This window comes from Chamaea fasciata, unplaced genomic scaffold, assembly GCF_029207755.1.
Source record: "Chamaea fasciata isolate MVZ Bird 193981 ecotype frontalis unplaced genomic scaffold, bChaFas1.0.hap1 SCAF_9, whole genome shotgun sequence".
Taxonomy (NCBI): domain Eukaryota; kingdom Metazoa; phylum Chordata; class Aves; order Passeriformes; family Sylviidae; genus Chamaea; species Chamaea fasciata.
The window spans coordinates 32,102,138-32,242,413 of record NW_027094094.1 but is presented as its reverse complement, the minus strand read 5'-3'; the positions used below and the strand labels follow the sequence as shown (position 1 = coordinate 32,242,413).

The following is a 140,276-nucleotide window of genomic DNA, read 5'->3' as shown; positions in this document are numbered from 1 at the left end:
CAATATTTTTAATTGTGGGGAAAATGATGACCGATCACCTCTTCAGAGAATACACACAGGCAAAGGTTACAACTGCCCCTGCATTTCTGATAAAGGCAGAGCAAGCAACAAAACCCTGATAAACAGTAGCTGAGGCTGATAAAATATTGAATGGCAGGCCTGGTGTTTCCAGGCTCAGTTCGCGTCACAATCTATCAGTGACTCAGCATCTCCTTGGAAGTATCAAAGCTCCCAACATCTTCCTCTGGCAATTACTAATGGCATTTCAATCCACTTTCTCCTTTCCCTTTTATTTACAAGCACGTGGCTTGGGAAAGCCCACTGAGGAAATCTCATTCCCACCTCTGATGGGAGATGAAGGGACTGTGCATACAACTCTGCCATAAAATATCAGGAGCTTGTTTAAAAGTGATTGGTTTCATCTTCATTTCATGGGGCACTTCCAAATGAGCAGAGGAAGCTCTCAGTAGGCAGAGCACAAGCAAGGTTTCATTGGAGAGATGTGCCAGCTCCTGAAGTGTCCACATTGGGGTTTTATGGGTTTTTTTTACCTTTTAAGTAAATCTGTCCGCAGATGAAAATGAAGAAAGTACTGAACAGTTCAGCAGCACTACCCCAAAGGCCAAGTCTCACCATGGGGGAAAAAAAAGCATTGTGGGATTTATCATCCAGGCAAATTCTAGTTCTCCCGGATCTCAGAAGATTTGGCTTTAACTCTGAATCTTCTGCATCAGCTCACCCATCCTCAAGAGCAGATCACTCCTACTCTTCCCAGGACTACTGATAGTTCATTTTCCATATGGAAAAAGTGAACTTTCTTTTAACCCAAGTTTATTTTCTAAGCATTGATTGGACTTTCAGTTAGAAGTTACTCAAACCCCAGGAAACAGTGGGGTAAGATGAAACATTTCCTGCAGCAAAGCTCAACCAGCCAACCTTCAAACCTCATGTAAAAATCCCTCGAACAACTGCACAGAAGGTAAGCTTTAACACCTGTTTAACAAGCAAGCTTAGACTACATTCTGTCCCTTTTCTCCCTAATAAAAAAGCCAGGTCAAAGGACTCCAAAATCTGCTTTCAACTATGGGATGAATTCTTCATTCTTCTCACTTCCCCTTGTGATTTATTTCAGGAAAAAAGAAAAAGCTGGACAAATCCTAAACACAGAAGGAAGCAGCAGAGATCTGTGGTGGTACTCAGAGGGCACCAGAAATATTTAAATATTGTTAAAGCTCAGAGGGTTTTCACCAGTGGGAATAATAATAATAAAAAAAAGTTTTTAAAAAAATCTGTCAAATAGTATTAAGTCCTCATTTGTCAAAACTTCCACTTTAAATAGAAAGCAGCAAATCATTCCCAGAATCAGCACCAACAAAATGCCAAGACATTGACAAGAGAAAATTTCTCTACTGCTGCAGAGGGAGCAAGCTCAGTCATGACAAAAGCAAACTTGAAAAGCTGACTGGACTACACAAAACTCATTAAAAACCCTGATTAAAAGGCTCTTATCTACTCCTGCAACTCTTAATCACTCAGAGCGCTAATTAGGCTAGGCCTCCTTGTGTCTCACCCAGAGCTGCTGCACTTCCAAAGGCTCTTTCCCGGCTGACACCACCTCTCCCATTGTTTCAAACCCCAGAGATCTGCAGCAGCAGCACAATGCTCGCTGTTGACCCATCATGAGCCAAAACCAAACCAAGAGGCTGATGGACTTGTCAAACCCTTTCTGCCCAAGGTGAACACCGGTCAGACCAGTTCATTTGTCTGCTACTTGCCTGTGAACTGTTTAGTTTGGGTTTCTCATTCTTATATAAAAGGGTATGACTCTACCAAAATTGCTCAGATACTTTTTCAGATCAATCCTGAGCAAGCATATATTAACTAAGTAATGTGAGATTGAGGACATGCTGGAGAGTCTGAAAGGCCCAAGAAACTTTAAATCCGTAGTTCTGGGCAGACAGACGAACAGCCACATTCCCAGGGGAGAGACCCTGAGCTGCCCAGCTCTCTGAGAAGTCAGCAAACACACACACTTCAGAAATGGGAGATGCTGCTGAATGTACCACAAGGATCTGTGGCAAATTTCACACCTCTGGCTTCCCCAAAAGCTCCCCTGAGTCATGTCAGAAGTCCCACCTTCGAAAGATGGAGCAATCAAAGCCAACCACACACTATGATACAGAGGTGCTGACAGACATCCACTGTTTCTTCATGGAAGTCATCCCAGCAGCAGTGAAGGGGTTTTAATAAAAAACCTGACAACGTTTTGAACCTGAGCAAAAGGGGATTTTCAATCTAATTATTTCATTGCTACTGCATAAGTAGAAGCTTTTTGCTCAGTTCTCTTTGTAGAGTTTTGAACTGTGAAGTGGTTTTAGATCATCCATTCTATTCCTTTGTACTGAGTCAGAGGTTTGGAAGGAGCAATTAGGGCACAGCAGTAAATGACTCCTGAAATGTTACCAATTGTGTTGGGAAGTGACCTGCAAAGAAGAAGGCAAATTACATGCAACAATAAAAGCCGCCAATAAATTGCCAAATTAGTCTGTTTACAGCTTTGTGGTATAACTCACAAAGATTACCTTCAATAGCTCTTGAACCCTATTCAAATTCAAGTAAGTCGCCTTTTCTTTTTTATTTTTTAATACCTTGGACCAGTACACTCTCTTAAAGGAAACCACCACCAAATATTTTGCAATGCATGCAAAGTATTATCAACACACACTGTAAATAATGAGATGGCTGCACAAAACACCCTCCCAATTTCCAGAGCCTTATGGTAACCCATTTGGGCAGTTCAAGCAATAACAGGTGTGTCATATTCTTTCACCAGCAGGAAATATTAATGTTAAATGTTAGAAGAAAAAAAAAATGCAAAGTCTAAGCTTTAGCGGATAGCTGATAAGCTTTAAAGTGTGTCACAACTGATTTGCAAAACCGCTCCTGCCCAAGTGTGCAGCTGCAAAGATTTTGAAAATCAGAGGAGCAGCTTCATATTGCATTAAGTACCAAAATACCTGAATTTCTCATCAACACACAGAGTTCCTATGGGCAAAATACTGTCCATTAAACTGCTGGGAAAACCAGCAGTGAAAAGTAATTCCTCACCAGCTTCTCTGGCTATTTTCTCTCCCTAGCAGGCAGACTTGGGAAAAAACACAATTCTTTATAATTGTGAAGACAGAAGACAACTGCCCAACTATATCATTTCAGTACAGTGCATTTCACATGGGTTTGATGTGGAACAAGTGAAATTTTTAATCAAAGTCTATTTTCTAAGCAAAAATGGTTTCATTTTACATACATCTCTTGTGATACATTCCATTTTATTTTTGTAACTAAGAAAATTTGTATGGAAGACAGTCCTGGCCCCCAACCTATCCCTTTCACAGCTCTTAACACCATCTTGCTGTACAGCAAGACCTGCACAGAACAGAATATTGCCAGTTTAAACCCTAGAGTTATACTGGAGTTCATATGATGGGAAAGCCTACAACCATCTGAAACTTTTGCACTGCAAACTGAAAGTGGGACTAATTAGTAACAGGTATTTATTACTCCCTTCATCATGTTTAAGGAAAGACTAATCATCAGGAAGGGTTTTCCACCAAGGAAATGAAAGCAAGCTTTGATAAGGCAGCTAAGTTTGGTGAACAGATTGCAAGGGCAACAATCACTTCACGGAGGAAACAGGTTTTCTCTTTTTAATGTCACTGTAACTGGGAATGAAAACAGAACAAAGCTATTGAACAAAAATGCATAAAGTATGCTACAAAAATACAGCTTTGCCAATACTGCTCTCCACTGCCAAGTCTGGAGAAGAACAAATAATCCAGATCCCTCAGCTTCTTCCCAGAACAGCAATGCTTCCCTTTTTACTTCTGGATAGCCCAAGTTTTCCAAAAAGAAAAAAAGATTTTGGGGCAAAGATAATGCCCTGGAAGTAAATTTCTTTTCCTTAAATTTTGAGTAATTTGTTGTTCTTAAACTTTTAGAGCAAGCAGCCAGTTATAAATCAATGTTAAACATAATGACATTGAAACGACATTCCACTGAAAGACACTTCATCATCACAAAAGTTCATTTTCTGAAAATGCTGCAAAAATATTTAACCTGTTGCCTTGAAGCTGACCATCACCATATAAAGAAAGAAGAGACTGGCATATCTTTTTACTTGCATGTTTTCTCATTTTTCACTGCACTCTCACACTGCCACAGGGTGTCTCTCTGCACAGATGAAAAAGATTAATCTCTCTCTCTGTAGATGAAATAAGATTAGCTGCATCTCTGCTGCCTAGATTCCAAGACAGACAAGTTGACCCTGTTAGATTCCGCCATCCTCTGCAGGGTTACCCGACCCAGCCTATTCCCAGGTCTCCGGTGCTTTACGAGTGCCACCTCCTGTTGCGGAAGGGAGTAACACATTCCCGTGACGTTCGGCTACCCTGGCTTTCCTCTTCCCGCTTAGGATGAGGCTCGTCCTGAACGCTGCCCATCCAGCTTGGGATTTTAAGGATGTAGGGTCCCGATCCTTTACACTCACTGCCTGCTTCCTTCTGTGAGGGCAAAACAGCACCACGAGAACCCCACGGGCTGCAACTGAACTTCCACAGCCAATGCTGAGAGACACAAAGTTACTACAGTGCTTGGGAGCTCGGTCTCAGACACCTGCTCCTCCCACATCGCAATAAATCAGAAATCTCCATCTGTACCTCCTTCTTCCAACTACGGTTTTTGAGTTTTAAAAAAATTATTATTAAACTTACAGGGATGTTTTATATACAGTTGAGACACAGCTGCAACTAGTGTGTGTAATGTAAAGATTGAAAGGCTCTCACTGCTCAAAGAGGAAAGGACACTAAAGGGGAACAAAACTGATCACCTCTCCTTCCTTTATGCAATCTTATGGCCCTATCCTTGATATCCTGTACTTTTTAAAAATGTCCATACCAATCTGCTAAGGTATGAATTCACGTGACTGATGATTAACCACGTTTACAAAAGAACACGCATGCACGTTGTAAACTGACATTTAAGCAACAAAGTATTTTTAACAAGGAGATTTTCACAAAAAAAGCTCATTATTTTAACTCCGTGCCTCCTCTCAAACTGCAGGAAGAGAACACCACTATCAGACAGCAGCTGGCTGCTCCCAGAAGGCCTGTGTGGATCAAGTTAAAAGATGGAAACACTTTAGCTGAGCACAAAAGCATCAATGAAAGCAGAAAAAATATACTCTTCAAAGCAATACTGCTCCAGGAAAAATTGTATTCTCGCTGGTAAAATTCTCCTAGCTCCAGCCCTCCTAATGTTGCCATGATTGGAAGTAAAGCACTGAGCTTCCTTTCACATGAAATCCAGCTCAGGATCGACCACAGAAAGCTCACACTCAAAGCACTGAAGCCTCTCGATTTACCTTTTGCTCTCTTCCACTGCTTTGTCCAAGTGCTGGAAGATATCCTGGAATAAAACGCAGCTGGAGCGACTGTTGATGTCATAGCCATATCCTCTCTTCCAGTATTGCTTCAGGTCGTTCAGGTATTCCAGCACCTGAAATGAGAGCTCACAGGTTATTACTGCACCGAGAGAAAACAAAAAGCTCACAGCCTGGAGCAATGAGACAAAAACAACCCCAAACACCAAGGCTCCAGGTGAAACTACTTCAGCATAAAACCAGACAGCAGCAACAATCACAGCCAGGTGAGGTGCGGCACATCACGAGACAACCACTATCCACTTTTTTAGCACTTCTGATTTTGCCTTTGGCTCATCATTCTTCCCACAGAATCCATCCCACACCTTTAGCCCAGCTTGTCTGTTTTCACGTTCCAGAGACGTGCACCATCTCAAGTAGCCAGAACTATGCCTTGGAATTATGCAACAGCACACGGTGCTCTCCTCGTTCTCTGTTCCTTTCCTGACAATTCCTGACATCAAAGTAATTTCCCACCTCCCTGCTGAATTATTTATAACTAGACTGAACAGGGCAGGTCTCAGCAGAAGCCCACAGGAGATCACTTATTCCTAACTGCCCACCCTCTGGCCAAACACCTACCTATGCAAAGGTCTCCTCTTTTCCCAGGGGTGCAAATTTCCTTAAGAGCCTTGGGGGAGCCTTACTGAACATCAAAAGTTATATCAAACAATTTTGAAAGAAGAGGAACAAACATTTGTCTCATTTATCTGGGTTCTAGTGGGTTTTGTCAACAGGCATTTGTTTGGTTTAGAGAGCTGATAGTCCCCAAAACCAAACAGAGTCTTAGAGGCCCTGGAAGACCTCACTGGACATACCCTGGAGTGAATTTTACCATGTAAAAAACACACGTTACAGCATGGTTTGGGGTGGAAGGCCATTTAAGATGATCTCATTCCAAACCCCCTGCCACACTTTCCACTAGCACAGGTTGCTCCAAGCCCCACGTACCTTGGCATCTTCTTCACTGAAGAGTGAACACCACGGGGAGGTCACATTTTTTATGGCCAGCTCATATGAGCAGGTGAGAAAAGCCACTTGAACAAGATCTGCAATAAATTAAACAAACAAGCAAGAGATAAACCACTGCTACACAAGTAGCACCTTCCTCTCCTCAGTTTACCTTTAAAATGAATCGCAATTACTGTTTGGCAATGCAAACAATGAAACCAAATAAACAAATGGCAGGACAAAGACCAAGCACAAAAAACCCCACAGTTTAACAGAATTATTGTGCAATATCCAAATTTTGGACTGCAACCTCTTCTCATTACAAGGGGAAAACAAGAGCACTTCACATTAAATGCTGCCCATCTGCTGATTTGCAATAGGTGTCAGCTACTGGTGCAGCCACACAGGTCAGAAGAGTCAACACAGGGAAGCTGTGAGGTCCTGGACAGCTCCCCCTCCACATCAGCAGCTGAGCACCAGCAGCACCAGGCTGAACTGTGTTTCCAGCACATCCCTAATGCTGCAATCCCGACAGCAACACTTATTTTGGGGGTCTTTTCCCACCATTTGACCACACAGGGAAATCCAGAACTTCTATTCTGGACAGGTGAGTTATCACACAGACACACACGGTTGCTTTTCCTCAGGTCATTTATGTGCTTGAGTTGTACCGGGTTTCACAAAAGCTCTATCTGCTCCAGAAAGCAAAATTAAAAGAAAAACACTCAAATCCCTCCAAAACCAGGTAAAGCTGATTTCATCTACAGGAAAGATTCTTTCAAAGATGTTGAAACTTCTGACCACTATCCAACAATCATTCATTACTGCAACACCAACACAGACTTACAGTCTCATGCACTTAATTAGAGACTGCATCTCCAAGTCACAGCCACTTTAAATTACCTATTCTGCATAACTACATGTCTTGGAAGTTGTTCTTGGCCAGCCTGGGAGCTGAAGCCACCTGTAACAGGAATTCCTTACCTGCATTTAGCTCCTCCACTGGCAAACACAAGGCACTGGCCACCTTCTCCAGGACCTTCTTCATCTCAGGCCCCTCTTTGAAAGCGTTCACCTGGCACATGGCCGCGTCGTTCTCCTCCACCAGGGCCACAAACTTGGCGCAGTGATCGAAGAACCGCATCAGGGAGTCGTTAACTTCAACCTCCACCTCTGAAAGCAAAACATCGGGGCATCAGGGGGAGCACCACCACCCCCAAAGGTACCAGCATGTGGCCACCACGACACCCTCCAAGGGACAAGCTGCCCACCACAGCTGTGTCCCCATGGAGGGGCTGCATGGTCCCCCTCAACCTGGGCACGGGGATGTGGGACCGGTCTTGTGCCTTCCCTCAACCACAGGGAGGGCAAGGGACATTCCCAACTCCTCTGGGAGCGTCGGGGGCTCCCTCAGGGAAAGATTCTTCCAGCCACGCAGGAAGGCATCAGGAGTCCCCCAGGGAGATCATGGTGTTCCCTCAGGGCTGGATCGAGGCTCCCCCAGCTCTCAGGGAAAACACTAAGGAGAGGGATGGAAGCCCCGCATGGAGGTTGTGAGGCACACCATCGCCTCTGGGAGAGCCAGGAATCCCTCAGGGAAGGCCAGGGGCTGCCCCAGTCCCTCAGGGAGGACACGGGAGTCACTCAGTCAGGGCACGGCTCTCCCTCACCCCCTGAGGGAGCAGGCCCCCAGAGAGCACCTGGCGCACCCTCACGGAGGGCACGGGAGTCCGCCATCCCCTTGGGAGAGCCGGGAATCCCCCGGCCCTTCAGGAACAGCCAAGCGCTCCCCCAGGGAAAGGAGCGGGTGCCGCGCACTCACCGTCGCCGCCGAAGTCGAGGGTGGGCCCGAGCCCGCGGCGGAAGGCCGCCCCGCTCTGCAGGCAGCGGTGCTTGGAGCTGCTGGCCAGCGCCAGGCGGCGGCGGGCGGCGAAGAGCGCGGGGAAGCGGGCGGCCATGCGCCGGGCCAGCTGCTCCATGTCGCGCCGGCCCTGCGGCGCCAGCCGCCCGTCCAGGCTCTCCTCGTACCACATGGGCCAGTCGGCCAGGGCGGCGGCGGCGGGGCAGGCGGCGGCTCCCGCGGCCCGGCGGAGCAGCCGGGCGTGCAGCTCGCCCAGCCGGCGGATCTGCCCGGCCGTGGGGTAGCGGGTGCCGTGGCGGAGCACGGCGCGGAGCTGCAGCGGAGCGCAGGAGGCGGGCAGCGAGCCGCCCGCCCCGGGCCCCAGCGACAGCGGGTCGCTCACCAGATACGGGTTCACCTCCTCGTAGCGGGACTTGGTGCCGAAGTAGCCGCTCAGCCCCGCGCTGGCCAGCGGCAGGACGAGGAGCAGCGGCAGCAGAGCGGCTTCCCGGCGAGGCTCCATGGCTACAACTGCGCGGCTGCCGCAGGAAGAGGCGGAGCGGGGACGCCTCTTCACGGCTTCGGCAGCTCCAGGGACCGCCCCAGCCCGGCTCCTCCCGTCCCCTCACGGCTGCGGCCGCCCCCTCACAGCTTGGTCCGTCTCTTCACGGCTCCGCTCGCCTCAAGGCGGCTCGGGGGCTCCCCCGCTCCATCCCAGCTTCACCCGAGCCCTCTCGGCTTCAGGCGTCCCCTCACGGCTTCGTCCGCCCCGGCCCGGGACACTCGTGCCCAGGCGGGGCGGGGACGGGAGCCCCGAGCCGTCTGGCCTATTTTTCTATCTGCTTTGCCTCTGTGGAGCCTCACTGGCTTCACAGAGCTCAGTAAAAACAACAACAACAAAAAGTCAATACACAGACACGAGGGGAATGGTTTAATTCCCCTTAATTGATTTAATTCGATTGTACAGAGAGAACAACTGGCTCGACTGCAGCAGGGAAACAGGCAGAGACAAGGTGCGTTGTCTTTATCCGTGTGTAAAATCAGAGCAAACCCCGTGCAGCAGATGGGCTCAGGCCAATCTAACCTTCTCGGTGATCAGTGTCCAAGGTGTTCTAGTTCTGAAAACTTTAAAATTGCTCCTCTTTCTTCTCTCTAGTTGTGCAATGTATTATCAACTCCAAGGTTTACTATTACCAAAACTTCACCTTGTTCAGCTGGTAACAATGTCCTGCTGTCCCTTGGAGTCCTGTTTCAGAGAATCTGTTGATGTAAAGCAACAGCAGAAGCTTGCTAACAAATCCCTACCATGTTTTATTCATCAAATTAGTCTAATTAGCATTTAAATTAGCAAAATATTAAGACCACTTCAGGCAAAGCCCTGGATCTAGGCCGTGCTGAAAATGGGGCAAGTGGGGATATGGAAGTAAACTTTAAAGCTCTCTCTGTTTCTCAGAGCTCTGTGAAAACTTCAGCTATGATGTGCATATCCCCATCATTAGAGAAGCTCTGGACAGAAAGATTTTTAAAAAGTGAGTACAATCTCTTCTTTGTTGCTTCTTCATGGCAGAAATTCATCCCAAACCAGGAATGCTGCTGGGGACTGCAGCTCCCCTCAGAATTCGCTTTGTCCTCCAAAATGGGTGACCAAAGCCCAGAAGGGTCTTTCACAAGGGTTTTTGGCTCTTTTATTTTTTTTTTTGTAAAAAACAGCAGGATTGCACTCAAAGTAAGGTAGTGATGCTGTGATGGGATTGTAGGTGGCTGCCGCAGGGGTCGGCAGCATGGGGTGTGTGGATTTTTCCAGTGAATCATAGAATTTCTTGAGTTGGAAGGAACACACTTAGATCACCAAACCCCAGAATCCCAGGACCACTGAGGTAAGAAAAGTGTTCTCAGCCCATGGAGTCCCAGCTGTGCCCGGTGCCCACCTTGTCCCCAGCCCAGAGCACTGAGTGCCACCTCCAGCCCTTCCTTGGACACCTCCAGCCATGGGCACTCCAAACCTCCCTGGGCAGCCCCTGCCAAGGCCTCAGCACCCTTTCCATGCAGAAATTCCTGCTGCTGTCCAAGCTGAGCCTCCCCTGGCACAGCCTGAGGCCGTTTCCCCTTGTCCTGTCCCTGTTCCCTGGGAGCAGACCCTGATGCCACCCAGGCTTCACCCTCCTGTCTGGGAGTTACAGCATGATAAAGAAACCCCTGAGTCTCCTCAGAGAAGCCCACCTCCTTTTAACTCGATTTTTTTTTTTTTTGTTCCCAACAAGAGCAGGTAGAAATAAGCAGCTGTGTAAAAACAAGTGTGAGCACAAAGTTTGCAGCCACGGATGCTTCCAGCTAGGAGCCAAATCCAGAGAGCCACCAGTGTTGGTTATAAACACAGAATCCCAGGATGGCTGAGGCTGCAGGGAGCTGGGTGGGCACCTGGTGCCACCTCCGTGCTCCAGCAGGGCCATCCCAGAGCCCAGGGCACAGCATTGTGCGCACACAGCTCTGCCACAGCCCCAGGGAGGAGCCCCCCAGGCCGTGTGGACAATGTGTTCAGGGCCGGGCACTGCCCAGGGAAGAAGCTGTGCCTCCTGTGCAGGGGGAATTGCTGGGCTCAGGCCCTGCCCGTGGCTCTGGGGCCATTGCTGGGCCCTGCTGGGAGCCCTCCCTGCAGACACTCAATCGCACCCCGCTGGCACTGCTGGCAGCATGGAATGTTGGCATTGTAATGACCCATCCAGAAAAGCTTAGAGAGGCTTAGAAAAGCAAAGGATAAAAAGAGGCATCCTGTGGAAAAGCCTGAGCAGTGCAGTGGTGACACATCAGGTTATAAAACAGTTCGGGCAAAAGGATAAGCAAAGCATCCCCATGCTGATTACACCCATTTTCCAGCTAAGCCCTCACTACTGAATAGATACCTCTTAGCTTGTAGCTAAGGAAGCAGAGTTATCTGAGCTTTTGACCCGCAGCACATCCTGGGGAGAACTGTGTTTTATGCAGTCAGACTTTACTCCCTGCCTGCATATTCAGGTTACTTCTTCTGCAGCTGAGAATTTTCAGTGAATAAATAAATTTTCATGATCTGTTTAGTCCACTTAGTAAAATTCTGTTGGAAAGTGTGCACCTCACCTGTCTCCCACCTCCTCAACATCCAAAAGAAAGCGCTAATGCAAGAGTGTGCTAAGGCTCAAACAGGGTAGGTAACGCCTGTGATGGTGAAAGAGAAAGGGAAGAGAAAAGTTGGGAATAAGTAAGTGGTTTAAAGCTCTGGGCAAAGTTATGGGCTCTCTGTTAGAGCAGGGCAGTGTGACTCAGCTGTCTCCCAGTGACTCTGTGCAGGGCTACTTGGCCCCTTTCCTGTTGCTCATTTAGTTTATATTAGACATATCTACCACAAATCACTTCTAGCAGATCATCTTTTATAACAAAACCAGCACGAGACTACATACAGTATTGCTTTGAAACTTATTGAGGGTGTTTTATAAATACCAAGAAAAATACCCATTCCATCTTCTGTGTAATTATTCACTTTAAGGAATCTGTAGTTGGTTTTAGTAGGAAAAGGATTTGGCACATTACATATAATATTTTGCTTATTGTAGTGTGCACGTGAGCTGCTGGGTGTGAGGGAGAATAGGAGAACTCGAGGAGGAGGTTTTTGTTAGAGATTGTAAACGTGAAGTTAAAAGGTAATTAAAGAAAAACTGGGTTTGTGATCCCAGTTTCTGTTTCAGAAAGGGACTTCTACATTCTGAGTTGTCAAGGGCAGACAGTTACCCCACATGGAATCCCTTCCTTGCTCCTCTCACGTCACATTAAATCGTCACATCCTGTTGTATCCCATGAAATTGTTCAGATATGTATTTTGAATTGTTTTGCAGGATATTTTCTATTAGGACAGGGAAAATCTTATCAATAAGATATCATTCTATGAGAAGTCACAACACCTCTAGTTCATATCCCAAAACTCTGGACAAAGCATTTACACAACAGCCACGTTGCCATTTTCACCCTCTTCAAGTATTGTGAGGTGGTTTTTTTTTGGTCCTTGTGTCTTCTTTATATCTAAGTTGGGGGCCAAAACCATTTATAAATATGCCTGTTCCAATTACAACATTATCAGATTGTTCTCTCTTCTGTTCTCCTTTATTGTTTTTTTTTCTTTTCGTCTTCAGTTCTGGTGATGCTGAGGATGGTTAGTTCATGACTCACATTTCCACAGCAGCATTTTTTTGTCGTCTTGCAGTGCAATCAAATAGTCCTGTCCTGAATAATTTCCTTGTTTCTGCTTCATCTGTGGATATTCTGTAGAGGTGCACCCATTTCCAAACCCAGCTTTGTTCGAAATGCAACTGGGAAAGTTAATGCACCAACCTTTTCTGAAAACACCTTTTTTTTCTTATGAACAAACCCTCGTGTGCTCCTCACTGCTTTGGTGGCCTGTAATTGCCATTAATGGAAGTGTATTTCTTTAGCAGTGAAAGGGCAGAGACCCCAAATTTTCCTGTGTCCTCAGTTGAGTGTATGCCATTAGCTGGTCTTTCCAGGCATGAAGAAAATGCTCCCATTGCCAGTCTGAGCACTGGGGTAATTCCCATAGTACAGAACTCACTGCCTGCACCTCTACAAGTGAGGCATGGTTTCAGGTCTCTGTGTAATGCTTTTAAACCCAAAGAGATTAATTACATGATCCAGGGAGGAAAGGTATCAGCCCCTAATTCCGTGTTCTGCTTTCCTTCTCATGCAACCTCATTCCTTCACTGTCAAGGAACAGATCTCTAAGCAAGAATCTCTTCCTGCTGGCTGGCAGCCATTCCTTATTATCTGATGACTGGCCATGATTTTAGGAGAGGAAATAATCATAGAATCACAGAATGATTTGGGTTGGAAAGGATCTTAAAGATCATCCAGTACCAAACTCTGCCACGGGCAGGGACACCTTCTACTATCCCAGGCTGCTCCAAGCCCCAATGTCCAACCTGGCCTTGGACACTTCCAGGGATCCAGGGGCAGCCACAGCTGCTCTGGGCACCCTGTGTCAGGGCCTCCTCACCCCCAGAGGGAACAATTCCTTCCCAATATCCCATCTAGCCCTGCCCTCTGGCAGTGGGAAGCCATTCCCCCTCGTCCTGTCCCTCCAGGCCCTTATCCATAGTCTTTCTCCATGTTTCTTGTCAGCTCCTTCATGCACTGGAAGGCCACAATTGGGTCACCCCAAAGCTTCTCCTCTCCAGGCTGAACACCCCCAGCTCTCCCAGCTTTTCCTCCCAGCAGAGCTGCTCCATCCCGCTGCTCACCCTGGTGCCTCCCCTGGCCTCTCTCAGCAGCTCCAGGTCCCTCCTGTGCTGGGCCCCAGGGCTGGGGCAGCTCTGCAGGTGGGGTCTCACCTGAGCACAGGGGCAGAGGGGCAGAATCCCCCCTCCCCTGCTGCCCACGCTGGGGCTCAGCCCAGGGCACGGGGGGTTCTGGGTCCCAGCTCTCACCCCCAGCACCCCCAGGTCCTTCTCCCAGGGCTGCTCCAGCTGCTCATCCCCTGGATTGATCCTGGGAGTTGCCCTGATCCAGGTGCAGCACCTTGCACTTGTTCAGCCCTTGAGCCTCACAGAGCTGAGGCTGCAGGGAAGTAACACACATGTGAGCTGCTGTGGGGACACCCTGGGTGTCACCTCCCAGTGGAGGTCTGCATTAACCCCGGTGGCCCACAGCTGAACGTCTTCAATTAACTTGGTTTTAGTTATTCTCCCCAAACAAGTGAATTCCAACATGAGGGCAGAAAGCAAAGCCAACAAGATCCCAACTCACTGCATCCTGCAGACACCCCAGCTTGATCGTTCTCAAGCGGATGAGCCCAGCAGACGTGGAACAGGCTGGCAGTGGCTCAGCCAAGGCACACACAGCAGCCCGGGTGAGCAGATCTCTGTGAGTGTGTGCCTGTCCTGGCCCGGGGCATGAGGAGTGGGGCTGGGCAGACATGAGCTGATGGGAGTCTGATCTGGCATAAAGAGAGGCAGGAAGGTGAAGGGGTGTGGTGGAGACTCAGAGGAGGTGGAGGTTGTGGGTTTGGAGAAACACAGCCTGCTTTTGGGTCACACCTTCACACTGGGAGGTGATGTGGCAGCACGTTACCTTTGGCAGTACCTTGTGCACCTTGCCTCCCACCAGGAGGGTGTCCCTCTTCCCCCTGAACTTCCCTGGCTCACATGCAGCAGCTGGTGCCTCTGCTGAGCAGGCAATGCTGTGTTGTTGCTGCTGCTGGGTGGGATGGAGGCATCCAGAAACTCAGGCTCTGGATTCTCTCTCAGCTGGCATCACATCTCAGCTCACCAGTGCAAAGCCATGTCAGCAGAATGATTCTTGATTCGGGGACACACTTTTTTACCCCCGGTGCCAAGCCTCTTTAATCTGGGGGCACTGCCAGGTCCCTGCTGCTCCTTTTGAAGAGGCACTTTCTGCTCTTCTGGGCAGTCCTTTGCCTTCTGGGCATGTGAGTAGGGAGCAGTTTATTCTCACAGGGAAAGCAATGGGTTTTTCCATAGCTGATGCCACATTTTGGTTAGTAATGGGAGAACTGGAAAAGGAATGACACATATAATTACTGCTTTCTGCAGAAAGGGCTGAATTCAGATCTCAGCCGTGCTGTCCTAATGGAGAGAGAGCGCTCCTCATGCTCTCCCCCCTGGCACAGCACCGTTTAAACTTGTGTGACACAGCCTGTTCTCCCAGAAAACACAGAAACCTCCGGGGATCCTAAGTGGTTTGACCTCTTTGCAAGCAGAGTTTCTGGTCTGGCAGTGTGGCTTCACCCTGTGTGGGCAACATCCTCAGCGTGGCCACCCCATAATTACGTGGTTGCTTTTCTGGAACATGGCAGGCCCTTCCAGTTCTGAAACAGCTTGACCCCATGCAGCAAAACAGTCAGGCTCTGGAATGGCTTGGAGATTCAAAAACCCAGAGATAAATTCAGAAAGCCTCCAAACCCAGCCAAACTGGATTTTCCAAGGGTAAAAGTAAATTTAAATAAGAGTTTCTTTTTTCACATAAGTAAGAGGAGGACAGAAACTACAGAAACTATGTGAACTTGTGCTCTATATATATAGAAAGGTGAATTTCTTGGTTGTATTTTCACCAAAAATACAGGCACAAAGAAAGCTCAAAGATTCAAGCACGCTAAAGGCAAGGGACTATTCAGAACAGTGAATCATGAAAGAACTGGACAGGACAAGGGGAAACGGCCTCAAGCTGTGCCAGGGGAGGCTCAGCTTGGACAGCAGCAGGAATTTCTGCATGGAAAGGGTGCTGAGGCCTTGGCAGGGGCTGCCCAGGGAGGTTTGGAGTGCCCATGGCTGGAGGTGTCCGAGGAAGGGCTGGAGGTGGCACTCAGTGCTCTGGGCTGGGGACAGGGTGGACATCGGGCACAGCTGGGACTCCATGGGCTGGGAGGGATTTTCAGCCTCAGTGATCCTGGAATTCCATGAACCAACAAGAGCAATTAATTAATCAATTAATTAATCCAGTGCCATTCTTTTTAGTATGGTTATGTCAGACAGGGTTTGGGCTTGGATGGCCAAAGAAGACCACGGTAAGGAAGTTTGCTGACAGCACAAAGCTTGACAGTGCCCCAGTACAGAGAACACTCAGAGACAGGATGAAGTCTAACAGTGAGGAATTCTTGCAGCAAGCAGGGATTTCTGCTGCAAACTCAGCAGCTCAGTAGGACAAAGGAAGAGAAAGGCTTGAGCAGAGCAGCAGATCTCCAGGCAGCTGGGAGCCCTCGGTGTGGCACGGCCACGTAACGGCAAACAGGAGTTTGAGGTGGGTCAGGAGTGACATTATCAGGATGCAGGGAGAGATTAACACTCCCCACTGTGGGTGGCCACAGCCACAGCCGTGGGCAGGAACTGCAGGGAAGCACTGCTGGGTGGTGCACAGCTTCTGAGAGGGCGCTCAGATGGCTGCAAACCAGACACGAGTGAACATGAACCAGACATCAGGAGGATTCCAGGCTGGGATGCTTTGGGAGCAGCCTTCCAGCAGTAAATGACCCAGCTGACCTCAGGATGAATTCAGCAATCTTGGTGAGAGGAAGGAGGTGCTTTGCCTGCCTCTGATGACAGACACTGGGCTTGGTGAGATGGGATGTTTCCATCCTGTCTCCTGTTCTTCTACTCTGCTTCCAACCAGAGGTTCCAGCCTGCAGCCCTCTTTTACAACCCAGCTCCTGCCCAAGACAAAAGGGATGTTATACTGACAACAACAGTGTGACTTCCCCTGACCAGTGCCATCCATCCCCGTAGGAAAACAGGGGTGGAGAAAGCTCTGAAAGAGCTTCAGAAAAATTCAGTGTCAGGAGTTGGCATGAAATGAGTCCAACTGTATCACGCTGCCTTCAAAGCCACATCTTATTAAATCATTCAGGACGGAGGACTGGAAACAGGGGCAGTTTGCCAAGTTATTCAGCAGATGTACAGTCACGGCTGGTCAGCAGCTTTCTAAAATTACCACAGTCATCTAAGACAGATTTTCTTCATGACCAAGGCAGCTTTTTAATAGATTCAGGAAACAAAATGTTGTCTGGTAACGTTTCTCCTAATTCTAAGGCAGTAAATTATCCTTGTGATACTGCTTTTCAATTCCTTCTACATTTTCTATTCCTGTTCAGAATTTTTATTTTCTGAATTTATTTTCTGATTACCCTCATTTTCCCTTTCAAGAGTGAAGGCCATGCTAACTTCTGTCTAGTTGTAAAAGGCTCGTTTATAGGGAATTATTTCAAGAAGTTTGGAGGCCATTTATATACAGTTCAAAATTTCTTATCTGGTCCAGTTAACTTTTGTCACTTTATTTTCTCCATGGGAAGTTACAAGTCACTGCTGCTCACTTTGGTTCCCTGCCTGCTCCTCACTGCCCTGTTTTATGAAGCTTAGCTTCATCTCCTCTAGACTTGAGAGATGGTGAGGCATTAGGAAGCCAAGGAAATCACTGTACGTGCCAATACACTCTCACAAGAGGAGAAGCAGATACTGAGTGTGAACTCCCAGTCCCTTCAGCATTAGAATGAAGACAGGTGCTTGTTCTGTCCTCCCCAAGGTCTGCAGCCATGCCAAAGGTACATCATGGTTGTGGATGCAAGGGCAGTCCATACCAGTTGTCATATAATCATAGAATCACAGAATCCTAGGATAATTGAGGCTGGAAAATCCCTCCCAGCCCATGGAGTCCCAGCTGTGCCCAATGCCCACCTTGTCCCCAGCCCAGAGCACTGAGTGCCACCTCCAGCCCTTCCTTGGACACCTCCAGCCATGGGCACTCCAAACCTCCCTGGGCAGCCCCTGCCAAGGCCTCAGCACCCTTTCCATGCAGAAATTCCTGCTGCTGTCCAAGCTGAGCCTCCCCTGGCACAGCCTGAGGCCGTTTCCCCTTGTCCTGTCCCTGTTCCCTGGGAGCAGAGCCCGATCCCCCTTGGCTGTCCCCTCCTGTCAGGAGTTGTGCAGAGCCACAAGGTCCCCCCTGAGCCTCCTTTTCTCCAGGCTGAGCCCCTTCCCCAGCTCCCTTCCCTTCCCTGGACACGCTCCAGCCCCTCCGGGGCTCTCTGGCCGGGAGGGACAGCACTGGGCACAGCCCTGGAGGTCCCTCGGCAGGGCCAGCCCAGGGGACGGGCCCTGCCCTGGGCCTGTGGCCACCCCATGGCTGGCACAGCCCAGGGGCCATTGGCCCGGTGCCCCCCCGGGCACCCCTGGGCTCCTGTCCAGCCGCTGGCACAGCACCCCCAGGGCCTTTCCCCACGGGCCCTTTCCAGCCCCTGTGCCCCCGCCTGGAGCTGCAGGGCCCGGGCTGAGCCCAGGTCAGGACCTGGCACTCGGCCTTGCTGACCCTCAGCCCATGGATCCAGCCTGATCCCTCTGCAGAGCCTCCTGCCCTCCTGCACACCCACACTGCCAGTCTGGTGCTGTCTGTGAAGTTACTGAGGGCGCCCTTGGTAACTGTCACACTGAAATCTGTTCCCTGCACTCACGATCTGCTTGGCTTCAGCTCTTACATATTGCGCAGTTTTTATGTTGCTCAGACAGTGTGGGATGCAAACAAAACATATCATCCATTTATACTTTTGGAAAGGTTTTGCCCCACCCAAAGCCAGGCTGAGGCTGGTGGCAAACAGCTTTGCAGAGGAAAGATATTGTTTTGCTCCCAGCTCTGCCCAGGGCTCAGCTGATCCTGTGTTTCAGAGCACAGATTCCAATAACAGGAATGAAGCAGCACATCAGTCATCGGGCTCTTTCTTTTAGCACCGTTAGCAGTTACACCACAAAAGGCAAATGAACAGAAAGAGGCATTCAGCTGGGGCTAGCTGAGTCTTAGTCTTTTGTCTGGAAAATCCTTAACCCCCCCATTGAGGACTGGGGTAACAAATTAATAACTTTTGTCTGCTTGCCCCTCCAAATCAGCGTGTGTCAGTAACACTGTGAGCATGGATAAAGGAAAAGGGAGTTGTGGGCTGGGTTTAGGATTCATTAAGGTGAAGTCATTTACTCTTCTTTACACAGGGTTGAAACGGGCTGCCCAGTGCAGCAGTGCTTGGGGCATGGATCTGGACACAGGGCAGGTGGAGAAGTGGTGCTGCCATGTCCTGCTTTGGGAATGACTTTGAGTCCTGTGCGGAAAGCAGAAAGCTATGAAAAACATCTTATTTTCTTTATGTGTGTATGGAGAATCCATTCAAACCCAAAATTAAACAATGAACGGGACGTTTTACCCCTCTTTGGGACCCTTGGTGTTTGCAGGTCTTTGGTTACAGAGCGGTCAAAGCCAAACCTTTCCTGGGAGTGACAGGGATGGACTGATGGCCCCTGACCCCCAGACTGCAGCTGGGGGGTTCAGGGTGGAACACCTTCCATGGCATCACACAATCACAGAATCATTATGGTTGGAAAAGGCCTCCAAAGTCTCCAGCCTTTGATGGAATACCAGCATGCCCACCAAGCCAGCAGCCCTGGGACAGACACTGGGAGGGTTGAGGAACCTCCCTGAAACAGCCCATGAATGAGGGACCAATGTAACACCGAATGGAAGAGATGAGAAAGCTTCCTTTGAAGCAAAACGGGGGAAGGTATTACTCAAATTCCTGTTTGACAGGAAAAATAGAGACCTGGGCAAGTTTTCTCTGTTGTCCTGGCTGAGGAAACAAACCTCCGTGCACAGAAACAAGCTCCACGTGGGAGGTGCTGCCTGATAACATGGTCAAACCCCAGCACTTCTCTCTGTGGGAGGTTACAAGGGCTGTGGTGGGTTTGTTGAAGGCACTGGGCTGGTCCATTCAGGAGCCATGAACTCAAACTTTAGAGTTTCACAAGCAGCAGGGTCTCTTTTTAAATCACTGTTTTTATGTCTGGGGAAACAGTGCCGTGTAGAATGGAGCTCTTATTTCTCTTGGCTTTCCTGACATCTACCCTGATTGAATGTCTGTTTGTTTCACTCCTGTCAGGATAAAATCTCTTCTTTTTGGCAGATTTCCCATGCTGGAATTCACTTTTGCAGTTGATATGTTAATGGCGCACGGCTGTGAATCGATTTTGTAAAACCTTTTACTTAAAATACCAGGATAATAATTTACCATGCTTGTCATTGGATCTCTTTTTGCTTAGGCACTCCCTGCACTTCTTCAGCCGTGGATGTGAAATGAGGCTCAGTGAAACTTGGCAGGATGTGAGCTGCAGCATTAGTTGTACAAGGTGTTAGTACCCAAACCCATCATTTGGGAAGTCTCAGTGCCTCTCCTCCATAAGGTGCTGTTACACATGTTCACTACACTAACACAGGCACCTTTGTGGAAAATGTTCTTCAGTAGACCCACAACCCGTGACTGTCAAATAAATTCACTTGTGAACTGATTCTGTGTAAAAAGGGAGTCTTATACCCATTTATCATAATGAAAGGAATTCCTTAAGCACTATGGAAAAGGGCCACCTACAATTATCACTCAGTAATTTAAAATGCCACTTGCTTTCCTTTCTGACACAGAAAATATATGTCTATGCGTGCAGTAAAGGTATTTAATGATCACATGCTGCATTAACAGGATAGGAAAATTAATCGCATCCAATATAAAAGCATAAATATCATTAGCTGAACCAAGATGAATGTGACGTTCTCGGTGAGTGAGTCTATTTTTGGGAAATCACGGGGTTGGAATAAGATTAAAATAAAAAAGAGGTGACACTTGGCTCTTCTAACTAACTGTAAAATATCCTCTTTTCCACCAAGAGGTTACAGCTTGTTCCTTTCATAAAGCCTCTGGTTTAGCCTCTCTATAATTTCAGCCTGAGAAAAACTTCAGGGTTGAAGCAGACCCTCTGACTACAATCTGTAGAGTGACAGGACAAGGGGGAGTAGGTGTAGATCAGCCACTAGGAAGAAAACCTTCCCTGTCAGGGAGGTGAGGCCCTGGCACAGGGTGCCCAGAGCAGCTATGGCTGCCCCTGGATCCCTGGAAGTGTCCCAAGCCAGGTTGGACACGGCTTGGAGCAGCCTGGGATAATGGAAGGTGGCCCTGCCCATGGCAGGGGGAGAATGAGGTGAGCTTTAAGGTCCCTTCCAAAACATTCTGTGATTCTATGTAACCGATGTTGCTTATTTTTGCAGAACAAGTTTACAAAGCAGCGCAGCTTGTGCCACCCTTAACATTTCCCTGACCCCTAAAAGTACTTAAACTTCTCATAAGGTAAAATTCATTCGGTTGGACTTAGCCAGAGCTGTTGTTTATCTCATGGAATATTTTAAAAACCAATCTGTTCTCTCTGTTGGTGTATTTTTACTCTGATTTAAACAGACACAGAACAAAACATTTGTGGTCTGTGTGTTTAATGGGCTGTGTGTTTAAAGATCCTGCCCTGCCTTTTCGGGTCCTACCAAAGCTACTGATGGCAGCCTGAATAACCTTTCGCAGCTTCTGTAGTCATTATAAATCTTCCTGCTAATGAACAGGGGTGTTCCTCAGAGTTTATTTACCCAGGAAAAATCCTGGTTGCATTTGAAACTATCTCACCATTATGATTTTAAAAACTCCCAGATATTTTGCAGAAGGAAAACACACTTTGCAACAGCTTGGTCCCACTAGCCAGGTCGAAGATCTCCTCCTGGAGCCTTTCTGACTCCTGATGCACGTCAGGGAGCCCATTCCAGCACATGTGGTTGGAACAAGGGCTAATTCATTCCCGGGAATAACTTCGAACTGACACAGAAAGTCAGTGCTTCTCCCTGCTCAGGGAAGCCAGCTAATTCTTCCAAGGCCTTAGAGCATGTTATTTTTAGCTGGAGATAACCACGGGCTGTTAAACACCCAGAGAGGCTTTGAGAAGCCCTGTGGCACCGGGAGGGTCCTGCTGCAGCAGCTCGGTGTTCCGTGTGGGCCTCCACACCTGACTCTTCATGCCCATTCTTATGGGAGCTACACTTGCACAACAGCACCAGGGCATGGAGATAATAAAGCTGTTGTCACCTCAGCATCAGTGGGGTTTCAAAGAAGCCAGAGAAGGTAACAAACACCATTTTTATATATGTGTGTGTATATATATATATATGCATGTATGTGACTTTGCTGCTGCCAAGCAGATCAGGGCAGGAGGCAAACCCACCTATTCTCCCCTTGACTTGGGGAGAAGGGTTCAGCAAATCAAAGGCAGGATTTGACCCACTGATGTGTTTGGATACTATAGATAGCAGATCTTTGGTGGAGAAAAATGTTCTTTAATCAGTGTCTTTTACTTTATCACCATTAACTCTGTTATGCTAATACAGTGTTACTGATTAAAGACCCTGAGCTTCCCTGTAATAGTCCCGAATTACTGTCAGGATAATGAGATTTCCATTTCTAAACGTCCTGTTCCTGCCATCCAAATCACATCTGCATTCATGTACATATCCAACAGGAATTATTCTCCCTTCCTGCATCAAAAATACCACACCACACTCAGCTGGAACCAGCTTTCCCCTGGTTTAGTGCTCTGTTCAGGACTATTATCATCAGTCCTGGGTTATTGCTGCTGTGTATTTAAGTGAAGGACATTTGCAACTCTTGGTGCACAAGGCTGAGCTCTGAGGGACATGGGATACTGGGTGACACCACATAAACTATCTGTGCTTATTAATCATGTCTAATAAATCCTCCTTGCACCAAGGGTGCTCCTACAGTGGTGATAATCACACCCAGTGATGGTTGAGCATGGAAATCAAATTGCTGCTGCAGAAAGAATTGTTTCCAGCTAGGGCAGAGGCAATAGACAACAGCAATGCCACCAGAAATGTGAGAGCAACAAAGGGAATGATGGCCAGGAGGTCCTGACAGTGAAGCCACCACACTGGCAGTGGCATCTGATACAGCCCCATGACAATCCCCAGCTCCAAATCTGGACTCCAGCACAGCTCATCTAATGAATTTCAGCCACTTTCAGCTTGTTTTAGGGTGAGGCTGCTGTGTTAACCTGAGCTTTCGGTATGACCCCTCACGATGCCATCTCCACAATCTGCATTTTTATCCAAAAAATTCAGGGCAGCCTCTCCCTTTGCTGGCTGCCAGGTCACCTGGGTGTCACAGCACCCTCCAGGACAAAGCCCAACCCTGACTGACTCGAGGGGCTTCAGATTTTCATTTTGTTCCAGCTGTCTCATTCCAAATCAAGAGCAAAACACTTTCTGCTCTGATTTCTGATGTATTAAACATTCAGAAGATGGTGGTTGCTATTAATGACATGGAAGCCTTTCCTAGCCAGAAGTTACCCTAAAATTGGATCCAAGCTAATACAATTTCAAGGAAACATCTTCTCCTGTGATCTCCAAACACAGGCCAAACACACTTTACACATCCTCTTTTATGCTCCTCACAATATTAGCCCAGTTTGCAGAACAAACACATTCAACCCTCAGCCCTCGGGCCGTGACCCGTGAATAACATCGCTAATGGGATTGTGCTCCACACAAAACTCCCGCTGGATTTGATGGGAGCCGCTCCACCTCCTGCCTTCTTCCCACACACCCTCTGCCATTCCTCTCCCCTCAAAAGCACCCGCCGCCCGGGAGAGGGAGGTCTGAGCCCCAGCAATGCCTGAGCCACCAAGGTGCTTTGAGCTGCCTTTTCTTTATTTAGCAGACGTGGAAATGACTTTTTTTTACACTTATAAATTGTGTGGTCCAGGCTCAGCAGGAGCGAGGAGGTTGTATCATTTTCTGTGTTTCATTTTCCATGGCTTATACTATTTTGCAATCCCACTCAAATAATTTACTCTAGCTCCACTTGGACTTTGGTGTTAAATCTTCAAGTTACCAGTATTTGCCATCAAAATGAGAACCTTATCATCAGCTTCTCCCCTTGTCTCCTTTCTTTGTAAAAGCAGCACCAGAGTTTTGTATCCAGAGGCTGTTGCTGGGAAAACTGTAGAAGCCCCAAAGCTTGGAAAACATCTGATGCTTGTCCTCCCATGGAGAACCTGATGCCCTCAAGACTATTGCCTCCACTCAGGACAACCATACTATCTTTTATTATTCTCATTATTATTGTTGTTATTATTCTCATCATCATCAAAAGAGGCTTGATTTATAGACCTTATGCTAATTTGAGGAATGGAGCTGGCTTGGGGACACAGGGCACAAATCACTAGGCAGCTTTAGGCACTGAGTTGAACATGATAACTGCTAAACCCACTTAGCAGAGGCTCATTCTGACGTTAGTCCTGTTATCAGAGCTGCATTCACTGGGAACAGGAGCTCGTTTTTAAAATACAGGTATTTTTCTTCCTTTAGGCTGGCTTGAAAGGCAACTGCTGCCCCTACAGGGAAAACCGAGAAAATCCAGTTTGGGAATGAAACTCGTGCCCTCCCCGGGTGCCAGCACAACAGGAGCACAGAATCCCCAAACCGTTTTTTTGGCAATGGCAGCTCCCAAAATCACATGAGGTGAAGGACAAATAGAGGGTGTGATACGAAACAGTCTCCAGGATGGGATCCTGGGGCTGAGCAGGAAGGAGAGCTGCCACTGGTGACTGCAACATCTCTGGGCTCAGCAGAAAACCACCCAGAGCTTCACTGGGAGCCTCCAGGTATCCTTGTGCTCCTGCCCCTCGGGCACCATGGAGGTGACACGGTCTGGAGCTCAGTGGCCTGGCACAGGGGGACACCCGGGTTTTCCTGCGTCTCCAGAGGAGGTGACTTGAAGATGATTCAGAGGCATCATCCTGTTTGTCAACTTGACAACAGGTTAAGGGGGGGCATTTCTTCCTGTTCTGCATTTGAGAGGCCATGGCTGGGCACTGGGACCAGTTTGGGGGCTCCAAGGCATCTCCAAAACAAAGTGAGCTGGGGACACCTTGGCAGGGGTGGGTGGCAGCCAGGGAAAGCAAGGAGAGGCTGTAGGAGCCGGGCTTCCACAGCCAGAGAGGAGGAGGCAAAGGGGAATCCAATGGCCTCTCCTTCTGCTGAGAGACATTTTGGGGACATTTGGGATGAGCTCTGCTCAGAGGGGCACAGCTGCATCACGGGAAGCCCCAGCCACCCCAAGGAAACAGTTCTTATTCTTACAAATTCACACCCTTGCCTCTAGAAATCTGCCTCTTCCCAGCTTCTGCCATGCTGTAAGCTCAGCCCTGAGCACTGGCAAAGCCGTTCCCTTCTGTTTTCCCAGGATTTCAGCATGTTGCTTGCAGAATAAACCTGCTGGCGAAGTGAATCTAGGGAGCATCCTCAAGGTAATCTCTCTTGAAAGCCTGGAGCTAATCAGGCTTCCCTGAGTCACTGCAGAGCCACAGCACTGCTAAAATCCTACCTTGGTGCTGCTGATTTCCCAGAGCGAGGCTTTCTGCTCCTAACTCCTGCTTGGAGAGGTAACTGAGTTTTAATGACTCCATAATTAATGCCTTTTGGGCTGCTGGACCTGCCCGAGCATGCAGGCTCCGTCTGCAGAGAGGAGGATGCAGCAGTGCCGGCTCCAGTCCAGGCTCAGCCGAGCCCTGCTGGTGTGTCTGGAAAACCCTTCTGGGGATAAGCTCAGGTTTTCCAAGGAAACAGGCACGCTGAGACATGCAGCACAGCAACGATTCACATCCACTTACACGTTTATTTATTCACAGTTCATCTAAGGGGGGGCAAAAAAAGCTTTGGGAACGAGCAGCACTGGCATCCTGGGAAAAACCAAAAGGCTGCAGCACGTGAGGTATTGTTTTGGTAGGAATTTCGAAGCACCTCAGATCCAAACTCCTGCCACATCAGGAGCACAGAGATAATGGCCCCACGGAGCTGCTGCTGTAACTCTGATGTCCTTGTCACCTCGTACCACCTGTGACCCTCCGACACGCAGAGGGTGGCACGGTGCCCTCCTCAGCCAGGCTCTTTCTTCCTTGTTGACTCGGCAAGAGGGCTGCAAAGCACATGCTGGTGTTAAAGGGGGGTGTCAGCAACACCCTGCCCCATGAACGGGTGCTGAGGAGCGGCTCCAGCCCGGGGACGCCTGGCGGGTTTTGACAAGCCCGGTCGGGAGCAGGACGGGAGGGGAGGCAGCGCCGGAACCAGAGACGGGGGAGGAAAGGGGTGAGGGATTTGATCAGCCTGGGAGCCGCCAGTCTCAGGAAATACAGCACTTTCTGGAAACTGCTTTTTTTTTTTTTTTTTTTTTTCTCTAAGAGGAGAAGCAAACCCCATTATCAGCAAGGGAAAGAGGGAGGAGAAAACTTCCCGGGATGCTGGAGAAGTGTCTCTCGCTGAAGGGGTTGGGAGCAGGGATATCTGCAGCGGGGCACCTGGAATCATCAGCTCCATCCCGCTCCCAGCCCCACGGCTACTCATCATCTCCAGCCCAGTGGGAGCTGCAGCTTTTATCCCACAGCTGGTTTTTGGGATCCTCGGTCACCCTTTCATTATCCCATGGGAAATGCCTGACATGGCGCTGAAGGAAATGCTGTATGGATCCACTGAAGGCACGGAATGGTGGTGCCCTGGGCTGTTCTGTTTCTAGTCCTGAAGCCCCAGGACCCTGGGGAGAGCAGTGCCCAGCCCAGCCAAGACACTCCAATTCCAGAGGGATGTTCCGGCAAGGCAGTGACAGCCTGTGCCTCTGGAAAACCCACCAGTCCCATCTGGAGAACTGCTGGCTTGCTTTCCCCTTGGAATTGTTTTGTCTTCCTTCTTTTACCATCTTCCACACTTCTTTTTCATTTTTCTCTTCTGTTTAAGTGGGGAAATGTTGTTTTGCCCTCCCTCCGTTAAGAGTTTCTCCTTTTACTTCCAATTTTGACGCATTTCCCCCAGACACGTGCTATTTTAATCAGAAGCAATCAGCCATTAAAGCCAGATTAATTAAAGAAATGAGTTTACGTATTTTCCTAATGATCTGAAACAATCTTGCATTTATAATGCTGTTTGTCTGCAACCCATCACTGCTTAATATCCCTGATCAGAGAGGATGACGCCACCTCACCATTAATCACTGCTTGAATAATAAAGTGGCTGAATCGGAATCTCCTCCATCCTTTGGAAACAGGGATTTTGGCCTCTTTTCCCAGTTACACTGCAGCTAACAGCCCTACCCTGCAGTTCCTTAAAGCCACAGCATGCGGATTCACTGTGCTTTTTGCTTGATTCCATTCACCATGTACTTAATTCTGATTTTTTGCTCTGCTGCCTTGTTCTCAACAGCCCTTGCTACCATCAGGGGACAGGGACAAAGCCCTGTGGGACTCTACACATTTGGAGCAATGACCCCTCTGGCTGTTTCTATTTCTAAGGCTTTTAAAACCATCACAATCAGTCCAACCCAATCAAACATTAGGGTTTGGTGTAAAGGCGCTGAATTAATGATGTCACATGGGGTCAAAATGCTATCGAAATGACATGGCAAAGACACTGAAGACACTGAGTTGATGATGCTGTTTGGTGTAAACGGTGTCATGGATAAAGGCACTAAATAAATGATGCAACCCCACAGAAATGATGTCATAAATACCATCAGTGAGGAAATGATGTCATCAAGTGATGGCATAAATGATGGGTTCAGGGTCGTTGCTGCCCTCAAAGAAGGACCTACGGTGAGTGAGGTAAGATGAAGGTAATTGAAATTTTACTGAAGTTAGTTTAATATTAATTAATTAATAAAATGTCAGCGTGCTAATAGTCAACATACCTTTCTAAATAAAAATATCTCTTCCAGTGGAACATCATTAATTTATGGATTATTGATCAATGCCTAATGATTGTGACCTAGTAATATTTCACTGTTGATCCATTCACATTGATTCTGATTAATCAATTTATTCAAAGCTCCAGCAGGAGAAACCCCCAGCTGAGCTCATCCATGGGCAGGGACACCTTCCACTATCCCAGGTTGCTCCAAGCCCTGTCCAGCCTGGCCTTGGTGCTGGCAGACTCTTGGAATCTCCCCCACACTTGGGGGTTGGTTGTGGGTGGGCAGGAAAAGCTGTTTTCAGGAACAGAAGTGGCTCAGCAGGATTAAGCCCAGGCAGCAGCCCCGGGACAGCTATTCTTAAGCCTCTTGGATGGCCCTTTGTCATTCCCAACAGGGAGGTCAGGCTCCCAGGGAACCAATTTGCACAGGCTTCAGGTTCATATTATCTGCCGGAAAATGCCCATCCTGGGGGAACAACCCCGGAAAGGGGGGATTTATTGTACGACTACCCTGAGGGAAGTGTCAACAACATTAATCCTATTAGAGCATTAGTGAGATGGGATGGAGAGAAACAGAGCCCTGCTGAAAAGAAGGAACCCCCTTAAGGAATGTCCCTGTCTTGATGGCATCGCACAAGGGGAGCAGATGGAAAGATAAATTGGAACTGGGATTGCCAAGCCCTCCAAAGGCTCCACTGCCCCACGGGAGATGCACAAGCACCCCCACAAGCCTTCCCTATTCCTAAACTCTTCCTGGTGCAACCAGGCTCATGCAAGCCAGCCTGATCAACCTGGGAAAAACCAGAAGAGAGCTGTCAGTGTTAGATTTACTCACAAATAAAATCCCTCCTCAGCGATGACAGAATCAAAGCTGTTGGCATCTGGTGTCCCCAGCGCCACTCTCTTGGATTTCTCCAGACTCCTTCTCCAGAGCCATTTTCTTGCATTTCCTCTCCTAACTACCAAACAGTTTGCACAGGGTGAAAGCTGTTGCTTGGATCCTGAGTTCAAACGAAACTTGTCCACTCTTCACTGGCACTGATGAAAATATGTGAGGAGCTGCAGGTCACAGCGGACCTTTAAATAGGTTCCAAGCTAGCTCTAAATTCGAGTTTTATTACACAGACAATTTTCTCTCAGAATGGTTCAACTCGATTTTTAGAAAGTGCAGGATCCAATAGCTCTTTACAGAGGCCCAGGACACTATTGTATTCCACCTGTCCCAGTGCATAAATTGTTATTTAGTCAAGCTTAATTAATTTTTCTTGGGTAATGTCTGCAATCACTTGTTGATTGGGATAAGTCACAAGGGTTTTTTTCAGATTTTGTTTTGTTTATGTGCCAAGATCAGCAAAACTGTCTCTTGCTCCATGTTACTGAGACACACCAGAACATCCAGTCCCTCCCATGTGTGTTGTCATCCTCCCATGCCAGGGAGAGGGGGAGCTGGATGTGTGGCTCTGCTATCTCCACAATCTCCTGGCTGGAAAAATGCCTGAAATACGGGAAAAGTTTTAATCAGACCTTGCAGATCTTCCCACGCTGGGGAACAGCCCTGCAGGGAACCAGGCTCAGCACACGCAGGAACCCCTCTATGGGCACCAGGAAATGATTTTGACCTATTGGCAAAGAAAAAAAACCCCCAGTTTTGTATTAGAAGTCACAATTTGTGAAGCGCAAGGTTTGAAATGGCCATTAGTGCTCACGGAACAAAGTTTGAGCCTCTTTCTACCTGGAGATGGTGACATCCAGGGAGTGCTCCTAAGCTAAATTGTCCTGTGACTTTATTTTAACTGAGATTTTGTTAGTAACAACTGACTTCTCACATCTCCAGAGCTGTCAAAGAGCTGAAGGCCAATGGCCAGTAGAGCTACTGCAGAGTGAAATAAAGGCAGATAGCAGAGTTTGCTCCAACACCCTCCACTCTGGTTTTGGGGATCTTGGGACAAGATGTGTTCATCCCAGTCCAGGATCACGAGGGAATTCTCCCTAGTATCCCATCGAACCCTGCCCCTTGGCAGTGGGAAGCCATTCCCCCTTGTCCTGGCACTACCTGCTCTTCTAAGAAGTCCCTCACCGTCTTTCTTGTAGGTTTCCTTTAGGTACTGGAAAGCTGCCAGATGGATTTAGGAAGAGAACTCACACCCTGCTACACCTCAGGAGCTCCGAGCAAGCTACGCTGACGCCGGAATTTAATATTTTGGGGGCACTACATATGCTCGGAAGGGTTCAGGGCCGCTTCTTTGAGGCCACACCTCGAGGGCTGTGTCCAGTTCTAGGGGGTTCCCGGTGCAGGAAGGACTTCGAGGGGCTGGAGCGTGTCCAGGGAAGGGAAGGGAGCTGGGCAAGGGGCTGAGCCTGGAGAAAAGGAGGCTCAGGGGGGACCTTGTGGCTCTGCACAACTCCTGACAGGAGGGGACAGCCGGGGGGATCGGGCTCTGCTCCCAGGGAACAGGGACAGGACAAGGGGAAACGGCCTCAAGCTGTGCCAGGGGAGGCTCAGCTTGGACAGCAGCAGGAATTTCTGCATGGAAAGGGTGCTGAGGCCTCGGCAGGGGCTGCCCAGGGAGGTTTGGAGTGCCCATGGCTGGAGGTGTCCAAGGAAGGGCTGGAGGTGGCACTCAGTGCTCTGGGCTGGGGACAAGGTGGGCATCGGGCACAGCTTGAACTCGGAGGCTTTTCCAGCCTCAGTGATCCTGGGATTCTGTAAAGCACGGCGAGCAGCGAGCTGCCCCTGCGCGCCCCAGGCCGTGCTGACAGCGGGGGCCGGTGGATCCCTCCGGGAATGGGAAGAGCGATGGGAACGGGAACGCCGAGGCACAAAGCCCCCCGGCAGGGAGGGTCGGGCACAAGATGGCGGCCGGGATGACACGGCGGTCACGTGGCGCGCGGTGCCCCCGCCCCGCCCGCGGCCGCCGCACGGGACACGGGACACGGGAGCGGGGTACTGGAAACGGGACACGGGCAGCGGGCTGGAGCCGCCGCACCTCCCGGGGACCCGCCCGCCGGCCGCACCCGCCCGGCTCGCACCGAGCCGCGGCTCCGCACGGTGAGTGAGCGGCGACCCAGCGGCCTCCGGCTCAGCGCAGGCCCGGGGGTGGCGGCGGGACGGGACGGCGGCGGTGACAGCGGGGACGCGGCCGCCGCCGCCCCGGCAGGGACGCGCCCCCGGGGGTTCCGGCTCCTCATCCCGGCGGCGGCCCCCGCAGCCCCGGGGGATGCGAGGGGAGCTCCGGCCCCCGCAGCAGCGGAGGCTCCAGGGGGGCTTCGGGCTGCTCGGCTCGGGGGTCTGACAGCGCTTCGTCCCGCAGCACGGGCGGATCCGGGCCCCTCGGCCCCGGGCGCTCCGGGAAGGCGCGGCCGGCTCAGCCCCGCCGAGCTCTGGGAGCCCCAGCTCGGGGGCTGCGGCCGTGGGAGCCCACGGGAGCTCGGTGCTGTGCCCGGGGCAGCTCTGCCTCCCCAGTCCGGGGGGCTGCAGCCCGGCGTGCCGGGGCAGCGCTGGGAGCCCCAGCTCGGGGGCTGCAGGTGGCTCTGGGGGAGCGCCGGAGCCCCGGCCGGAGGGCTGCAGCCCCCTCAGCCCCAGGACCCAGGAGACACTCTGTCCCCCTCCGCCTGCTCGGGTCTGTCCCCTTCTCCCCAGGCTGCTGGAGTGGCGGGTCCGGTCCTCCCCGCCCCAGAGGCTCTGTGGGGACATCTGGTCCCCTTAGCTCGGCTGGCAGTGTGGGGGTGAGCCCGATCCCCTCAGCCCGGGGGCTCCAGTGCCCCCTTGCTGGGATGCGAAGGCAGGATGCTCCCTGCTCCAAAGGAAGCTGGAGGAATCTCCTGTGAGTGGGAGCAGATCCATCCCATCCCATCCCATCCCATCCCATCCCATCCCATCCCATCCCATCCCATCCCATCCCATCCCATCCCATCCCATCCCATCCCATCCCATCCCATCCCATGCCGTAGTGGTGATGTTGGGGCTGTGCTGCCTCGTTACTGCTGAGGTTTGTGGGGTGGCAGGGGGGTGATGGCTTTGTCCCCCTCTTGGGGGGCAGAATGGGGGTGGAAAGGAGAGACCTCGCCATCACGGGCGCCGTGGCAGGAGGGTGTGCTCCCTGTTTGCTCGTGGAATGGCTTGCTGATTGCCCGGCTGCAATATTTGGATTTTTCAGGGTGTGTAAAGCGTGGGGCTGTCTTTGTACCGTGTTCCTCCTGGAGGCCCTGTTTTGATCAAGCTTTCTAATTTATTCTGTCTTGTGTGAAAACCTCATTAAAGAGTGCCCTCGGTGCCTTCAAGGCACCATAAATACACGGAGAGAGGATGGGAAGAGAGAGAAAAAGATTATTATTTGTAAAAAACGGGAGCTCTGCCATATTGACATGGTGCTGCTGAGGCTTGCTGATGCAGGCAGCCTCTCCTCGCAGAGCAGCACCGGGATGTCGATGAACGTCCTCGTGTCACTTTGGCTGATGGTGCATCCTGGCGTGACGGCAGGCTTTGCAGCGATGCCTTCAGACTCCCTTCTCCCGGGTCCATGTGGCTGAAAATGCTTTCTTGTTGGCTTCCATGCCCAGCTGTGAGCCAGTGCGAAACACGGAACCAGTACAGAACACCTGGCTGGAGTCAGTGGAAGTGGTGCTGTCGTGGGTTTGGGCTCGGCCGTGTTCTTTTGGGGAGTGGATGTTGTATTGGAGTTGCATTCTGGTTTGTTTTGGGTAGTATTTTGTGGATGTTAAAATTGCTCCAGCTTTGTGATGTTGTTCAGAGTTTGGAAAGAGAGGGCAGTCCCCCTGGTTGGTGGCAGACAAAAGGTAAAGGCTGCTTTTACGATATGGGTGACAAACCCCCTCTAAATCCAGAGAGATTGCTGTGATTTTTCTGAGTTTTTGGGCACGTGCAGCAGAACTAAATTCAGCTCAGATGCCTTTAAACTGTGTTTGTGATCTGTGCAACAAATGGTGATTCCCAAATTATTACGCTTCTTGCTCCTTCCACATTATCAACCTGGGAATAGCGTCTCTCATGTTAATTAGCTTCCAATGTGACATTTACAAATTCAATAAATCCAAGTAGGTGGATGATTTTCAGGACTTGGAGGTCTTATGGATGTTATTTGACTGCTCAGAGTTAATGGTTCAAAGACAGTGGTTTGTTGTTTTCTATGGATCTCATTGTTTCTCTCAATCCTCATCAAGCTTGAATAGGTGCTGCTTTTAATTATATAATTCTTGAGTTCCCTTGAACTGGAGCCATGCACTGTGGGTGATGGTGACTTAGAAATTCTTCCTTCTTCTGGTTGCTGCCTCTCTGCACCGCTCAGCGTTGGTTAATTGGTGCACTAAATATGGGTGGCCTGGGACTTGCTCAGGTTTAAAAGCAATTTCAGCCTGGCCGTAAGGAATGGTTGCGGAATTAAAGGCTTTTTAATTGGGGCAGCAGGACATCCTGTGAAAAAAACAAAAAACGGCTCAAAAATAATCCAGACCCTTGTTGGGGAAAGGGCCTGTTTGAGTAATAGTATAAATCCATATAGCATCATCAAAAAAATGAAGGAGTGGTGCACACACCCCAGGTCCCTGTTTCCTGGGGTGGTTTGCAGGGATTTGTGCAGGGCAGGAAGGATTTCTAAGGCTGCCCAGCCAGGTAGGGCCAGGCTGTTCTTTGCTGAAGTGGAGCAGAGCACCCGAATGCTATTTCAATCATGATTCAAGTGCAGCACATCAAACCCAACTGTACAGGGAGAAAAGTGCTCTGAAGTAGAGGTGAGCTGAAAATGAGCTCAAAAACCAGGGTTTTGTAGAGGTTTCTTGGAACTAATGGTCACGAACTGAGCTCCCACATGCTGTCAGTGCTTTCCAAAGGATTTTGGTGTCATTGGAGGCTTTTTGGGCCCAGAGCACCAGCACATGGAGAGGGGCAGGAGCCCTTTGGAGAGCGGTGTTCTGCGTGGAATCTCCAGCTTTTAATACAGCTTGAATTCCCAAAGTGTGTGGTGTGACATCATTAACTGTCAAGTCCTGTCCCCCCAGCCTCCTTCCCCAAAATGCTGGGGGAAATGCAGAAGACTGAGGAACCTGTGAAAGTTACCAGCTTTTTGGGATGATTTCATCCCAGTCATATTTTATTATTTTGAATACCTGCCTAGCTGAGGCAGTGTTTGGTGCAGGTTACTTTGGCTTTTCATGGATCAAAAGAGCATCCATCCTAATAAGCTGCCAGGTGTAACTGTGTAGTGGGGCTTGGTGAAAAGTGTCTCTGCCCATGGCAGTGGGGTGGAAAGAGATGCTCTTTGAGGTGGCTTCCAGCCCAAACCGTTCTGGGATTCTGTGATTTAAACATCTCTAAGATATTTGTATTGTTTCTGGTCTTATCAAACACGGTGTTGTAGTTGAGCGGAGAAAAACCCCCAAAGTTCTTGAAAGTAACCCATGAGCTTTGTTTTGATAGTACTTGATGAAGAGCTGGAAAGATAAAAGAAAACTTAATTTTGGAGACTCTAACAGGTTTCTTAAAGAAATGCAGTTACTGCTGTCGCTGGGCTTTACAGTTGACTCATCAAAATCAGGGGAGCAAATCTAGAGTGGGACAGATGTCCTGTTGATGTTTCCTTTGTGTGCTGCTGCAGCCCGCTCTGCTGTCCAATTACACATCCATAATCAAAGAAAACCACTCATAAATCCTTATTGGGAAAGCATCTTCCGTAGGTTTTGCCTGTCCTAATTTGCTTAGATTTAAGTGCACAACTAAATAAATCTCCCTCTGCTTAGAGCCATGACTCTAACATGTTTTTTCTCCCCGACTTTCCCAGCCTGGTCTGCCTTCTTTCTCTCTGGTTTTGAAACTGCTTGAAGGAAGCTTTTTCTGTTTAAATGGAATTGAGGCAAAGCATATTGCCGGTTGGGGTATAAACAAACAAACAAAAAAAACAAACAACAAAACGAAACAAAAAGACTTCAAGGAATCTCTGAAGTCCAGTAGCTTTGGGTTTTTTCTAGTGCAGAAAACTGGCAGCAGAAAACTGGCAGCTTCCTGAGCAAGCTGGGTGAGGCACAGGTGTGGTAGCAGAATTCCTCAGGTGGCTTTGCTGGGCTGGCTTTTTGGGCTGCTGTGGGCACTGTCACATCCTTATCAGCTGTGTGGGACAAGGCTTGGGAATTTTATCCCTGCTCTCTGTGTCTGGGGAACAACACACAGTGGGGCTGCATGGTCTAAGCCTTCATCAGAAAAAGTAGGAAGAAACAGAAGTAAAGCCAGGGTGAATCCTGTCTTAAGGACTGAAAGAGCCTTAAAATTGCCCCTTTCTGAGCAGGTGGATCTGGAGAGGAGAGCTTTTGCAGCCTTGGCTTAAGAAGGATTTTTAATAGCTGTCATCTCCTCCTGTCCACTGCAGCCTGCTCCTTGAATTTCCTTTGCTAAAAAAGAGCATTGCAATTGGGAGTGTTTTACAATTTCCCTTGCTGGTCCATTAGTGTATTAGCTTAGCTCCGTGTGTGTTGAATGCCACTAAATGTCACTTGCAAATTTAATGTTGGGAGCGCTGAGATTTGTGCTAATTGAATTTAAAGTCTTATACTTGATTTTGTTAAAATGGCAGAGTCAGCCAATTGGAATGCTTTAATGGGAAGGTGGAGGAGCTCTTGCAGATCCACTGTTGTGAGTGAATCCAACAGTGCATTTGTGTAGATGGAAGAGGAGACCCTGAGCAGACAGATCAGGGTTTGATGGGGTTTTATAGTCCCAACGTGGTGACAGCTGGCAAAATCCACTATGTTGAAAGTCTTACTGCTTGACGTCTGCTCAGGGTCCTTGTTGACACCGACTTAACCCTTAATACTTCTGTAAAAATGGTAAAGATTACAGAGCCTTTCAGTTCAGTTTAAATTTCTGCTTCTCCAGCCATAGTTTTAGGCACTGCTGGGGAGGGGTTAGTTGTTTGGGCTGTTGGTCTTTAAACTCAGTGGTCTGTGTCTGTCTTCTGGGGTTTTTATTCAGGACGTTAGCAACTTCTGCACCTGAGGGTTTGTTGTTCTGGGAGGGGCTGGGGGTAGGGTGGTCGTTAAGGGTGTTTTTTATTTGGTTGATTTTTTTTCTGTTTTTTTCTTGTCGTTATTGTTGTTTTCATTTGCTCTTTTTTCGTAAAACAAAAACTGTGGCGTTAAACACTTCTTTGTTCTTAACTTCAGCCAAATACCCAAGGATTGGACAGCGACAGAAAAGGAGACCCTACTGCTGTGCTTTCTGTGAGGTAAAGTGTTAAAGAAGTTACCCTCGATTGGGAAAGAGTCATAAAGATTGGTCCTTGGCTTTCCAAGCCGTGTAAATCTGTGCCTCCCTAGATAGCACAGCGCTTTTAAGAAGTTTGTCTGGAAACACTTCCACTAAATCTCCTGATACCAGGCTTTGACCTTCTGCCACTGAGCTGGCATTTCATACGGGCTCCTGGCATGAGCTCTCCTGCCACTTTCAAGTAAAATCTTATCAGGCATTGAAAAGTTTGACTCTGCAGTCGAGCACTGTGCCAAAGCTGTAAAAGCCCTATTTGTACACAAAATGGATTTTTGCTTGCTAGGAGGGCTGGGGTAGTGCTTCAGTAACTGCAGGAATAGCTTTGAATCTACATAGTAATGAAACAGCTCCATCTAAATCGAGCGTCTCATGCGCTCTCAGGTCTGCTCTTTGTCTTCTCTGTGTCCCGGCATGGATTTTTACATAGCCAGGTTATTTTGCTCTGGAAAACTTGGTCAGGGAAGTTAATTTAAAGCTGTTTGAACGGCTTAAAAATGGCTCTGCTGTTAGGATGATGAAAAAGATCTTGAAAGTGCCTTGAAAGGGATTGCTGCCGGAGTTCCTGCTTGGCCATGCCAGTGGTGAGCTGCTCCCAGAGCCTCCTCTGAGGGAGCACTCCAGGGTCTTCTCCTCCATAAAAACCATGGCTGCCCCTGGATCCCTGCGAGTGTCCAGGTTGGACAGAGCTTGGAGCAACCTGGGACAGTGGAAGGTGTTCCCTGCCCGTTGCAGGGTTGAGTTTTAAGGTCCCTTCCAACTGTTATAAACGAATTAGCCAATTTAATAATTAAGGAGAATTTATTAAATACTCAAAGTGTAAGTTTTAGGAAAAGCCACAAGCAGCGCAGTGCCGAGCCAGGCGATCGACACGGGGTGAACCAGATTTGAACTCTTATCGCTCCAAGTCCCCGTGGTTCACACTCCTGTTTTCCCAGGGTCTGGTTTTATACCTTTTTTTCAGCTGAGTTGGGGGGGAGGTCTTCTCGCTCCTCTGTTGATCTTATCCTTTTAGCATATTCATGTATTTTTTTTTCCTTGCTGCCGTTCTGACGAATAGTTTCCCAGAATGGGTGAATAATTAATTTCCTTATTGGAATTCTGTTTGGGAATAAACATCTTTGGCCACGAATATTGTCTTATCTTCGGTGCATATCGAATGCATATCGCTGGGACCTTGTCAGACGAAGAAATCCTTTGGAATCATCATTTTTTTGGAGACCGGTTATCCTTGCTTGGTGTCTGCATTTCTCTTCCCTAATCACCTGATGCAAACTGCTTTTTTTTTTTTCCCCGTCACTGGCTTGGGTTATACGAATGCTGTAGTTTTCATTCTTTTGCACGAATTATTTTGTAACATACATTACACAACCCAAACCATTCTGGGATTCTGTGATGCATCAGGGCTCAAAACCCACTTGCTTTACGTGGGAGGGGAAATCCAGCACTTGTGGGTGACTGGGGAGCTCAGGGTGAGCTTTGCCCCTTCCAGGGGGTGCCAGTGGCCCGTGGATGTTGGCTGTGTGGGGAATACATTCTCAGTGGAATAAGAAAGTAAACCAGACTTACAGGAAGGGAGAGGAACACCCGTGTTCCAAAGCGCTGAAGCTTGGGGTGCTCAGTAGAGGCAGTGGGGCGGAGGTGATGTCCAAAGCAGAGCTGTGAGCAAGGCAAGAGTGGACAGAAAAGGGTGAGTGGGAGCATGTGAAGATCCCTGCTAAATGACTCGACAGAACATGTTGTTCCCATTCCCCGGGTACTTTTGGGATGTCAGGATCCGTATTTAATGGAATCGTGGTTTTATGGAGGCTCTCCACCCTGGGAGAAGCTCGCCTTTGCCAAAAGCAGTACTCCCTAATGGGCTGGGGGTTCTTATCTACTCTCCATAAAACACTGCAAAAACCTTATTTTGCAGTTATGAGCAATTACCCACAAATTAACAAAACTCTTTGTCAGATATTGCCTTTGTTTTTGTGCCTGTGCAATGTCCTAATTCATTTTTTCTCCCTTTCAAAACATAAATAGATGGGTTATCAAAGGCCGTTTTAAACACAAAAACAGGGCCCTAAGCACTTTTATCAGAAGGGGATTATTTGAGTTCTGATGGTTTGTTCAGAATTCTTTTCCTTGCAAGAAGATGAGTGTCTGTGCTGAGAAGACGCAGCCCCATCCAGCCACGTGTCTTGTATCCAAGAATTACAGTGTTTTTGAGAGACAATGCCAGAGTTCAGCCACGGCTTCAGGAAGTGTAAGTGGCTGGGAGAACTCTTGTGGAGATGACAATCACAGGCAAATCTAAATTACTTCCTCCTCTGAGCAGGACTAACCCCCCAAAAATGTCAGGTTTTTCAGGGTCCTGTTGGTGTTTGTGAATGTCCAAGGAAGGAGATGGGCTGCTTTGAGGAGAGGGGTTCCCACCTAGTGTGGGGAGATGCCCTGCAAACTTGATTCAGTGCCAAGGGAGGAGAGGGAGGAGCCGGGATGATATTGGATACTGGTGCCCCAGACTGATGCATTAAAGCCCATTAGCTGTTTTCTTCTCCGTGCCTGGCCAGCTGAGTTGATGTTCTCAATGAACTACTCCTTCACTATCTTAATTTTTGACTGCTGCTCCTTAACTCATGGGCCATCAGGGCACAAGTGAATTGAGCAGCATCATTTATAATTGTCTACAGGGAACTTTCCTTGGCCACTTCATTGAGTGGCTGCCAGTCTAAAATCCTTTTATGATTCTTCCTGTTAGACCTTTCTCCTTTGCTAATATTGTACTTAATGCAAACAATCTTCTTTAACCTCTTAACTTTGTAACCCCCCTCACATTGTAGTTGTGCTTTGAGGCTGCCTATTTGTAGCTGGATATTGAGCAAATATTTAAAATAATTGTCCACTCTACAGAATGCTGGTTGACTTCATAGCTTGTTTTGCATTTTGTTTGTTGACTCCCTGGGGATCTTTTTTCCACGTCCAGGAGATCCATTTAGGTCTTTCCAAGGTAAAAGGTTGGAAAACAGACTCGAAATCCTAAGGAATGCTGTATTTCTTCACATGGTTCCACTGTCATGGCCATGTGTTGAAATTCAGCCTGCAGGATGTGATGTCATGCTAATGAATTAATGACTTGTGTTTATTTGAAGATTGGATAATAACCCAGGCATGGGATAATAACCCAGGGAGCACTTGGCCCTTCTGCTCTGAGCTTCCCAGAAATTGTGATGTGGATAAAGCTTTGCCTGCCTCTGTCTCGCTGCACTTTTCAGCACGAGTGTTATGGGGCAGGAGCTTTGTATTGGTGCAGAGAGACCCTGGCACCTTGCAGAGAGGTCTTGGACACGTGTTCCTGGCACAGGCAGCTGTGGGGACACGGAGCTCCCAGCCTTTGCAAGGTGCAGCTTCCAAATTCTGGGCTCACCGCGTGTGCAGAACTCATCAGAGATGAGCCTGAAGGTCCCTTCCAACCCAGGATGGAACCACTCCACGATTCTGTGCTCCCTGGAGGAGAAGAGCTCGTTGAATTTCCCAGGCTGGCTGTCACTGGTGTGTTCCTCCATGAGGGAGTGGTTGTGGTGGCAGGGTGGCTTGTGGCAGGCAGAGGCTTCACACCTGGCACCCAGAGGAGGAGGGAACACCTCAGAGCTGTAACCTCTGATCCCTATCACTGAATCTCCGCTTTCACCTTCAGATTTCATCCCCAGAGAAACCCAAGGCTGGGGTACATCTGTTCAAAGTGAGCTTTCTGGGCTGTTTTAATTCATGGTTGTCAAAGAGCTGTTCTTTCTTCCTTCACCTTTGTCTTCCTAGTGCCGGTTTCCTGCGTTAAAGGGTGTTCATGAGGTTTTGGAGACATGCTCTGTGGTTTGCCTGGCAGGCTGGGCCTTACCAAGAGGGAAATGAAAACACTGAGGGAAACAGCAGCACAGGGAATACCGGGAATGGGCTTCTCTCAGGTCTGGGTCATGCAAAGCATTAATGACGTTTTCTGCACCCCTGAAGTGGAGTGCCTTCTGCAGTGACTCTGTCAGCTGTGTCAACAAACTTTGCGTTTGGGATTGAAGTATCGCTGAGTTTTATTTTTATTTAAAAAGGAGAGGCAGCTGAGGGTCTGCAGTAGACTGAGCAGGAGTGGGTATTGCTTTTGGAAATAACTGGAGGAGACTTGCTGGTGGTGAATAGTGCAGTGCAGTGACAGGGTGTGTGCAGACAGCTGGAAATGCTCAGACTTGCTTGCTTCCCGGTCCTGTCCTGAATTAGGATAGCTGGGGTAGAGCCCAGCGCAGCCTGTGGGGTGTATTCCACTGTAACATTTGTGTACCAGACTGTTCCCTGTTCAGTTAGTGCTGCTCACTGTTGGAAATGGTGGTGCAGAGTTCTTGCACCCTTTTGTCTTTGTGCTGTTGATGGTCATGGAAGAGGCCCCACAAACTTCCGCTGGAAGGGAGGAAAAGTCTGTTTATTTCCACAGACATTGCAAAGGGAAACTTGAAGAATTTGGAGAGCTGAACATGCTCATCCTGCTGTCTTTATAACCTTAAAAGTTGGTGAAGAATTAAAATAAAAAGAGGAATGGTTTCTGTAGTGGCTTCTCTGGAGGCAGTATTATCTTCTGGTTCTGAGGATTTGTTTCCTTTCCCAGTCTGCTTTAAAAACATTTCCTTTTTCATAAAAGCAGTGAATTACTCCATGGACATTTATGTGAAGTGACTGCTGGGTGCTTAATAACCTACTTATTTTATTTGGGCTCTGCTTTTTAAAAATGAAGTGTTCAAGTCAGGCCCTTAGAAGACAGATTGTCCTGCCCGACTGTCTCGAGCAAAGTACCTTTCTGGTTTTAATTGGAGTTTTTATTGCTGTGATTTACAGTGGCAGGGTGAGGGCAGCACCGTTCCTGCAGTGCCTCAGACAAGTGGGAAGAGAAGGAGAAGGAGCAGAGCTATTCCTTATCTGGACACTTCTTTAGGTGCTTACAGAGCTGTGTACTTAAATAATTCCTCCGTGTAAGTATTGATGTGCAGCAAAGCGACACGGTTTTAAGCACAACGTTTAATAGAAGTATTCTCAGCGTGACTTTGCAAATATTCCCAAGTTCAATTTGCCTCCTTTGGTGCTGCCTCTTGTCACCGGAATTAGGAAGGTGTGTGCACAAGGCTCAGAAATGCAGCTAAAATCAGACACTTTGAAATCTCCTCTGGGCGCAGTCCTTGTGGCTTTCCTCGGCTGGTCTCCTCACTGTTCCTCTGTGTCCACTGCCACGTCCTCGTGTCCACTCCCACCTCCTCGTGTCCATTCCCACCTCCCTTGTCCCTTCCCATCTCCACAGCCCCTGCCCTGTCCTGTGGGCCCCAAGTCCTGCCTTGCTTTGGGAGCCCAGTGCTGCATTTGGGGTTTTTGGTAAGGTGAGAGGGGAGGGGAATTTGGCATTTCAGCACCAGGTCAGCCACCCTGTTGGTGTGTGCTGTTCCCTGTGCTCAAAATGCAGGAATATTGTTCTGGCCAGCGTTGTCAAACTTGCATTCTCCTGTCATGTGCAGATGCAATGGATTTCCTAGAAACTTCAGGGAGGGGATGTGATGTAGATAGTTTGTAACAACTGGTGATTCAGTCATTGAAGCATAAACTGGATTTTTAATGTGCTGAAGAATAAACAAAGCCTGGCTTGATAAGGTCAGCATCAGAAATTTAGGGGCTGTGTTGATTTTTCTTTTGTATTACAGTTTATGGAGAATATTTTATTTTTTTCCTTAATTAAACTGCTTTTGCAACGTGTGTCAGTCCATCTTGAATCCTGTGTAGGAAGATCTGTGGCTGTATCTGACGAGGGCAGAACCTTCTCCTACTTTTGGGACTTCGGCTCCCCTTTCTGCAGTTGGGTTGTGTCATCTGGGTTGTTTTTCATCCTTGCCCCTGTCAGGCTCTTGAGCAAACTTCCAAGTACAGGGTTGTGAGGGACAGGGACATCCCTTCAAGTGCAGGACTGTGGGCACTGGGACACCCCACAAAAATGCAGGATTGTGAAGGCTGGGACATCCTTCCAAGTGCAGGATTATGGGCATTGGGACACTCTGCCAAGGGAAACTGGGTTATCCCTCCAAGTGTGCATTGTGGGGATTGGGGCACCCCTCAAGGTTTAGGATTGTGAGGATTGGGACACCCCTCCAAATGTGGGTTGTGAGGGTTGGGACACCCCTCCAAGTTTAGGATTGTGGGGACTAGGACACTCTTCCTAGTGTGGGGTTGTGGGATTGGGGGGATGCTTTGCTACACTCCCTTCCCCTTTGTTTAAGAACCAAAACACTGAGCAGATCTGCAAGGGAGGGGAGGGAGGATCCTCATCCTGCTGGTTGTCAGGGGACGTGTCTGGCTTCTCCCCAAGCTGGCTGTGATGAGCCAGGATCCAACTGGAGGCGTCCCAGTGCTGCTCCCACCCAGGTCACAGGTGTCACTGTGCCGGGTCCCTGTGACCTTCCCTGTTTACATCCAGAAGTGCAGCCAGGATCCCATTTCCAAGGTCTGCTCTTCCCAGCAGACGTGCCTGAAGCTGGAGTCAGGGATCAGCATCCCTCCAAGGGCAGGGCAGGGCAGGGAGGGGGAGCTGGCTGTAATTCCAGCTAGGGGTTGTCCCATTTCAGCAAATTAGGAGGAATTAATTGCTTGGCCTGAGCCCCAAGACATTGCAGATGACTCTGAGAGGGATGGAGCAGATTCCTGATCCTGAGGTGTGTCCAGTTTTGGGGAGGTGGATCCAGAGACCACGTTTTTTTCCGGATCTGAGGCCAACTGGCTCTTCAAATCTGCAACAGAAAAGTTTCTTTTGCTGAGGAATGGAATATCTTGTACTGCTGATATTCCTGAGGATGAGGGAGCTTAAATTTCTTGCTTACATTGGGAACTGAAAGCAGACAATCCCTGATTTGGGCTGTTCCACAGAAATAGGGACAAACAACCGTTTTCCAACGGGTTTGTTTATTTTCATGACTTTGGTGTTTTAATGCAGTGCTCCTCTTGGTGTTATGTTCCTGTTATCCCTTTTGAACAAGGCATCTGTGCATTCCAGGGAAGGTCTTTCCTGCTGATAGTGACTCCTTGCTTCTGAGCGCAGGATTTGTCTGCAGCCCCAGCGGCACTTTCCCATTTTATGGAAGATTTAGCTCAATTTTCCACCCTGTTTTCTGTTAATTTTTAGCGAAAATATGTTGCTTTGTTCAGGTCAAATTTGCAGACACATTTGTGGAGCTCAGTTTTTCTCTTTCCTGCCCATGTAGTGGTTTTGCACCTTTCATAAATCATCTGATGAACCGTTGGAAGCTGGAAGAGGCTGTTTGGCGTTTACAAAGCTGATGGAAAACTTGAGCGAAGGATGCTGTGCAGGAAGTGGCCTCTCAAAAAGGGAAGTAGTGCAAAAGCCAGTTATGTTTTTCCTGTTCACAAACTTGTTTGGAAGGATCATTAATCCCTCACATCTGTGCAAGTGCAGCCTTCAGACTCCCAGCTTGGTATATCAAAAAGGGAGCAGGCCACAGCAGGGAATTCCCTCCCCGCCCCATTCCAATCCAGCATTTTGGTTTCTTCAGGGAACTTGTGTGTCTTTCAAAAGCCACAGTTTGGTATCTGGGTGTCAGAGTTTACCACAGAAGTGTTCAGGAGGAAGAGGGGAAGGCAGCTCCTGCTGAAATAAGAAAAACCCTGCATAACCAAGTGTGAAAGCCTTGGGGTGGGGTGGTGGGATGCTGAGGGGGTCAGAGGTCAACCGCAATCTGATCCTGTTCAAAGTGAAGGTGGGTGTTCCCTAATTGCAGTTCTCAGGACTGAGCTGTTGCTTCTGGGGGTGGGGAGGGGGAAAGCTCTGCAATTCCAGGAAAGCCGTGGAATTCCAGGAAAGCCGTGGGATTCCGGCCAAGAGCCCGCTGCAGAATAGCCAGTAGGACATTGCCAGGTGCCAGATCACATGCTGAGAATGCATGGACAGGTTTGCCTGTCCCAAAGGGCTTTTTCCATGAAGAAGGCAGAGCCTTAGCTGACAGGGTGCTCTCCAAAGCTAACTCTGAAAGGATATCTTTTTTTATATGGAATTTCTGCCTGTATACCCGTCAAAGTTTGGGAAATGACCGTCCCTTACCATTTGTTCACAGGATTGTTGCAATACCTGGAAGAAGCATGATTAAAAAGCGGTTACTGTAGGCTAGCAGGGATGTGTTGTCCAGAAAATACCTTTTCCAAGTTAAATTCCTGCTCCAAGTTAATGGCTTTGAGGCCAAGACAGAGGGTAAAAAACTTTCAGCACGTGAAACAAATTTCTGCTGCGAACTATGGGAACCTCTGGAAGTTGACATAACTTCTGTAGCTGGAAGTTTCAATTTATTTGATTTATTTTGCTTCCTTAGGGCTCAGCTGTAGTTGTTTTGTTGAGTTGGTTTATTTGTGGACACATTGTGCTGTTCTCCCTCAGGGATGACCTCTCAGCTCTAGCAAGTCTGCCACTTGTCAGTGTTGGTGTTAAGCCTGTTTAAAATCTCTTCCTGAGATTGGGAGGTCTTTTGCATCAGTCTGGGGATGTATGGGTGGTTAACACAGAGCAGTTGCTACTCTTAAAGCTACTTTCTGGACTAATTAAGCACGCACCTGATTGTCACAGGTGTAGTAGTGTTATAACTTTACATGCAGCAAATGAGTCAACTGCAAACCCAGCTTGAATTCCTTGCCCTCAGTGCATTTGTGTGCAGGTGGCTCGTTTATTCTTTCTTTGCAGTGGCCAGAAGAATCTCTTTTCCCAGGAGACTCAAGTCAGTGTCAGGAGAAAAACGTTCCTGCAGAATTTCATATGTGGAGCAGCTGAGGGCAAAGCCCCGCCGGGAGTTTGAGGTCTGTGGTCCCTCCCTGAGGAGGATGTCCTGGCAGGAGCTTTGCTGCTCACCTGCTGTGTTTTACATCCACGAGGGAATAAAACACTCCCAGCACATGGAGAACAGGTCTCCTGCCTCTGGACACCCAGGGAACAGGCTCTGATTGTGGAATTTGGGGGCAGGAGTCCCCTCCGCACGCTCCCCCTGGAATTCAGTGCTCCCAGAGGGTGAATGTGGATTGGTGTCCTGTGCCAAAACCTGCACATCCTGCCTTCCAGCTCCCTCCTGCTTCCCTCTCATGGCTGTGCCACCAACAGGATGGCAAAAAGCAGCACATAAGACAATTTTAGTGTGACAGGAGAAGTGCTGCCTCACTTCAGCTGCACTTAACCCCTGGCTTTAAGTGGCTACGAGAGGTTTGTGAGATGTGCTTGATATGTTTAAAAAATAAAAAGTCTCGGTGTGAGATAGGGGAGGAGGGAGCTGCAGCAGAGCTTCAGGCTGGTGAAGGCACTCCTGGGTGTGCATCCCTTCCTTGCTTGCTGTCTGAGGAGAGAATGGGCTCTCCAGCAAGAGGAGCTGCTTCGGGAGGAGGTGTGCTTGGTAGTGGGCAGTTTGCTGATTTTCCCTTAGCTTTGCTTTCCTTGTGCAGGACTTGCTGCCCAGGTCTCACCGTGGAGCTCTGTTGCTCTGATCGACACCTGTGCTGTACTGGGTTTGGTTACTGCCTTTGGTTCAAGTAACTTGGAAAGGAGTTTCACTGAGTTCTGGGTTCTCATACCAGAGATTTTGTTGCTCAGCCACCACTCAGGAGCTGCCTGCTCAATATTCCTCCCCCATACCCGACCCAGCTTGTTCAATCCTGTTCTTTCCCTGTGAAGCAAGAGACAGAAAAGTGGCATTTGCTGTAGTTCAGGAGGCTCACAGATGCAGTTAGGTTGGAAAACACCTCCCAGACCACGGATTCCAAGCTCTGCCCCATCCCCACCTTGTCACCAGCCCAGAGCACTGAGTGACCTCCCTGGGCAGCCCCTGCCCACCCTTTCCAGGAAGAAATTCCTGCTGATGCCCAACCTGACCCTCCCCTGGCACAGGTTTGAGGATGGTTACAGGCTCTGTAAGCAGGTTGTGCCTGCTGGCAAACCACATCAGAAGGTGACATCCGTGTGCCAGTACAAATCTTGGCTCCAGAAATGCTCCGTGTGAGGTGAAGGTGTAGCTGTATTAACAAAACATGAAGTGGAAATGTCTCATTCCTGGTGTTCCCAAGTTAGCTTGCAGCTGTTGTGCCTGTGCCCATCCTTCCTTTCCATCCTGCATCAGGAGTTATGACCTAAAAATAAATTGTGTTGTGCAGAGGAGTGGGAACCGAGACGGCACCACTGATTTCAGGTTTCATTGCTCTGTGTGTGTGCCCTGTGCTGAGAGACTTTCTGCTGGTCAGGGAACTCCGGCTGGGGCTGAGCAGTGCAAGCTGTCACCACCCAACTGGGACTGAGCTAATGCTTCTCTGCTCTCTGGCCTGCTCTTGATCCAGACCCCAAATTTAAAAAAAAAGCCCCAGGATTTGGAGGAGGCAGAAAGGTTGTTGCAGTTTCCCTGAGGTGAGGATAACCCTTGCATTTCTCTCGAAGAGAAGGGAACAGATTTATTTGCTGTGCTGCCATGCTCTGCAGCGGCTTGGAAAGGTCTCAGGTGAGATGGCCATAAAGTGCTTTGTCACCAATTGAAACCACTTAAAGGGCACTGCAGTGGGCTTTGCTCTGCCTGTGGTAGACGGATGACTTCATTGGACTAACTGGGACAATTGTGTCATTTCACTGGTGTTTGGAGAAGAAATGGAGTGGACAGTGAGGCCTGAAGGTCACTTTTGTATTCCAACCTCTTTGTCTCCTTTAGTGTTGACATAAAATTCGTTGGTACAGGGCAGCTTTGCCTGTTGCTCTTTGTGCTTTGGCAGCAAGGACTGAAATCTCTGTTTCAGCTGGCAGCAGGCCCCAGCTCTGGTGCCTCTTGCATGATGAGTGTGTTTCAGAATTAGGCATCCTCTCCCCACAGTTTTGGAAAGTTTGTCTTTGTACAAAGAGGGAGAGGAATCCCCTTTTTAAAGGTGATGGGGCCTGGTGAAACCTGGCAGTGCTGTGTGAGCCTTTTGGTGTATGACAAGCCTGCCTTTCTGCCCCTCCAGTGCTCTCAGAGGTGTAGGATGGTTCTTTCCCCTCCTTTTTTAACTTCCCTTAAACTAAGCCTTGAGGATCTCTGACTCACTCATTTTGTAGTCTGTACCTCAGGAAGTGCTGCAGTTGGGTTGATGTGTTGCATTTAGACAAACCAGCTAATTTTGGCACTTAGCATGCTTGGTGTAACTACTTTTCTCCCAGGTGTAAGAAAAAAAAAAAGGGAAATAAAGTCTGGTTTAAAATCACACCAGGCAAATTCCAGCTTGGAAGACAGTGGGAGTAAGTGAAGGTCCGTGTGGTTTTGTTTTTTTTTTTTCTGTTTATACTTGGTTAATTCTACTTTTGCAGTAGAAAGAGATTAAGTCCATTGATTAATTAGGCACCTTATGTATGTAAGGAACTGGTGCAGAACCAGCTGGTGGTTGGGAGTTCCCTGGCAGGGGAAAACAACACAACCATATCCCAAGAGAAACATGGACCTGGAGCTCTGGGATAGTGAGCCTGTAGAGATGGATAAGGAGACAGCACAGCACAATGCACTAATTGATAACTGCTCCAGTAGAGCCACTTGAGTGGGAGATAACCGTCCCCTGCCCTCTCCAAAGGAATTCCCCAGGCTCAGTAGCCTGGCCTTGGAAACAGGGTCCAGCACATCTTATTTCCTCTGCTGAAACAGGGATCGTGTCTTCAGCAGCCTTTAAATGGGAAGAGCTTTGAGCTGGAAAACGAGCGGCTGCTTTGTTGCTTTTAGGCCATAACATTCTTAATATTCCTGTTTTCCAGTCCTGTTCCTCTGGGATGACTGGGATGAGCTGAATTGGGATTGTTTGACTGTCGTGCTTTTTGCCTCTGGTGACCACTGGGGTTGATTCCTCTTGTCTTAAACAACAGCCTTGCTGAGTGCTTGGGGCAAAGTTGTATTTTAAGGTGGGTATGACTGTTTTAAGAATGGAGGACAGCAGGTGATCTGCAGGCTGGCTGGATTTCATTCCTGCAAGGGAAATGGTGAGCCAGGCTGCAGGGAAATTCCCTCTATTTTGATAGTGGTTTTCTGGAGCTGCTTGCTGGGGAAGACCCCGTAAGTTTTGGGTTTCCCTGCTGCACCCTCCGGTTTTTCCTACTGCTTGGTCAGTTATCTGCTCTGAAAAAAGTGAGCAAGACAGAAATGACAGCCTTGCTTCATCCTCAACCTTGCTGTAACAACCCTTTGCAGCTCATTACTAAGAAATCACACTTCTTGTTTGTAACTTTGCTTTAGCAAAATATTCTCTCCTAGCTGGAAAGCCTTAAGGAAAAAAGTTTCTGGCAGTATCTGTAGGAGTTGCAGTTCTTTGCTATGCAAATGCCGAAATCTACATCTTGCTTTAACGTTTCTCAGAGCTAAAATATTTTTGGATAAACAAAGCGTTTCACATACTGTTTAAAGTGCTTACAGGCAACCTTTAGCCCCGGAGTGGAATGCAGCCATTGGGAAAAGTGCAGTGGGAACAAGGACTTCTAACAGAGTTGATGGCCAGGAGTGGGATGGAGTGGGGCAATGTGTCGTATCTAAATGCTAATTTTGATTGGCATATCACATTCCAAGCCGTTTATTGTATGAAAAATTACTGGCACCCAGAACCAGATTATTTTTTATTTATGGAACAGTCTGCAGGCAATTTTTCTCCCCCAGATTTCCACTGGATACTGCTGGGTAAGTAAGTAGGAGCAGCTAGAAATGTGCTGGAAAATTGTAGTGTGGAATCTCAGGAATCATGGAGGAACCACTGAGATAAAATCTGCTTTGCTTCCAGAGGAGATGCACATTTCTGGTGTTTGTTATTTTTACAGTAAAGAAGTTCCAAAGTCTCTCCTACGTGTTTTTACAGAGGGGAAGAGTTTTTCCCAACCTGGTGTCTGTGAGAGAGCAAACCCCGAGAAACAAGGATTTCTTTTCACCCCTCTGATTGGGAAATGTGGGATGCGGCAGGAACTAGAATCCCAAGGAGTGGGCAGTGGCACGTACACTCCTCTCTGTAGGGATGTGTCCCAATCCTTGCCAGAGAGTTTTGTGGACAAACAAAGAGTTTCAGTGGCATCAAGTTGCAGGGAGCAGGGAGGAGCTGAGCAGCTTTTGGGATGAGAGATTCCCAGAGGGTTACTAAATCCTTGCTTAGGAAGCTCCTGGAGCTGAAAGTAGCCAGAGCCTCAGGCAGAGCCTTGTCTGGTACCAGGCGGTTTAGCTGCTCTTAAACATTGATTTAACTGCTACAGCCCAGCAGCTTTGAGGGTTAGGGTTTGGGTAGTGGTGGGGGTTTTTTTTTTTGCTTCTTCTCTATGTTTTTGCTCGTTTGGGGTTTTTCTGTTGTATGAGTCTATAAAGGAAATAAAAACTCTAAAGCTTGGGGTGACTGACTTTGAGGGTTGTAATAGTGGAAGGCAAACCCCTCACTTTTCAGTGAGCGCTGGCAGCACCAAAGGCAATCTGCAAAAAGTCGTCCCTGGGTGTCTTGGGTGTGCTGACTCCTTCCCAGAGGTGCCATGGGGGGGTCCATACTTTCCCTTTTCCCATTTTCCAGCCTTTCTTTGATGGAGTTTTCCTGGGCAGGAAGGTGAATTGCGAAGGTTAAAATGGGATAGCTGCCCATGCGCTGCATGCCTGGAAGTTTGCTGGTCTGATATCAGTACAATTATCATGCAGATCTTCACTTTAGCTGAGACCCACATGTGGATGGAACGATATTTTAAGAGCTCAAGGAAGCCTCCTTTATAAATTTAAGTGCCAGCAGCACATTTTTTATGCTCAGAAGATCTTTTAACTGTTGCAGTAACTTGGGGAAAACTACTTGGGCACATTGTGAGGTATTTGCCACCTGAGCAGAATGCGTTCAGGTGTGTGTTTTCCCACTTCAGGGGAGCTCTCGGGGTGCTTCATGGAGCAGGTTGTTTTTAGCTGTCCTGAGAAGCATCCCCTGGCCTCCCTGCCCAGGAGAACCAGAGCATCCTTGTGGAGCTGTGCAGTTGGCCGTGCTCCACGTGTCCTTGGAGTGAGAGCTCCGTGCCTGTGGTGACGCAGGGCGGCCGACAAAGGAGACATTCAGTCACCAGCTCAGGATCGTGTTCCCCCTGAGTCTGGACTAATGCTCTTAACCCTGCTGGGGCTGGAAGAGCAGCCAGCAGATCTGGGCTGGTGCCCTGCTCCTTTGCTGTAGTCTCTGCAGGCTGTAAATGACTCTGTCTCTCCGCTCTGCCCATCCTCCCTTTGGGATCTGCGGGGAAGCACCGGCAGCCATCCTGGTCTCTCTCCCTTCCCAGGCCATCACAGCACTGCTCTGCAGGACTCATGTTCCACTTCGTGAAGTCTCACCCTCGTAGCGATTGTTCTGATGTTAAAAACTCAGAAATATTATGGTTTCTCAACCCTCTGATCCATGGGGACCTTTTTTTCTCGAGCAGTTATTGCGATTTCTGTCTTTGCAATGGCTGAGTCTGAGCTATTGCCTGTTAAAAGGTGGGATATGTCTGAGGTCCTGTTGTTTCAAGGCACTTGCAAAATGGGAAGAGCTAAGTTTAAACTGCTGTGGCTCGGTTCTGAATCAGGAGATAACTTGACAGGGAGGCTTTTGGCTGTGAAGTCATGGATTTAAGTACAGTGGGAATTCTGACATTCTCTACAGGTCAAGATGAACCATTTCTGTCTCCATCTCTTTAGCGGGAGCCTGTAGATCAAGCCTGTCACGGAATCCTCAGCTTTCATCCCATCCTCCTGCCAAACCAGAATAAGTACCGGTCACTGGAAAATGGTTCATGAGATGCCAGACACCAGTTTGATTGGTAAAATTAAGCACTATAATAAGCAATATGACGTGGTTCCTGTTGGTGATGGGCAACAGGAAAGTTCTCTGATGCCATTGCAGTCCGTAACTCTGGTCATTCTCTGAATTCCTTATCCCTAACATGTCTAAATGATCTGACCCTGCGTTTTTATCTTGATGGGTCTGGCTGTGACCACCCTGACAAGGCCTCAGCTGTGAGTAGTTGCAGTGTGTTTTGTGTTATTAATGTTTCCTGACCTAGTCATAACTTGCTTTCTTAGAATTAACCAGTCTTTGCTTTTTCTCTTTGAAGTATTTTTGGCTGAATCTGGGGAATTCTGAGCATCTCACCCTTTGGGGACAGTTGAAAATATCAATGGGTACCAAGTCACTTCTCAGTGTCCAAACGTCCTTGTAGGGCCAAGATTTCCACGTGTCTCTGGGGAACTTGGCTCCCTCAGGGGTGAGAAGAGTCAGCAACACTGGGGCCAGGTTTGTGGAGAGGAATGTGCCCTGGAAGATGTTTTTTTTGGAGATATGAGCAACAGTGAGGTGGGGGAGGAGGTCTGGAAAGAGGAATGATTATTTTGGAAACAGGGAAAGAGTCTCCTGCTGCAGAGGTCAGGTGTATTCAAGTGACCGTGATATACTGCAAGAACTAAAAAAAAAAAAGTAATCCCATGAACAAATCCTACTAATTCACATAATTATGTTGCTGTTGATGGTAGTAACAATTTTTTCCCTTTTTGGGACACTAGGAATGAGTTTGCAATGTGCTGGCAGGTCTCCTACCAGCTTTCCAAGCCCAAATGATGGAAGGGATGATTCTGGGCTGTCTCCTGAGTTCATCACTGCACTATTTAGTGGTTCCCTAGTGCAGATCCGTCTACTTAAACCAAATGAGGATCATTCCTTCCCTTTCACATTGCCATTAGCTGGATGATTTTATTGTCTCTGCAGGAAGAGAGCAGAGACAAGCAACCGTAGATTAGGAGCAATTTGCAAAATAGTTCCGTGATTAGCACGCCTGTGGAGATGTTTTTCTGTGTAAGGGCTGCACCACAAATTTTACTGGCTCCCTGTGCTCGAAGAATTAACTGTGAGGAGGATTAAAATGACATCTTAGACATCAGCTAAACGTCCTCTCAAAATCCCTTATGTTGTCTCTAAATCAATTAATTTGATTTCTTCAATCCACAAGCAAACTGGGTTGGTGAACTTGTGTGAGTGATCTATTTAGGCTGAATTTCTCCAGGGTATTTTAAAGAGTGCTTCAGGGCTGGCAAAATGGTACAAAAAAAAAAAGACAGTGAAATATGAAAATACCGTGTGCCAGGGTGTGAAACGAAGGTGCTGCTCAAGTCTTGGGGTTGCCTTCTGCAAGCAGCAGTCTTCAGCTGGCTAATCCAGCCCTCACAGACATTCCTGATCCTTGCTGGTTAAATGGAATAAGAAAGTAAGACAAGAGCCTGCTCTCGCTCCTTTTGCCAAGGTGCTGCTTTGTGTGGACATGGGAAGTGGGAAGGAAAAGGCACTGGAGAATCCTCAACTCCAAATGCACAAGGAGTTCTGTAAAGTCTCCAAAAGTGGCCCTCAGCACTCAGATGTGGCCACTTAACTCTCCTAAATCCTGGTTTGCTTGTTATTCCATGTGGATAATAAAGATGGTATCGTCCACCTGGAAAACATCTGAATATTAATAAGAGAAATCAGGGGCTCTCTCTGGGAATCCTGCAGGTCTGCACTGGCTGTAACATCTCCAGATGCATCAGTCAGAGATGGAGCTCCCACTCTGAGCCTGCTGCAGGCTGCGCTGGGGGCAGTGCTAGATCAGGTGATGGAAAATGGGGAATATTCTGGGAATAAGCCAGCAGAGCTCTGGAGGTGATTTGGTCCAATAGCCTGGTGGTTCTGAGCCGTGTTGTGCCACGGAGAACAAGGCTGGTGGTGACCTCTCATTAATCTTCACAGCATCAAAACCTCCGGAATTTCTCCTCAGCTGGTGCTCCCGCACAAAGGAAACGCTGTGGCTGTCAGAGCAAGGGGTGGCACAGCCAGAGCTGAGCACGGTCACGTTAGATGCTGAAACAGCAGCCGGCTGCTCTCGTGCCACCCCTCGGCACTGCTTAGCAACTCCCAGGAGCTGAACCCTTTCCACAGCCATACTGAGTTTAGGGAAACAGGGCCCTGAACCCCCAGCGCGTCCCCCAGCAGAGCAGCAGCCAGTGCTCTGCAGGGAGCAGGGTCTCCCTCAGGGGAGGGAGGAGTTTGGCGTACAGGCTCGCTGATCTGGGAAAGACAGACCTTCTGTTTTCTGAGATCTGTATTAGCAATGTTAGAGCTCGGCACGTAACACAGGGAAGTGCTGTGTGTGCCGCAGGCCAGACAGGAAAGCGCTCTAATCAAACCTTGCCACACAGTCCTGCTGTCAGCAGAGCTGCTAGGACCCAGAGTGTCGCTGTGAGTTGCTCCTCCTGTCTTTTCACCAGCCCAGAAATAATTCTGGATGTGGCAGGAAACGTGTCCTTGCAGGCTCTGTGTGCCCTGTGCTGGAGGCAGCCGGGATCCTCGTGGTGCTCGCAGCAAATGACGCTGATTCACAACTTGCTCATCAAAAATGTGTGTCTGAGCACCGCTTTGTGCTCTGGGATCCGTGGGAAGAGGGGGCATGCAGGGCATGGAGCTTTCCCTGGCCTAGCTTCCTCCTGGGCCAGGCTCTCGGCGCTGGGGTGGCTTTTGGATGGCTTAGGAAACCGCAGACGGAGTGAGCGTGGTTAGTTTGGGAGGGCTGCCCGTGTGAGATAACAGCCAGTTACTCATGGAAACAGCCTTCTTGGGATGGGTGACACCTCTCATGACTCTACAGAAGGCTGGCAGGGCTTGCCCTGGCTTTCCCATGGCTCTGTACACATGGACAAAAGCTGTTTGACTTCCAGCCTGTGGCACAGAAGAATCTCCTGGCCGGCAGGTGGAGGTGCCTGGTGTACTCCTCCCTGCAGCTCTCAGGTGCATTACTGCTGAAGGTGAGGCAGTGTGAAATCTCAAAAGCAAATTTCCGAGCAATCCTAAATGTAGCTAAAAAGGAGTCCCAGGACAGCAGAATTACCAGGCTCCCAGCTGCTTGTTTCCTGGCAGACAGATCCCTGGGTTTAGTGCTGCTTCAAGTAGCAAAATTTGGTTTATTTATCCCCCCTTCCTCCCCAGCATGTACTGGAGTGGAAGTGTTTGAATTGCAGTTTTCTAACTAATGTGGACGGAGCAGGGAGACCTGTGGTTTTCGTTTATCTGAGAGTGAAAGCTGAACTGGAGGAGCCCGATGGAGCACGGGGCTGCTTCTATTCTGAATCTCCACCCTGGTTTTGTTTCCCTTAGAGGCTGGAGGGATGGGATGGAGAGGGGGTTTGCTTCCCAGGGCAGGATGAGTGGTTTGTGTGCTGCTGCTGGCTCTCTTTGGTTCTTCCTTTCTCTCCTAAATGATCCTGGTTATCTTGGAGACTATCTGAAAAGGCTTCCAGCCTTGCTCCTTTGCTCCCCCTCATCACTCCTTGTGTGATGCTGAGTTCAGAGCCGGGGGTCACTTCAGCAGTTCCCTTCAAAGAAAACATGGAGGTTTATTTCTTCAGCTGGGGCTCCATGTGGCAATATGTATCCCATGAGTTTTCTGGATTGCTCTTGCAGTTAAGAAAAGGTGCTCTGGGTATAGGAGGATAGTCAGCAGCCTGTTTCTGGCAGCAGGAAACCCATGTTGTTCTGGAGGTGGTGGTCTCCTCCCAACCTCATCTTGGCTTGTTTGGACACAAGGATATTCTCTCTTTCTGAGTCTTGTGGGGAATACTGTTTTTAAAATGCAGCTGCTCCACCCCTGGAAGTGTCCAAGGCCAGGTTGGACAGGGCTTGGAGCACCTTGGGATAGTGGAAGGTGTCCCTGCCCATGGCAGGGGTGGAATGAGATGAGCTTTGAGGTCCCTTCCAACCCAAACCATTCTGGGATTCTTTGCTAGCACGGCCTTTCCTGTATATCCCAGCTCTTGTTAGACCTTGAGGTCATCTTCACACTGTAACAACTCTTGATGCTTTAATGAGGGCTTGCTGTTAGCTCTGTCTCTTAAATGTCCTTATTTTTATTTGTTTGGTGTTTCGTTAACAGTGACTCTCCTGACTACGTGAGAAGCTGCCAGCAGCAGGTCTGAACTTTGACTCGCCTGTTCAAAATGAGCTTCTAACCTGATGCCTCGAGTGCTCTGGCTAGAAAAGCAATTTCAGGTAGGCCAGTGCATCTTGCATTTTGTTTTGGAGTGGTGTATTCATTCAGTACCTTGTTTACTGTGACCTGAATTGGGGCAAGTTCTTGTTTTGGACATTTTGGATATTTCACAAACTGTCTAACTCCAGTATTAAATTGTAAAACCTTAGGGAAAGACAGCTGAAAGATCTCTTAGATCAGTTCCTTCTACCTGCTTCCAGGGAAGGATGACTAAGACCCAAACTTGAAGATACAGATTGTGGATAAATGTTCCCAAACCCCTGCTTTTATGGAAATCTTTGCCCTTCTGGCTGTGGAAACTGGAGTGATATGTTGTGCAGACAGCCAGAATGGGGGCAGGAATAGCTGTGTTCTGTTCCCAGCTCTGGCTTTCACATCGATAAATGACCTGCAAAGGGAGAATAAATGGGGTGGATGCCTTTTATTGCTGCGTGTAGTTGTGTTTTTGTCTTTCAGTAATCCTTTGAAGCTGTGTGAGGATTTGCTGAAAGTCATCTCCTAAGATTTGTTGTTGTTCTGTTGGGTTTGATCCATGCTGGAAAGCTCTGTGACTGATTGAAGAGCTAGAGGGGAGGTGTAGTCAGAATCAGAAAATAAAAGTGGAGTTTTGGTTGCAAAGATTCTGAGAAAGAGTGTTCTAAAAGCTGTTATTTCTTTGTGTGCAGCGTCAGTGTCCAGCACCTTGAGCAAACCAAGTCTCTTGTGCCTCCCATTCCTACCTGGGAAACCTTTTGCCTTTTTCCCAAAAATGTTCTGGAATATTAGTGAGCCTTAACTGGCTGATTGTGAGAGGCTGTGGTGGGAGACAGAGCAGCTGAAAAGCAGCTTGCAGTTGTGATTCTTCCTAGTCCAGATGAATTCTCCCTGAAGGTCCCTGAGCACATTTGTCTTCGGAAAATTTGGTTTAGTCTCTCTGCTGTGGCTGTCCCAATACTGCATCTCTTTGGATCTCAAAGGCTGTATAATTAAGATGTTCTGTGGCTTTTCCACAGAATCTGTAAGAAATACCACCAGAAATCCTGAGAAAAATGCTGTGACTAAACACCAAGGCTGCTAAAATTGAGGGAGATGATTTTTTTTTCGTGTCACAGGTCAGGTGAATTATGAGCAGGTTTTGGCAGTTTGGCTGTCTGAAAGCTGCCTCTGTGTCACAGCTGTTCTGGGCAAACTGTAATATCAAGGCTTGTTCAGAGCAGTTGTGAAAAAATCCTGCTTTTCCCCACCCTTCTTCAAGTACATCAATAGTGGGAACAGGAGACACTTTGAGCAGACACCCGGAGCTCCTGTCACTGTATTGATTCAGCTTCTGTTTGCTCTGCATCCAATACACAGCTGTGATGAATAATGCAGGGATCTATTACTTAAAGTTTAATGCAGCTTTAATCGGGGTTGAACATCAACAGGTTGCAGTGCAAGTGGCTGCTCTGCTCTGTGCTAAATGGAAAAGATTCACACCAGGTGTACTTGGGCTCTGTGTTTGTTGGTGTCTTGGTTTAGATAGACAGGGATCTGCCAGGGAAGAGTGGAGTCTCCCTTGGAAAGTAAGCCCCCCCTCCCTCCCCCTTTTCCAAATTATTATAAATTTGCAATTAAAAGGCTGTCAGGCAAAGATTTTGGGAATAGGTATAGCAGTTCTTTACTAGGGATATAAAAAAATACAAATGTTGTAGTACAGAAGAATAAGCAAGCAAACAAAAAAACCAAGAAATCCTAGAAAACCCCGACAGTCAGAAATACAACCTGACGCCCTGTTGGTCAGGGTGTTGGGAACAGTCCAAAGTCAGCCCTCCTGGAGTGGCAGATGTGGTCCTGTTGGAAGCAGAGATGGTCCTGTGGAGCCAAGGGTCCAGAGGTGGGTCCAGTCTCCCTTTGGGAGTCCCGTGGGAACACTGGATGTCTGGTGACACTTGTGGCTCCCTTTTATCTAGGTGGAGATAGTTTGGCTCCTCCTCCCTGGGTGGAGCATCCCACAATGGGATGATGTAATGTGTCATGTCATTGGTGAGCTTTAATGGCCCATTAACAGAAGATATCCCCGTGGGGGTATGGAAGACTGAGCAGAGATAAGAAACAATGCCCCACCCGGTTTTAACAGCTGGCTTGTTATCAGAGAAGGCAGTTACCTCCTCCCTTCTGGAGTTACAACAGATAAAATCTCCCCAAGTGGGTTTCAACAGATGGAATAGAATAAACTTTTTTTTTGGTTACAAAACCCAAGACAGTTGGGTTGTTCCCTTTGTCCAGGGCAGGGCCTGGCCCTGCTGAGGGACCTCGAGGGCTGTGTCCAGTTCTGGGGGGGTTCCCAGTCCAGGAAGGACTTTGAGGGGCTGGAGCGTGTCCAGGGAAGGGAAGGGAGCTGGGGAAGGGGCTGGAGCCCCAGGAGAGGCTGAGGGAGCTGGAAAAGGGGCTGAGCCTGGAGAAAAGGAGGCTCAGGGGGGACCTTGTGGCTCTGCACAACTCCCGACAGGAGGGGACAGCCAGGGGGGGTCGGGCTCTGCTCCCAGGGAACAGGGACAGGCCAAGGGGAAACAGCCTCAGGCTGTGCCAGGGGAGGCTCAGCTTGGACAGCAGCAGGAATTTCTGCATGGAAAGGGTGCTGAGGCCTTGGCAGGGACTGCCCAGGGAGGTTTGGAGTGCCCATGGCTGGAGGTGTCCAAGGAAGGGCTGGAGGTGGCACTCAGTGCTCTGGGCTGGGGACAAGGTGGGCGTCGGGCACAGCTGGGACTCCATGGGCTGGGAGGGATTTTCCAGCCTAAAATAATTCTGTGATTCTGTGGCACAGCTTGTCATTTATGTGCAGGTATTCACTTGCAGGTGCCTTGGTGTCTGTGGCCTCTAGTTTTTCCTGTATTTATCTCAATGTGTGACAACACAGGTTCTGTACTCATGGGGTCAGAGAGCACGTGCTGTGATCCAGGGATCTCACAGTGGAATATCAAAGCACTGCTGTCTCTTCAATGGCTTTTTTTTCTTCTTGGTACGAGTATTATTTTTTTAAACAAAAGAAAAACATCCCTTTCGTCAATTGTTCCCTTTGCAGAACTTGAGCCTTAAAATAATCCAGGAAGCCTTTTGTTATATAAATATACTCATCCTCCAGCTTGGCACGGAATGTGCTTGACAGAGCTGCTTGCTGAATTCCGTTTAAAACTTGAATTTCAGTGGCTATGAAGGAGAAACCCTGGGCTCAGAGAGCAAAGCAAACACAGAGTGCTGTGTAATCACAGTGTAACAGGGACTATTTAAAGCAGTGGAAAGCAGGGGTTTATACCTGGAATTCAGTTTCTGTGTCTCAGTGATTTTTGTTTCAGCTTGTTACAGCCAGGTATGCTCACACCTACCAGATTTAGCTCCATGGGAAGAGAGCATATGTGCAGTCTATGGAAAATTTTCCTGCTTAAGTTGTTTGCTCAGGAATAGAATTGTGTGTGAATACAGCAAGGGCTTGGAATGGTTAACAGTAAATTCCAGTGCAGAACACTCAGTAGTGAGATCTCCCAGTTAAGTGGGCAACAGTTGGTTAGAGCAGATGTTTAAATACAAAATGAGCAAAACATCACCACCAAAAAAAACCATCCCACAAACTCAAAAATCCATCAACCACAAAAGCTCACCACCCTGTGAATTTCAAGTAATCTTTGTTAGAAGTGGTTACTGGTTTCTGGATGTTGTCTTGTGCATGTAAAAGCACCTGGGGGGAATTTATGAATTGTGTAGGGTTTTTCTGTGTCCTCTGTAGGCCACACTTTCATTGTGACGTTGGCTCTTTAAGTGACACCTTTGGTTTGTTTTGCTGCCAGCCTGAGCTTGGAGCTGCTGCTGGCTGAGGAGGTTGAACTCAGTGGTCTTGGAGGTCTTTTCCAACCTAAACGGTTTGATGATTCCTCTCAACTTTTTCCAGATACATTCATCAAAACTATGCCAGAGAATTGGGATGGTAAGAGGATTCTGCAGGATGTGCCTGGGTGATTTTGGTACGAACACTGACCCTACAGGTTGTGTTCTAAGAGCAAGAAGAGTGAAGGGTGAATCCATGCAATCCCCCAGGAGTGCCTGAATCCCGTCTGATGTGCTGCTGCCTCTTCTTCTGGTAATGGAGTGAGAGTGCACTAAGAAAAGAGGGCAGACTCCAAGGAAAGTAATGTCGAATCATGGAATGTTTGAGGTTGGAAGGGACATTAAAGCCCATCTCATCCCACCCCCTGCCATGGGCAGGGACACCTTCCACCATCCCAGGGTTCTCCAGGCCCCATCCAGCCTGGCCTTGGACACTTCCAGGCATGGGGCATCCACAGCCTCTCCAGGCAGTGACATCTTTGACACTTACACAAAACTAAAGGTTTAATGGAATTTTGGAGCAGAGGTTTTATGTACCCTGCATTCAGTTTGTTGGATCAATCAAATCGGGTTTTGGTAGATTTTCTAGCTGCTTATTCAGTGGCTTGGCTTGTTCTAGGTGCTGTGGATAATTTCCTTCTTGTCTCCAAATTTATTTGCCTTCAGACATGTAGCTGCTCCTGGGTTTCCTGGAAAATGGAAAGGATGTGCTAGCAGGAAATGGCTGCAGTTAATAAAAATAGGCTGTACCTGCTGATGATTAATCCTTAATCCAAAGAGGGAGTGTTCCCTTTCCAGCTTTGTGGCCTGAATTAGCATCTGACTATTCCTTTGTCCTGAGGCTGGCTCTGAATGACTCCGGGATGGATTCATGGCTTAGGGCCCCCAGTAATAGGATTTCCTGTGAGGGTGTGTCACCACTCCTTGCACAGGTTCAAAGGGAAAATGGGTTTTCCCTCCTGTGTTGCATCCTCTGGACTTGTGCCCCTTGGCTTGGCTCCTTTTCCTCTCGAAGCCGCGAGGTTTCACCTGGGATTTGATGGCTGCTGCCATCCCAGCTCCTTTCAAGTGTCCCATCATCCACCCAAGGCATGTGGGGACTGGGCAGGCCGTGTTCTCCTGGGGTTGTGGAGTGAACATAAATACATTTAGTGCTTCTCTGAAAGGCTTTCAAGTGCAGCACTGCGCTTTTGCAGCTCTTTTTGCTTCCTTTGAAGGCTGAGCAGCCGCCGCTGAACTCAGGGCTGCAGTGCGTGACTGCTCCCTTAGCAAGCAGTTAAAACATCAGCTATTACACTGACGTGCAAATGTTATTTTGTGCTGAAGTCATGCTGGAAATAGTTCAAAATGTCTTGTTTATTTGGATTCACGAGGGGCACGCTGTCTCGCGGAGCTCTAATCTTGTTTTGCTCTCTGCTTTCTTTGCAATCAGCAGAGCTGTGTTCAGACCGCGCTGAGAGATTTAAGGTACCTCTTGGTCTGCACCCCAGGAGCTACAAACTGAGGACAGGCCCCCGGGTTTGTGCCTTTTGGGAAGCTGGGTTATTAATCAGTTGTTTTCCCCCAGCCTCAGTCCGTAGGTGGATGGAACAGGCTCTGTGTTGAATTAAACCCTCTGCCCCTGAGCTCAGGTGAGACCCCACCTGCAGAGCTGCCCCAGCCCTGGGGCCCAGCACAGGAGGGACCTGGAGCTGCTGGAGAGAGGCCAGGGGAGGCACCAGGATGAGCAGAGGGATGGAGCAGCTCTGCTGGGAGGAAAGGCTGGGAGAGCTGGGATTGTTCAGCCTGGAGAGGAGAAGCTTTGGGGTGACCCAGTTGTGGCCTTCCAGGGCCTGAAGGAGCTACAGGAAAGATGGAGGGAGACTCTTTCCAAGGGATGGAGGGACAAGGGGGAATGGCTTCCCCCTGCAGAGGGCAGGGATGGATGGGATATTGGGCAGGAATTGTTCCCTAGGAGGGTGGGCAGGCCCTGGCACAGGGTGCCCAGAGCAGCTGTGGCTGCCCCTGGATCCCTGGAAGTGTCCAAGACCAGGCTGGACACTGGGGCTTGGAGCAGCCTGGGATAGTGGAAGGTGTCCCTGCCCATGGCAGAGGGTGGAATGAAATGGCCTTTAAGTTCTCTTCCAACCCAAACCTTTCTGTGATTCTTTTAAATATCTCTTTCAGGATAAGCACTGACTCATTTGTTCATTATTTTAATGACAGATGCACTTGTTTCAAGTGACTCCACGTTTTTGCAGTTTTGTTGTTTAGCAGATAATGCAGTTATTGGGATTCTTGGACAAGATGCTTTGTTTTAGTTCACTTCTTAAATGCTTTTCTCTGTGTTTGCAAGATGCATGAAAACAAAAAGGTTTTTTCCCTGGCCTGTGCTGCCCTGCCTCTGCTGTCCCCGTTCCCAGTGAGGAGTTGAAAGGCTGTCAGCAACTGTTCTGACAGATTCTCTTGTACTACTTAAGAAGACAAAAAGTTACATCTCGCATATTTTGCTGTGCAGGGATAAACACACAGCAAACAGTGGGTGAAATATTCGGTGTGAATATGCTGAGGGATTTTGTAGTCCCGGCACAGGATGTCTGCTTTATCACCAGAGTCCTGTGTGACGGTCCCAGCTGTTCAAATCATGTGTGCATCCCAGCTACATCCATGCAGGTTTACATATCCTGGTGTCCAGAGCATGCTCCCACCTCCAGGCTCCTCCCTGCCCTTCCCTGCACGGTGGAGCATCCTCGCAGCCATCTCCAGACACTGACACATCACTAAACTCCCCAAGCTTTGTCAAGAGTTTCTTGGAAAGCTGATGCAGCCTGGGGAGCCCCGTGAGCTGTGCGTGGCACACGCAGAAAGGCAGAAAGGTGAGGGGCAGGCTTTGCACAAAGGCTGTGTCATTATCGGGGTGTGTTCTCGGGGTGGCTTCAGGTGCTTTGTGGCTGCTGAGGCAGCTCCTTGTGTCTGCCCCTGCCCCAGGTGCTGGTGCCAGCAGGAGTGCCCTGCCCTAGTGCTGCTTCCCAAATTCAGGGGCACCACTCGACTTGCTCTCAGTGTTTTGTTACGATTTCCCCGCCTGTGTTTTGGTCTCTGTGAAGCTTCTCAGGGAAGGCAGCTGAATACCAAGACACCGTCTCCAGCTCTACAGTTTTGCTGATCTGTTTGAAGTCCCCAGACAGTTGATCAGGCAAACTTGCTGCTAAATGGATGATCTAATTCCCAGTGAATGCTGTGATCACAAGCATTACCCTACATCACAGAAACGATTTGAAAACCAGTGCGTACTCCTCAAGCTGTCAGTTGTCTTTCAGCACCCTCATTGTGCTCTTTCATCTTTAAATGCTTGTGCTGGAGCTCAAATAAACTTACCTGTCAGCAGCTGCAAGGATGTCTCTTCTGTCTCTAGCTCCTTTGTAGCTGTAGCTGGGAGTTTAAAAGCTGTGTACAGAGGAGGTAAAGCAAGGAGCTCTCTTGTAGCTGCTGTTTCTCTAAATGATTTTTCTTCTAGTCCAGTAACACTCAGCACAGGGTTGTGTTGGTGCTTCGTGAGGGTTGCTCAAAGCCAGCACATGAGTTCTGTGCTCAGAACCCCTGAGGATATGGGCAGGGCAGGAAGGTGTCCCTGTACAGTGGGAAAACGGGATGGAGAGATGGTCTGGAGAGAGTTGTCTTCCTGGAAAAAGAATGGAACAGAGCCCCCAACAACCTGACTGCCTGAAGAGTGGCCCCCAGCAGAGGAATGCTGTTTGGCAGCCCACAGATACGTGGTTTGAATTTTACAAGGGACTTTTGAAACCTGAAATTCATAGACTCATAAAATCATAAGGGTTGGAAAGACCTCTGGGATCATCCAGTCCCAGCTATGCCTGACGCCCACCTTGTCCCCAGCCCAGAGCACTGAGTGCCACCTCCAGCCCTTCCTTGGACACCTCCAGCCATGGGCACTCCAAACCTCCCTGGGCAGCCCCTGCCAAGGCCTCAGCACCCTTTCAGTGAAGCAATTCCTCCTGAAATTCCATGTGGAATATCCAAGAAAGTCTGGTTTTTGTGGACCTGTTTATTCTCTTTCTTCTCGAGGTGGGGTTCTAGATGGTCCTTTGAGTGAAAGCCCAGTTCTCATCACAAGTCCTTCCTTTCTGTTCCAGCATCCAAAACCTAACAAATTGCCCCAAGGAACAGCTTTATTTCTACACTACAGCCTTGCAAAAAGCAACTCTAAAAACTTAGATAAGTGAGCTCAATAAAACAGCAAGTTTTTGTTTGCATTCTTCTGCTTCTTGCTTGTGCAAGAGCCACCATCCTTGTAAAAGTCACGCTAAATCTGTTCCCTGTCTGTAAAACAACAAAAACCCACCCATTTTTTTCCATGTTGATGCACTGGTTGTTTAGTTTTATCTGGAGAATTCTGATACTCAGCCAGGGTCTGCTTCTCTGCGGTAATTTGAGGTGGAGTGCAAATGGACACTTCAAAGCAATCCTGTGTTGTCACGCTGTGAGTTTGAGGTGCTGAAAACAGGCAAAAAAAGAAAACCAACCCAACAAAACCAAACCAAAATTCTGTGTCCCAGCAGGAGTTTGAAGCTACGGCTCTGCCCAAGGGTGTACTGTGAATATTAATGACACAGAGCTGTGGGGACTGTTTGGACATGAAAAGAGGAAACGCAGGTGTGCTGAGCAGGAATCAGGTGTGTGCTGCAAGGTCAGAGAGGCTGGAGAGCAGCAATTGGTTACTAATAAAAAACCAGGTCATTTTCTGTGCACCTCCTTAGGGGTCACTTTGCTGGTGCTGCATGAGGAAATCATAAATACAGGTGACCTAGGTATGTGTGTATGTATTTATTTGATTTATATGATTTTTTTTTTTACCAAAAACCATCTTCAGATGAGCGGAGGAGGGCACATGCACAGCCATGGATGTGTTTAATTCCTTGCTTTGCTGCTCTGCTTTAAGAAAAGTTTTGGAAGCATCTGTTTCAAGCTATTGACAAGTTACTGCATTTTGCAAGCTCTTTCCTGTCTCTGAAGCCTAATGCTTGTTTCCTGCAACACTGGCAGAATGCAAAAACATTATTAGTTTTGGGTTTTGTTCTGCTCTTGGGAGGCTTTTTTCTGAATTTGGAGGTTCTTTTCACTGCAAATAGCTGCAAAGTTAAAGCAGTAAATGAATAAATATTATCAGTGAAGGCGTAGAAAACAGAACAAACTACGGTAAAAATTAATTATAAAAATCCCCTTTTTCTCCATGATTCTCCAGGTCCTGAATCCTCCCTCTCCAAAAAGAAGAAGGTTCAGCAAAGGATGAGGAAGGTGATCAAAGGCATGGAACAGCTGTTGTATAAAAGGAGATAAATAAACTTTGTCTCTTTAGCATGGAGCAGAAATGATTGTGAGGGGAAGAAGCAAGGAGAGGAATGTTATGCAGGTTGGGAGTTTTGCATCTTCCAGAGAAGATGACTGTACCCAGGCCTTCCTCACCCAAATAAAAACCCACAAACCCAAGAGAAGCAACGAGCTTATAAAAGGGACAGCTTTTCTTTTGGTAGTGCACAGTTATGCTGTGGTATTCCTGGTGGCCGGGATGTTGCTGGAAGGTGAGAGGTTCAGAGGAGACTGAATAAAATCCATGCTATTAAAAGCTATTAAAGACAGAGTCTCCTGGCTCAGGGCACAGTTATTAAAGCAGTGTTTGGAGGAATCCAGGGTGGCTGAGGCTGCAGGGAGCTGGGTGGGCACGTGGTGCCACCTCCGTGCTCCAGCAGGGCCATCCCAGAGCCCAGGGCACAGCATTGTGCGCACACAGCTCTGCCACAGCCCCAGGGAGGAGCCCCCCAGGCCGTGTGGACAATGTGTTCAGGGCCGGGCACTGCCCAGGGAAGAAGTTGTGCCTCCTGTGCAGGGGGAATTGCTGGGCTCAGGCCCTGCCCGTGGCTCTGGGGCCATTGCTGGGCCCCCGCAGCAGAGCCTGGGCCCTGCTGGGAGCCCTCCCTGCACACAGGGACACCCAGGGCTCGGGGCCCCTCTCAGCTGGGGCTCCTCTCCAGGCTGAACAGCCCCGGCTCCCTCAGCCTTTCCTGGCCATTTCCCACATGCTCCAGGCCCTTCCTCAGCTGCGCAGCCTCCGCTGGCCCCGCTCCAGGAGCTCCCTGGCCCTGCTGTGCTGAGGATCCAGAGCTGGACACGGCACTCCAGAGGTGCCTCCAGGGCTGCCCACGGGGCCACCATCCATCCCTCCCTGCCCTGCTGCCAAGGCTCCTCCTGCTGCCCCCGGGATCCCTTTGGCCTCCTTGGCCCCAGGACACTCTGCTGCCTCAGGGACAGCTCCGTGTCCCCCGGGTCCTTCCCTCCAGTTCCCCCCAGCCTGTGCTGGTTCCTGGGCTTGTTCCTGCTCAGGTGCAGGACCTGCATTCCTCTGGTTGAAAAAGGTGTCACTTTCTGTGTTAAACTTTTTGTAGCAATGTGAAACTTCCTTTTTAAGCAGAAATAACACCCAGCTGTTGTGTAGCTGTTTAACACAGGGGCTACAGCCTGGAGTAGCAGATGAAATGTGGGATTTCTTGGCTTCCATACTATTTGCTGCTTTTGGTAGGTAATGGGAAACAGGCAAGGAATAGCAAGTGGTTCAGGTGATAAAAAGCTGGTGTTCAGGAGCAGATGATAGCAGCAGTTGTCTTGGCTGATCGGGCTGTGTTCCTTTCCCAAAATCCTGCAGTCTGGAGCGTGCTGGGAGACGGGTGGGTTGGGGTGGCAGCGTGCCAGCTGGTGCTGGGGTAACGCTCAGGTTACCCTGGTGCACTGGAGGCAGATGGGCCCCAGCGTTTCCCTGCACGCTGGGTTCCCAGCCTGACGCAGTGTTTGGGTAGAGCTGGGGCGCTGGGATTGCACCTTCACCCAGGGAGGGCCAAGGTTCCTTTCACTGCACACTGCTTTTTACTACACACACAGGGGGGTTGCTTGGCTGCCAGATGGTAGGACTGAATTTCCCTGGAGATTTTGACGTTCAGCGGCGTGTGGGTGTTTAGGAGGCTTTGGGAGGTGGAGGAGGATGGAGTTGGAATAATGTCCTTTGAATCAGAGCTGTTTTGATCTGCTAGAAAGAAACTGGCTGCTGTAAGAGAAGGGGAGAAATCCTCCAACAGTGGACTACTCTAGGATTTTGTGCAGAGAAGAGAGACTTGGAGCAGGAGCTTTTTAAGAATTGATCCTGCTCTGAGTGGGGTAGAAACCCAAGTGTGAGTGAGCACGTGTGGGGTCACTGCCATGCTGCACGCACATGCTCAACAGCCATACCTTGAAAATGGAGAGAGACTCTTGGTTCAGTGGGCTCCAGCCCAAGGCATGGGCTTGGTGACCTGTGTGATTACTTGGAGAGTAAATTCCAAGTGATTTATCCCTCTTCTGATGTCCCTTGAACTCTGACTGCTCGTGTCTGTTGCTGTCAAGTGGCTGCTTCTGTATTTATGAGCGAGGTGGAAACTACTGACCTGCTTTGCCTCCACTGAAAGGCAAGTGATAGTTCTCTCTGAGATGGCAAGGGCGGTATTTCTGCACGTGCTTGGACTGAATTTACTGTAGGGAACTGAGAAGTGTAGATGGTGACGGCTGCTGGAAGGGAAAGCGTGTATTTACTGCTCGGTGGCAATAGATTTATAGACAGCTAGTTTGGTTTATAGATAAATATTGTTGCCTCTATTTCTGTAGCCATAAGCAGTAGATTTAAAAGCCTGAACTTTGCTATAATCTAGGGACCTTTTTACATTTTTTCCCCTATCCCATCTGCCGAGCTCTTCACTGGCGGCTGAGGTGTCACGTGGCGCCAGGAGAGCCAAGAGAAGTGACGCATCCCGGTATCCCATGGTAACTCTCCTTTTCCTTCGTTTTTAGCTCCTTTGCTTTGCTCCCAGATAGAATAACCTGCCTGTGGGATTAAGTTGGCTCTGCTCACTAACAGGTGAAGGTGAGGTTGCGGGGTTTTCACTCCTGAGAACGGTTTGGATTGGGTAACGCAGATTGCCCTCTGAAAGGGAAACAGCACAACAAAACACAAGGCGGCAACCCCGCTCCAAACCAGCACCAGTCCCCACCAAGCCCAGAGATCTCCAAGTTCCCCACCCAAACTTCTCAACATGCAGGAAGCATCGGAGGGAGTTTACTCTTCTTTTGCCATTCAGGATGTTGAAGCTTGTCTGAGAAGTTTGTGCAAACCACAGGTAGATACCCTGCGAGTGAGGCACAGTTCTCACCCAAGTTAATTTACAATTCAGGTCTTGCAGTTCACACAGGGTTTGCTGCTATAAACTTGATAGGTGAGGCTTGCTTGTGTTTTTCTATTTTTTTTTTTAATTTTTTTTTCCCCTTTCTTTACCCCCCTCATCAGTTGTTTTTAACCTCTGGTTGCTGGATGCAGTTACTGCCTGCATTTTTATTAGAAATATCCTACTTATCCCCCAAGACAAGCTCATGGTTTTGCATTCAGATATGCTGGGGTTTTTTAGAATTCTGATTATTTTTTTAAAAAACAGATCATTTAATTATAGAATCATAAAATGGCTTGGGTTGGAAGAGACCGTAAAGCCCATCTTATTCCACCCCTGCCATGGCAGGGACAGCTTTCACCATCCCAGGTTGCTCCAAGCCCTGTCCAGCCTGGCCTTGGACACTCCCAGGGATCCAGGGGCAGCCCCAGCTGCTCTGGGCACCCTGTGCCAGGGCCTGCCCGCCCTCCCAGGGAACAATTAATTGAAAGCCATTTTCTCCTCTGTGTCTGTACATCCACTGTAACTTCACTGCATTAAACCAGCCATGGTATGACTTGCTCAGCCTGAAACTCGAGGCTGCAGTGGAGTGGCTCCTCACCGGGGGTAAACAGTGAGTAGAGCCCTTGCAGTGAGAGACCTCAAACCTGTTCTTGCATCCTGTTTCCAGACTCTGCTGTGCCTGTTTTCTGTGTGCACTGAAGCACAGCTAAAGCAATGTGTGTCTGGTTTAACTCTGCCCTGCCAATTGGATTTTTGCTTTAGGGCACAGCTTTCACAAACCCAATTTAATCCTCAGGGGGGAAGAAGAAAAAACTGGGTTTGTTCACACATAGTCCCCGTGTACTGGAGGAGTCGGTGGTGGAAGTTTTTCAGCGTGGCAGGATTTGCATTTGCTGTTGCCACAGCTACAAGTGAGCTCACAGCGTTTCAGTCCCTCGGGCAGAGAGGAGCAGTTTTCAGAGTGAAGGCACCAGGGCACCCGGATGACTCACTGTGGTGTGTCCGAGGGCTGGGGAATCACTTCTTGAATGGGAGAGGATGCCGTGGTGTGCGGGGGAGGAGGCAGGAGATGTAGTCTGAGCAGTTTGGGGCTGCCTGGATTTGGGCCACGGGCTGGGTGATGTGTGCTGGGAGCAGGCTGCCGAGCTGTCACCTGCTGCACAACATCTCTGCAGGCACCTGGATGTTGGGAAGTATCCCAGGACTCCTGTGATGTGCTTCCTCTGGCTTTGCTCCGAGCAGGTATTTAGTACAAATCTCTCTTCCCGTCCTACCGGGACTGAATTCCCTTCTGTTCCGTGTCAGTTCCAGGCAGTCCATCGTGCTGCCCGGGGTTTGCATGGGGACTGCTGCTGCCTGGGTAAATCCGGACAATAGCCTGCTTGTGGCAGCTGAAAGCGGGGCTGGGGAAAAAAAAAAAAAATCCCTCTTCTGTAATTGCAGGAAAAAAACAAGCCTGTCTGCAGCAGGAAGCAGCAAGACTCTATTAACTCATACTTTTAATTTTTTTTTTTTCCCTGCGTCTCCTGCACAGTCCGTGGTGATTTAAGCATAAATTGCCTAGGAAAAGTCCTTGGCCTGTTATTTAGTTACTGATCTCTTGCATGGCAGGGGGTTGGGAGGTTGAGGTCTCTTCCAACCCAAACCATTCCACGATCCTGCAGTTTGAGTGGATGTCAGAGGATGGTTACCCTGTATCCAGAGATCTGCCATTGTAAGTTAGTGTGGAGTATTTAATAAGGAGATAATTCCACGTCTGCTTTCAACTAGGTAAGATTTAAAAACTTTGAGCTGTCTTGCTGTCAAGTTTCTTCTTTTTCCCATGGAAAGCCTGGCTGGCTGGTGCCTTTCACCTCCAGGATTGCCTGCTGCTCTTGTTCCCAGTGTTTCATAAACTGCCTCCAGTGGCCTTTTCCTGCTGATTCTTACCCTTGGAATGGTTAACAAGAAGCTATTTCCTCTGTGTTATCATATGCAAAGTACTATTGTGACACTGCTAAAAAGTCTTAGACCTGTTGTGTGAGGTGGAGGTTGCAGGGACAGAAAAGCTGGAGGTGGGAGAGAACTGTGATATATGGGCAGCTTAGTTAATCCAGGGATCTGAAACTAAAGGGAGGAACTGAATCAGAAGTGTTGTGAGCAGCTGTGTGACACCTTTTTCGCCAACAGACAGCTGTAACTTGTCACACAGGTCACTTCACTGGCATCCTGTCTATCGACCTGGGCTCATTTAAAGATTTCATTATTGCCCTTGGTTGGTGCTGTTGAGGTTTTGAATTTCTGTGTTTGAAAGTGCTTTTGTATTGATGATGTGCTTAAGGGTTTTTTTCCCTGTGTTGGAGGCCTTTTTCTGCTGTGATTTCTTATTTTTGGAGCTATGAGTGTGTAGGCTTATGGATTAAAAAAAACCAAGGGAGGGGGAGAACCTCCAAACAAAGCCCAACTCTGACCTTAGGAATCAACCTGCAGCTCTGACACAGAGGGAAGACAAGGGCTTAGGGCAGCACAGATACAAAGTGAGGTCTCCAGAGGATGTCTTTGGGCAGGCAGGAGGGATGATACCCCCAGAGAACAGTTGCTTTTCTCATCTGTAGGGCAGGGGCATCTCCAGGCTCCCCTTTGCCTTCGTGTGCACCCTGGAATAAACTTGGAATAGGGGAATTCCGCTGGTATTTGACAAGGAAATGCCAGGTCCCATAGCAGGTGGAAGCAAATGAGCAGCAAATCAAACTGAGGAGCCATTGGCCACCCAAGGTATAGGAAGGTGCATTTTCCAGCTTATGGGAGTCCCGTCGGTGTGTGGTGAGCTTGTAGGATTGACGGGGAAGCTGAACAGCTAAATTACGGATTTGTTACTTGGATTGATGATAATCTGGAAGAAGACTGTAGGCTGTAATACAGCCAGGAGTGCCAGAATTGTGAGACACAAGAATACTGCGTCTCACTGCTTTTTTTGGACGAGGCTGGCCAAGGAATAAAGGTCAGAATTACTGGGGAAAGCCTTTTGGCACCAGCACGGTGCTGTCTGCAAGCGAAGTTTATCCCTGCAGGCAGCTGCTCGCCCCAGGGACTGGCCAATTTTGGCTTTTGTTGTTCGGTTGTTTGTTTCTTCTTCTCTTAGTAACTCTCCAAAACACCCTGCAGGGTGTCTGGTTGCACCTTTGTGGGCAGGAGAATGAAGAAGAACAGAGCTGCTGTCCTGGAGATCTGCATTTGTGCTTCGGCTTGGAGATTTTGGGCTAGTTGTGGTCCCTGTGCCACTGTGATGAGCCTCAGCAGGTAACAAAAGCTGCACAGAGCCTGGCCTGAGCTGCTGCTCTCACTCTTGTCCGCAAGGATTTTGTGATCTGTTCTCCTGGTAGAGGCCAAAGGAGTGGGTCTGAGCCCAAAAATTATTGTGGAACCATGACAGTGTATCTGGTTCAGATGCATAAAGATACAATCAAGGCTTAAGAGAAGTGTTTTGAGCACTTCTGGAGAGTTTGGATGGATGAAAGAGCTCTGCAGGATCCAACAGAGCCTGGGGAAGTGCTTATCCAGAGTGTATTGGTACAAGGTATTCCTGTGTTCCTTGAGTTCCTTTCACCATGGAAAGGCGAATTAAAAAGAGGTTTCTGCTGCTCAGTGGGTTCTGGTGAGGTATTTAAATTGGACAGTGTTGTTTCCCAGGGGAATCCATGCCCCTTCCTTTCTAAGAGGCTTGTTTTGATCTGACATCGTGGTGGGATTTAATGCTTCCAGTACAAGAAATTAAAATAAAAATATCCCCCTTATCCCCAAACCTCAGAATGACTTTTGAACCAGCACAGGCAGGAGAAAAAATCTCTGTGTGGATTATTTGCTCTCTTGTGTTTTGATCTTGTTTGTTTGGGGTTTTTTTTGTTTTGTTTTTGGTTTTTTTTTTTTTTATTGGCACTAAAAATGTCCAGAGGATAAAATTAGAATAATAAACATTTACAAGGGAATTTTCTAGGGTCAGCTTTCATTTAGCACTGAAAGCCCTGGAAAGCCTGGTCCATTTTGGGATGCTGAAGACAAAGTGAGTTCTTTCCTGTTTTATTTTAGAGCTGCATGATAGATGTGGAAGCTTGAATTTTCCTTTATTTAGTAGTGTACCAAAACCAGCCTTTTGCTGTATAAACAAAGGGTCACATTCATAACAGGAAAAGCAACTAAGCAAGGGCAGTGACTTAGAGGGGGAATATCTTGGTATTGCAAGTGTTTAATGAATAATAGAGGTCTTTTGTACCAAAATCTTCCTGAATTTGTAACATACTGACCACACAAAGTCCCACAGCATTTCTTAGGCAGGAGGGAGAGCTGGTGTGTCCATCTCTGTCACACTGTCCTGTTCCATGGTGTATTTGGGGAAGGAACACTGTTCCTTTTGTCACCAGATGAACAATCCTAAACTCTGCTGGGGTTCCTGTTGGGTGAGTCTGTGATGAAAACCCTGGCTGTGCTGTGTTGGTTTTATGGTTGGTCATCATTCATGCCCTCAGTGTGGGTGTAAGGATGTTCCCTGTGCTTCAGTTCCTGCTTTTTTGATTCAGAGCCACTCCAAAAATACATCTTGGGTATGTAGCTGCCTCAGGTGATACCCAGGCTCCAGATCTGCTTCTTTGGGACAGGATGGAGTATGGAGTCCTGGCTGCCTCTGGATTGATGTGCAATTTCCATATATAATTATTTCTCTTCATGTGTGTGCGCCTGTGTTTTTATTTCTCTGGTTCCCTGAAACTTTGGCTGATTGTTCCTTACTCTGCCAGCAGCATCCCAGGATCCTTGGGGTGGATCTCACAGCAGTGTGCTGGACATGCAGCACCCCTGATTCCCCGTTGGTGTGGTTTGTTCTGGGTTTCAGAGCCAGGTACAACCTGCTTCCTACAGTCTTCCACCTGTGATGCTTGTAGAGGAGCCACTCTCCTCCAGCAGGGTAACACAGAGACAGGGCTGGTGATGCTTTGCTGGCAGTGAGGAGCTGAGCTGGGCTGTAATTAGCAGCCTCTCTTTTCCCTTGCAAGTCCAGAGTAGTTCTTTCTGTGTTTAGCTGGTTTTGCTTTATGGGGTTTAATTCAGAATGAAACAGTAGCTCACGCTGCTCTAGAGAAAAGTCCTGTATAAATGGAGTTTGTTGTGTGCCCTGGGTGCCACAAGTGTAAGGGAAGTCCTCAGCCTCCCCAGGAGGAGCTGCTGTGATGTTTGGAGTGCTGGTCCAGTCTTCATGTTCACAGCTGCAGGAATTTTAAAGACGAAACTGTGAGCTGAGAATCACTGAGCCCCTGTGCAGATCTTTGCAGGGAATGTCTGTTGTTTTGCAGCTGCTTCTTTGTGCCCCTACTCATGGAATCCCAGAAGAGTTAGAAGGGACCTTAAAGCCCATCCAGTGCCACCCCTGCCATGGGCAGGGACACCTTCCACTATCCCAGGATGCTTCAAGCCCCATCCAGCCTGGCCTTGGACACTTCCAGGGATCCAGGGGCAGCCACAGCTGCTCTGGGCACCCTGTGCCAGGGCCTGCCCACCCTCCCAGGGAACAATTCCTTCCCAAGATTCCATCCATCCCTGCCCTCTGGCAGTGGGAAGCCATTCCCTGTGTCCTGGCACTCCAGTTCCTGATGCAGGGTCCCTCTCCAGCTTCCCTGTATCCCTTCAGGCCCTGGAAGGAGCTGTGAGGTCTCCACACAACCTTCTCTTCTCCAGGCAGAGCAGCCCCAGAGCAGTCCCAGCCTGGCTCCACAGGGGAGGTGCTCCAGTCCCCTCAGCAGCTTGGTGCCTCCCCTGGCCTCTCTCCAGCAGCTCCAGGTCCCTCCTGTGCTGGGCCCCAGGGCTGGGGCAGCTCTGCAGGTGGGGTCTCACCTGAGCTCCGGGGCACAGGGGCAGAATCCCCCCTCCCCTGCTGCCCACGCTGGGGCTCAGCCCAGGGCACGGGGGGTTCTGGGTCCCAGCTCTCACCCCCAGCACCCCCAGGTCCTTCTCCCAGGGCTGCTCTCAGACTCTTCCCTGCCCAACCTTTAATGTTACACTAGAATCCAGCTTGGTAGCCACAAGTAGAGCAGTCCATAAAAACCTTCCCAAGCTCCTGGAAGAAACCATGGTATGGCTTAGAGCCATAGACTCTGCCAGAAAATGCACCTGCCTGGGGCAGGGACTGGGCCAGTTGAGCCCACAAGTCCCTTGTAAGGTGGGGCACCTGGACTTGGTGACACCAGGCCAACACTGGGAAAACACCCATGGGAAGAAGGCAGGACCGTGGATGGCCTTAAATCCCTGTGAAGCAATGCTTGCAAGGAGTCAGTTTAGAACTGCAGAGGTGCCTTTTTTTTTTCCTGTGTGAAGAGACCTCGAGTGCCCTGGCCCCAGCTGTGCCAGCTGCCACCACAGCAGAGCCCAGCTGGGCTCTGCCTGTCCCTGCTCAGCCCTCAGTGTATTTGCAAAGAGAGGAGAAGGAGGAGGAGGTGTGCTAAACTGAGAACCAGGCAAGGCAAATGCGCTGACAGTTACAGAGAAACGTGTTTTATTGGGAGCTTTTGGACAAAAACCTGGATATTGCATGGAGTCTTCCCTGTCCCTCCTCCTTTTTAGGGTGAAATATTGATAGGTGAGATCAATTTTGGACTTCCCTCCATTGCTGATGGCTCGTACTTGGCCTCTTTTTGCCAGACCACCTCCAGCTGTAGGAACAGGGAATGTTGGAGATTTAAAGAAGTTACAACTTTATCTCTTGGCCTTAAAATAATAATAATAAAAAGCTTTAGTTAGTTTTGTTGTTTCACACCAGCAAGAAGTAATTATCTGCTAAGTTAATGAAGATTTTGGCTTGTAAACCTAAATGATATCAGTGTCTGACTCTTCTTGCTTTGTTACAATAGAGGATAATCATCCTCTGGTTTTTAGAGGTGTAACAGAGCATTTGTGGGGCTGAGGGCTTTTTTAAAACATTCATCCCAATGGTGATGTTTGAGGGGAAAAAAAAAAAAGAGGCAAAAGGGAAGCAAAACTTGAGGGAGATGGGGACTTGAAGGGATCTTTATGGAATGTGAGTGATGAAACAGCTCCTGACTGGTCTGTTCACGTTACTGCTCTCTGACCCCTGTGTCACATTGAGAAAGCAGAAGTGGGGTCAGACCACAGCCGAGGCAAGTTAGCCAGGGCTGGGAACTGAATCTCGACCTCAGGAGTGAGATGAGTGAGATAGGGCACATGGCAGCTGTTCCTGCTGGGCTGGGGTGTGACCTGTCAGCGCTGGGATGTTGTGGGGCTGTGCCTCAGACAGGCCTGAGGTGCTGCTTCTGAATTCCTGCGCCTATCATAAATGATATCCGGGCTGTGAGAGTGAACCGGCTGAAGGCTCCCAGGATCACAGCCTGGCTGAGCCTGGCATGGACCTCTGGAAGGTCACCTTGTCAAGCAGGGTCACCTGGAGCTGCTTGTCCAGGGCCATTTGCCAGACTCTCTGCAGTGTGTCCATGTCCCTTTCCCACTGAGGAGTGCAGAGCTGGGCCCAGCACTTTAGGAATGGTGTCACCTGTGCTGAGTAGAGGGGAAGGCTCACTCTTGTGGATGCAGCCTGGGATGCTGGTGGTTTTTTTTTTGCTGGGAGAGTGTATTGCTGGCTCCTGGGAGCTTGTTGTCATCCAGACCGGCCGGTGCTGCTTGGCAGAGCAGTTCCCAGCCTGTGCTGGCTCCTGGCGACACTCTCCTCCAGGTGAAGGAAGGACTCTGCCTTTCCTTTGTTTGAGCACCGTGAGGCTCCTGCCTGCCCTTTGCTCCAGCCGTTTAGAGTTCATCCAAGGGGCAATGTGACCCTCTGGTGTACTGGCCACTCATCCCAGTTACTGTGTCACCAGCAAAGCGCTGAGGGCACACTCTGTGCATCCTCCAGGTCATTAAAAGAGGTGAAACGATTTTGGCTCTCATATCAACCCATGGGAAGTGTCTGTCTGTCCTCCAACTGGACTTTGTGCCACTGGGCCCTCCCTGCTGGGCCTGGCCGTTTGGCCACTTTGCCACCCACCTCTCTGCCCTCGTGGCTGCTCCGTACTTTGCCAGCTCATCTGAGGGTGTGAGAAGAGCCAGTGTTGAAGGTCTTTCCAAAGCCAAGACAGACACTCTTCACTCCCTTCATCCACTGAGATTTTTTCATCCTAGGAGGAGGTCAGGCTGGTGAAGCAGGATTTTTCCCCTTCATACCTCCATGCTGACTACTCCTGATCACCCTCTTCGGGTAACTGGAAATGGTTTCCAAAGTTCATCAAGTGCCAGCAGCCAGCTCTCTCAGCACTCGTGGATCCATCCCATCAGGTCCCATGGGATGAAGTATGTCCAGCCTACTGTCCCCTGACCTGATCCTCTTCTGCTAAGGATTAGTCTTCCTTGTCTGGATTTCCCCTTTGGCCTCAGCGGTCTGCAGTTCCCAAAGGCTGGCCTCACTGGCACCCTTCACATCCCTTGCCAGATTCAATTCCAGATGTGTTTTGGCTCTCTTAGCCCCATCCCTGCCCCATCAGTGTTCCTGAGATCCTTCCTGGATCACCTGGCTCTGCAGGATCAGTGTTCCAGAGGTTCCTCCTGGATTACCTGGCCCTGCAGGATCAGTGTTCCTGAGGTTCCTCCTGGATCACCTGGCCCTGCAGGATCGGTGTTCCAGAGGTTCCTCCTGGATCACCTGGCCCTGCAGGATCAGTGTTCCAGAGGTTCCTCCTGGATCACCTGGCCCTGCAGGATCGGTGTTCCAGAGGTTCCTCCTGGATCACCTGACCCTGCAGGATCAGTGTTCCCAGATTCCTCCTGGATGGCCTGCCCCTGCCCTGCTCTTTGCCCGTGGCTCTGCTCAGGAGCTCCATGCTCCTCCATGGGGCCTCCTGCCCCCTCAGCTCCATCAGCTGGGATGGTCTGTCCTTCAGCCTGGAGGAGGTGATCCTTTTTATCAGCCAGCTCTTTTTGGTCCCTTTTTTCTCCAAGCCCGTGGGATTCTTCAGGCACATCCCTGTGGATGATGCCAGAGTCTGTTCTCCTCAAGTCCAGGGCTGCCATGCGGCTTTTCCCCTCAGCTCCTTCCTTTGAGGGTGCTGATCTCCCTGATCCATGCAGCCAGAGGTGCCCAGACCAGTTCTCGCCTGTCTGTAAGGATGAGGTCCACTCCCGTGGGCAGGGACACCTCCCACTGTCCCAGGCTCCTCCAAGCCCTGTCCAACCTGGCCTTGGACACTTCCAGGGACGAATCAGCCACAGCTTCTGTGGACAATGGCCCGTGGAACCGTGCCATTGTCCACAGAACGTTGTCCAACCGAACCCTTCTTCTGTGCCTGCGTGCCCACCTGGGTGTGTGGGTGCAGGTGGCTCTCCTGGCGTTTTGTTTGGACATTCAGCCGTGTGTGCGAGCTCCAGGGTGGCAGCAGAAATAGCACAGCTCCTGGCAAAACCCCAGGATCTGTGAGATCCTCCCTCTCTTACTGGATGGATGCAATATTTTCCTTGGATCGCTCAGCCTGGCTGTGGTGTCCGAGTCGAGGCTGTGCGTGTAGCTTTAGGGAAAGCAAGGCTTTATTTCTGTCTGATATTCTCCCCTACTTGCGTGTTTCCTAATGTATCCAGTCTCTCCAGAAGGGCTGTGCTTCTCCCTCCTTCTCCTCTGCCTATTTATATCCGCGGTGACGTTGCAGGAGTGTTTGCTTTGGAAGAGATCTCTCTGTCTGAGCCAAAGCGAAAGCAAACCTGCAGGAGAAAGCATTCCTTTCTTCTCCTGCCGGGGAGAAGGGAGGCCTGGAGACTCATAGGAGATTATCACCTGGGAAGGACAGGAAGCCTGGGAAGGTAAATGCATTTTTCTGTTTGACTAATGCAGTGACATACACCCCCAAAACCCGTGAACTTCTCATTCCGGGGGGCGGAGGCGTGAAACTCTGCGGTGGTTTTTAGGCAGGAGCTGTGAAATGAGTTGCTGAAAGCCTCCAGGCTCAGGACAATGGCTCTTTAATAATCTAGCAAGGCTTGTCTCATCAGCTGCTTGCTTGCACAGCGTCACGGCTCAGGGATTGCTGTCCCCCCTCATCAGGTGATGCACGGGGGCTTTTCCTTCTCCCCCAGCTCCCCAAATATTGTGATTGCACCGTGGAAGTGATTTCCTTACAGTAAAACTGAATGTCGCCTCATCTGTAGCTTTCTAAGCCCTTCAGAGCCCTGGCTCTGAAACTTCCCAAGCTTTTCTATTATTACTGTGCTCGTTCTGAATCTAAAAGAAGGGATTTGGATGATAGTTTTATGAAGGTATAAATTGAATAGTCTGTACTGTGTTTGTAGGGTAGTTTGCAAAATAAGGGCAGTTACTTCTGCTTAAGGCCAGGTTTTCTGACATCTGAAACTGCATTTGCTACTTTTTGCTGCTTGTGAGCTGGAGAAGACACAGAAAGTAACTCTTGAAGGTTTCCAAGTGCTCAGTATGAAGCTGAGCATGTTTGAGCCCTGGTTTTTTTTGCAGAAGTGCCAATCGGTGAGCAAACATAACAGTGCAACATAAATAAACAGCCAAGAAAGCAAGTCTACCTCTCTAGAAAGTTGAAGTATTTACCTTCACTGTTTTACTCCCTCTTAGATATTTTTAACTCCTAACCAAACTGCATTTTTGTGACCTGTAATTGTAGGGGTAAAACCTCCGACAGTGATTTTTAGGAAACACAACAGACAGTGGAAGTTCTGTGGAAATGTTCTGGTTTGGAGCTCTTTGGTGTTGACGGGGGAGAAACGGAGCTATTCTTGCTCTAGGAAATCGTGGGTGCAGCACAATAGCACCCAAGTGGGGTCAGCCTTTGGGAGTAGTTACAGGTCCTTAAAAAATAACAGGTTTTTTTGGTTGAGAGCATGGGAGGGAGGGTGCTGTCCCCAGTTTGAGATACACACCTATCCCACTCAAATCCTGTGGTGTCAGCTCTGTGATAAGGATTGGGTAATTCACTGGGAATAACCAGGGGGCAGCAGGGAATCACAGAATCATGGAATGGTTTGGGTGGGAAGGGACCTTAAAGCCCATCCAGTGCCACCCCTGCCATGGACAGGGACACCTTCCACCATCCCAGGCTGCTCCCAGCCCTGTCCATCCTGGCCTTGGACACTTCCAAGGATCCAGGGGCAGCCACAGCTGCTCTGGCCACCCTGTGCCAGGGCCTGCCCACCCTCCCAGGGAACAATTCCTGCCCAATACCCCATCCATCCCTGCCCTCTGGCAGTGGGAAGCCATTCCCCCTCGTCCTGTCCCTCCATCCCTTGTCCCCAGTCCCTCTCCAGCTCTCCTGGAGCCCCTTTAGGCTCTGGCAGGGGCTCTGAGCTCTCCCTGGAGCCTTCTCTTGTGCAGGTGAACACCCCCAGCTCTCCCAGCCTGGCTCCAGGGCAGAGGGGCTCCAACCCTTGGAAGATCTCCAAGGCCTCCTCTGGGCTCACTCTAGCAGCTCCAGGTCCTTCTGCTGTCAGTATCAAGCAGAGTGAGTCCCCCTTGTGTGTGCTCCTGGAGAGGGGTTTTTTGACGTTTTGGGGTTTGAAAACACGAACATAATCTGTGTGTTGTGACTGGTGTCAAGAACAGAAATGCAAGTGCCAGCACAGTAAATGCCAGCCAAAATATAAGTGATGAATGCCAGGGGAAAGGTATTTAGCCATGGCTTGATTTAGCTACTCTGTGTATGCTACAGCATAATATGTTTGTGTTGTAAATAACAGTTTAGTTTAATTAGTACGTGATGAAGCCCAGACAGAGCAGAGGTTGCCCAAAGAAGCTGTGGCTGCCTCTGGATTCCTGGAAGTGTCCAAGGCCAGGTTGGAGGGGCTTTGAGCAACCTGGGATAGTGGAAGGTGTCCCTGCCTATGGCAGGGGGTGGGATGAGATGATCTTTAAAGTCCCTTCCAATCCAAACCATTCCATGCTTTTATGCCTTTTGTGGTCAAAGCTGCTGAGACTTGGCTTTGGTGAGAGCAGGGTGAAGTTCCTTCAGGTCCCTGTTCAAGTTCCTGTTTGGAATTGTAGGGAGAGACACGTAACTCAGGTGCTTGTAGAAAGGTGTCCATGTAAGAAATATGACTTGGGATTTCATTGAACGCTGAATTTTTTTAGGGGACATATATGCCAGAAAGCAGAATTTTAATGGTCCTGGTAGAAGGACCAGGCTGTTATTTTTCATGTTTACACAGAGCTTATTCTTGAACATCTTTTAAGAATAAATTGGACTGGAGGTCAAGGTTGTACAAAGAAAGTCTAACAGGCCAAGTTTTTATTGTATTTTGATCATTGGTGGAGATAAAAGTACAGTTAGATTTTATCTGAGGGACACCAAAAGCAGCTTTTGGTTGTGGTTGCTGCCTGTTCCCTCTTTTGTAAGATGAGATAAGGGGATGTATGAACACACTTCCCATGTAAAACCTTTAAGCCTTTGGGATTAATGGCTCTGGCTTCCTGAGCATTTGTTCTTTCCAGCTCTTAATTAAGGTCATCCTTAGAACCCAGGTGGACTTGTGGCTGGGGAAGTCACAAGAAGTAGGATGAGAGTTGGAATGATGGATTTGCACAGCTCACCCGTGTGTAAAGCCCTGACACAGGATACTGGGAATACAACACCCTGCATCCTTCACAAACAGCTCCTTATCGCTCCTGTCCTGTTGTTCCCCTTGCCCTCGGGGCAGAGGAAGTGCATATTTGAATATTAATGCACATCGTGCTCATTAATGAGAAAGGTATTGGATAGGTGGGGGTGTCAGGGCCATTTAACCTGTGGATATTGACTGCCAGCTCCATGGGGAGAACAGGGGAACTGGAGGCTGGGATGAATTGATAACGGGTGTTTTATCTTCAGACTCTTTGAGTGGAGTGTCTGTCGGTCTGGGTCTGCTGCCTGGCTGTGAGGGAGATGCTCCTGGCAGGAGCAGCGGGTGTAGATCTGGTGTTTGGGATAACAAGCAAACATCTGGCTAAAGGGCCCCAAGGAGTGGATTTCTCTCCCTTTTGTGCTCAGTGTGGCTGTGGCCTGCAAACAAACACTCAGGATGTGGAGACAGGGTTGATTTATCTTTAACAGGAAAAAGCCCCCTCCACACCCAGCAGCCCTGCTGTCGACCTTTAGCACCAAACATCATCCTGTATTAACTCTTGCTTTGGTTTTGGGGTGGTGGCTGGGTTTATTTTTGGTTGGTTGGGGTTTGTTGTTTTGAAATGTTTATTTTGCTTGATGAGTCTAAGGCCTCAAAGAAGCCAGAGAGCATCTGATAGTGCCAAACTGCTGCTGTACAAAGCAGCAGCCTTGTCACAAGGTGTGGGGCAAACTCTTTAGATGGCAAAATCAGTGTTTGGCGAGGAAACAATCTGTGACAGAGGCCTTTGGATTGAAATTTCGGGTTTGGAAGAGATAGAAGCAAATTGGAATTTTGAGGCGGTGACTTTTTTAACCGGAGGTTTTTAACGCACCTGGGTGATGGATGAGACTTCTGGGCGGGCAGAACAAGTGGATCAGGGAATAGGAGTGGCACTTGCCAAGCTGGAAGTGCTGTAGCTGGATGTGGGATGCAGTCACATGGGAATGATGCCTTGCCCTGTGAAAAATGTCCTTATTGTTGAGTGGGGGGATTTGAAAAGGGCGTCTTGTTTCTATTTTTGTATTCTCTTTAAAGCTTCGCTCTTGCAGGCTCAAAAGGGACCTCAGTGGTATTGAACTCTTGCTTTGAGCTGGGTATGTGATTGCACATCCCCTGGATGGAATTGCCATTCCAGAGTGTTTTCTCTGGAGAGGTGCTGGGTGTTCAGCTCTGCAGAGCCACCCCTGGGAAGGTCCATGTGTTTCTCCAAGGATCTAAAGGTCAAGCAGGGCCTTGAACCAAAAAGAACAGAAGGCTGGACACACCCTGCAGCCCTGGGAAGCACACATGATGAGCAGAGTGAGGATTTTATCCATTTGGATTAGATGAGAACTCCAGGAGCTGCTTCGAGCACGAATGGCACAGAGTGAAGACATTTCACCATATTCTGGTGGGTCTCCAGAGGTTTGGGATCCCACTGCTGCTCCTTTTAGCGCTCCAGTGTGTGCACAAGGAATGTGTGTGATCCCTCAGAGCTGTCCGGGGGTTTGTAGGGAACGGGAAGTGCCCGGGATCAGCTCAGCCGGGCAGAGCATCGCAGATTGCAAAACTGCCGCGAGGGCAAAGGACAACCACGTGTCCAAACACAGCAGCACGAGGTGTTTCTTAACCCGCTGCTGAAGGAGGAGCCAGGAGGAGTTTCCAGCCGATTTTCCAGAGGATTCTGGTTTGCTGCCAGGGTTTAAAATACACCTTCGCTCTTGCAGACGTGCTCGAGCACATGATGCTGAAATTGGAGGACTTCTGCTTAGGGAACTCAGTTCAACTTGCAAGCAAGGCTGAGCTTTTTATAGGGAGAGAAGGAGAAGAGTGGTTTCCTGCGGACGTTGCTCTGTGAGTCACACATTACATGACACAGCATTCCTCCCGGGAAACTTAATTGCTGGAACTGATGAGCGCATCAGCACTCAGGAATCTCCCTTTGTATTAGCAAACACACCTAAGCACTTCACCTTCTGGAAGTTATTCTGATAACACTGGAGAGGTTTTAAACTCAGCTGTTTCATGTTTCTTAGTTTCTCTCAGAACTCCATTAACGTAAATATTTTTAGTTTCAAAAGCAGCTGTCCATTAACAGCCTTCTACATCAGAAGATGTAATGGCTGTTAATGCTGTAACACAGATGAAATAATAATTATTATTTTATTACACGTGTCACAATAGTTTCACATTACTTCTCTAAGTGTTTTAATGCAAACAAAGGTCAGAGTAGTTTCATAATGCTCCTGTAGCACATTCTTTCTGAATGTGACCAGGACAAGTTACTTGAATGGACAGGCCAAAAAAAATGCTTTGAAGGTTTTTTAGGGTATGCGAGATGGATGTATAGATTTGCATTGCTTGTGTGAAGCTGTATGAGCACATCACACAGTCACAGTGCTGTGCTGGCCCTGCTGAGGGACCTCCAGGGCTGTGCCCAGTTCTGGGCTCCCAGTCCAGGAAGGACTTCGAGGAGCTGGAGCGTGTCCAGGGAAGGGAAGGGAGCTGGGGAAGGGGCTGGAGCCCCAGGAGAGGCTGAGGGAGCTGGGAAAGGGGCTGAGCCTGGAGAAAAGGAGGCTCAGGGGGGACCTTGTGGCTCTGCACAACTCCTGACAGGAGGGGACAGCCAGGGGGGGTCGGGCTCTGCTCCCAGGGAACAGGGACAGGACAAGGGGAAACGGCCTCAGGCTGTGCCAGGGGAGGCTCAGCTTGGACAGCAGCAGGAATTTCTGCATGGAAAGGGTGCTGAGGCCTTGGCAGGGGCTGCCCAGGGAGGTTTGGAGTGCCCATGGCTGGAGGTGTCCAAGGAAGGGCTGGAGGTGGCACTCAGTGCTCTGGGCTGGGGACAAGGTGGGCGTCGGGCACAGCTGGGACTCCATGGGCTGGGAGGGATTTTCAGCCTCAGTGACACTGGGATTCCAAGCAGTTTTTTCTTACTTGCCTGAGACGTTTGTTCCCACCCTCAGTGCTGGATTTCATCTGCTAGTACACAGTTCTTTTCTGATGGGTAGGGAAAAGGGGGGCTCAACATAATCTGACTGGTTTTGATGTTTAAGCAGATTTAAGCTGTCAAGGCAAGGAAGGCCCTTCCCCAGACCTTTGGAAGGACTTTCCAAATGCATGTGATGCTTGAATGATCAAGACACATCAGCACTGGAGCTTGGTAGCAGCCCTTTCTCCTCAGTGCCAGCAGCCAACCTCAAATCTGGTTTTTTTCTGTCACATTGCTTATGTTCTGGTGGGAAGGAAGCAACATCTCTGTGGCCATCTCTGTTCTTTAGGTGTTTTCGGGCGATTGTCACTCAGCTGTTGAAGCAGGATGGGGGAAGGTGGAGGTGAAACCGCAACAGCCACTGAACTGAGAGCAGTGCTCCCAGATGCTCACTCCTATAGAAAGAAAATGATGTCATCAGCTCAGGCTGTCCTCTCTTTCAGCCCTTAGGCTAAATGTGTCCTGGCTGGACTGTGTAAGAGAACAGAACTCCCTCCTTTGCACATCCTGTGGAAGAGTTCATTGTGTTTCTTTTTGTTTGTTTGGGACTTTACAGGGTGTTATGCTGTATCTGTCTGGACTCACGCAGTATTTAAATGCGCCATGTTTGAAAAGGTGTTCCCAAAGCTCGCTGTTAACTACCTGTAATACTCGTCCAACTGTCTTCTCCTCTCCCCTCTGGCCCCACCTGACTCGTGGGAAAACAGGGCTGCCTTTGTTACGTGCCTTGAGGTCACTGAACTCACGCAGGCCTGGATCACGGGGGAAGAAAATATGACCAAGATAAGATCTGCTGGATTAACACAAGAGCATTTCTGTCAAATATGAATGCATTTATTGTCAGGGGGGAGTTACTGAGTTGGCCTCTGGCCTCACCAGGTGACTTCTGCTGTGCTGAGAGGTGTGTGAGGGCCCAAAGTAGACACGAGTGTCGTCAGCGTAACAAGGAGTCCTTGGCCTGTGGCGTCTTCTAATTAAGCTGTAGATTCCTTATATATATTCTCAGTGGGAGGGATTTACAGGATTGGTACTGATTGAATTACGTCTTAAGAAATCTTTAGGTGATGAGCAATTACCGTTTTCACTCCAGAATCCCTCCTGGAAAGCGGGGCCAGGTGGGGCAGATGACATCTGTTGAGTGTTACAGAGCCCAGTTACCAAAAGACTGCTGGTGCCTCATTCTGTGTCTCCTCAGATCTGAAATAAAATGGGCTGAGTTGGACTTGACCATGGGCCATTTTTAGGTGCCTGCACTTTGTGGAGGAGTTGATGGTGAGCACATTGTTCCACTGGATACTTGGCTGTCTCCATGTGTTAGGAACAAGCACTGCTGGGCCGTGTTCAGGGGCGTGGATCTAATAAAAAACCCCAAAGCAGTTACTCATTTAAAATACTTGTTTTCTGTAGGATCGAATGAGTGTGGAAGGAAGGATTTCTGTGTGCAGCTTCTGAAAATACTTTTTCCACCCTGTGCTTCTTTGATGTGGCTCTGCAGATTTCTCGGTATTCCTGGCAACAGGCTCCCTCTCTCGGGATGGAGCTCAGAAAACTTGATGCTGCTATTTGTTACTGCTGGTGCCTGTTTTTCAATTTCCATATTATTTCATTTGCGGAGTGGAAGCAGGCTGCTTCCTACGCCTCTGACTTCACTCCTGGACAGTGTCTCTGTTGGATCCAGCAGAGTCGGGAGAGTCCGTGCTCTGCTGGAAGACATTGCCAGCGCTGCTCATCCCATCAGTCTTCCCAACATGTGACTCAGCCTGCTTTGTGTTGTGGTTTTGTACTGAATTACAGCAATTCCCCGCCGTCCCAAGGCAGTGGCCAGCTGACACCCTCTGTTCCCTCTCACCTGGGATGCTTTCACCCGCCTTTCCTCCCGAATCCATGGGCAGGAGGTCCTGTGTGCTTCCAGTCCTTGCTGTGCGCTTCGGGATGGAGGCTGGATGCCAGCCCTCGGAGGCCGCTTATGCTGCCTGGCCATGGACTCTGCTGCTGGTGGCAGCGGTGGGATGGAGCCAAAAAATTCATGGAAAGCTCGGGGAATTGGTTGTTTTGTTTCGTGTTAGTGTGGTGGAACACGACTTTCCTTTACGGTGGAGGGGGTTTTGTTTGTTTGTTTGTTTGTTTGTTTGTTTTTGTCTTTATAGGGTAGGACTTAACATCTGGTACTCATACATATTGGGAAAAAGGAATCCTTCCTCCCTGCAGTGACTTTCTCAGCTTTCAAAAGTGACACTTTAAATGAAAGCGTTCCATGCGTACAGTAGGAACCACCAGACTGAACCTATGTGATAAACCCATTTCCCCGTCTTTTAGGTGCGTTTTGCCGGTGGAGCAGCACTGCCGGGAGCTGTTGCACCACCCGCGGTCGGGCTGGCACTCCCGGCCTCCTCCTCCTCCTCCTCCTCCTGCTGTTCCTCCTGTCGCGGGCGCTCCGTCCCCTCCTCTCCTGGTGCTGACGCACTGGCGCGCCCGGGAAAAGGAGCGGCGGGAGCGCTGTCGCTTCATCCCCTCTGGATCTCCGCTCACCTCTCGGCATTTCCCTCCGCAGGCGCTTCCCGCGGGGCCGGCGAGCAGCGGGGAGAGGAGCGCTGAGGAAGCCCAGCCCGGGGGAAGTTGAGAGGCAACTTTGAGCGCGAAGGAAGTCGGCGCTGGCGGAGGAGGCGCGGGCGCGCTGCTCGGTGCGGGAGTGGCCGCGCCGCCGCCGAGTCCCCGTCCTGCTGCCGGGAGCGGCGCGCCTGCCTGCAGCTGGCAGAGGAAAAGCCGCCTTATCTGCTGCTATCTACCGCCTGATTTCCAGCGGTGAGTAGCTCTCCTCTCCGGATGGTCCCGGTTAAGTGTAAAGGAGTGTTTGGCTGCTGCTGGAGGGCCGGGGGCTGCGTTTGGGAAGCGACGGAGGGACTCGGATTCGGTCAGACCTACAGCACAGCTCCGGGGAGTTGGTTGTCTTTTTGCTTGGGTAACTTTTTTTTGAAAGTGGCACTTAAGCTTGGGGTTACTTTGTTGTTGCTGCTTGGTTTTAATCTTAGTTTTTAGTTTGCCTTCGGGTCTTTTTTACTAGAAACCAGCCAGGCTGCCAGCAGGTGGGACAGCAGTGACCTGCCCGTGTGTCCCCCCTGGCTTGTCCCCCAAATTGTGTCAGGGGCGTGTTTCCATACGGCAAGCTTCATCTCCTGCTGGGGCATGGAATCTCCCTGTGGTTTCTGCGTTTGGAGATTTGTTTGCAGCACACCTGTGGGAGATAACCAGAACTACACAGTGTGGCAGCAGCGGTTCCTTGCACAAACTAAAAGCCGGGGACAATCTACTGTCCCCTTTGCCACACTGGGCAGCTCTCCCCACGCGTGACCTCCGCCTTGACTGCTGCCAGATATCCCCAGGGCAGTTGTTTGCAGTGTTTGTATGAAAGAGCAGGAGCAAGACGGTGTTTTGGACTTTGCGTGAGGTCGCAGAGTGGCTGTGCCTGGGCAGTGCCGTGTGCCTGTGCCTGCTCCGTGTGTGTCGCCGTGTCACCGCTGCCCCACAGCAGGGTGGCCCTGGGTGTGGAGAGCAGCCCGTGAGTCACAGGGAGGGCACAGAAATCCTCTCGGAGGGCTGTGGGTGCTGCGCAGGGGAACAGGACTTCATCCACGAGCTGCTCCCTGGATCCGCTGCGGAGTCTTCCCAGGGGCTGTGATCCTATTTGTGCGTTTTGGGCACAGCCGCCTTTTCTTCTCATCCTAAACCTCTTTGGAACTCAATGCTTTAATCTGGAAGCTTTCTAATAGATTTAGAGCGATGAGTCAAGGGTTTTTTTGGTTTTTTTTTACTTCACTTCTGAGGAAGAAACTAAACCAAACTGCCTGCAGCAGCTCATCTGTGTGTGTTTTTTACACATGTATTTGTGTATATGCACACATAAGTGTACACACAGAGAAGAGCTACTCCAGGCGTTGTTTTTTAGGCTCTGTGTGTGTTTAGATGGGCATGTGTGTCGGTATAAAAAATATGTTTTTATAGCAGGCTGGTGTGAGCAGGCTGAGAGGAGCATGAATTTCTTCCTGCTCTGTCAAGTAATACCCTGCCTACTTCATTTGCCAGTTGATTTGGTTATGCAGACAAAGGCAGGAAAACAGACCGTAACAAAACCACTCTTATCTAATCTGCTTAAAAGCACTGTCAGGTAAATCATTAACCCATGGGCCCTGTGCCTGTAAAAGCTGCTAAAAAGGTTTCCTGTCACTGAAACTCCCATTTTCCAGAAGGTAAGAAGTGAAATTACTCGCAGATCTTGGTTTCACACGTGGGTGTTTGCTGCTGCCGTGGTTTCTGTGCCTGTTAACAAAGTGCTGTAGTCCTGTTAATGATGGGAGAGGACCTGCTCTCCCTGCGGTCTTTTTCCCAAGAAAGCAGCTCCAGCTAGGGCAGAGGGGAAGCACAGCATTTACTTACTTGAAAACACTGTCATTCATTAATGAAATGTAATTTCACGTGGGTTTATGGCTGACGGAGTGTTTTGCTCAGCAGCTTCGTTTCCTGGGATCCTGTGATTCAAATCCGTTTGAGCTGAGAAGATTTGCTGTGGGTCTCGCTGGGCTTAATTCCACACCAGACTGCTGTTTTGGTTGACTTTTGTTTCTGTAGGCATGTAAGAGATGGGTTTCTCTGAAGCATTTAATACTTAGAGTCTGTACAGTCCTGTCTGCATTTGCTTTACGTTTTGGTCGATCGTGTTGGCAGTGAGTCTGTTTTGTGGGAGTAACTTAAGGCACAGAAAATCTGCAGCACATGGACAACAGCAGAAGTAGCTTCGTTTGTGATGTTTGCAACCGTTGCCTGAACAAAAGAAAAAGGGTTCAAGAAGGGCTTAAGCTGTTCTAGTTGCCCGTGTCCAAGAGCATGACTCAAAACTTCCAGCTAAACTCCTCTAAGCTCCCTGAGTCGGTGTTGGAGTTGTGCCTCTCCCCCCTAAGCCGGGTCTGTTTCAAGTGCCAAACTCTCAGCCTGGCTGTCTTCTGCCAAACGTCTGCCTGGTCCTACCAGAGGATTTTCAGTCATCTCCAGGGGGAAAATGGGTCCAAGCAAGGCCTTGGAGGGCACAGCTCAGAAACCTGGACCTCGCTTTCAGCGGTATCCCATGCCCCAAGTGCTGTGTGCTGTTTGGCACGGCTCAGCGCCCCGCACAGCCTGTGCTCCGCGTGCCCGGCTTTCCAGCTGCCTGGGAAAGCTCCAAACTGCTCCTGCTGCTCTGGAAAGTGTCCTTTTTGCTTGGTTAACTTTATAGCCTGGCTGCACTTTAACTTTTTAAAGCTGAGCTTTTTAAAGCTGCTCTCTCATGTGAGGAGAGAATTCGGGGGTTGCTGTGTGTCTCAGTTACACCTGACACCAAGTGCCTGAGGGAGGAGGTATCCAAACCTGGAGGAGAAGGTGACTCCAGACCTTTCCGCAGGAAGTGTGACCTTGTGGAAGGAGGTCTCTGGCCTGGGGACACCTCAGTAAGTGCTCCCAAGTGCTGTGTCAGGTGGGGATCTGCCTTGGAGAGGGCAGGGCGCTCCCTCCTCCCTGACTTGGGAGAGCCTGCTCCAGGAGCAGATCCACGCTCTGGATCCTTGCTCGAGCCTCTCTCCTTTGAGTTTTTAGGGACGAGAGGTGCTGATCGGGATCTCAGCCAGTTCAGGTGAGCCACGGTCCTTTGGGTAACCAGGTTGCCACGCCGTGCAGTCAGAGCTGTTGTGGCCGCAAGGGACAAGGAGAAGGACACGCACCTTGGGAGTGTCTCTGCTGCCCCACGTGCGCTCGCCTCTGGCCTGAGGATGTTTTTTTGCGGGGAAAATTGCCCTGATGGAGCACTCTGTTGTCTCCAGCTGCTTTCTGCAGCTGTCTGCATGGCAAAGGAGGTGGGGGAAATGACTCCGGTTAAAAATAGAAAGGCGGATTAGGGGATGTGAGGTATGGTTTCAACATCCAGCCGGGTTGCTCTCGCAACTCGCTGCTGCCACCGAAAGGGGAAGGAGTTGCTCGTGCTCCACGCCTGCAGAAAACCAGGAAAAGAGCGGGTTTTCTGCCGTGGAATCACCCAGGCACAGGAGGGGAGGGAGGGGATGCCTCTGAGGAAAGCGTGTTGAGTTCCGCTGGCACAGGTGACACGAGTCCTGGTGTGCAGAGACAGGAATTCAGGTGAAGGCTCCCATTGGAAAGGTTGAGTTTAAGCCTCCCACTGCAGCCCAGCTCGTCTGCCGTAGTCCGGCCAGGTTAAGGACAGAGATTGAAGGAGATTTACTCTGCTCTTTGAATTGTTCTTATTCTGATGTTTTATGAGGAGAGTTCTGCTTGGGGAAAAGAAGAAAAGCAAACCCAAGAAGTACTGGGGGTGTGATTTCACTGAATGTGAATGTGGAATATGACACTCTCAGAAGAGACTTTATTTTGCAATGAGTGTGTGAAGTGTCAGGAGAAAGAGTCAACAGACAAACCAAGGATAAATAACTTGTGCTTTGGAAGCCACGGACTTTTTAAGTGTTGCTTTTAGGAAGTGGTCACTGTACAGTGTTTTGTCACCAACCTCCAGTGTTTATCACTGTTCCTTGCGGTTATCACTGGTCCTTTAGATATATTTTCTGTTGCCTTTCCTAAAACAACTGAATTCCTAAAATCCAGTTATGAAAACCATTGTTTTCTTTGCTGAAAAGTTTTATTCTTGCTTTTTTTTTTTTTTAACTTCGCTTTTGGGGGTTTGAGCTTATTTTTATTTGCTTTCTTTCATTTTTAAATCTTTCTTTATCAACCTTTAGAACAGCTTGAGTTCTCCTGCTGCTCCTTGGTTCAGCTTCTGTTGTTGTAGCACTCCGAGCCACACACTGATAAACAGTGACCCATCCCATACAATGTTGAGAAAGAAATATCCAGGGGCATTTCAGATATCCTGGATATCCATCTTAGATAGATCCTAAAACCCGGGATGCATCCTGTACCAAGCCTTTCCTGCAAAGGATGCGGTGAAGGGACTACAGCAGTTATTCATCGTAGCTAAAGAATGTTTATCTAACACTTAGTTCAGAAAACCTGTCCCATTTCCTGGGCAGATACTTCGAAGACAAACAGCATTTATTCTTTTTGAGAAGCTGTGAATACAAGGTGGAATTCAGTAGCAAGTCAGAGTTTACCTTTGCCTGGAATTGTTCTACCTTTTAAAAGGGAATTTAAAAATTGAAGTTACACTTCAAACTCTGAAAAAGAATCCTGGAGACAAGCAGGTATTTTTACTCAGTTAAGTTTCATAACACTTCATCGTGATTTCTCACAAATTCCTGGGCTGCTTTTCATAAGCAGGAGTAAAAATTCATTGGTCTCAGTGACAGATATAACGCTGTTTTCTTGTAAATTTAAAAGATCACTTCAGCAGTCAAGCAGGTTTTTCACCACCAAGAACATGGATGCTGTCATACTTGATTTATTTTTTAAAACAATGGAGCCGAACACATTTGACTCCTGTTTATTTGTATTGGAGAAGCTGCTGCTTTGGGATTGTCGGGTATTAAGCATCAAGGATGAGAAGGATTTAGTTGGAAGACCACCAGCAAGTGAGTTTTAGTATAACTTTGATTTCAGTTTCTTCATCTTCCCAGATTTCTGGGGTTTTTTTCCATGTTATTTCTAATTCCTTTGGTGTTTTGAAATTTTCTCTTTTAACCTCAGCCACCTGCTTTGCTCTGGGGCCGTTGGTTTGTCTGTTCTAAACCGGTCGCACCCCACCTAAATCCTGGCATTGTTCAGCTCTCTCAGTGTGTTTGGATGTTGGACTGGGGTTAAAGCAACCAAGAACAACCCCAGGAACCAGCGCAGGCTGGGGGGGACCGGAGGGAAGGACCCGGGGGACACGGAGCTGTCCCTGAGGCAGCAGAGTGTCCTGGGGCCAAGGAGGCCAAAGGTATTTCCGGTGGTGAGGGGATCTCTAGTTCTGGAGAAGTTATGAAAAATGATATTGCAAAAGCCAAATGAGAAACGAAAGCATCTTCCTGTTGTGTTTGGCTTCACAGATCTCCTTGCAGCTTCTGGAAACAGAAGTGGTGCAACTGTTTGCTGGGAACAGGATTTTAGAGGAGGGAAGAAATCCTTCTGGGGAGCTGAGAGTGAACCTCCATAGCCCAGAACAGTTTGCCTCTGGTTTAATTTCTGAGTTGCTAAATTTACATCAGCAGCTCTCTCCCAAACGATGTGTATTTTAAATGATAACGGTATAACTGTTCAGCAGAGGGACTATTTGCAAACCTTTTTTCCCCTCTGTGTGGTGGCCTGGCTTTTATCAGATGTGAAGGGAAAGGTGGGAAAATAATGGACCTGTTAATTCTGGGTTACTTCAGCTAAGAGCACTGGGTTACTGTTTTGGATTTATCTGGGAGAAAAGTAACCCAGGCTCAGACTTTTGTTAATGTTTAATGTTGTGTAACATTCTGCCCGGGCATAATTGAGCCATCAGTGCAGGAGTGATCCTGTTGGAGGGGCTTATTTGTCAGTGATTACAGATCCTTCTGTGGCTTTCATTTCATTGCAGCCCGAGCTCATTGATGAACAGGATTATCATTTATTTACAGTTCTTGGGATCCTTTCACACTGATTCTCCTTCTCCTGAGCAGGGAGGAGGAGGAGGAGGAGTTATCATCCTCCACAAAGTTATCTAAAATACTCTGACCTCTCTTTCTGATGCTGGTTTGGCATTTCTGTTTTTGGTGCTGGTTGGGCATTTCCTTGGTTTTAGCAGCCTCTTCACTTTCTCGTAATCCTGGTGATTTGTCATCTGGATTGGACTGGAAAGGGTCTGACACGTGGGGCTGGGAGGAGCTCCAAAGGATGGAAGAAAGGGGAGAAGGAAGTACAGGCTCTACTGAGATGGGAAGGAAAATAAGGAAGAAAAAAGCCAAGGAGCACAAGCACTTCAGCTGGTTCTTGTCTAGGTCTCAGTTTGAGATAAATGTTCCTGATTTTTTGTGAGATTCCTGCATCATACAGTTTGCCTCCATGCTCTGCCATGCAGACCTTTGACGCAGGGAGGGAGTCCTGTCTAAAAAGTACCTTTGAAAACAGGTGAGCAGAAGCTGCAAACAGGAGCTGTGGCTGCCCCTGGATCCCTGGAAGTGTCCCAGGCCAGGTTGGAGCGGCCTGGGATAGTGGGAGGTGTTTCTGCCCGTGGCAGGGGTGGAACTGCATGGGCTTTAAGGTCCCTCCCAACCCAGACTGTTCTGGGATCCTGTGAAGTGATTTTATACTCAGAAATAACTTCGGGCATGAAGATGACTTTCAGTTCTGTTGAACCTCAGAATAATCAGAGGAGGAGGCATCCACAGGCTGAGTGCTAGGGCAGATTTGGCAATTTCTGGAGCTTCAGTGGGGACCTGTTGAGCTTTGTAGTCCTGTAAGGTGGGAAAGAGTGGTGTGAAGTCCCTCAAAGACCTCCCACCGCTGGCTTGGAGCTTTGCATGTCCTGTCCTAGAGAATTCACATATACAGCTGGGCACAGCCTTCATCCTGAGCTCCTTCATCTGGCTGCGGAGTCACCTCATGTCCACTTTGTAAATACAGAGTAGTAAAAAGGTAGTCCAGAAATACTTTGGGCCACATTTTCACAGTGGAAGGTGGTTTTCGGCTACCTACAGAATTGTCATGGCTGAACTTGGAGGTTGTTGTCTGCCACCAGCTGTCTGAAAGCTGCTGTGCCTTTTAAATCTAACTTTTTGTGCAAACACAAAAAAGGCTAGGTGTTGTGCATTGTAAACAGCAGTGTTATTTGTCAGTCAACTGCCTGAAATAAAAAATCTCAAGAAAAAGGAGGTGGCAGTGATTTGGGACAAGTTTTCCATAAGTAGCCATTAATTTCTCTCTTCTCTAGAGAAATTTGCCAAAGCAGCACCTCTTAACTGGTAACACTTGAAATTGTAAAGACATTGTGTTTGTGTGGCAAAGCTCTGGAAAACGGATACAACAGTAAATTTCAAAGGTGCAGCTCATAACTGCTGTTGTGGCCCCAGGCAGGGAAATGAGACAGAAAAGGATAATTTTGGTCATTCTGGCTGAATTCCCAGTGACAGTCCCTATGGGTGGTGAGGCCCTGGCACAGGGTGCCCAGAGCAGCTGTGGCTGTCCCTGGATCCCTGGAAGTGCTCAAGGCCAGGCTGGACTTTAGGACTTGAAACATCCTGAGCTAGTGGAAGGTGTCCCTGCCCGTGACAGGACAGGTTTTATCAATTCCAGACCATTCTGGGTTTCTGTGCTGTGTGATCCCATTCCAGGTGCTGTGTTCGGTGGAGGCCCACACCAAAATCATCTGATGTTTGTCTTGAGGTTTGATTCTGCCTTTCACCCATCTGGCCTGACTAAATAATACATGCACTAAAGTGGTTTCTGCTATTTTTAGGCAGTGCAGATCACAAAGGCGAATATAGATGCAACGTTTCTTAATATCAAACTCCCTTGCCTGCTGACTGACCCCAAATTCTGTGCCCTCTGTTAGGGGACACAAGTCCCTGTGTCCTCAATGATTTATGCAGCATCTACAATAACAGGGCCTGTTGCTTTCGGACGTGTGTGCATTCATATTTTATGTCTCTGCCTGCCCTTCATGTTTTATTTAATGGAGAGTGTAAGGAAATTGGTTACTTGGCAAAAAGTGGCTTTTAGTGGGCTAAGGAGCTCCAGGTTTCCTAAATTTTGGGCTGGTGCTGTGTCTGCTCGGCTCCCCAGGGGCTGTTCCACTGCTTTTCAAGAGCTTTCAGAATATTGATCCTTCCTCCTTGCTCCTCCAGAGAGGAAGGAGAGCCTGCAGCCTTGCTGCTGGCAATCTGTCTCCTGCAGATCGTGTTTGGTGAGGGCAAGAAATCCCAAAACCAGATAGGAACGTGGTCTCCTTGTGCTGTCCGGGAGCTGCTGGCTTGTCTAGGCTGAGCTCAACTGTGTCCCCATTAAATCTGAATTTACATGGTGCCATGTGTGGCATGTTTTACGTTTCAGACTGATCCAGACCAGCACAAGTTTGTCTCAGGATCAGATAAATTCCAGTCCCCGCCTCGTTTCACTGCTGATGTGAAATCAAACCTAGAATCAGACCCTCGTTGTCGGTGCTGTTGTGGTGCCACACAGGGTGAGCTGCATATTTCATCAGGATATCTGCCACTGTACTTCTATCCCCTCACCCACATGAAATATTTGTGAATTTTCTTTATTTTTCAGACCCAGTGAAAAGCTTGTGCAATGCCTGAGGACAGATAATACACTTTTAAAAGAGAATCTCGTGTATTTATATCCTGTGCTACATCTAGTAGCCCCACCCTTACCTCTAGAAACCACACAAACGAAACAAAAAGACTTGAACAACCTCCAGACTCCAACTTCTGTGACTCTTTAATATCTTTTGCTGTGAACACTCGAGGTAGTTAATCTTGTTTCCAGAAGACCATTTGTATTTTTCCCACCAGTAGTCATTTCAGCTGCTCTTGTGTTGCTTGGAGGAGGAGCTCTGGCATTCCTGGAGGACTCACAATGAATTTTCATGATCTTCTGCGTGGAAGTTTTGGGGGTTTTTTGTAATAACCTCTTATCAAAATGCCGTATTTTATCAGGTTTAGAAGATCTTGAAGATTTGTCTAAAAGTTGCATGTCAGAGCGCAGCAAGTCTGATTGTGGGCTGGGTGGGTAAAGCAGCAGCTGTGGCGAGGTGGCCCTTGTTTGTTTTGTACTCCTAAAATATTCTGGTTGCTGATGTGTTCAGGAGGCCCAAATGCATTTCCCAGGCCTGGAGGGAGCGCTGGAGAGTCACAGAGCCTGTCACGGGGTGCCTGCATGGACTTTTCCCAGTGTCCTGCTCCCAAGGGCTCCTTGTCAGATCACACAATCCCAGCGTGGTTCCAGTTGGAAGGGACCTTAAAGATCCTCTCATCCCAAGCCCTGCCACGGGCAGGGACACCTTTCACTGTCCCAGCTTGCTGCACCCAGTGCCAGGGCCTCCCCACCCTCACAGGGAAAAATCCCTTCCCACTATCCAGTCTAAACCCGCAGAATTTCTGCAGTACCAGAACATCTCACCTCACTCCTCCTGCTCGGAGGAGCCCTTGCACATCAGAAGCAGCAGCAGAATTGTCATTCCCCTTTTTTGTTTGCTTACATGCAGCAGGGATATTGGATCCTGCTGGACATCTCATGGGAATGTGTCTCCTGAGTATTTACCTCTGGGAAGGGCTTGTTCCCAGCAAGCTCTTGCATGGCTGTGCTGCAGGGAGAAGGAAAGGAGCATCACGCTCTCCTGCATAGCTGCTGCTTCATGTTCTACTTGGCCATTCCCCTTTTATCTTCAGCCTCAACAGCTTTTTCCAATACTCTTGCAATCTCCCATCCTTCCCCAGCAGTCACAGAGCCATGGCTCTGTGGCCACGGATCTCCTGATCCATCTGGGAGATGAGATAGGTCAGTGAGGCTATTATCAGGCAGCACCTCATTGGCATCCCTGCCTTGCTCTCCTTAATACCTTGCTAATCTGAGCTTCACCCACCTGCTCGCAGAGAGCTACGGCGTGCACATGACTGCAGCTTGAAATCTTTCCTCCTCTCCCTCCCTCTCATCTGTTCACACTTAGCAACAACAAATAATTAAAGATCCTTAAGCCAGATTCCTCTGGAGCTGGTCGATCATGTGATACTTTGCCACGGAAGGGACAGAGGTTGATTTGTTTGGGTTCCTCTTTGTGGAAGAAGAACAGAGCCACTGGGTTCCTGCAGTTCTGGCTGTTGCAGGATGCAGTGCTGGTCCCTGTTGCATGTTAACTGTTTGTGTAACAGCAGCTGTTGAAGCCAGGCTTGTTTTTGCAGTGATCCTTCTGAAGCAGCGGGTGTCCCTTCATTGATGAAATGGTTAATTCCCGTGTCCGCTTCCCAGGACGTAATGCTGACTTTTATTAATTGTTTTTCCAAGAGCGGACGTGGTTTTTGAGTTACCTAAACCAGCTGAGATTATCTCAGCAGTGGGCTGTGTTCGCTGGGAGCAGCGTGTGGCGGGGTGCCCCGCAGGGAGCTGCACTTGTGCCATGCTCCATCACTGGGGTGGATCGAGGGAATGGCACGAGCTGTTCACCCCTCCTGCCCAATGCTCAGCAGGAGGGCATCTTTCCAGTCTGTAGTGTGAGTTGGACGCCCCTCCATGCCTTCTGTGGTAGGAGGAGAGGGATCATATGCCCACCCATTCAGAAGGCATCTGATTGGAGTGTTTTTAGTTTAGTTTTCAGTTGTTTCTGGCTGTGGAGGGTAGACAAAGCACTGGCTGAACTTTGCACTCCGTTTTGGGTTGCTTTGTAATGGTTTTATGGGCTGTGGGTGAGTGGTGGATGACAGCGTTCCCCAGGTGGGGGGGTTTGGAAGGTGAAATATTGTTCTAATTTCAAAGTGACAGAGAGTAGGGTTAGATTGGAAATCAGGAAAAGGTTCTTCCCTGGGAGGGTGGGGAGGTCCTGGCACAGGCTTCCCAGAGAAGCTGTGGCTGCTCCATCACTGGAAGTGTCCAAGGCCAGGTTGGATGGGCTTGGAGCCACCTGGGGATAGGGAAAGGTGTCCCTGCCCATGGCAGGGGTGACACTGGATGGGCTTTAAAGTCCTTTCCAACCCAAACCATTCTGGGATTCTATTTTTAAATGCAACCTAATTTCCATAGCAGCAACACAAGCTGGTCGCACTTACCCAGTACCTCCAGCTGAGATTCCCTTGTTTGACTGGAATTACGGGTTACTTTTGGAACTGATTTAATTGATGTATTCAAATCCTACCAGTTCAGCCTGTGGATCTGTTACCCAGCCATCCAGTCTTTCCTGTTCAGTGTTCCAGGTACGTGAGTGACTGCCTGCAGAAGAAAGGATGACTGAGAGCCACTGTTCCAGAGATATTCCCTGGGATCATCCATAGCCAGGTGGCTGATGGACAGTTCATAAAGGTGTTAGGACAACATGACACAGGCACATCCCTGTGCCTCAAGTGTGCCAGAAGAAAAGGAATTTAGAAGCATTTGGATGTGTCTGCAGGAGGAACGTTCTTCTGAAGCTTTCAGGTGGTTATTGAAGTACTCATAATTTCCAGAGCAGTTAGATGGCGAGATCTAAGTTTTTCATCTCCTCTTATTTCTCCTTCTTTGTGAACCTAATTTATCAAAACCTTTGAGCTGAGAGGAATATGTAAAACGTATTTTGCACCCTTTGAACACACTGTAATGACTCCAAGTGACTCTGCTCGTGGTCTGGGCAGTTGTTTGACGTGTGCCTGGTGGTACACACTGTCACCATTGCTGTCATTGTAGAAGGAAGCGTGTTTTCAGTGTTGTTTTGTCATCTTCCATTAACTGTCAGTTAAAATTGTAAGGAATGCTTCATGTTTCAGGGAGGATGTTTGTGTATTCCTGTTCTTCGGGATTGGTGCCCACTTGTCAGCAGCAAGATTTGAGCAGGATTTGCTGGTCTGATGGGAGCAGTGTCACATCTGACATGGACTGGGAGCAGCTGAGTAGGACCAGTCAATGGAATGAGTAGGAATAGTCTTGACACACAGATAACGCTACTTTGCAGCACTGGGTTTCTGGAGACCAGATTCTGAAATTTGGAGCCTGTTGAATCATCAAAGTGTCGCATTCAGTGCCCAAAACACTGAACAACAATGATGAAATTGCCTTTTAAAAGGCAAAAAGCCAGGAACCTTTGGAGCAGGGACCAGAGCTGCTCCGAATTGTTTGGCACCCTCCTTGTGGCTCTTGAAGAAGGAGGTGCTGGATGGCTGGACTGGGAAGGGGAGGATTTCTGTCCCCAGCCACACTGGATTTGCTGGAGTGTGTTTTTGCCATCCAGGCCAAGGCCAGCAGTGGCAGATCTCCACTGCAAACACAGGAATTTGGCTTCCTGTGATGGAGGGTAAAGAAAGGTTCTGGGATTTGGCAAATAAACTGAGAGGGTTTTTCCTGCTGTAGCATAACCACAAAAAGGAAGATGCCAGGACAGTTGATCTGCAGTGTCAGGAGATCTGGCTCTAGTCAGACACATCCCCACCATGCAGGCAGTACACCCATAACCTGTTGGCAGCCAAGATGGTTTGGGATTTTTTCCTTTTTTTTCCCTTCCCTTTCCTGTGTTTCTGATTTTTCCTGACCAACTATGCAGTAAGAGCCGCCTTCTCCTTCCTGCAGATACATGTCTTGAAGAAACTTATTTGATTTTTGGTACAACTCTGAGCAGGTATTGCTGGAAAGAGCAGGACTCTGTGTTCAAAAATTCAGACTGTTTATACCAGAAGTAATCTTGAATATGTGTGGTGTTTTGTCTTTCAGACCAAGGAACACTCAGTGTTACATGAAACTAAATTAATAAAGGCAAACCCAGGGATTGTTCTGTTTTCCAAGAGGAATGGCACTGAAAATGAATAATGGTGATGGTGTGTCTTTTGGGTGGGTTTATGAAGAGTAACAGCCGAAGTGCAGAGAACGCACTGTGCATGAAGATCTCCAGATATTCACATTTCAGCTCTGGAGGCTTGGAGTCTTTTTGATGTGGGTCTCATGTGTTGGGACTTCAAAAGTAGGATGTTTGAAATAAAATATTTATCTTGCTAATGAAATATGGAAATATTATTCTAGGCTGGGAATCCTAGCATGTAAACTTAGTTTTCTTTTGCTTTAGTTACAACCCTGGCAAAGGAATTTGGGAGGGAGCGACTATTGTGGTCTGGCTACTGTCTCATACGTGGCCAGTAACAAACCCTTATATTAAAAAAATATGTAAAGTAGCTGATTTAAGTCTTCAGTGAGGATCTGTTTTCTCTGTGATTTGTGCCAGGTTTCCTTTTCCTAATCTGCATGGCTGGTTTGGCAAACTATGCCGGAGTCTACATTTCAGAGCCACATTACTATCAGTCACAAGACTGCTCTCAGTTTCCTTGGGCACAGCTTCCCTTTCTGTTCCCATGATTTTTTAAGTTTTAAATTCATGCTGCCACTTAGATTCCCAGAGGTTTCCAACAAATCTGACTTTCTAATAACAAATGACTTTTAGGTAGTCACTGGAGGTAAAAAAAACCTCATAAAAACCCCCAAACACCTGCACTAACTGAGTTAAAATATGGAGCACGTCACAAACGTTTAGTCTCTCCTTATTTTCCTGCTTCCATCCCTCTGCCCTGCCTTGTAGGGAAAAAAAACCTCACACTTTTTCTGCCTTTTCAGTGCTTCATCTGTTTTTCCTTTGAAGGTGTTTTGTTGCTGCTGTATCAGTCTGGGGATTTTTGGGTGGTCTCAGAAGGACGGCGAGCATCGCTCCGCGCTCTTCAGTGCCGGATTGTCTGCGGGGTTACACCAGGACACGGGGCTCTATTTCCAGCCCTGCCCTATCTCTGGCTGACCCAGATCCTGAGGCATCAAAGGGATGTGTGTTCAGCTGTGCTGGGGACAGCAGCCACAGCCTGCTGCTGCCTGAGCACAGAGCCCACAGACACTCAGGGCTGCTCCTGTGCAAATCCCACAGGGGGCAAGGTTTGAGCACAGCGTGGTGCCCGAGGGGCGTGGGTGGGTTTGAGGGGTGCTGGCTGGGTTGGTTCTGCTGTAGGAAGCTGCTGAAGCATTAAAGATCCTGGTGTCTAAGCAGATTATTCATAGAATCACAGAATGGTTTGGATTGGAAGGATTTTAAAGCTCATCTTGTCCCACCTCCTGCCGTGGGCAGGGACCTTCTACAGGTGCTCCCAGTCCAGCCTGGCTTTGGACTTCCAGGGATCCAGGAGCAGCCACAGCTTCTCTGGGCGGCTTGTGCCAGGGCCTGCCCACCCTCCCAGGGAACAACTTCTTCCTAATAGCCAGTCTAAACTAATTTTTAAAGATTTCTGATGTTCTGTTAGTGTTTTCACACCTCCCTTTGCATTTGGGATGGGGAAGCGTGGATTTCCTATTGCAGCCGTTCAAAAATAAGCCAGTGTTGGTCCCACTTCTATTGCAGATGTTGGGTTTATTTTTAGGGTTGAGACATTAGGAGTGTGGAATGGAGTACAGGATGGGATGGGTGCTTGGGTTACCCCTGGAATCGGCAGAGAGGCTCTGAGCCTGGTACCTGGCTCTGCCTCCCTGACTTGAGATGACTTCCAAGCCTGAAATAATTGCAACTTGAACGTGCCCTGCCCTCCTCCCCGCTCCATCCCTTCCATCCCATCAGATCCAGATCATTGGAAGCAGGATTTCTATCCTGGGAAAATAAGAGCCCAGCTCAGCAGCTGCTCCTGGGGTGAGACTGCTGGTCAGGTGAGGCCTCCTCCTGAGTGTCTGCTGGTTTTCATAACTACTGCCAAGCACCAGGAGGATGGGACGGGAAGAAAGCTGAGGTGTAGGGCTACAAATCACAGAATTTGGGGTTTGTTTGGGTTGGAGGGGGCTTTAAAGACCATCCAGTTTCAGCTTCTGTCATGGGCAGGGACACCTTCCACTGGGTGCTCCAAGCTCTGGTGGAGTCTCGTGGAAGGAAATACTCCCTGGTGGTGTTCCCATCTGGAGGTGGGACCTGTTTGGTTATCCAAATGTGCTACAGGTACTTTGGGTTTTAAATCCTCCTTGCTCACCTCTGGGCTTGTGTTCTGAACTATTACACCCGTGAGTGGATTTTCATTTCTGTTTTTTTTTTTTTTTTTTTTTTTTTTTTTTTTTTTTTAAAAAAAAAAATTCAATTAGCATAGAAAATATATAGTGAGGGTTTCTTTTTCTTCTTGGTATCAAGTAATTTAGAAAAAACCAGGCTGCTTAGGGATTTATGTAGTATTCAGGCAGGGATTTTTCTCCCTCTCAAGTAGCTGTTCAGGGGATGTGGGTGTTGCTTTGCATTTTCATCCCAGCCCCTCTTTTTGTAGTAGTAGCTCCACTTGCTCTGACTTCCTGTCCACAGGCCAACGTTTTCCATCTGGGGCTGACCTTGGAAACCTGTCTTGGAGCTCTGTGCAATTTGTGAGCCCACCTGTGCCTCACTGTTACACTTCCAACTATTTTATATTTGCATATATTTGCATTTCCTGCACAAAGCCAGCTTTACTGGCCGGTTTTACGCTGCCAGCAGTTTCCTGCTTGTTAGCGGTGCAGAAGGGGTGATGCTGGTTTGGAGGCAAGTCTGTCCTGGAGGGAGGAAAACACTGCTTGAGAGCTTGTTAGGGCTATCCAGCACATAATTTGTGGCAGGCAGCTCCCTTTCCTTGCAAATTGGTGTGCAGAGGCGCTTGTCAAGTACAGGATGTCCAGTTATTGAGGTGTCAGAGCCTTATTGTTGGCCGTGATGGAATGCCTGGAGAGGAGGTGACTGTAGCAGTGACTCAGGCCCTGCTGCTGTGAACAGTTTGTTTTGTGCTCTGTAATCACAGGACAAGAGCTCCCAGCTTTTATCCGGGGGACTCGGTCTCGGTGTAACTCCTGCTCATCGGTGGGGTTGCGGAATTCACTGGTGGCCCGGGTTACAAGGCATTCAATCTTCAATCCTTACAGCAGCTGGCTTTCTCCTGCTTATTTGTGTGCACACGTTATCTGAGGTGTGAACCTCAGAGTTTGTTTTCCAGGGGCCAAAACACCATTATTGTATCTTCCAGCTGTGCTTACGAACCCCTCTCATTTAGACTCTCATTTTTCACCGAGGGTCGGATCCTCTCAACTTTTCTGGGCCGTCTGGGAAGGATGCTGAGGGTTGCAAGTGGAACATGTTACCCACTGCCTCTGAAAGGATTTCCTGGCTCCTGGTGACGAGTTGCTGAAATAGCTTATTATTTGACTGATTTCTATAGTGACTGTTGCCCTGGCAGCAAAGCTTAGTGAGTAAAAGCACAAACACGAGCAGGGCACAGTTTGATTTTGGAAGGCTTTGCTTTGGTTTGCTTTGGTTGGGTTTCAAAGTGCTTTAGGATGAGTTTTGAGATGAACAAACATAGGGGGTGGTTTTATTGCTGGTTTGGGTGGATGTGGTTTTGTCTCATCAGTGTTAATTGTGAGACTTAACAGTTTCTCCCTGCAAGGGGACCCCGGACCTGGGCCTTGTCCTCAGCGTAGGAAAGATGTGGAACTGTTAGAGCAGGTCCAGAGGAGGTTATGGAGATGCTCCCAGGGCTGGAGCCCCTCTGCTCTGGAGCCAGGCTGGGAGAGCTGGGGGTGTTCACCTGCACAAGAGAAGGCTCCAGGGAGAGCTCAGAGCCCCTGCCAGGGCCTAAAGGGGCTCCAGGAGAGCTGGAGAGGGACTGGGGACAAGGGATGGAGGGACAGGACATGGGAATGGCTTCCCACTGCCAGAGGGCAGGGATGGGTGTGGTATTGGGAAGGAATTGTTCCCTGGGAGGGTGGGCAGGCCCTGGCACAGGGTGCCCAGAGCAGCTGTGGCTGCCCCTGGATCCCTGGAAGTGTCCAAGGCCAGGTTGGACTTTGGGGCTTGGAGCAGCCTGGGACAGTGGAAGGTGTCCCTGCCCCTGGCAGGGGTGGCACTGGATGGGCTTTAAGGTCCCTCCCAAGCCAGATCATTCCTTGATTCTAAGTGTGGAGGAGTAATCAGCTGATGATTTCATGGCTGATTATCTTGTTCTTTAACCAAAAAGGTTGATGCTCCCACCTTTGCTGCTTGTGCCCAGCTGCATCTCAGGAGAACAGGTCTTGATAGGCAGGGTTGTAACAGTGCACCCCAAATGCTTGCTTAACCCTCTGGGGTGGCTGTGGCCGAGGTGTAGATGGAAGTGGGGGTAAGAATTACCCCCCTTGTTTTGAGTTAGCACTTCAGTGTTTGCTGGGAGCTGGGAAAAAAGATCCTGTAAACATGAGGAGGTGAGACCTGGAGCCCTTGATCAGGTTGTTTCATCTTGCTCACTCCTGTGTGGGTATTTTGAGGTACTGGTATTCCACAGCATCATTATCATGGTGCAGTTGGTATTGTTATGATAATCACCTTGTTATTTATAATTCCTTGTCGGGTTCAGGCTCCTTAGTGAGGCAGCTCTGCTGTGGATGGAGGGAATTTTTAGTCACCCAGGCTAAAGAACCTGTGTCAGGGTTGGGGAGGTTTGTGTGTGCCCCATCCTCATGGGGCCACACTGAAACCGGGCATGTGGCCTGGCTGCGGCTGACACTGGTCCCCACCTTCTGCCTGAAGCTTGTGTGGAGAGGAGAAGACCTTTTGTGGAAGGGAGGGGGTGAGTGAGAGCTGTGAATCCCCCGTAGTTTCTGCAAACCGCACCCCATCAAGCTTTCATGGATGCACCATAGGGAATGAGGAATTTTTAATGTGACAAGCTGGAAGGTGTGAGTAAAGAAGCTTTTTTGCCTATTCCTCCCCCATTAGACAGGCTGTGAAAACAGGCTTGAATAATAAGTGGTGTTAAAAATTTTAGTTGGTTTTCCTCATTTTAACTCTCAGTGAAAACAACTCATCTCCATGGCCCGTGTCCTTGGCACAGGATTACCTTTCCTCCTGTATCATTTACTCTGCTTTTACAGAAGGTGCCTGATAGTGATTTACACTGGGGGGGTGAGAGCAGCGGTCTGGGATTGCACATTTTGGAACTGATGGTAGTTTCCAGCAATATTGCCCAATCCTGCAGTTTTACTGCAAGGCACACATTGGTTGGTTTTTGTCAGGCTGCCAGCCAGGTATCCTGGGGTCACACCAGCATTTTGAGACTCTTGTGCCAGTGTCCGAGTGCTATTTGCAGCTGGCAACAGGTTTTTCCATCTGGAGCTCATCTTAGAACCTGCTGGCAGCTTTGCATGGAATGCAGTCAGGGAATGGTTTAGGTTGGAAAAGCCCTCTAAGCTCATTGAGTCCAGTCGTTCCCCCCAGCACTCCCAAGGCCACCACTAACCCATGTCCCCGAGTGCCACATCTACAAATGTTTTAAATCCCTCCAGGCAGGGATGGTGACTCTGCCACTGCCCTGGGCAGCCGATTCCAGGGCTGCACAACCTTTTCCTTGAAGAAATTTTTCCCAGTATCCAATCCAGACCTTCCCTGGCGGTGGAGATGGAGTTTGAAGGTTGGCTGCAGGCTCCTGGACTGTGTCTTTGGGATTCCGAATCGTTAAAAATGTCGTTGTGGTGGACAGGAAGCTGCTCTGTCAGGTTCAGGGTTTTGGGGAGCTGGGATTCAAGTACTCCAGCATTGAAAACTGAAGAGGTTTAATTAATATTGCCCCACGTTGTGGTGCCCACAGAGAGCTCGTGGAGCCCCAAAGCCAGGCTGGATTGTAAGACAAGACCGGGAGAGGCAGTGCTGTGGCTGTGACACAGCACAGGGAGCTGGGTCCTGCTGCAGGCCCGGAGCTCGGGTGGGGGAACAGCTTTAAAAATAAATAACTTTGGCCTTATCAACACTGTGAGGCACCATCCTGGGAAGCAGCAAGAAGTCTGTTGGGAATCCGTGCTGCCGGAGTCGGGATTTGAAAGAAGCACATGGAGACGGGCGGGTGGAGCTGAGCCGCTGCTCAGTCCCGGCCTTGTAGAAGCTTCTAATGTGGGTTACCATGCATAATTCAGGCCACCCTTTTTCCATGTTCAGAGCTCTGTAACTAAATACTGATTTGCTAAACATAACTTGAATAATGAAGCAATCTGTGGCTTGAAAGCCTTCCTCAGTATTGAAAGGAAAGGAAGCAAACAGAGCTGTATCCTCACTTCTCCTTTAAAACAACACAGATATACGCAAAGTGGAAGAGTCATCCTCATCCCCGCTTGCTCCGTGGATTTAAATATGTGCACATTCCTGGTGTGGCCAGTCAGTGAGAGGTGGCCTGTCCAAAGTACTGCCAGTCCTTCCAGCCAACGCTTTTTCTTTTCTCTGCCATCACAGTTCATTCCATAGAAAAGCAGATTAAAAACTGCACCTCGTGTTTCTTGCTGAGCTTAGAGGTAACAGGTCAGAAAACGAATTGACGAGCAGTGTGGTCGTGTTTGCGTAGGAGTAAAGCTCTCTATCTGTTCTGAGCCAAATCGTGCCAGTGGGGTAAATTATTTTGGTTTTCCTCAGTCACAGCTTTGCTCCCTTTGATGAAACACAAACACTTGGGAGCCTGTAAGAGGCTAAAAATATTCTTACAGCTGATAAAGGCTTGATTTGACTTTTGAAAATATGAAGTGGTTTTTTCCCCGGTGCTGTTACCTTCTCACTTCACCTTTACGATGCTGCAGCAGAGCACGCCGTTTGTGGGATGGTGGGGCTTCCACTGCTTTCCTCTCCTTGCTCTGGGGAGGAGCAATTTTCGTTGGTTGCTTGAAGAAACAGCTCAGACCTGAGGATTTGCTGGTAGTGGTCATCGCTGCCTTGTTTGCTGCTCATATCTCAAAAATTCAGGAAGAGATTCCAAGCAAGTAACTTCTGTGTTCTTGTAACTTTTGTACCGGAAGCAATCAACTTTTCTAAGCTATTTCTGCTATTTATTGAGTATAGAAGTTTCTTACCTAGTTCCTCTTTAAAAAAAAAAAAAAAAATTCTTCTGGTTCCTTTTTTTTTTAGCTGGTGCAAAACATTTCTTTGAATTGGAGCAGTATACCCTGGAAACAGTCAAATTTACCTCACAGAGCTGCTAAATACCTGCAAAGCTAAACACTTTGGTTTATTTTCAGGCTGATCTGCTTGGTTATTGATTTTCCTATCCTGCTGCTCTTTTGGCCCAGAGAGTAGATCCTTGCTTATCTACATGAATTTTTTAGTGTTGATGACCATATGTGGCACCTGGAGGAGTTCTAGGGTAGGTTGGATGTGGCTTGGAGCCAGCTGGTCTAGTGGAGGGTATCCCTGCCCATGGTAGGGGGTGGAATGGGTTGAGCTTTAAGGTCCCTTCCAACCCAAACCAGGATGGGATTTTGTGATTTTATGATTTTTGCCTTGCAGAATAAAAAACAGGTTTCGTGTTCAATCATTGGTGTCATCCATTGCATTGAGGTACCAGTCTGTAAGGGGTAGGAAGGGTTTCTGCCACAAATAACACCAAGCCTTTGCTCTGTAGCTCCTTAAATCCATGAGTATGATTGTAAGAGGAGTTTAGGTGCTGCTTATGGACTAGAGCATTGAAATGGAAAATGTAACAGATATAGAGCAGAAAGGAGGCTTCCCACAGCTGCAGAGTGGTGTTAAATCTTTTAAGAAATCAGCAGCGAGCTCGGGAAGGACAGTGCTGTGCATACGAGGCTGGAGCTCAAATCTGCTGCACTTTTCCCTCCAGAGTCCGTTGTCCATCCCGAGCACAGCTGCTTTTGTGCAGGAATTTTGGCTTTGGCCATGAACCGCGGGCTAAATGCTGTCCTAATGGCCGGTTCTGTGTTTTTCTCCCCCTCCCCAGGAAGAAGGATGCCCACACGAAGATGAAGTAGAGCGTTTCCTATGCTGGCCGCGGTGCCCGCACGCTGGTGCCGGCTGGGTAGGGACGGGCTCTCCTCTGGCCAAACCCATTCCCGGGACGAGATGAAGCCAAGGAGGAGCTTCCCGCCGCGCTGGAGCCGCAGTGACTGCTGCCCGCTTTAAAGCCCATGTGCCACCGTCCTTGGCAAAATGAAAGAAGTGGTGCTGTGGTCACCCGAGGAGGTGACCAGCTGGCTGACGGACAATGCCGTGCCGGAGTACTGTGAGCCCCTGAAGAGCTTCACCGGGCGGGACCTCATCAACCTGACGGAGGAGGATTTCAAGAAATCCCCTCTGTGCCGGGTGTCTTCCGACAGCGGCCAGCGGCTGTTGAACATGATCGAGGGGCTGAAGATGGCTCACCACATGGAGGCTCACAAGAACGGCCACACCAACGGGCACGTGCGCGCCGGCGACGCCGCGCGCCAGAACGGCTTCGGCGCCGCGCTCAAGCTCAACGGGGTGCCCAATGGCTTCAAGAAGGAGATGATCAAGATCCCCATGCCGGAGCCGGAGCGCTCGCAGTATCCCATGGAGTGGGGCAAGACTTTCCTGGCTTTTATTTATGCACTTTCTTGTTTCGTCTTCACCACGGTGACTATCTCGGTGGTTCATGAACGAGTGCCTCCCAAGGAGGTGCAGCCTCCCCTCCCAGATGCATTTTTTGATCGCTTTGATCGAGTGCAATGGGCTTTTTCTATTTGTGAAATCAACGGCATGATCCTTGTAGGACTGTGGTTTGTTCAGTGGCTGCTCTTAAAATACAAGTAAGTAAAACCTTTCCAAAACTTGAGTGCTTCTGACAGCTTTTGGAGGGCAGATGCTGGTTTGCACCCAAACAAAATGAAGCTCCTTGTGATCTACTTATCTCAGTTTTCAAAGCTGGAATAGGTAGCACGGCATGTGAGCTGCTTGTGCAGAAGGCAGAGCTCCAAATGTTCCCTAAGAAACTGAGCAACACCCCTGCTCGTGTTTGCCTGCGTGGTTAACTTGAACCTGTTTCATGGGCGAAAAGCCATGGATTGGATGAAATGATGTTCTGAACTCACTCTTTGTTCAGAGGGAGAACAGCTCATGCTCTTGTGAGGGCAGCTGTGAACCAGGATCCAAGGGAACAGCTGGAGCTGTGCCAGGAGGGTGTAGGTTGGAGATCAGAGAAAGGTTCTTTCCCCAGAGGGTGCTGGGCACTGCCCAGGCTCCCCAGGGAATGGGCACGGCCCCGAGGCTGCCAGAGCTCCACACAGGGTGGGATTGTTGGGGTGTCTGTGCAGGGACTGGAGCTGTATCAGTGATCATTGTGGGTCCCTTCCAGCTCAGGATATTCCATGATTTTAAACCCAAGGGAAACAGCTAGGAGGAGGTGGTGTGGGATTGACCTAGAGAAGGAGGTGTCAGGTTAATGGGGCCATACAAGGCATCAAACACCCTGTGGTAGAGCTGAGCAGAGCCTGTAGGTGAAGAACAGCAGAATCCTTGGAGATTCTGAAGCAGTGAGATGTGGGTTAAGTTGATGGTAACATACCTACGTTGATGTCACTGGCAGATGTGAAGGTCCCTCCCTGCCGTGTCCCCATTTGCTTTGGGGTGTTTGTTTTTATTTATGTTACAGAATCACAGAATATTTGGGGCTGGAAGGAACCCTAAAGATCATCCCATTCCAACCCCCTGCCATGGGAAGTCCCCTTTGGAAAGGCCTTCTCTGGTGTTAGGGGAAGATGCCAGAGAGTCCCAGAGCTTGATCAGTGTGTGCACTGATCATGGAATGTTTTGAAGACCAAAATCCCTCTTTTCTATCCATGAGCAGAGGGATCAAGGTCCCAGAGACCCAAGCTGTGGCTGAGCAGCAGAAAGAGAAGAGCAGAGAAAGGGAAGAGCAGGAGAGGTGCTGGCTGGAACAGGAGCCCAGCCAGGTGGCTTTATCTGGAGGACGTTGTTCTTGTGGTCTTGTTGGATGGTGCACACCAAAGGGGTGGTGACTCAGTGCTGCAGAAAGACTCACACAAGTCCTCTGGAGAAAATGAAATTGGAGGCTTTTTACGTGTATTTTTTCTTTATATTACAGTGCAGAGCTCTCTCAGACTTAACTAAGGTAAAATACACCAAATCCAGCAAAATCAAGCCGTAGTCTTAATTAAAAGACATTCAGTGCCCAGCAAAATGCTGCCACTTCTTTGGTCTCTCCGAATATGGGGCTGCTCAGCCTTTAATCCCCAACCCCCTGTTTGCCTTTATGTTACAAAGAAAAAAGCAGGTTCTTGTCTAGTTCTAAAAGCCACAAGGGTGAGATGTTAGAGGAAAAACTCTGCAGAGAAGAACCCGTGCCCTGCTGGAATGGTGCCCTCCACACTTAAATTTCAGTTCGTGGAGCAAGATTAATAATTGTCATTCTTAACTCACAGTTTTGCCCATGTTTACACCAGAAGAGGGAAGAAAAAAAAGTCTGGAATACTGTGTTACAGCAGTGACTACTCCAGTGCAAAGTGTGCTTATCCTGCAAGAGTTGAATTTTTCCTGATAAATCAAAGGCACTCAAGGTGTTACTGATATGGCAATGCAAACTCATACTCCTCTGAGAGTCGAGCGCTCCAGCTTATTAACTGTGCCAAAAGCACTGAAAAATTTAATGGCTAATTTTGAGTTTCGAAAGAGCTCAGCTTGACAGGAATATTATTGTTTTAAAAGTGAGCAAAACAGCAACAACTGAATTCCAGTGCCTGAAGGGAACCTCCAAGAAAGGAGAGAGACTCTTTAGAGGGGCCTGGAGTGCCAGGACACAGGGAATGGCTTCCCACTGCCAGAGGGCAGGGATGGATGGGACATTGGGCAGGAATTGTTCCCTGGCAGGGTGGGCAGGTCCTGGCACAGGGTGCCCAGAGCAGCTGTGGCTGCCCCTGGATCCCTGGAAGTGTCCAAGGCCAGGCTGGACTTTGGGGCTTGGAGCAGCCTGGGACAGTGGAAGGTGGCCCTGTCCATGGCAGGGGTGGCACTGGATGGACTTTAAGGTCCCTCCCAGTCCAGACTGTTCTTGGATTCTGTGAATGCCAGAACCTGCAGCTTGAAATGGCCATAAGTGCAAAGAGTAGCAATTTAAAATGAACCAAAACCCACTGGGTCTGTAGCCAGTGGCACACAAGGCGTGATTGCTGTAACTGGATTCACCCTGATTTCTGTAACCCCGGCAGTGATCTCTCCTTAGGATCTCTCCAGATGTTGCTCCTGTCCTGGTGGATGTGCCAGGAGGGATTTAATTGTCTTTCTCTGAGGTGTTTTCAGGTGTTACCCCAGTGGGGCAGTTCTGGGGGCTGGCTATCCCTCCCGAGCCCATCCTTTACCCCGGGTGCTCCTGCTGCTTTTGCAGAAGCACCTCATGGTACCCCAGGTCTGCATCCGCCCTCCCTGTGAACATCAGCCCTCACTAATAAATATCTCTGCAGCTGTGGCTGCTCAGTGGCTTCCCTGCAAACACCCTGTCCTGCATTTTCATTCGGGAGCTTTCCTTGCTGATGTGAACTGCTTCCTTTATAATGCTGCTCAGGAAAGATGTGTTCTCTCACTCCTCTGAGTTATACAGGAGACCCTTTGTAATCACTAAATTGTGTGTCAGCTGAAATAAACTCACTCCTTTTCATCTTAGAATGCAAATACTGTAACTTTATCCCCTGCCTCGAATAGGGAATCGGTGACGGACACAGCTAATGGAGGGGTGTGGGGCAGGAAATCGCCTGAAATGTCCTCAGCACCAAATCTGCACAGGCTTTTTTATGTCCTAATCCTTAGATTTCCTGTAACCACCTTCAAGGGCAGTGTGAGTTGAGTCGTTCCTGGCCTGAAAGGCGTGGTCATATTTGTGGGGTGGTTCAGCATTCCCAGGTGTAAGCCAATAGTGTCACGAGTTTCTAAAGCATCTGGAGAAAACAGCTGGTGGTTTGTTTTATTTACCTTCGTGGATTTTGTTTGCCTTGAATGACCTCCTTATTTCTGCCTATTTTTTTTTTTTCCTCCGTGCCAGGTCTATAATTAGCAGAAGATTTTTCTGTATAGTTGGCACACTCTACCTGTACCGGTGTATTACCATGTATGTGACTACACTCCCAGTACCTGGAATGCATTTCAAGTGTTCTCCAAAGGTAAACTCCTTCTGGCTGCCCTGCCATTTCCCCCTTGTCCTGCTCGTCCCAAAACTGCTTTCTCAAGAAGTGTTTCTAAGGGAGGGGGTTCTGCCCCTCTGTCCTACTCTCATGAGAGCTCCCCCAGAATTCTGTGCACAGCTCTGGTGCCCCCTACATAAGGAGGGCGTGGAGATGTTGGAGCAGGTCCAGAGGGGGCCATGAAGATGCTGAGGGGTCTGGAGCAGCTCCCCTGTGGAGCCAGGCTGGGACTGCTCTGCCTGGAGAAGGTTGTGTGGAGACCTCACAGCTCCTTCCAGGGCCTGAAGGGATACAGGGAAGCTGGAGAGGGACCCTGCATCAGGAACTGGAGTGCCAGGACACAGGGAATGGCTTCCCACTGCCAGAGGGCAGGGATGGATGGGAGATTGGGAAGGAATTGTTCCCTGGGAGGGTGGGCAGGCCCTGGCACAGGGTGCCCAGAGCAGCTGTGGCTGCCCCTGGATCCCTGGAAGTGTCCAGGGCCAGGCTGGATAGGGCTTGGAGCAGCCTGGGATAATGGAAGGTGTCCCTGCCCATGGCAGGGGTGGAATAGGATGAACTTTAAAACCAAACCATTCTATAACTTGAATTTGAGAACGTTGGTTTGGTGTGACAGGGACAGCTTTCGGCAGGTTGCTGGCTGCCCTGTCAGTGGAGGTGTTGACAGCTGCTGTGGGGCAGTGTAGGAGTTCCCACCCTTTTCAAAGCACTGAGCTACCCAAATTCTGTGACATTTTCAACTAATTTGCATGATCAGCACGTTTCTGTTTCCAATGAAGCTGTTGAAGGTGTGCAACCTTTGCCATGTGTGAGTCACTGATTTCAAAATAAATACACACCTCAGTGTGTCAAATCCAAATACGATTCGTGGTTGAAAATGGCCCGGAGTGACTTCCCTAAGGCTGTCTTCTGCAATATTTTTGCAATTCTCTTAGCACAAGGACTTCTCACCTCCTCCCCAGTCCAGCACTGACTCCAAGGGGTAAATTAGGCTTGTGAAAGCTGTGGCTGAAACCAGGCTACTGGGACAGAGGTGCTTGACCCTTGTGGTCAGCCTGGAAGGGTAATTCATGTGCTCAGGGTGGAGAAAGGACAGGGCTGGTGGTGTTGCATCTGTCTCTGGTCACCCCGGCACTGCTGGAATCCTGGTCCTCACTGGAATTCCTGGGGCTGGTTGTGCTATGACGCAGCTGAAGCAGGAGAAAGGGCAGAAGCACAGCCATAAATCAGGTGGCAGGTTGTAAAATCACTGAGGTGCAGATAGTAAAATCGTGATTGGACTTGATCCATGTGCTGTTGTTGTTTTGGTGAGGATTGGCACGTCCAAACAAAGCCAAAATGCTTTGGTTCCTTGGGGAAGTCCAGCCAGTGTTTGCCAAGGCAGAACCTTGGTGGCTTTTGGAGGGATTTTGGAAAGAGAAGTGAGTGGGAGAGGAATCAGCACTGTGTTTGAGCAGCCTGCTGCTAGGAAATGAAAAAAGAGAGAAACACAGGTATTTATGGGGTGAAGTGAATAAATCTGCCTGTTTGGGGAATTTACGGCATTGGCAAATCCTTCTCATTACTCAAGTAGAGACAAGGTGAGGGCCCTGCTAAGATTAAGGATAAAGCTGGGTTTTCTTGAAAGCTCTAAATGTGCTGGTGGGAAAAGAATAACCTCTCAACACCTTATTGAGTTCTGTGTGATTGGGAAAAGTGGGCTTTGGGGAGCAGTTTAGTGCTTGCGAGCAACTGTTAGCAGGAAATGTTTAATTCCTGCAAAGAACATGCTCAAGTCTGTCAGAAATTACTAATTTCCACTTGTTAAAGCAAGGCCAAGCTTTAAAATAAAAGCAATAATGGCCAGCCTGGGGGATCTGTTTCCTTCTGACAGTTCAGTGGTTTCCATGGATTTTCAAACACCATAAAATGAGGTGAGGATGCAGCACACGTGTGCATTGGTCCGTTAGTCCCTGCTTCCTGATGGGTCCCAGAGGTTCCCCACGCATCCTGGATGTCCCAGGGCAGACACTTTTTGTGGATTTGTTTAATATTTGGCCTTGGCTAAGAGCTGAGAGCAGCAAAAGCCTTGAGCAGTGCCATCTGCCCTCGGTCACTTGGGAGAGGGAGCAGGGTGTCCTTCCAGCAAGGACTTGGTTTGCTCGGATTTGGCTTTCCTCGGGCAAACTGAAGCTTTTTCAGGAATGCTCCATGAGCCAGTGCCGTGGTTGGGGGTGGGTCAGAGCAAATCCGAGCGTGGAGGGAGATCCCTGTTTGGGCTGCTGTGGATTCAAAGCACAAGTCTGGCACTGTGCTCTGACACCACAGATGTTTCTGTTGGAATGGGAAGTGGAAAGAAATAATCTTTCTTCTCCAAGGCCTTAGGGTTTGGAGTGAGATGCTCTCTTCTGTTCATCAGATCCTGGTTTTGGCAGCTGGCTGTTCAGCCTGGGCAGTTCCTCCTGGTTTCTGTTGGATGATCACCAGTAGGGCCTGTTACCAACCACATGAACTAAATTAAACCTCATTTATTTTAGACCACAGTGCCTCTTGAACAGAAGGAAAATCTCACCTGAGCACCAGCTACAAGAGGTGCAAAGCATCAAAACACTTGTGTCTCCTTTTCCTGCTAGAAACGTGCTGCAAGCTTTTGGGAAAGACTGAGGATTTATATATCAGCTGATTGATCTTGTGGATCAAAGCAGAAAGGGAGAGGAACTGAAAGGCCAAACTGCTGGTTAAAACCGTTGCTTTGAGCTGTGATATTTCACTGTGCTTTTGTGTTTTTGCTGTTCCACCAGCTCTTTGGAGACTGGGAATCTCACCTGCGAAGGATAATGAAGTTGATTGCTGGCGGAGGCTTGTCCATCACGGGCTCCCACAACATGTGTGGGGACTACCTGTACAGCGGCCACACCGTCATCCTAACCCTCACCTACCTGTTCATCAAAGAGTGTGAGTGCCCTGCTGCCCCCCTCCTCTGGGATTCCTTCCTGACTGGGAGGTTTCTCTTGTGCTCGCTGGCAAACACAATTCCAGTTAAAATAACCTACAGTGAAATAGCCTCAAGCTGGACATTAGGGAAAAATCCTTCACCAGGGGGATTGTAATGGTTTGGGTTGGAAGGGACCTTAAAGCTCATCACATCCCAGCCCCTGCCATGGGCAGGGACACCTCCCACTATCCCAGGCTGCTCCAAGCCCCATCCAACCTGGCCTTGGGCACTTCCAGGGATCCAGGGGCAGCCACAGCTGCTCTGGGCACCCTGTGCCAGGGCCTGCCCACCCTCCCAGGGAACAATTCCTTCCCAGTATCCCATCTAAACACCAGCAGGTTAATTTGACTGGCCAGGGTATATGATATCTTTCTCGAAGATTTTGTAACCTTTCTCATTTCCGAGAATCTCATTACCCCGGGCACAATTTTAAGTTAGACCTTAAGAGAGTGATACTTATTTTGTGATCTCAGCATTCCTGCTCTTAATCTCAGCACAGGCATCTCTGTGTCAGCCAGGATTGCCGTCCATGACCTCTGCTAGTCACGGCAGTAGTCCTGATAAGGTTCCACTTGGAAGTAACCCCTACTTGTGCTCCTTTGCAGATTCCCCACGGCGACTCTGGTGGTACCACTGGCTCTGCTGGGCACTCAGCATGGTGGGGATGTTCTGCATCCTCCTTGCTCATGACCACTACACTGTGGACGTGGTGGTGGCTTACTACATCACTACAAGGCTATTCTGGTGGTACCACACAATGGCCAACCAGCAAGTGAGTTCTTCCCACTCCTTGGGCGCTTCTGCTGTAGCCTGTGGGAGGGAATATCCAGGCTCACCCACGTCCTGTGGAGAGTCCCACTCTTCCCCCTAACTGTTGGGTTTGCAGGGAGGAAAGAGGCATCATTAATTGGGTTCTTCTCGTGTCTTGACCACAAAAATGTTGTGGGTCTTCCCGAAGGCAGGCAGGGCTCTCCTGCCCTGGGTAACCTCAGTCTTTGAAGTCCTTCTGAATTTGGGCCAGGTGGCCACATTTGTGATACAACAACAAACCATTTAGATTCTTTTGCCTTGGTTTTGTTTTGTTTGGTTGTTGAGGCCAGCTGGGGTTTTCCTGTGTTCCGTGGCTTGTGCCATAGGTCTCTCGAGGTACAGGAGGGGGCCTTGCTAAAAATGAACCTGCTTTTGAAAGTGTTTCCAAGGGGCGGTGAGTTCTCCTGGTGAACTGGAGCAGTCGGAGAGAGCTGACAATGCTGAGGAAAGTGAAACCTCTCCTGTTGTGCCAGGGCAGGGTCAGGCTGGAGATCAGGGAAAGGTTCTTCCCCCAGAGGGTGCTGGGCACTGCCCAGGCTCCCCAGGGAATGGGCACGGCCCCGAGGCTGCCAGAGCTCCAGGAGGGTTTGGACAGCGCTGCCAGGGATTCCCAGGGTGGGATTGTTGGGATCAGGTGTTGGATCAGTGATCCCTGTGGGTCCCTTCCAGCTCTGGGTGTTCCATGATTCTCTGAGAGAAAATTCACAAGTCTTTCCCATGGATAGCAGACAAGGGAGTTCAGAGACATTTTTAACTCCACAGCAGCATATTGGTGTCCAAATATTTTCCGTGCTCGTGGTCAAAGATCTTTTGCTTATCTGTGGCATATGCTGTTAATTGTGTTCAATAAAGACCTCATACCATGGTAGAAGATGAGTTTGTATTGTGACAGCGCAGATTTTTAGATCCTATCACAGAATCATCATGGAATGACCTGGGCTGGAAGGGGCCCTAAAGGTCATCTGGCCCCCTGGAGGCCTTGTAGCTCCCACCTCGTTTTTCTCCTGGTTTGGTGCTGCCTGAAGCAATACACCACTGCCAAGCCTTGTGGTGCACTTCCAGCCAAATGCCTATTTGCAGATTAGGTGCCCTTTGGTGTTCAGTCGGTTTGGGAGGCACTGCGTTCAACAGGAGTCTGTGCAGCTCTTGTCACACAGCCCCAGAGGATTCCAGGCTTTGACTCTGCTCCTGAGCTCTCACAACAGTGGTGCTTCCAAGCTGGAAGTGCTGGGGTCAGGAGTGCCCCGGTTCCTGCTGAGGACTTGCTTCAGCAGAGCACTTAGTGTGGAAAGGTTCCTGTTCCTCTTCTGCTGCCTGATGTGACTCAGGAGGCGGCTTAACACTGCTGCCCTGAGCTGCCAGGACGTTGGGAAATGCCAGTCCCTGGATCCTTCCTGGAGCACACATTAGTGTGCCGCTCTCTCCTTCCTCGTGCTGGGGCTTGTGCCTGGCCTTAAAATGAAAAGCAACAGTGGATTTATTTGACCCGTGAGCTTGACATGGAGATTAGACTCAGTGTACAGGCCCTGTGCTTGTGTATTCCCTTTGGGTGGGTGGATACAGGGATCCCTGGCTCTGGCATGGAAAACAGGCAGCAGGGGGGGTTGGATAATCCTCTTGGGGCCTGCCCACTCTGTGAGCTGGGGCTTGCTCATGGCTGAGAGAAGCAAAAGGTAGGTGGGAGCAGTCTGGGAGCACGTGGAGGGCAGGGCAGGGTTCTGACTTCTCCAGATGGGACGTGCCCCGCTCACGGCTCCACAGGCACACAGCCAGGCCCCAAAGTGCTTCCTGAGCTCCGTGGAATTTCAGAGGCACTCATGGAACAACCGTGCTTTGGGATGGCGTTTTCATTCCCAAGGGAGACCAGACACTGGTCTCTGGGCCGCTCATTCCTTTCCTGTGGGCCCATCAAACAACTGAGGTTCTGTAGCCAGGGGTGAGCAAGGTTTGGTGTGTGCAGGGAGGCTGGGATGTGTTTGGGAGGTGAGGTTTTGGGAGCAGCAGGAAGCGGGTCACGAACCGATGACCGGTCTGAGTTGAAGCCGTGCGAATAAAGGACCTGCCCTTCAGCAGTCCTCTTGTTGTCCTTCCCTGCCTGCAGGTGCTAAAAGAAGCTTCCCAAACTAACCTCCTCGCAAGGGTCTGGTGGTTCAAGCCCTTCCAGTACTTTGAGAAGAATGTCCAAGGGATTGTACCTCGCTCCTACCACTGGCCCCTGCGGTGTCCGGCGCTGGCGCGGGGCCGGCAGGTCAAGTACAGCCGCCTGGTGAGTGACACGTAACAGTGGCAGCACAGCCCCACAAGGACCTGTCCCAAGTGCTCACAACTCCAAGAGAAGATGCCATAAACAAACAAACAAACAAACAAATCCACAGCTCCCTAACCCTTTCTTTAGCAGCTCCCTGGACCTGACCTGTTCAGTTACCTGGTAAGCACTGTGATCTTTTTTTCTCTCCAAAGGATCTGCGTTGGACAACAATAAAGCGAATTTAACTGATCATGCACTGTTACACATTTCTTGTCGATAGAGTTGGGATTTGCATTTGCCCATCACCATGTTCCTTTGTATATGATGTGACAACATAGATGAAAAGCTTTTATATCATAAGTTCTGGTCTTTCCAGTCACGTCTGGGAACAAAGCATAATTTTTTCTTGGGAAAACATACTTTTCATATCTCTTGCCCCAAAGATTGGGCTGTAAGCCATTTTCTAGCAAATGACTATATGAAGGTTTCTAAATATCTGCCTTGGGTGAAATCAAGAAATCTTTCTACCTGTTGCACCGTGCTACGAATAAGATGATAGACACAGAAAGGTTTGGTAAATCCTGATTTTGTAGAATCTGCAGTGACTGACTGTGTCAAAAAAGTGCAAAAAAACAAACAAACAAAAAAACCACCAAAAAAAAAGAAAAAAAAAATGTAAAGTGATTTTCTAAGTATTTCCTAACTTTATTTTTCAAAATGTGTATGAAAAAAAAAATTAAATTTAAAAAGATTTTTACATGTCAGAGAATAGAGAGTTAAAAAATTTAAAGAAAATGCTTCTTGGGAGAGAGAGATTTGTCTATGTTTCTAGTGCCTTTCTTGTCTTGATTGTATGGTCAGTAGGCAGTCTTTAATGTTTTTATTTAAAATAAAGTATTCCATGAAAGCAGAATTATATATACTGTATAATTACTAATTTTTTGCATTTATAGCTAAATTAAACTGGAAATTTGCTTATAATGTTGAAATTGCCACGTGTAGGGAAAAACCTCCCACCCCACCAAATAAAAAGGGTCCGACCTTGCTCACACATTATGGGCAGGTCAAGCTAAAAAAGTATCACTTTATTGTCTACTTGGTAGCTGGATTTTAAAAAGCAAAACAGCCATGAACTCCTGTTTTTTAAGAATTTTACAAATGATCACTGAGTGAACTATGAATGGTTTCTCCATCCCCTTATCGAAGTGTTGTTGAAAAACAACAAAGATAATCTATTTCTTTAAAATATTTGTGCAGAAACTGCATGTAATTCTAAGTTTTCACTCCTACCATACATACTGTATGTTTGGGGAAGTCTCCTATCCTAAACTTGCCAATGTGCAGAACAAAAATAGTTTTTATAAAAAAGAATGAAGAAGAGAAAAATATATATATAAATATATATATATATATATCCATTCTGTATTTTACGTGAAGCAGAGTTATCTTCTGTAGGTTTTTTGTGTATTCACAAGGTGATATTTGTATTGTAAAACAACAATGGTGAAGGAAAATAAAAAAAGGCTTTTGAAAAATGTAGTTTCCTTTATCTTTTTAATATTCAGTTGAAATTTGAAGCTGGGTTTATTCTTCCAAACCTTGCCTTTAAGTTGATGTTATTGCACTGTAGGCCATCCGATGTGGACTGTACGGAAACTGCATTGATGTGGAATTGCTGTCGGGCAAAACAGTGCCTTATGTGAAATAAATGCTATGCAATCGATGCCGAGCGGGCGGGAGGAGCCTTCCTGGGAGCCATCTCCAGGCCTTGAAAAATCTACCCTGCAACTGCTGGGATGCAGCACAGGGCAAGGGGGGAGCGTCCCTTCCCCCAGGAGCTGCCAGTCCTGGCCCCTGGACACCAGGAAAAAAAAAAAAAAGAAAAAAAAAAAAAAAAAAAAAAAGGAGAAGCCGATTTCTGTGCGTCTGTGGTGGTGAAAGTGTCATTTCTTCCTTCTTTTTTTTTGGGGGGGGGATGCTTTATCTCCACTGCTCTGCCCTGTTCCTCAGCCTTGGCCAGAACGTGCCCCGGGGAGCTGGTGGGGTGTGGCTTCTGCTGCTCTGCCTCCCTGTTGCTTGGGATGCTGAACGAGATGCTGAGCTCGTTCCTTATCAATTCTGTCTCCCTGGGAGGGAGGGAGGGAGGGAGGGACAGAAGGAGGGAGGGGTTCCTCGGCCAAGCCCTTTGCAGCAGCATCTGCAGAGCTGGGTGGGAATTTAGGGCTCAGCTCTGCCTGCTCTGCCTTCAATTCACAGCTTTACCTGGGCGACTTTTGGGGCTAAAGGTCGGTTTTTAAACAGCCCAACCCCACCTGCTGATTTTTGAGCTGGTTTTTGAGAGAGTTCACGCTCCCAGACGTAACCCGAGGAGTAGATTTTTCAAGACCTGGCATCACGCACATCCGAACCATTGACATAAGTAAATGTATGGATATATATGCACATGACATTAAATGGAATCTGCTGAATCCTGCCTTGTGGTGTCTGACTTACTGCATGGCTCTGGCTCCACACGGTCCCTGCTGTGCTTGGGAGGGGTGTGCTGCTGCCTCGGGAAGGGAGCCTGGGAATGTGGGATGGGGGCTCAGGAGTGAACTGATGGCTGCTGGCTCTGGAGGAGAGGGCCCAGGGGTGGATTTGGGACAGAACTGCTGTGCTTTGGCTCAGTCCAGGCTGTGGAGCTTGTGCTCCTCCTTCCCGAGGAGCATCCGCCCAGCAGCTCTGGCTGGGTGGGATGGGACGTGGCTCGGGGTCAGCATTGTGCTGGTGGCCAGAATCCCAGATTTCCCACTGCATCCCTCCAAACCTCAGGTAAGATCCGTCTGCAGCCATCCCTCAGTGGAGAATGCAGCCAGGGGTGCTGGGGCTCCTCTGCCATCACTGGACACCGCACGTGGGCCTGGGAGCTTTGTGTTCCCGTGCTGAGATCCTTGGCTGACTTCCAGGGACAATCTTGTCCCAGTTAGAGGCTGAGCCACCACTTAAGTGATTCCCTTGCTCTGGGCACTGGTGCCTTGTTGCCTCTCCCTCCCAGCTCCTGCTGCTCCTGGTGCCCATCAGAGAGGTGTACGCAGCAAACTACGAGGCTGTAAAAGCTGGAATCCAGCGTTGTGGTGCCCCAATCCAACAGAATCCGTGGATCTCCCCTCGCTGTGCCAGTGGAACCATCCTCCGTGGATGTCTTTAGAGGACAGGCAGAGCTGGGTTTGGGCGTGGAGGGGCAAACCTGGACAGTCCAGTGCAGGTGGCAGGAAGCTGAAATTGGGAAGAGGGGTCTGCACCAGAAAAGGCTGGAAAAGGGTGGTTCAAGGAGGAGAAAGACCTGGATCTTTGCCAGGGGGGTGGGCACTGATGTTGCCGAGATCCAGCTGGATCCTTCAGCGCTGCCATGTGGGGAAGGTTTAAAGCCATAAAATACAGGGATGGGAGGTGTTTGAGGAGCACGAGCCAAGCAAGAACAGCGATCCCTTTGCTTCCCTGTACTCTGGAAAGAGCAATCCCATCATCTTCCCCCTCATGCTTTTCCTCAGGACGCAGCTCAGTGCTCACTCTCTTCCTGGTGCCAGCGGATCGGAGCACTGCCCGAATAGAAGCCACAAGTTCCTGCTTTGGCAACTTCTCCCATCCAGCTCATCAGCTATTGGCCACAAATATTTGCCAGAAGGATCTGTGGGGTTGTTTTTTGCATCCTCTCAATGCCTCTCCTGCCCCTGGCTGTCCACGCGTGCTGCAGGTTGGGCAGGGAATGCTCGTGAGCACCGGGATTTGGGCACGACACCCTTTTCATGTCCCCTTTATAAATAACTGTTTGGACACCACTCTCAGGCACATGATGGGATTACTGGGACTCTGCAGGACCAGGAGTTGGATTTTAATGGGTCCCTCTGGGTCCCTCCTGCACCAGGATATTCTGTGATTGCATGGTGGTGGAAGGAGCAGGTGTTGCGAGAGTTGGGGGCAGACCAAGCTCACTTAACTTGCTTTGCAGCAGCAGCAGCAGCTCGACCCCTGCTGGCACAGGTGGGTGCAGAGCAGCCCACCTTGTTCATTTGCTGACCATTTTTTTCCCCCCCAAAAAAACCCCCAGTGGGATTGAATTTGGATCTGCCCAACTCTGCATCACTGTTTTGGGGTCTTGAGGTTTTCCCAGTTTTGTGCCAGAGCTTTTTAGCTTGGCCTGTGCAGCTCGGCTCCTCCTGGGAGCGATCCTTCCCTGGGCTCTCCCACATCCCCGGGAAGTGCCCTGTCCCTGGGGCTGCTGCTGCTTCTGATGAGGGATAGCAAAATATTCTCTGTGGTGAAGCTTTAACCCCTGGATAGATTTAAGGCACATCACCTGGGGAATTTTGGGGTGTTCACATGTCTGGACATCAATTATTAGTGGCAAAAAATGACTTGGTTGTCCAGAAGGGCAGGAGAGTTCTTGCTCCTGAGGCAAGAAAAGGCAAGGCACCCCAGGACAACATTTTAATTATATTTCCTGGGTATCCCTTCAGTTCAGCTGTCACTCAGGGACCCGTGCAGGATTTTGAGTTCAGAAACCGCAATTGCTCCGATTTTGCTACCATTCCATTCAACCTGCCCTTCCTGAACTCTCCACGCCTGCTCCCAGCAGGAAAGTGGCCACAAAGGAGTGATCCCACTTCCAGCTGCTGCTTGCAGCAGGGGTGTGTGTTTTGACCAGGGGAAGGTGGGGAAGAAAATCCAGGGGGCGCTGCCTAAAGCAGCCCTGGCGCGCCCTTGCCAAAGCCTGGCAGGGTTCTTGCTGACAGCTCCGTGCCAGCACTTTATCTCCTGCCATCCTGAGCCCCAGCAAAAGGGACTTTGGCCAGTCTCTGTTAAATAAACCACCTTATGTAAGAGGCCCCTTCGTTGCTGTGACGGCTCTGTGGGCTGTGAGAGCTCTGAGGGCCCTCACACCCAGAATCTCAGGTTTGGGGAACATCTCAGCTCTGTACAAGCCACCCCCCCGCTCATGCTGAGATGATGGTTGCTCCAAATTTCTGCTCAGGACCTGGCCAGGGCTTAGCAGACAGGCTGGAATCAAGGTTTCTGTCCTGCAGGGATGAGCTGGGGAACTGCCCATCATGACACGGGATCCACAGTGGCTACTCAGGGAAAAAAGGGATTTTTGCCCCGTAAGAACAAGAGGGGGCAAAAGGCTTCATGCAGACGGTTTCAGGAATCCTTCCAGGCCTTTTAATTAAGGAAAAAAAAAAAAGGAATTTTCAGTCTCCTCATTGCCCATCAGAAGTGTTTTTGTTTCAGAAGGTTTACAGAGAAGATCGTGGCCTGAGCACTGAGAAGAGAAGAGAAGAGAAGAGAAGAGAAGAGAAGAGAAGAGAAGAGAAGAGAAGAGAAGAGGTTTTACCCAGTTCCAGCTCGGATGGTTTGCAGAAAGGGAGACCAGGAAATGATGGTTTTAAAGTGAAATTTGGGTGCTTTAGGAAAGGGCCACTTCTCTGAAATGATCTGGTCTTGCCCGAGAGGGATGAGGAACTGAAAAATGGGGAGAGGAGAGGGAAGCAAATGCTTCGTAGCTTTATATTTCGAAGCCAGTTTTGATAATTCATTTTATTTTTCCTGTGCAGAGGTAATTTGAATCCTCTTTCTTAATGATTTGGAAGCACAAGGTTCACTGATGAAACAAAGGTACATTTGGCCACCTGTGTGGAGTGGTTTCCCTTCTGTCAGCTTTGCCTGATTCCTTCAGTGGATCCATTAATCCCAAGTGGGTTTAAACACTTTCCCTGCTGAGGATGAAATCCCTGGGCTGTTTGCAGCCCCTGGGTGTGCCTGGGGAGGTCACAGAGTGCAGCCCTGTGGTAGCAGTGATGGGGAGGATCCTTTTTACAGGAGGATAAAGACTGTGAAGAAAACATCACCTTCTTTAGACTCATTTGGCACAAAATGACACCTGGAAGAAGCTGGAGGACTCCTGGTCTTGGGAAGGAGGATGGTCTGTGGGAACTTTTCACCTCCCTCACATTTCCACAGGCAGGGAGGCATTCAGAGGGGTTCACCAAGCCCTTAGTGCTTCAGCTGAGGTCTTTGCAGCCCAGAAAGTGCCTTTTCTGCACCCAAAAGCTCCTTGCTTCTGTAGTTCTGGGCCTGGGCACATTCACATCACCTGGGGGAGACGGGGAGCTGTGGGTCCCCAGAACCTCAACAGGAAAACAGTTTAAAATATTCCCCAAGGCAAGTTTTGAGCTCTCATCAGTCTTCCTTTTCCTCCTCCAGCCCCAGCCCCAGGTGGTTACAGAGCCACTTTTCCTCAGCTGTTCTCATTTTGTGGGGTGAGGCTGGCGGGATGCTCCGTCACTATAACAATCCCTTAAAACTCAAATCCCTGAGCTTTTCCTGATGCTCCAGCAAATGTATCACCTGCAGGAAGAGCTCTTGCTCTTGCACAGCCTGTTCCTGGCTCATCCCTGTCCCAGCAGCTCTCCCATGCCAGCAGAGCATCTGCTCCGTGGTTTTGTCTGTCCTCTTCAGTTCCCCCCGAGGTGCAGTGTGGGACCCGAAGATTCCCAGGAGCACAGCGGTGTCCAGGGATATCTGCCAGCCCACATATATCTCCCAGGGCCAGCAGGTTCCTTGGGAATTACAGCCAGGAGATAAGGTATCAGTAGATCTTGTTTCTCCTCACCAGCCAGTCCAAAAATCACGGGGCCAAAGGGCAACGCTGAACGTGACCTTGAAGCGCTGACGCAGACACTGCTGGGAAAGTTAACCCTTGGGTCAGGGATGCGCCACGGGAAAGGTGATGGAAAACTGAACCTCCTGAGAGGGGAGGCAAAAATGCCAGAGGTGCTCCCAGCTTTTAATCCCCACCACAACGCTGGAGGGAGAAAGGGCTATGGCTGCTTGGATCTTCCCTCCCCACCGCACCAACACCCGGGGGTGTGACGGGTCCTTGTCATTTTGGGGAGGGGCAAAGTGCCAAAACCCTTTGGATAAAGGGGATTTGGGCAGCTGGAGGGTTTATCCAGGCCTATCTGGGGCTTGAAACGGGTGAAAAAGAGCTGGGTTTTAACAAATAAAGGTTCTGCAAAATAGAAATGCATTAATAAAAAGTATTTTACGCTTAAAGTACAATCGTGTTTCCAAGTGCTTCTAGTGGAGCGGGGAAACCCTGAGCACTGAATTTCCATGAGAATCAGGAGTCACATCCAGAGGGGAGGCAGCCATCACTCCACGGGCTGGACAAGCTGGGATGAAGCAGAGGAGGGAAAAAACATCCCATTCCCAAACCCCCCAAGCATCAGAGCTGAGCAGTGCAGTCCTGGAAAGGTTATTTTGGGAGAGGGAGATGCTGTCTGCAGCTTAACATAAACACACCGGGGAAAAAAAATCTTTCATCACCTCCTTGTGGGATTAAAATTATCGATTGGTTTCTCCTTATCTTGTGCCACCCTTGACTCACGGGGTTACTCAGCAAGAATTTTCCAGCTGAACTTTCTAACTTGGAGCAGGTCTCGAGCTGGGAGCAGCTGGGACAGGCGAGGGAGCTCAGGTAAGATTCCCCCGGGATCCCATGGGAGCGGGGTTTGTATTTTTCGGTGGTTTGGGGGCAGTTTAATCGGCGGGGTGATGAGAAGTGCGTGTGTGTGATGCTGACGTGTTTCAGGCTGGTGCTGGGATAGTTCTGGACAGCTCACGGTGCTTGGCAGCCAGTGCCAAGCTCAGGGAATAAAGAGGGAAGGAAGGAAACCTGTAACGTCAAGTTTGTTGTCGCTAAAATATTTGCTCTGTGAAATTCAGCCCTGACCATGAGTGCTGTAGCAAAAGAAGAGAGGTCACCTGGAGCAAGTCTAAGTGACCACTTGGCTCCCTGCTGATGACCTTCCTCACTGCAACCTTTTCAGGACCATTAGTGCTCATTCCAGCAGTTGTTTCCTGCGGGTTCCTTGTTTCCGGGGCACATTCCCTGTGAGGAATAGCTGGAGGCAGGAGCTTTAGCAGAGCTGGCAAATGTTACCAGATGCTCTGCCTCATTCTTCCTTTTCTAACCACAGAGCAATCACAGACTCACACACTGGTGTGGGTTGGGAGGGGCCTTGAAGCTGAGATTCCTAAACTGATGGTTATTATGGTGACAGCATTGTCTTCTGACGGGCCCTGAGCTTCAGCATCTCCTTCAGCCGCTCAGAGAGCACAGCACCCAGTGGAATATTCTGGGGTTTTTTCCCAGATCTCTTCAGAAGGGTGAGCGAAGTGTCCTGGGAAACACAGGGTCAGGGATTTGGGTGCTCTCCCTGTCCTGTCAGGCCTGGTGTCTGGGAGCGATCGCTGCCGGCAGGGGACACATTTTTGCTGTCTTCAGCTGAAAAATAAATCTCCACTTCCCCTCCTTCTCTGTGCTTCTGCTGCCCGACACTGGTGTGGGGGGCACGAGCAGCTCTCTGAGGGTGGGATGTGAGCTCTGGGTGGGATGTGCCCCTCACTGGGATGTGCCACGGGCTCCTTTCTGCTCCCACAGTGCCCCCACCATGTGTGGCAAGAGGTCCAGGTGCTCCTTCTCGCGGCTGGAGGTGATCCTGATCGTGTGCCTGGCGCTGATGATCGCCCTGACCGTGGTGCTGCTGGTCCTGCACTTGCTCGCCACAAACACCGACGGCAAGTGGAGCTACCGCGGCCCCTCTGCCCCAGGGGGTGCCCAGGGAAGGACTGAAATTGAAGTGGGACAGGTGGAGGTCTCCAGGCCGCCGCTGAGCTGTCACCACCACCCCTGGACGTGGTCCTTTCACTCAAGAACAGCAGCAGCTCTCTGGGCATGGATGAACAGCCCTGGGGTGGGGTGGGGTTGGCTGCAGGGATCCATCCCTCCCTTCCCTCTCTCTGCCTGCTGCGGAGGGTGCTCAGAGCCCCTCACTCCTGGGGTTTGACCAAGAGGTTTTACAATCCCAGTGATGCCTCCAAGCCCATCCCCAGGCACAGGGTATGAGGGTGTCAGGAGCTGGACTCAACGTCTCGTCAGTGGGACCTTCCAGCTTCTGGATTTTGGTCTCAGATAGGATGTAGTTCACATCTGGGACTCCAAACTTCATGTTTCTAGGCTGTAACACGTCAGAGTTTTGCACAAGTGATTCTCCTCTGCGTCAGAGCTCGTGGTAGGGGAGGAGGAAGGGTAGTTCTAAGGGGGTGTAATTTTAAATGACAGAAATGGACTCAGTCTGTGGCCAGTGTGAGTGTTTCCCTTCTCCTGTGTTTCGAGTGACAGCCCAGGAAAGGCCAGGCTGGGAAGATGGAGCATCCCCTGATCCCAAAGTCCTGCCTTGGGCAGCAGCAGCAGCTGCTTGGGGAGGGCTGTGGGAACAGAGCAAGCACACAGAAATATTTCATATTTTCCCACAGTGTTATCTCAGCCTTCAGTGATTTGTGGCTCTGGGACTTCCTGAGATGCAGATAACATTTCTGATTGATTATGATTTGATGGCTTTTCTTCCACGGGTTTGTCCGTCCTGGAAGGATTTCTGCACCTTCCTGGTGGCTGGGATGAGACATGATCTCCTTTGGGAGACCTTTTCCTCACCATTTGCCTGGAAACCACTGCTCAGAACTGCTTTTCCCTTCTCAGCTGGCTCTGCTGTGGTTTTTGGGGGAGGCCCAGGGCACCAGCACTGGACAGAGGATGTGTTGGGCGTGCCTTTCTCTCTTCCCTAGCTCCTGACACGCCATCCCCTTTTTCCTACCATGTGTATCACCACCCATTTGACAGAGGGCAGTGACCCCTCTGGAGAGCTCCCTGGGTGGTTCTTCGTGCCTGCTCCACCCTTTCCCTCCCCAGCCTGGGCACACTGACAGCCCCCTGGAAATCCACCCAGAGCACTCAGCCAGAGCCCTTTGGGCTCTTTTGTCCCTGATTCTGCTCGCTCCTGTGTCCACTGATCTGCCAGTTGTTGTTCTTACAGATTCCAGCAACAACGTAGTGGAAGCAGCGAAGTACTTGGTGGGTGTTGGCAGAGCCGACTGCACGGGGCCTGTGGCACAAGTCCCTCTGGTGAGCTGGGGGAATTCCTCATGGGGCTGGTGAAATACTGATTTTTCATCCTTTGTATTTTTTTGCAGGATTTCTGGTTTGGAGCCTCTGTCTTGCCAAATATGTGTTGTCTTCAAACATAAGCTGAAATTTCTTTTAGGCTTGGAGCAACGTGGGCTGGTGGGAGGTGTCCCTACCCATGGCAGAGGGTTGGAAGGAGATGGGCTTTCAGGCCCTTTGCAAGCCCAGCCATTCCATGATTGTTGGAGTAGCAGGGCGTTGGAATCCTGTGAATACTGGTCACAGAATTTTAGACTCTCTGTGCTGACAGCCACTGACCCCCAAGAGAACACTGCATTTGACCTGAGGCCGTGGAAAAGGCTCCCAAAATTGAGTGACAGCACTGGGGTTATGGGTGTGTAGTTTGAATGGAAGTGTGTGATATCACATGGTGGAAAACTTAGAGTTTAAGGTTTTAGAATAGAGTAGTAGATATATAAAGCAAGATGGAGGTTTTAGGTCACAGGCTGAGTCCTTCTTTTTTACCTTCTTCTTCATGGGTGTGGGTGATATTTTGTAATTGGAGAGAAAAATCCTCATTGCGGGCCATGGGTGGTTGGTTATTGGGTTAAAAGTAAAAATAATTTAGGTATAATTTCATAACTGGACAGTTTATCCTTAAAAGGCCTTGCAGAGAGAGACAGGGCTCCATTTTTAGTTTGTTAGCTGGAAGTGCTGTAGAACTCACAGCTTGTGAGACTGTAATATAGATTTATATTAAAATATATCTATCTATTAATTCTTATTATTTATAGATGTAATAAGAAATAATGAATATATATATATATTCTTATTACTTATAGATGTAATAAGAATTAATAAACATCTGAGTCTGAACAAGAAATACTGTCTTGAACATTCAATCCCAACCCTGGCAAAAGAAGATAAATCACAACAGTGGGGCAAGACAGAGCTACAGCTCGGCGTTTCTGAATGAGTCCCCTGACCCCTGGGGCAAATCTGCTCCGGGAAATGCATACAGAGGAATAAATGGTTCGGTATTTGTGATGGAGATTTGTGATTCCTCTCCTCTCCTCTCCTGCAGATGGGATATGCCAACCCCGACCAGGTGGGCGGGGGGCTGCTGTCCCGCCTCTACAGCCGAGCCTTCATCGTGGCAGAGCCCAAGGGCTCCTCACGGGTTGTGTTCGTCAGCATTGACATCGGAATGGTGTCCCAGAGAGTCAGGCTGGAGGTACTAGGGGTGGGCTGGGTGCTTGCTTCCTTTGGGATTTCCTGGGGGTGATGCCGTGTCTCTGCTGGACCCCTCAGCAAATGAGACTGGGCTTTGCTCACTCGGCTCCGGGGAAAAATTGCCAGGAGTAACTTTGGATCACAAATACATTATCGTGGTGCCTCTAATGCAGCAGAGGAGGGAGGGAGGTGGTGTGGAGCTGTGGATCATCCTGGGATGATCTGGAATTCACTTCAGGTTGGATACAAAGGTCTTTTTGTACCAGATATTCCTATTTTGAGGCTCTTGCCAAGCCAACAGCTACAACCTCCTTGTTGTGGCGGGCAGAAAGAGAAGGGCGAGGACGGGGATGGATGGTTGAGGTGTTCTTGCAAGAGCTGGGCACAAATCCCTGTAGCCTTTGGGCAGCAGAAGGGGTTTTCAGGAGCGCCTCGTTCCCCTCAGGTGCTGAAGCAGCTGCGGAGCAAGTACGGCGAGCTGTACCGGCAGGACAACGTCATCCTCAGCGGCACCCACACGCACTCGGGGCCCGGGGGGTACTTCCAGCACACTCTCTTCTGGATCACCAGCAAGGGGCTGGTCAAGCCAGCCCTCAGCTCCATCGTCAATGGCATTGTGAAGGTTGGTGTCACCCAGGACTGCCCTGGATGTGGTCTTTGAGGTGGGCTTGTGTTTGCCTGCACCTCAGAAAGCAGGAGCTTTGAGGCCTTCCTTCAGAGGCAGCTGTTGGTGGTTTAAAAATGCTGTCATAATTTTCTAGAGTTTTAGATGAGTTTAGGAAAAAAAAATCCCAAACAGAGAAGCACCCCCAAAATTCCAAGGAAAGGTTGGGGATGGAAAGAAAGTTTTTCCAGATAACCCCCCATGTGCCTCACAGACTGATACTCCCTGTCTTGCTGCTTTGCAGAGCATAGATATTGCCCATGAGAACATGAAGAAAGGAAGGCTCTTCATAAACAGAGGCACAGTAGAAAACAGCCAGATCAACCGGAGCCCTTTCTCCTACCTCGCCAACCCGGAGTCCGAGAGGAGCAGGTAAAATCTCCCCAGGCAGGAGAAAAAAAAATTAACTTCTTGAAAAGGGCTTGAAAGCTGTGGTTGCCCTCTCCAAGCATGAGGAATTGGTCCAGGATGTGGCCTTGTGCTTTATGTAACAAATAAAGGGTCGGAGGGCATTAAAGTGCTGTCCTTGGTGCACGAATCTGTGTTATCTCCGTTGCCTGGAGGAGCAGTGACAGTGACAGCCACAGCTCCTCCCTTCCCAGCTGGTTTCAGATGCTTCTCTAAGGCCTCCCTGTGTGCTGGTAGTACCTGGAATGACCTTTTCACATCCTTGTTCAGCCTAGTGGGGATTTAACCTGCCAGAGAGCAATGCAGAGCGTGACCACAGCCCTGACTCTGGTGGGATTTCCCTGCTCTGTTCCTTTCCAGGTATTCATCCAACACGGATAAAGAAATGGTGCTGCTGAAGATGGTGGATGAGGGTGGACACGAGCTAGGCCTTATCAGGTACTGACCACCAGAGCAGCAGGTTTTTCTCCATACCCTCATTACTTTTTGTAAGAACGGAGGTGTCCCATTTCCCCCCCCTTTTTTTACATGGCTGACTCCTCCTTGTTCCTTTGAATATAAAAATCCCTGCAAAATATAATTCTCTGGGTTACTGCAAGAGTCAGCTCAGGTCTGAAGGAGCTCTTGGTGGCCCTGATAAATGTCAGTGACAAATTCTTGTGTCCACTCAAGGCCTGGATTGTTACAGCCATGAGCCTCCCTGGTTAGGAAGGGAGAGAGAGGATGGGAATCCTGTGCCCTAAGCTGATCCCTCCCTAAGCCCCACGAGTCTCTGTGTGTATTCTCCCAAAGAAAATCCCCACAAATACACAAGACTGAACACTTCAAGTGAACTGAAGAGTGAACAGAGCATTTTCTCTCTGTGGCCCCTCCTCAGCTGGTTTGCTGTGCACCCGGTGAGCATGAACAACTCCAACCACCTGGTGAACAGCGACAACATGGGCTACGCCTCCTACCTGTTCGAGCAGGAGAAGAACAAAGGAATGCTCCCCGGAGAGGTGGGAGTGCCCGAGGGAATGGGTGAAACAGGGTTGGGACAGGGAGGGGGTGAGGTGGGACAGCAGGGCAAACACAGAAACACGTGACTCAGGCAAATGTTTTGATTCTTTTCCTTTTTCCCCTACAGAGTGGGAATTGGAAGGTGTATTCTTGACTTTCCAAACCAGTAATCAGTATCCCGGCTTGAGGAATGCCTCACATTTGTGTTGATTAAAATCTGGGGAGGTTGTGGTTGCCCCATCCCTAGAAGGGTTCAAGGCTTGAACAACCTGGAAAGTGTCCCTGCAGTCAGCTCCAAGAGTTCTCCCCCTGTAAATCAGTCATGGCCAATGCCTGGAAGGAAAAAAATAAATCCCGTGCAAGGTGTTCCAATGACCCCTAAACACCTGATCAGCAACATGAGAAGATGGGGACATGCTGGGAGGAGCTGAGGTGGGATAGGGGGAGGAGGAAACACTGCACACCAAGGTGGTGTGAAGTTCTCCCTGAAATGGCATCATGTGCATCCAGCTCTCCCCTGCTCTTCCTGCCCCGCCCCTTGGGATGTGCCTAACCCCCCGTCCCAGTGCTCCCAGTGACCTAGGGAATAAACCAGGGTCCTGCTCGGTGACCACAGCAGCTGCAGGGAGAGCTGGGCTTTGCAGCGTTCCCTGCGAGGCACTGCAATGCTCCTCTCCTTTGGCAGGGCTCTTTTGTGGCCGCCTTTGCCTCGTCCAACCTGGGAGACGTGTCCCCCAACACGCGGGGCCCGTTCTGCGCCAACACGGGCGAGTCCTGTGACAACCCCCAGAGCAGCTGTCCCGTCGGAGGGGTGAGTGTGACCCCCTGCCCCACCCTCTGCAGGGCCCTGTGCCCCGCCACTGTGCATGGGGAGGGCACTAAAAGTGTAAAAAAAATCACCTCTTTTCACTCTGGCCTGGAGGCCGCTTCCAGGAATTGACTGCGCTTCGTCCCTCACACACCCGAATTTCTGGTCATTCATCCCAAATTTCCCTTCAGTGTTGTAGCCCCATGCCTGATTTTGATGGGGCCTGCAAGAAGCCCTCAGATCCCACAGTCTGACAAGCACCTGGCGGTGCCAGATGCTCTGCATAATCACTGATCACCAAACAAATTTCCCAACAGGCAGCCATGTGCATGGCCAAGGGGCCCGGGAATGATATGTTTGAGAGCACCAGGATCATCGGGCAAAACATCTACTTGAAAGCAAAGGTAAGGGATATTCTGCTTTCTGAGTGTGTGTGAATGCTGCTACAACAGGAATTCATGCTCATTTAAGCAACTTGATGAGCCTTGTGGATCCCTTCCCTCTGGATATTTCATCTTCCACCTTCTATCTTCTTCCATCTTTCATATTCCATATTCTATCTGTCTTGTACCTGTTTTGGTGAATGTTTGTTGATTCAAATTAGACTCTAAAGTTCCTTGGTTTTGTTTCTAATGGGTAAATGAGCTCTGCAACCAGCTGGTGATGTCTCTGTCCACTGGAATCAGAGCCTGGAATTTGTTGGACAGTGTAGGATATCTTAATGGCAGTGAAAAATTTCCTCAGGTATAACACATCTGATTAGAAACCTGAATTTAGACTGGACGACACATACTTTTATTTAGATACATCATTGCAGTGCTGTCATTTGAAAAGGTTGGCTTGGGGCTTTGACCTCAATATTCCTCACTGAGATATAGCAAAGAACATCCCTCCCATTCATCTCAAAGGCATCATGATGGGAAAAATCCTCCAGGAAGAGCTCACCACGCACTACTTGTGGGCCAGGTCAGCATCACATTCCCAAACTGACACAAATGTGAGGTAAAACGTGTGGCTTAAACCCCCAGGAGAATGCTCCCCTTGCTCTGCTTGGCACTTCCTAAGGGCTCCCTTTTGTCACCTGTGGGCTCTAAAGCCCCCGAGGGCTGAATTTGCTGCTTCCCCTCCTGTGGGACGTGAGAGCAGCGAGTGCAAGGAGAGCTTCTGGCAGCATTTCAGCACAGCAACTTGTAGGAATTGCAGCGTGTCCAGCAGAGGAGAAAGAGCAGGAGGCTTGGTGGTGGCTTTTCCTTTAATCACTGTTTCAGAGGCTGTTCCCTGAAGCCACTCCAGGCTGATCCTGCCTCTGTCCCCAGTCCAAGAGTCCCGGTGTGTGCATCAAACACAGGGGAAAAACACTGCTGCTGCCTTTAACAGCTCAGATTCCTGGCCTTCAAAGGCTGTGCCCTCAGTTCCTTCCAGGAATGTCATTAAACCTGCATAACTTCTGGCAAACCTTCCCACGGACCAACCTGAGGCTGGAAAACCATTCCCTGCAGGGCTGAGTGTGTGTAGTGAATACCTTCAGCTGTTGGGGGTGCAGTAAATACACAGTAGAGGCCCAGCACTTTGAGGCAGTGAGTAGAGCAAAGTGCTTCTTTCTCACAGAAAACATTTTTTCTGCTTGGTCCAAGATGTGAGAAATGCCAAGAGGTGGCAACCAGGAGAAGGAAGTTGCCATCCTGCTGAAGCAGGGGCACGTTTCAGCTCTAAAAGAGAAGTATCCTCCCTCCCTGAGACAGGGAGAGCTTGCAGAGCTCGGGGCATGCAGGGTGACAGAAACAAAGGGACTTGGGAAATACAGATGTGCATCAGAGCCTGGAAGAGGCCCGGGGAAGGTGGGATGAGGAGATGATCCATAGGGCTGTTCCTCAGCACAGCTGGGCTCCTGACTGCCTGTCCCTCAAGGATTTCTTTCCACCTCGTGTGTCTCTTAGGAGCTGTATGAAAAAGCCTCCCAGGAGGTGACAGGACCCCTGAGCTCAGCCCACCAGTGGGTGAACATGACCAACGTGTCCGTGGAGCTCAACACCACACACACGGTGAGGGCAGCAGGGAACGCCCTATTCCCGCAGCAGCACCTGTGCCACAGTGAGGGAAATGTTTTTTCTCTCTTCCCCCTTCCCTTCCCCTCTTCTGATTTAGGTTAAAACCTGCAAACCAGCCCTGGGGCACAGCTTTGCTGCAGGGACCATTGACGGAGTGGGGGCTTTCAACTTCACCCAAGGTAATTTGGGAGCAGATCCCAATGTGGCTTTGTAGGAAGAGGGAGGGCACGGGGCAGCCCCCAGATGGACTGAAACCCCCAGAGGCACTTCACAGCATCCAAAGGGATGGCTTTTAGGAAGGTGGAGGGAACCCCCTCGCAGGTTTGTCTGCATCCATTTGGGAAAAGGGCATGGCCATGCCGCGGAGGAAGAGAAGGGAGAAGAAAGAGTTGGTTTGGGACTCTCCTGGTTGTTTGTTCTCGTTACCTGGAGGCTGCCAGGATGGGGCTGAGCTGGGCTGAAGCTCAAGCTCTTCACCCCAGGAAAGGGAGGTGGTCAGAGCCCACTGAGAATTATCCCACCCCTGTGAGCTGGGAGCAGGGAGTGTGTGTCTGAGAGCTGCTGGGGCAGCTGAGGAACGGGGTTTGAAGATGTTTCCCCCTCCAGGCTCAGTAGAAGGGGACCCGTTTTGGGATCAGATCCGGGACCAGCTGCTGGGAGAGCCATCGAACGAAACCAAAGCCTGCCACAGCCCCAAGCCCATCCTCTTCAGCACCGGAGAGGTAAGGACACAGCTGTGTGTGCCCTGGGAGTGCAGGGATCGCTGGGCTGGGCTGGGACCTCAGATCCCAACCCCTCATGGGTTTGTCAGGGAGCTGCAGGCAATGCCTGTGATGTCCGGTGGAGAACAAGGAGGGAGCACAGGCTGCATGGGCTCTGCAGAGCTGCTGCTCCATGGATCCCAGCCCATCCCCATGCTCAGGGCACGGCTTGGTGTTTGCACTTTGTGAGCTCTCCCCAGGTCCTGCTTTACAACTCCAAGTGGAAATCGCTGCCCCTTTTCCCACCTGGTGCTCCCTTGGCACTGAGGCAAATGTGCTGCTGCAGAGGGATCATGGCTGGGGTTCTTTAGAGCACTTAGAGGAGGCCATCTGGATAAGGAAATTCCTTGTTATTCCTTTCACCAGCCTCCTTAAAAGCTTCCCTGCTGTCACTCTGTGTTCAATCAGCTCCCCACTTCAACTCTCCCCAAAAGAGGCCCCAGCTCCTCCCAGCCTCCTCCTCCATGCAGGATGGTGTTACTGAGTGGAAATTACACTTTATTCTTACAGCTCTAGCACATTTTAGGGATGCCCTGGCAGGCCTCTTGCTTCTTGACAGTGCTTCACAAGCTTTTGTCATTCATGTTTTGCCCCCAGCAAATTGCTCCTCAGGAAAAAAAAAAAAAACAAACCAAACCCTTTTTTGGCTCGCTGGAGTGGGATTTTTAATCTCCTCATCAATTTCAATTCTATCCTTTTTCTATACAGGTGAGGGGTTTCTAGGTGCTACCCTGACCCACTTTGCCTAAATCTGCCCCTCTGGCAACACCTTATTTAGGTGTTTTTTTTTATTTTTGTTTGTTTTGTTTTGTTTTGCCTTACCCATAGTATTTACCTGTGCCTTACGTGACTCTTATAGTCAGACATCCTATAAAACACTTTCTGACGTGTTTCACAAATAACTTTAATTTACAAATAAATTTATCTGCCTCGTTGATGACTGTAGGAAGGAAAACACCTCAGCTATTTTTTTTTTTTCTACTAAACCAGAGTATTTATCTGCACTTTTTCCATCCCCTTTAGATGACCTGGCCCCACCCCTGGCACCCGGACATCGTGGATGTGCAGATCGCTGCCATCGGCTCCCTGGCAATCCTCGCTGTTCCCGGCGAGTTCACGTGTGTATTCCTTGGCTCTTGCTCTATTTACTGCAGCCAGATTTCATCCAAACCTCCTGGAACAGTTTTGCCTGCAGATAGAAAAGGGGTTAGGCTCAAAATTGTCCCCAAACTCACCCTGAGAAGGACTAGGATGCACACAGGCTTCCTGAGGAATTTTGGTCGTAACAAAATGCAGTTCCAAGGAAGCCAAAGGAGTTTGTTAACTTTGATTCTGGTTTTGGCAGCACAAACACCACAGTGATGAATTGCACTGACTGTTGGTGGTGCAATGATGCAAATTTAAAGGATTATGGTTTATCCCTGGTACCTTTATTTCTACCCTGCCCTGGGATGCTTCCAGCCTCCCCGGCCGTGGTGATGGGTGTGAAATATTTTGAGGTGTTTTGGTTGAACTTGTGTATAGAGGCTTTAAGGGATGTTGGGCAGTGCTGGAGCTGCTGTGGGAATTTCTGGTGAGTGCTGCAAGTCCAGCCAGCAGTTCCTGCTTTAGATCCCTGCTCTCCACATCTCCAGGGGGGGTCGGGCTCTGCTCCCAGGGAACTGGGACAGGACAAGGGGAAACGGCCCCAGGCTGTGCCAGGGGAGGCTCAGCTTGGACAGCAGCAGGAATTTCTGCATGGAAAGGGTGCTGAGGCCTTGGCAGGGGCTGCCCAGGGAGGTTTGGAGTGCCCATGGCTGGAGGTGTCCAAGGAAGGGCTGGAGGTGGCACTCAGTGCACTGGGCTGGGGACAAGGTGGGCGTCGGGCACAGCTGGGACTCCATGGGCTGGGAGGGATTTTCCAACCTCAGTGATCCTGGGATTCCGTAGTTCTGGAGCCTGACTTTGTTCCCTCCATGCCCTAGGACCATGTCTGGACGCAGGCTGAGGGAAGCTGTCAAAAGTGTGAGTTGCAGCACGTCTGGAACTTCTCTTGAGCCTCCTGGTTTTTCCCTCCTCCCCTCCCAGCTGGGCTCACGGGGCTCGTGTCCCACAGATGTTTCCTTCTCCCATTTTCTTCAGACAGATTTTCCATCTGCTTCCTGACAGGCAGGAGAAATGAATATCCTCCCCTAAAACACCAACTGATTGGGTTTCCATCCATTAAGCCAATTCCACAGGGATCCAGGCAGAAATGATGCCAGCAGGAGTTTGGCTCTGGGATGGAGGGGTTCAGCTCCTTAATCCCTACCAGGGATTTTGCAACATGAGAACAAAAGAAGAGGGAAAAAAAAAAAAAGGCAGAAGTATTTTTTTCCATTTGATTGGCACATCCTGGCTGCAGCCTAAATAAAATTCCAATCCCAGATGCCTTCTCCACAATTCACTGGGCCTTTCTCACACTTATATCCCTGACTTTTTAGGAGTATACAGACATCAGCTTTCAATAACCCCCCTAGATTTACTGGAATGTGTAGTCATTTGTCCTCTTTTTCTTTGGAGAATGAATATATAATAATGCCAACTACCATAACAATAATAAAAATATTGATATAATAATAATAACAACATATAGTTGTAGATAACAACGTATAGTCGTGCATTAAGCAGTTGTTTCAAGGTAAGGGTTCTATTTTCTTCCTTAGGAATTTGATTCCCATGGGACACAAGGGATGAACGTTGTGATTGCAGGGCTGTGCAATGTCTACACCCACTACATCACCACCTATGAGGAATACCAGGTAAATGTTAAAACTGGGGATTGAATCTGTCTAACTGAGCTCAGCTTTTGGCCCCAGGGGCTCATAATTCACATGAAATGATGTGTGTTTGGAGTTCTTTTCCTCTGCCACAAAAACGGGCAGGGAGAACCAGGAGGGAATGTTGGAAGAACTGGGGTTGGAAGAATCCCAGCCCAAAAAGCTGGAGGGGGAGGCAAGTTGCATCATAAGCCTTTAAAAGAGGGTAAAAACTGTGATAATTGGAAGAGCAAAGAGGGTAAAGACTGTGCTAACAGGAAGAGCGAACAGGCCTTCCCTGTTTGCAACAGGTTGGAGAATGAGGAGTAACCTGAAATTGCAGCAGAAATACTTTGGCAAGTTGCTGGGGCTGTCTCCTTATCCCCATGGCTGATCTTGAGCTGGGTGGGATGGGATGTACAAACCACTCAGGAGCCTTCCCAACCCTCCTCTCCCAAATTTCTCCTTTCCAGGTTCAACGGTACGAGGCTGCCTCGACTATTTATGGCCCACACACCCTTTCTGCTTACATCCAGCTATACAGGGGCCTGGCCAAGGCTATTGCTCTGGTAAGCAGCATTTCCTACATGCCACAGGCTGCTGGGGACATCTAAATCCTGTCAGTGGTGGCGGCTGTTCCTCACTGAGGCCACCCGACTGCTGCCCTTTCTCTTCAGAATCCACCTTGAGAAACACCACATGATACGAAAAGAACCCCTGTAATGGGGGTCTGACACCACTTGAGAAATTCTGGGGGTTTTGCAGCTCAAAGTGTAGGAGATCAGCACCTCCAGCCTTTCAGTTGCTGCTTTTCTACCAAAAGGAAAAAAAAATCTGCAGCGTTTTTGGTGTACCTGGCGGTGCCCATTATCACTGTTACCATGTGGATGGGCAGGAGCCGTGGGCAGGAATATCCTGGGATATCCTGGGGCTGGATTTAGGAGAGCCCAGCAAGAGGGCACCAGGTGTCCTGCAGGGATTGCTCCTGCAGGCAGAGCACAGATGGAGATCCTCTGCTTTGCTTTCACGCTCGCTTTATTATTCCTACAATCTGTGCGAGCAGAGGCTGGGAGGCAGAGCTGGAGCAGGGCCGTGGTTCCTCAGGGAATCCTGGCTGCCCGTGTGGATGTTCAAGGAGCACATCTTCCCTCTCCTAGAATGCCACTCAGGAGCTGCCCCGTGGTCCAGAGCCCCCACTTTTCAATGTAACCAGCTTGACCCTGCTGCCTTCTCTCAGCGCCGAGAACGCGCCGGCCAACAAAAACTTTGGGGATGTGCTGGAAGAAGTGGGACCAGAGTATCGAGAGGTGAGAGCTTCAGGGAGTCCCTTAAAACCTGTTGGGGAAATTGCCTTTAAATTCTTGCCCCTCACCAAACAGCTCTCATCTCTGTGACGGGCACGGTTGAGAAGGCAGGGACAGAGCGTTTCCATGCCCATGCCACTGTACTGAATGGGAATCACATGGGTGAATAAAGGGGAAAATAAAAGCCCTTCATTCAGCACAAAGCAGATTTCTGCCTCAAAACAAAATAACAGTTGATTAAGGAGGCAAATATTGTACAGTGATTTTTTACAAGCAGCAATCAGGTCACCTTTGATGCCTCTGCTGTGGAATGTAAATGGAATGAAATCAAGATGTGAGAAATGGTTCTGTTTTCAGTGCTCAGCATTTAGATAAGATGCTCAGAGCAAGGGCTTTCCCTTCATTGCTGTCTCCTTACTCCCTGCAGTAAGGCATTCTGAAAAATCCCCTTATTTCCTCCCTTTTTATGTGCAGTGGGGGAGTTTATCCAGCAAGCAGGACAACTGAAATGGCAAGGCCCAGAGCAGCAGTTCAAAGTGTCAACCGTCCACTGCTGTTGCAACAAGTGAAATTATAAATAATTTAAAACAGCGGCAACAACAAACTAAGCACAATAAAACACCACAAAACCAACCCACCCCCTAAAAATACATCAAATGGCCTCTTGAAAAGATTCTTTTAATGCGTTGCTTAGCCTTTAATACAACTCTCAATTTCCCCCCAGAGAGAAGTTGCTGAAGTGACTTTTGTGGGTGCAAACCCCAGGAACTCTGCAGAGAATGCGGTAAATGCGATGGAATGGTGCTGGAATCGGGGTGTTTGGGATTAATGGATATTTGGGTAGGATTTTTTCTTTGCTGGGAGACCAGAGGAAAGTGTGTTCTTTGGGAATTCACACCGCCAGAAAGCTTTTGGGGCAAAGAAGTGAATTTGAGCTGTTTATGATCTCTTTATATTACTGAAGTTGAACCTTATTATGTGTTAGATCAGGCTGGTATCCAGGGCAAACCTGGTCTCTTCCATCCTACCACCCTGCTGCTTTATTTTAACAAACCAAAGGAAATTAGAAAAGCACTTAATACATTCCATTGCTCACCTTGCATAGACATTGTCACTGCCCATTCTCTTCCTGCAGATAAGTTCTTTGCATCATTTATCAGCTTAAATTTGTGCTTTGGCAATAGTAAAATATAACAATTTTGCCAGTAATTCCCACATTTGCCAGTAAAGCATGAGGAAGCACCGTCCCCATCCAGTTTAAAGTGCCACAGAAGGTGGGGACTGTACCTTCAGTGTCTGCCAAACTCTGGTATTTTTATTCCAGACTGAGCATAACTTCCTGACGGTGGAGAGATACTCCAGCATTTCCAGCAGCTGGCACGTGGTGCTGAACGACGCCTCCTGGGACACCAGGTGGGTGCCCTGAGCAATTTCCCTGTCCCACAGAATCCAGGGAGTCATTCCAGTCTGACCTGAAGGGCTTCATTCCACAGCTCCTAACCTCAGGTTATTCCTGGCCTTGCAGGGGATGCTCTCCAGAGGAGGATCAGCTCATATTTGGGGAGGGTGACTTTGGCAAAAATGCTGATCCCCTTGGCTCCAGAATCTGGAATGGAGGCTTGTGAATTTGGGAAGCAGAGGAGGAAAGGCAGGAATTAGAGAAGGCTTATGGTCCACCTTGCTCCTAGCCTATATCCATCCCTCTGGCACACCTTGGGGATGAATAAGATGCCAAAGAGAAAACAAGAGGCTCACAGGGAAAGCTGGCCAGATGTGCTGTGCAGCGCAAACAGATGACAGTTTTTTTAAAGTTTGGAAGGAAGAAAAGTTAAGGGTGAATATGTTAGCCTTCAGGAAAAATATCCACAAAGCAGCAAGGCTGGTGACACCTTTCAGAGCTGTAGGTGGATCTTCATCAGAGATTCAGAGCCCAGAGCCAGCTGAAAGACCTCTCGTGTCCAGATGATGTGTGGGGTTTTGAGGCTGAGCATTCTCTGCAGAGTTTGGGGGTTGAGCAGAAAGGCTTTTGCACAAGGAATCTGTAAAAGAAGATGGGCTTTTGATGTGGAAATGGGTGCCAGAAATCCTGAGCTCAATCATTACAGACTTTGTTTGTGACTTAAGTGAATATTCACCCTCTTGGTTTAGCTCTGCCCCTGCACAGGGAGGACTTAAAATACACTTACCCGGTGTGCCTTCATCTCATTGCACGTAGTGAGCTCCAGTGAAACGTGGATTTCCCTGCTGACTGCAGTTTTGGGCCTGTTCCCCAGGTTTTACTGGAGCAAAGGAACCAGTGGCCAGAGCAACGTGACCATCGAGTGGCACATCCCGGCTGGCACCGAGCCCGGCACGTACCGGCTCCGCTACTTTGGGCACTACAAGAAGAGGGCGGGCCTCTTCCGCCTGGTCACGGTCCCCTTTGAAGGCTCATCCTCAGCATTTCAAATCACAGCTCCTTAGCTGATCCCTTTCCATGAAGGAATGGGCAGTGTCTTGGTCTGGAAAGACAGGTGTCTGCCAGGGAAAAGCCGGAGCCTGCCTTGGAATGGAGAATGCAAACCCCCTCCCTCCAAATTATTGTAATTTTGAAATTAACGGGCTTTCAGGCAAAGATATGGGGATGGTTCCTTACCAGGAAAATTAAAATAAAAATGTAATAGTACAAAAAACCAACCAAACAAAAAGAAAACACTGACAGAGTCAGAACACAACCTGACACCCTGTTGTTGGTCAGGGGCTTGGTAGCAGTCCAGTCTGCAGTGACAGATGTGGTTCTGTTGAAGCAATGATCCTGTAGCAGGGTGTAGTTTTCCTCTGAAGGTCCAGTGGAGGTGAGATGGGTCTGGTCTTCCTCTGGGAATCCAGTGCAAACAGGCTGTGCTGGTGTTCTGAATCTCAGGTTTTATCCAGGTAGGAATGTTGGCTCCTCCCACTAGGTGGAGCATCTCCCACTGGGATGATGTAATTGTATCAGCCATGCAGTGAGCCTCGATGGCCCATGAACAGCAGATATCCCCTGGAAGGAGGATGGGTGGTGGAGGAGATAAAGAACACGGCCCCACCTGGTTTTAACAGGTGACCCGTTAAGAGAAGACACCCGCCCCCTCCCTCCGAGGTTATGAGAAATGGGTTATACTAGACATAAAGAAAAACACCTCCCCAACTGGTTTCAACAGGTGGCAATAGAAAACACACATCTGGTTACATTTTGGTTGCATTGCAACCCAAGACAGGCAGTAGATTTCGTATCTGGGCTCTGCAGGGGTTGGACTTGGATGATTCTTGTGGGTCCCCTCCAACTCC

The 140,276-nt window shown here is 49.2% G+C and overlaps 3 protein-coding genes across 7 annotated transcripts in view; 2 read left to right on the top strand and 1 right to left on the bottom strand.

Moving 5' to 3' along the window:
• The window catches only part of MINPP1 (multiple inositol-polyphosphate phosphatase 1), a 16,061-nt gene extending 7,274 nt beyond the window's left edge, over nt 1–8,787 (bottom strand). The window contains exons 1-4 of the mRNA XM_066191731.1: nt 8,247–8,787; nt 7,409–7,597; nt 6,425–6,522; nt 5,417–5,550 (exon numbers count right to left, since the gene is read on the bottom strand). Coding sequence (XP_066047828.1) covers nt 5,417–5,550; nt 6,425–6,522; nt 7,409–7,597; nt 8,247–8,787 — 962 coding nt within the window. The remainder of the gene's footprint in view (nt 1–5,416; nt 5,551–6,424; nt 6,523–7,408; nt 7,598–8,246) is intronic.
• Nucleotides 8,788–30,331: 21,544 nt separating this feature from the next.
• SGMS1 (sphingomyelin synthase 1) lies at nt 30,332–117,336 on the top strand. 4 transcript variants are annotated; one of them, XM_066191721.1, is made up of 8 exons: nt 30,332–30,453; nt 54,629–54,744; nt 84,963–85,213; nt 105,727–106,552; nt 109,795–109,912; nt 112,714–112,867; nt 113,513–113,679; nt 115,819–117,336. In XM_066191721.1, exons 4-8 carry the CDS (start codon nt 105,936–105,938, stop codon nt 115,996–115,998), a joined length of 1,236 nt encoding a protein of 411 aa, XP_066047818.1. In that variant the 5' UTR covers nt 30,332–30,453; nt 54,629–54,744; nt 84,963–85,213; nt 105,727–105,935; the 3' UTR covers nt 115,999–117,336. The 4 variants fall into 4 exon arrangements, with proteins under 4 accessions (XP_066047818.1, XP_066047820.1, XP_066047819.1 ...); XM_066191723.1 differs by lacking the exons at nt 30,332–30,453; nt 54,629–54,744 and adding an exon at nt 68,014–68,067; XM_066191722.1 differs by lacking the exons at nt 30,332–30,453; nt 54,629–54,744 and adding an exon at nt 76,578–76,641.
• A 7,121-nt stretch (nt 117,337–124,457) lies between these two features.
• LOC136294179 (putative neutral ceramidase C) lies at nt 124,458–139,807 on the top strand. Of its 2 annotated transcripts, none has more exons than XM_066191716.1 (20): nt 124,458–124,584; nt 125,880–125,968; nt 127,053–127,202; nt 127,647–127,823; nt 128,110–128,237; nt 128,634–128,711; nt 129,151–129,271; nt 129,958–130,083; nt 130,398–130,484; nt 132,018–132,122; nt 132,226–132,307; nt 132,735–132,850; nt 133,913–134,007; nt 134,854–134,893; nt 135,574–135,669; nt 136,140–136,235; nt 136,824–136,973; nt 137,695–137,754; nt 138,295–138,383; nt 139,244–139,807. In XM_066191716.1, the coding sequence occupies exons 1-20, from the start codon at nt 124,458–124,460 to the stop codon at nt 139,431–139,433; spliced, it is 2,202 nt and encodes a 733-aa protein (XP_066047813.1). In that variant the 3' UTR covers nt 139,434–139,807. The 2 variants fall into 2 exon arrangements, with proteins under 2 accessions (XP_066047813.1, XP_066047815.1); XM_066191718.1 differs by having other exon boundaries at nt 124,458–124,588; nt 125,887–125,968.
• The last annotated feature ends 469 nt before the right edge of the window (nt 139,808–140,276 follow it).

Coding starts and splice junctions, on each gene's coding strand:
- SGMS1 (XM_066191721.1), top strand. CDS start 105,936: ATGAAAGAAGTGGTGCTGTGGTCACCCGAGGAGGTGACCAGCTGGCTG. Junction 106,553..109,794: donor TGGCTGCTCTTAAAATACAA/GTAAGTAAAACC, acceptor CCTCCGTGCCAG/GTCTATAATTAGCAGAAGAT. Junction 113,680..115,818: donor ACACAATGGCCAACCAGCAA/GTGAGTTCTTCC, acceptor CCCTGCCTGCAG/GTGCTAAAAGAAGCTTCCCA.
- LOC136294179 (XM_066191716.1), top strand. CDS start 124,458: ATGTGTGGCAAGAGGTCCAGGTGCTCCTTCTCGCGGCTGGAGGTGATC. Junction 132,123..132,225: donor AGCTCAACACCACACACACG/GTGAGGGCAGCA, acceptor CTTCTGATTTAG/GTTAAAACCTGCAAACCAGC. Junction 134,894..135,573: donor TGAGGGAAGCTGTCAAAAGT/GTGAGTTGCAGC, acceptor TTTCTTCCTTAG/GAATTTGATTCCCATGGGAC.